This window comes from Indicator indicator, chromosome Z (assembly GCF_027791375.1).
Source record: "Indicator indicator isolate 239-I01 chromosome Z, UM_Iind_1.1, whole genome shotgun sequence".
In the NCBI taxonomy this organism is placed as follows: domain Eukaryota; kingdom Metazoa; phylum Chordata; class Aves; order Piciformes; family Indicatoridae; genus Indicator; species Indicator indicator.
The window spans coordinates 50,986,649-51,130,827 of NC_072053.1; the positions used below are offsets into that span (position 1 = coordinate 50,986,649).

The 144,179-nt window shown below is 40.6% G+C and overlaps 1 protein-coding gene across 9 annotated transcripts; it reads left to right on the plus strand.

The window, feature by feature from the left end:
- Positions 1-15,327: 15,327 nt before the first annotated feature.
- Positions 15,328-115,256, plus strand: LOC128979218 (transducin-like enhancer protein 4). 9 transcript variants are annotated; one of them, XM_054397394.1, is made up of 20 exons: positions 15,328-15,372; positions 15,818-15,915; positions 17,056-17,119; positions 18,478-18,522; positions 45,765-45,827; positions 58,871-58,945; positions 71,867-72,071; positions 72,467-72,483; positions 102,675-102,794; positions 103,312-103,365; positions 103,953-104,105; positions 105,278-105,410; positions 105,663-105,856; positions 106,045-106,121; positions 109,680-109,929; positions 110,978-111,225; positions 112,198-112,345; positions 112,932-113,082; positions 113,405-113,481; positions 115,086-115,256. In XM_054397394.1, exons 1-20 carry the CDS (start codon positions 15,328-15,330, stop codon positions 115,191-115,193), a joined length of 2,325 nt encoding a protein of 774 aa, XP_054253369.1. In that variant the 3' UTR covers positions 115,194-115,256. The 9 variants fall into 9 exon arrangements, with proteins under 9 accessions (XP_054253369.1, XP_054253368.1, XP_054253372.1 ...); XM_054397393.1 differs by having other exon boundaries at positions 71,870-72,071; XM_054397397.1 differs by lacking the exon at positions 58,871-58,945.
- Positions 115,257-144,179: the final 28,923 nt, after the last annotated feature.

Sequence of the window (144,179 nt, forward strand, 5' to 3'; positions counted from 1 at the left end):
TTTCAACACAAATGATTAAAGATGTCCTTAACCACAGCTGACTGGAAATGGTCTACTTTTCACTGGCATAGGAATTAGTACCTCGAGCATCAGAATGTGAAACACTCCTGTCATGGGTTTAGCCAGTTGAATCTGTTGTGTATTCAACACTATGCTGGCATCATGCCAGCTTTAAAATGAAAGTGCTGGCTGGAGCAAAGCATTGTCGGGCTTGTGGTTTGTATTGTAACATTAGACGCTTCCTGTTTCTGGTTGCTGCTTCCAGTTTCCTGTTTTGGGTTGTTGCCCTTTATCCACTGGTCTGGCTGTGGGTTTGGAGGGGTTGTTATGTGACAACAATTGACAAAAGCTGTCATATCATCAAGTAGTAAAAAAAGAACAGTTCAATATATTTTATAAAATATTAGCAAACCTGGTGTAAACTCAGAAGTACTATACTGATTAGCTTTCTGCCACGTTATGTTGCTTTATTATTCAGCACCTCGTCAACGTATCCTCATGATATGATCAAGGAACCATACACATTCACTCAAATAAGGTATAAATAAATCTGTGCCTCTATTTTTTTGTTTGTTTGTTTTCAGTCCTTCATTTATGTCTGTTCTTTAAACAAGAAACCTTAAACATTCTCATGGCTAAGGTGTGTATGAATTAAAATTAACTACTTACGACAAAAAAGCTAAAAACTTCAGGACATTTCAGACAGGCCCATCAATGGTGGGAATCTGATTGCACTCCAGGAAGATCATAGAGTTGTCAGGGTTGGAAGGGACCTCAAGAATCATCTAGTTCTAACCCCCCTGCCATGGGTAGGGGCACCTCATACTAGATATTCTTACTTACAACTGAAACACTTAAGACTTAGCACTCTAGTGATACAGATAACTAGATGGAATGGAAGCAACTAATTCTCACCTAGTAAACTGAGCCTGCAGAGTAATTCTTGCACATATTCTTGGCTTTCTTTAGTGGTACATGTTACTTTCTAGGCTTGTGATGCTACGTGGCTGGACCATACAACAGCACAAGAAATGAACTATAATTTTTTTAAAGGACTTGATTTAATGGTGCAAATTTTCCTAGTGTCCACAAGTGCCAAAAATAGAGTTTGATGCAATATACATACAGCTATCAAACATATTGTAACATATAATTACAAAATTTGTAATTACAAATTTCATAATTTGTGCTAAGATGGAAAACTTTTAAGGGATGCTTAGTGCTGATGATATTAATTATACTCAGTTTGCACTGTAACACCACTACTTTCTGCTCTGGGAGAACGAAGGAAAAGTATCATGGAGATAACTATCTTCAATATTTTGCATGCTAAGCTTGAGAAATGACTCAGGGAAAAAAAAAAAACAAACTAAAAAACTTGTCTACTTATTTTAAAAATAATAAGGATTTGGGGCTTTTTTTTTTTTCCTCCTTTGTTTAAATGCACAGTTTAGGTTATTTTCAGATGCCCAGCGAGCTTTCTCATTCTGGCTTTGCAAGGTGGCTGTTTGTTTGCCTACAGCAGAGATGTGTTTTGGCCACAGTCAGGTTCACAACAGCCAGTATGATAAAAAAATAGTGGGAAGTGCCCAAAATGTCCAAATACTATTTCACCTGTGTGGCAGTTTAGGCTGGGTGCTTCCTGTTACTGCCACATAAGCTACACCTCCCGTGTTCTGAGTGTCCAACCCAATAAGGTGGACACAGGAAACGGCGTATTTCTACCCATAAATCCATCTGCAAAGTCATTCCTTCTCTCTTTCTTCCATCTCTGCTCCCGTGGGAAATGCTCTCTTATCGGGTAGTGGTGGGGGAGTATCTCAAGGCCTCTTAGGCCTGTCTAGGACTAATGCCAGGAGGAGAAAGGAGGCGGGAGGAGGGGGGCAGTCTCAGACCTGGCCAACCTGAGACTAGCCTAGCAGTGGGGGGGGAAGAAAGAGCCCTGGGGGTTTTGGGTAGACCTTCAGGTGGGGAGAAGGGAAGAGTTGGGATGCCTTTAGATGTTATGTAAGGGACTCTGTACGCTTTGGGATATTCTCGGTGCTATGCTTGTAACTTTGTAGTTTCACCAATGGCTTTTTCCATTTAAATTTTCCAACACTCTTCAATCCGTTTGTGTGAGTGTCATTCTTTTATCCCTCTCGGGGCAAGAGAGGATCTGTCTGGCCTCAAATCAGCACATCCTGTAATAGTTATAGCTAACTTAGAAATTTTTAAGTTGAGGTGGTTAGAGCATGTCAGTTTATACAGATCTGCCATTACAGAGTTATTGCTTTGTGCATTTGGGCCAAAACTATTAGAAGATAGAGAGTGTGCATACTGTGGCAAGAGTGACCTGAGGCACTTCCTGCTGCATAGCTGTGAAGGTGCTCAGGTAATTGCAAGTGTGGAGTTGGAGACTAACAGGGGAGCAAGATACAAGGTGTGGCTGTCTAAAATTGAGATCCACAAACATATCCTCCAGGGCACCAAATCTTTAAAGCTGAGTCTAGGATCAACATTATTTTGGCCCTAGCAGATGCTTCTTAAAAATGAAGTTGTGTGTTTCATGACAAACAAGACTTGGAACTGAGAATATAATGAAAATATCAAGTACTGCAAGACTGGTGCTAAAATTGCACCAATAGTGTCATACTGAAATCCTGCCTTCACCAAGGACCTGATTTCATGCTATATTTTTATAGGCAATATAAATCATGTAAACATTGACCATATCTACTCATTTCAACCTGTCTTGCAGAGCCCTGGAAACTTATTGGTTTTAAAATTGTGCCATGGTTTAAATACAGGTTTCTTAAGTGCTGAAGGCCAAGCATACCTACATGTTTTTAGACATTTCTGTCCAGACACTGAAACTGGCATTCTCTTTAAATTAAACGAAAAAAAAAAGACATCTCAGAATTAAAAATAAAAAAATGCAGCAATTGCACAGCAAAGACAGACAAGAGGTGGGATGTGATATATAGCTTCTAATAAGAAAAAGGAAGTTACCCCTAGGATCTTGGACATGTTCCAGTTCTAATAATTGCATTTTATCTCTCTAAATTCCCTCTATAATTTGCCTAACTCCAGTTCAGTAACATGCACTTTCTCAGGTAACTTCACTGGTGAAAAGAATTGTGGCTCTCCAAAGTCATACTTCTCTTCAGCTGAAAATAAGCTGAAATTTTAGTATTACTATGCACAGCAGTAGTAACTTTGAATGACACAGAATACATGGTATACTTTTAATAAAAGAAGATACATTATTCAGATGACCATAAAAGGAAATGTCTAACATATGCGTAAAATATGCATCACTGATGTTCAAACCCATGCGTATCTACCAAAGCAAAACCAGTACAATTTTACTCTGTCATTTTGAGTACATTTTTTATGCTGCTGAATCTTTACTGAGTGCATTATGGTCTTCTCCAGGGACCAGAAAATGTGTTTTAAAGCAAACATGAAATGCTCTGATAAATCAAAACATTCAAATGAGATTACTACTGGAAAAAAAATCTATTCTGTTTTAAATTATGTTTTATTGTTTAGGATAACAACAAAACTTTTTATCCTGAGAGACTGAAATGATTTTTTATTCATTGTTGCCTCCTGCAAATTTCTTAAAAACTAAATTGTTGTATCAAATGCAAATAGTGTATTCCCCTAAGCTAATCAGAAAGTAGTAGAAATTGCCTGCAGCACACTGGGTGGTCAATATTTTTATGTGGTAATTAAAAGAAACAGCACCTTTCCAGCACAAATATTTCTGTGTCGCAGATTTTCATTTGTCTACACGTTTACCTGTTGACTAGGAAACAAAGTAACCCATAGTGCAAACAAATCACTCATTTTTCAGATACTGACCTATGATAGTACATTTCAGACCACTGTTTGGAATGGTGCTATGTAAAACACTCAGAGGATTTTTTTTTTACCTATAACACTTCTTGCTACTTATTACCTTATATTGTTTTTTAGTTATGCACCTGGAATTTTACCGAGATTCATTTTCATGGAGATAAACTCCCAAATACCTACCTTAAAGTAAAAGCCTTAATTTTCATCTTTAAAATGCAAATTACAAGCCTGATACTGTAAGAGAATATGCACTGTTCAATAGTGCCTACTACTTGCAATTGGGTCCTTGTAATGAACTAAGACTGCTCCATAAATGGAAGATGCAGCTGTATTTCTACTTGCAATACTTAATGTACTGTACTATAAATGGTAACACTGACATTAAAAGTGGTATTGCACAGAAGCCAGATCTTCAAACATGTAAACTGCAGTAACCTTATTGCAGTTGCCTGAGGCATGGTAGTTTACAACACTGTAGATTTTTAGCCTTGTATTGAGAGAAATAAAATTGCTAAATATGAGCTGCAAGAGTATCAGCCAAGTCACAGCCGCATTTGGAAAGTTTAGATAACTAAACAGAACCTATTCAGTGTTTACTTCGTCTTAGTAGAAGTACCTATGAATATTAGAAGTACCTGTGAATACTGAGAGATTTCTTGACCCAAAGTTACTTTAATAGAAATCTAAGTCCACCGCCACAATCATGTGGACCATAAATTCTTAAATCAGGAGGTCTGCTCCCAGCAAGTTTAGAAAAGGTATCAAAACCATAAACCTAACAATCTGGTGAAAGTCTAGCAAGGCATTTAGGCATGTTCTTAATTTTAATCTAGTAACTAGCTCCACTGAATTAATAGCACAATTCATGATCTTGAAGTGAAGCAAATGCATAAAGCATTTTACTGACTCAGTTACAACTATTAGATCAGAGCTTCTTGAAGCTGCTTTTCAGCCAAATTTGCAGTTAGTATGAAACTAGAACAAGTGTTATGTCAAGGAAACCCTTGCAATTCTGTAAAAGCCAAGGGGCACACAAATCTTATGTCTCTCCAGGGGTCCATAGATTTACGTAATACTAACCTTGGAGCCTCTTCCTGAAATATAATAAATAATTCACAGATTCCACAGCACTGTACAAATACTAATTAGATCAAGTCTTATCACACCTCCTTACCAAAACTGAAAAAACATTTTTCAAAGCCAGGCTCTGAGTGGTGGAGATGGTAACACACTTATTTGCTCCTACTTTGATTTAGTGTCTGATATAGATAATGATGTATAATTTGAGATTTATCATTACCAGCCCCTGCATAACTAGTACAGTAGATCTGTGAATATTGCCCTCTAATTCAGGGTAACAATCTTCCTACGATTGTGTTCATTATTCTTTAACTGTGGGGAAAAGAAATATATCAATTCAATTGAGTGAATCTAGTATTTCTTTTTCCCTTGCTATCTCATACTAAAAAATTACAGAGCATTATTCATATTATGTTTGGTAAATGCAACAGTAAAAGTTTGGTTTAGAAAAATAGGTACAGCACATTTAAACAAAAATAGCCATGAAACAAGCTGTTTTCTGCTAGGTTTCTGTATTAAGTATTTCAAAGCTTCCTCCAGTTAAGGTTAATTTATTATTTGTATTAGTGCATATATCTTAGCAATGTAAAGAGCGTTTCCCACAGATTGGTTAATAATATGCATCACAGAAGAAGAGCCAATGGATCTGTTTGTTATAGTCTACTTAGTGAAGCTATGACTACAATACTCCAATGCTGAAGTCAGTGAAATGACACCAGAACAAACAATCCAAGGAAAATGCAGGTTGATACAGCTCAAATGATTCTTTCCAGCAACAATCTGTACACAAATACAAGATAGAAAAGAATGTAATTACATAACAAAACACACCCAGCACTAACAGAATCATTATAAACCAGGACAAGGAGACTTTGGTTTTAAGTGAACGTAATGAATTTTAAGCATCTTTCTTCAGAAGAGGCAATAAACTATTATGGAGGAGTTGGTCTCTTCTTCCAAGTAACTAGTGATAGGATGAGAGGAAATGGATTTAAAATCGTGCCAGGAGAGGTTTAGATTAGACTTTAGAAAAAAACTAAAACTAAAAACTACTGAAAGATTGGTGAAGCAATAGAAGAGACTGCCCAGGGAAGTGGTGGTGTTGACATCCCTGGAGGTGTTCAAGAAGCATGTAGATGTGGTGCTTCAGGATATTGTTTAGTGGTAGTTGGGTTACAGTTGGACTCAATGATCTTAAAGGTCTTTTCCAGCCTTAGTGGTTCTATGGTATGTTTGATATGGGTGAGTTACTTTTTTCTTCTGTGTGGCTCCAGTCTAGTAGTTTTTCTTTCAACAGGCCAAAAACATGCTAGCATGTTTTTGATTGCAGGAAGTAACTGTCTGTTGTAAGGTGTTGCTGTTCATTTGCTATCTTCAGCTTTACTCCATCAATCCTTTTCCGGATAGGGATTCTGTTGTGGCATGCACCCTTTCAATAATTCAAAGCAAAGTACTCTTGTTTTGTTTTCAGCCACCTCACATCAAGTTCAATCCAATATAATTTGCAGGTTCTTCAGAAATCTATTGATTTGATTGCCTCCCAAGTTTATTTTGCAATTATTTAGATCCCAAGGGTTATATCCCTTCTCTCTTTTATATCATTGTTCATTGAAACCAGTGCCATTAAACCTGATGGAGTCACTAGAGCTACAAGCAATTAGGTAATTGCTCCTCTCCTATGAGGACAGACTGAAAGAGTTAGGGCTGTTCAGTGTGGAGAAGAGAAGGCTCCGAGGTGACCTTCTTGTGGCCTTTCAATATGTGAAGGGGGCCTACAAGAAAGCTGGGGAGGGACTTTTTAGGATATCAGGTAGTGATAGGACTAGGGGGAATGGAATAAAGCTGGAATTGGGGAGATTCAGGCTGGAAGTGAAGAAGAAGTTCTTCACCATGAGAGTGGTGAGAGCCAGGGAGGTGGCTGGGGTCCCATCCCTGGAGGTGTTTAAGACGAGGCTGGATGAGGCTCTGACCAGCCTGATCTAGTGTGAGGTGTCCCTGGCCATGGCAGGGGGGGTTGGAAGTGGATGATCCTTGTGGTCCCTTCCAACCCTGACTGATTCTATGATTCTATGATTCTAATTATCCCCAGTCACTACTTCCTTAAGTAAACTTCACAGAGGTTTGTGATATTGCCTCATTAAAAGTATTAGTTATCAGGAAATAAACATCACTGTTTAGATAGGTTTAGGTTAAAAGACTGGCTGATACTTGGACTAAGGATCACTGCATGTATATTCCGTTACACAGATAGAAAAAGTCCTTCAAACAACAATCATTTCCTCTTTACTTTCTTAACTGTTGGACTGTGAAGGTCCACTCACCATCATCCATCTGTTTGGAAAGCAGATTGTGACCTCTACTATAAAATATAATCAGAACATGGGACAGAATATCACCACTTCCAGAATCCACTCCACGAGGCTGGCAGCAGCTCTCCATACCATGGAAGAGATTCTGGACTCCCTGATGGGCTCCTCTCCAGTACTGGAGGCAGGAAAGAAGAGTGTGTTAAGGATAAGAAAAGCAAGGCTGCAAAAGGATAATGTAATTCATGTTAGGTGAGCATGTTCAGACCCAGTTGAATACTGCTAACAGAAACATAGCCTCACAGGGTGCTTTGACATAATATGATGATTTGGCAGTATTTTTCACATCATCCCAAAATAGGCATATGATCCACAACAGTCTAGCATTGACCATTTTCTGAAGAAAGAATTGCTGACTCCATAGATGTGTACATGGCCATATAGAGGATTGCATGTTAATCTATTAAGATCGGTTTAAAAGAAGTAGAATGCATTCAGTTGTTCTCAAAATCAATTTACTTCTGAAATACACTGAAAGTTCAAATGATTTTGACTACTCTAAGACAGCAAGAAGCTCACACTGCAACTAAAAAATTTAGTAAAACACATCATCTTGACTCTTTGCATTCTGAATAATAACCAGAGAGGAATTATGCTTTCCATTCTGTAGGAAACAAAAGTGTATATAAAGAGCCATCCTGATTGTTCATCAGATAAAAACACAATGGTGACAAATTAGATTTTTCTGTTTGTAAGAATAAATATATATACAGTAACTATTTGTTAAAATCTTTGCTAACCACATTAATCTATAGTAGTTCCATAACTACTAAAAGATGTACATCTTATGATGTTTCACAATACTCAGTATCTAAACGTCCAATTTCCATTGCTTGCTGAGTGTGCAGCACAATGACAAGTCAACTTCAACATATAACTGAAAATTTGATTAAAAGATAAATGCTGTCTTTACTCTTTCAGAGCAGGAACATGGAAAATTGCAGTATATTTTGTGAAAAAGGAGAAGTTCAAATTCATGCACTCTGAAAATAAGTTAAAGACTTTTTTTTTTTTTTACGTTCTTGCCATAGACAGTGTTTTGGTGTTGCTTGGTTTGCCAAGATACAGAAACATTAAGAGGTTCAATATTAAGAATATTAAACTAAAGATATATTACACTCATTCAAAATTATTTTTCTTTTTTTTTTGGCCTCTAAACCTTTAGTATGGCTTTCTTACACTTAGTGTACCTTGAACTCAAAAAATTAAATTGTTTTATATAATTTTCTTGCATTACAAAATATAAGTCATTCAACAATGTCAATTTCCATACAGTGACAATTTTTAACGAAAATTATGTGACAAAAATCTCCTTTTAACCTTTAATATTTGCTTTTGAAAAGTGGATTTTTTTAAAAACATTGGAATGGTACTCATTGCACCTAAGAAATCTTGAGTCAAGACTTAAACAATTTGACTTACTCAATAATTAATATGTGTCGGAGGCTAAATAGTGACTTTCATTAATGACGTTGCAAAGAATGGGAAAGCACTCTTTTACCTTCAGGGGAAAAAGGCATGATAAATCTGTTCTCCTTATCTTCTTATATTGCTAGCAGACTCCTAATATTGTGGTAAGTAGTAAAACTTGGTTAGAAAAGTTGAAAGATGGGGTAAAATGGTAAGTCATATTTTTTCATGCAGTCTTCTTGTATTGGGGGTGAACAAAACAGAGACTGTGCTGTGTGAGTGAGTGACTTCCCGTTATAATTCTAGCTTTCAGCACTTACACTAGCTCATACATTCTCTTGTGAAAGCATTTGATTAATTTTTTTGGAAGCTCAGAAAGTTTTGGATCAAATACTGCAAACAGTGGACTTCAAGTTACTGAGATTATCATGGTTCTATGCATGCAGTGCACTAAAAGTCTTGTCTATTTATAACAGGGGAATAACTTGTTATCTAGATGCTACATGACTACACTTTGTTTAGGTTTGGCTTTGTCACTTCAAGTTGTATCACACTCATTCCGTGTTTACTACAAGGTAGCAGGATGATGCCACAAAATGTAGAATAAGCAGCTTTATGGCTACATCCATTTATCAAATCTTGCAGGTAGGCCTTTTAACTGTCACTTCCACTCAAAGTGAGGAGTGATTAAGTAGCCCTCACATCTCAAGCATATTAAAAAAAGGCGTAAAAACCACTTAATGATGCCATAGCACTTTGTGAGACTTCTCCAAAGGAGGGGAAGTATCTTCCCAAATAATTTATCGTGAATTCACTGTGAAAAAAAAAAAATCCTTATTAGGAATTTCTGTAGATTTTAATGAGAAAGGGAGAGTTGTTGAAGAAAAATTATTTTCAGCCGTTCTACACTGTGCAACTTTGCAAACTTGGTCCTTCCACTTTAGGTCAAATTATATATGATAGGTCCTAAAGTGTTATCCTTCCTGAAGAAATTATACTTCTGTGGACTTTAAAAGAGGTTTTCTTGCCACATATCAAGTAAGCTTTTTGTAAGTAGAACTGTGTCATTGCAAGAATTTTGCATGTAATGAATCATGATAAATAAAGAAAGTAAGATTGTGAATCCAAATCACCAATATTAATAAAGTAATGAAATAAACTGTGACTTTAGCAGTGTTAAAGATGAATGTAAACACCTCATTGAAAAATAGTTTTATGAGGGAGATACATAAAAGATTGACATATAAATCGTTGTATTATATATAGTGCCATAAATTCTCTTACTAACTACAACAGATCTCTAAGGTCACTACTGACCAATTTAGAAAGTTGTAGGTAGGGAGTGTTTTAAAAATGTACTGAGACAGGGTCACTTGACAGCACTTGCGAAACACAAGAACATAAACCGTGTGTCATGCTGTTGCATTCCTCTACCAGTAAAACCCGGCTTAACACCATAATTAAAAGTTTTAAGCAGAGAGAACTTGGTGCCAATTCAACAGAAAACCTCATTGAGTTTATCTTTCTGAGTGATAAGAACACTTGTTACACAGTGCACTTAAATATGTGTACTGATGTAAGATTTACTCTAAGGCATTTTGAAATGATGGAGTTATCATTTTAACACTTTATTTTTGTAAGTGTGTATCTGTGTGTATGAGTACATAGCTGACAAAGCATGGTGACCTAGTAACTTGTTCCCAAAATAAATCATAGTAAGTTGCAGGGCTAGGCACAACTCTCTTGGTCTTTATCTACAGTCTTCAGACAGGAAATCTATGGGGTTACCTACAAAATGGCCTCAAGATTGGACCCTGTATTAAAAGTCCTCTGACACTGATAAATCTCTGTATTAAGATTATGATTCAACTATAAAAAATTTCAGAGTGGGTTAGAAAACCTTATCTGAATTTTTTTTCCACCTATCCTGTAAAAATACATACATATACATATATATAAGCATATATTGTTCAGTTAATTTCAGACCTTAGGCTTTGAATGTAAACAAACCCAGACCAGTTCTGAATTAATAGGCCTGAGATACAATAACTCACTTTTCTTGATAACAGATGAGAAAGAATGGACGCAATGTTTTGCAACCCCTGGCTCCTCTGATTTTTTTGAAGGGTTTTTTCATACCAGTCAAAACTCAATACAGTTACTGAGTATATAAAACTGCCTAAATATTTCTTGCAGTTGATTCACTTATGAGAAATTTCTAGTATGATATGTAAAACATTAAAAGCTACCTTCTCCACTTGCTAGATAACAGTACAGGTTATATAACCTAACATATAAGATTTTCCATAACAGAAGGAAAAAACAAGGAAGTTTAAATACAAAACAGCCTATATTTAAAGATCCATCAAGGCTGTGTCAGAAGTGACAAAAGATAGGAAAACAGAACGACATTGACATTCTGATCTTAATTCACAAAATTTTAAAATGGCAAATTACAGCACACCTTCTCCTAAACTTCGGGGCTTCACGGTTCCTGCAAGAATGCTGCAAAACCACACAGTGATCAGTTATGTGAAGAGTTAAATACATACCATACATCCATCTAGCTAAAGAATAGCAAACCAAACCATCCTATTCTAGCATCAGAAAGTCACTGAAAATTAATGGGCAAGCAAGTGTGAACAGCACTGAACTTCAGTGAACATTATTGGTAAATTGCCCTCCAAAGAAAGACAAAAGACTGTTTTGATGAAAAAGCTCTATGTGTTTGCTTTCTAAGACATTGAGTATCTTTCCATTTGGAGCTCTGTACCTCATGCCAAACTCACACAAGGCAAGGAACAATGAATCCTACAGTTATTTCTAGAACTCAATTTCCTCAGGTATAGTGTTTACTTTATAACTGGCCTCATCCTTCTCCAGATTGCAGATTTCACAGTAAAATCTGCTGAGCTCACCCATCATGTTTCCAGATATGCTTGTGGCTCTGCAGAGTGAGTAGCTCTGTTCTGTTCTTGCAAAGATTTCAGGCATTTGGGTGACAGGCATTTAGGCATTTGCGCATTTGGCAGCCATACTTCTGAATGTCAAGACTTGATCCTGGCACACAGTAAATGTCCTCTCTTTCAGAGTATTTGGAAGTGCTCCACTCCTTAGTAAAGGGTGCTCATGACCAATCTTCTAAAAGCTGGAAGACAGACACATGAGAAGTAGTGTTTTTGAATTAGGCAGGTGTTTTATCTCCAAATCTTTAAACTATATTTAGCTGTCTACATCCCACTAGAACACTGATTATGAACTTAGTAAATACAAAAATTCCAGCAGAAATTAAATATGTAAGTAGGCTGAAGGTATTGCAACACCTAAAATGCAGACATTTTTGGTGGCATAAAAACAGAAGGTGAAAGAGAGGTGTTTTGGTCCATTTCCTGGTGGATCACTTGCCCTTGTAGGCAAAAAGAAAAAAAAATGCTTCAAAAGGATTCAGAATCGTTTGCCACAAGCTGCTCCAGCTGCTAGTAGTTATAGCACTGATCACAGAGGAAACAGATTTGCTAAAAACTCTACCTCAGAAAGAGGAAGAATTTCCATACTGTGTCTCCTGCAACCCTAGACAGTGGTGGAAGATGGATGCCATAATCACTTTCACCACTACCACTGCTACCCTTTCAGACTCCTGAGATCCTGAATACTGGACCTGTTCTTGGAGGTCACGTAAGCAACGCAAACCCTCAGTGACAAAAATTTGGGTGGCATGTCCAGTCAAGGTCTCAAGGTGTTCAGGAGATGCAGGCCTTAGCCAAAGATGTGTGGGGAGTAAAGAGAATTTAAGACCAAAAATCTAAGCATATATAATTTAGCTATCATCATTAGGGCACTAATTGCCAAGTGCTACTTTTGAGACTATAGATTTGGAATACAGACATCAAAAATGATGAGACTAAACTGCAGCATCTATTTTGCATGCAGGTTTAAACTGCGCCTCATCAGAAATACAAACTGCTTGAAGGCAAATCTGGGCATCACAGGCACAGAAATAAGAAACTCAGTCTGAGCCTATCCGTCATGTGCGTCACTTGCATGGCATTATCTGCAGAGGGGCTCGGCAAAAAATTGTATTGGGGTCTTTTCAGGACACAGTACCACTAGGTGCAGAATTAGGTGTTTGGTGGAGGGAAATTAGGCGTTCACAGTACAGCCTGACAGTGGCAGAAGTGAAACAGACATGAGATGTGAAGGTCTAAGAAGACATTTTCCGAAGCCTGCCCCCCAGCCTGCAGACCACGCATACTGTGGCAGCCACAGCCAAGATGCCTACGAGATACAGTTGTAGTTACCTGTCCTTTCCACAGGTGAACTCCAGGTTCGGTTATTGCACCTTCAGAAACCGGGCCCTATCCACCCTCCTCCCACCTGACACTGGCAGAAAATGCGCCGTCGAAAGTCAACGTACCTTTACAATGTATCATTTAAAGGGAGTCTTACTCTTGAAAGTAGCTAATACCCTCTCCGTAGCCTCTTCCCAAAGACTGAATCCCTCAAGTAAAGCCATCAGGAAAAAAAAGCCTTAAATCACCTCTTATTCAGCAACTGTAACACGGGACGGCTCCGCCCGCACAGACCACGCCACAAGACCCAGCGGCAGTGGGCACAGGGAAAGAATAGCGCAGGTGACTTCAAATGCCTAGAAGCCGCCGCGCCGGCACTCGCCTCAGCCTCTTCGCCTCGCCATCCCTGCCTTCCGGCTGTACGTGCAGCTGCGAAGGAAGGCCTGACACAGCGCAATCTGGGAGGATGAGGAGAGGGCAGGAGGGCGCACGCCCGCTCCGACAGCGGTTCTCGGAGATCACCATTAGGTAGACAGCCTAAGGGCACCTCCGCCGCCTGGCCCCAGCGGCCGCGCCGCTCCACCCGACGAGCCGTTACGATGGGACAGGAAAGGCGAGTTCGGGGCCGCTGCCGGAGGGGGTAGCAGCACACTGCGCCTGCCTCTTTAAGGAGTCGTTGCCCCCTAATTAGCGCGGCTCCCCGGCGGCGCAAGCGGCTGGCGGTGGCCGTGGGAGGGGCGGCAAGCGGGGGCAAGGGCCCCCCCGCACCTTCGCCCCGCGCGGTGGAAGTGGTGGGAGCAGCGGCGGCGCGGCAGCGACAGACGACACCAACCCCACGTTACTTTGATTGACGGCAGAACAAATGTTTCCTCAGTTCGAACGCCAGCTCCGCGGAACACCAGCGGTCTCGAGGCTCCACCTCGGGCGGCGGGCCAACAGCAGCGGAGAGGTAGCCGAAGCCGCCTGATTGGTTTCAAGCCCGCGTGGCGTCAGGGTCCCACGTGGGGGCCGAGCCTGGGCCCGCCTCTTACCCCCATTGCTCCCTCCCTGGTCCGTGTGCACATTTGTTACCGGCGAAATGATGGGCATTAATACAGAACGGCGATTAATGTGCGGCCGCCGCCGATTGGTAGCCGGTGACGCCCTTCATAGGCGGAGCGGCTGAGAGGGCACGCGAAGGGGGCGGGAGGGGAGGGGGCAAGGGCGGGTAGGGCGGTGCCACCGCCGCGGTGCCGCAGTGCCCGACGGGAGGAGAAGTCCTGGGTAGGGCGGCGTGTGGCCAGGGCAGCGAGAGAGGGCGCCGACAGGACTGCGGCTCCCAGGGTGCACCGCGGGCGGTGGCCTTCCGGCTGTCGTGAATATGTATCAGAATGTAAATGACGAACCGCTGCTAAATTTGGTCAAAGAAGTCAACTCGCCAGAGCGTGCTGTGGGAGCGGTGCGGTGGCACGGCAGGGCAGTGCAGGGCCGGGCCGGGCTGAGCTGATCCGATCCAAGCACATCCAAGCACAGCGCAGCGCTCTGCTAGGCGCCGCAGCTGCCGCTACTGCTGCCACTTGCTGTTTCTCAGAGTTGCGAAAGGCGAGGAGGGAAAAAAGAGAGGAAAAAGCCCTCAAACTAACAAACCAACCATAAATAAAGCGGCCCGGCCCGGACCTTCTTTTTCTTCTTTCTCGCCTTTTTTCTTCAAATTTTAATTTTTTAATAGATACAAATAACTAAGCAAACAAAACAAAACAACAACAACAACAACAACAAAACCAACAAAAAAAAAAAAACCCACAACGAAAAAACAGCGGCCGAGCAGCGCTGGTGGAGGAAGATGCGGTCCGGCCGGTAGGAGCGAGAACCAACCCGCCACACAAAAGGGCATCGCACCGTTCCTCCGCGGCAGCAGAACCGCACGAGGCTTCCCCACCGGGGAGCCCCGTACCGTTCCTCTCGGCGCTGGGAGAGCCGCTGGTAGCAGTAAAAGTTTGCAGAAGGGGAGAAAACTGCCGGCGGGGGTCTCTAGCAGAGTCCGTATCGGCGTCGGCAGAGCGGCTTTCTCCGCCCTCCTTCTCGCCCGCCGCCGCACGGGCCTCACTCTCCGCCGGAGCCTTTGGAGCGGCGGCGCTCGGGAGAGCCGGTCGGCGCCGCCCGCTGACCGCCCCCGGGGGATGTGGCAGCGGCCCCCGCGCGCCGCGGACGCCTCCGTCGCCGCCGCGCCTCGTTGCTGTCGGCGGTGCCCCGCCAGCCCCGGGGCGGCGGGGCCGGGGAGTCCCTCCCCGTTGCCGCCGCCGCGCCTGCAGCCCTGATCGCCGCCGCTTCAGCCGCCTGTGTTCCGCGAAGCGGCGTGGATGATCCGCGACCTGAGCAAGATGTACCCGCAGACCCGGCACCCGGTGAGTTGGTGGCAGCGGCCCCGCGGTCAGCGTTCTGGCACGCGCACCACGGAGTTGTAGCCATTTTCTTATTGTTGTCCGCCGCCGCCCTGGGCCAGGCTTGGCTCGGCTCCTCTGAGTTGCTCCCGCCCGGTTCGCGGCGATCCCGGCGCCTGTCCCGCGGCTACGGCCGATGCGAAGAGTCCAAGCGGGCGACGCCTCCTCTTGCAGCGGCCCCGCACCGCCGGCTGCCCCGTCCGGATAGGAGCTCGGGTCGCTTTGGGCATCGTGCCGCTGCCTCCGGGCAGACAGGGGTCTGGAGGGCGGGGGGCATGCGCGTCCACTGGGCAGGGGTCGGAGGGCTGCGGCGGGAGGCAGCGGCGGGTGGAGGGTGGTGGCTCGGTGGGGGGGAGTCGCGGGCGGGCGAGAGGGGGCGATTGAAAGACCCGCTGTTGCTTGCTTGCAGGCTCCTCACCAGCCAGCGCAGCCCTTTAAATTCACGATTTCCGAGTCCTGCGATCGGATTAAGGAGGAGTTTCAGTTTTTGCAGGCTCAGTACCACAGGTAACGCTGCCTACTCTCCCCGAGCCCCGCGCGGGCTCGCCCCCCGCTGCTTCCCACCGCTGCTGCCCGGGGCGGGTGGCGGGGCAGGGGCGCCGGGATCCTCTGGAGAAGTCCGGGAACAGGGCGGACACACCCCATCCGGGAGCTCCTCCGCTGGCCCCTTGGCATCCCGCAACCGCCCCTGGGTCTCAAGAAGCGGGGATTACATGGTCCCTGAGCCGAACGAAGCGAACGGATTTTCTCGTTGTCCCCACGCTTCGGTTTGAGGTTGGGTTGTGTGTTTGTTGTTTTTGGTGGGGTTTATTTTATTGATTTTTTTTTTTTTTTTAACTCCGGGCCGGCGGGGAGAGGGGGTGGTGATGAAAAGAAAATGTGGCTGACTGGGGTCGTCCTCTGCGTTTCTTCAAAATGCTACTCAGAACACGCATCTCGTCTTGGCTCGGCCCCCTCACGCCTTTCATTGACATGTCAAGTGCTGATAACCTGGTATTCAGGCGGTGAGCTATTTCATTATCCTTAGGTAGAAGAGCACAGTGTCCTCAAAGTGACAAGTGTCTTCTGACAGGATTGCTTAGTGGGCTTCTGAAAACACAAAAAAATCATTGGAGGTGTTAATGTTTACCACAGTATTCCTTGAATTATCTACAATATTTTCCTAGTAGTTCTGTCCTTGATAACAAAAACTAACAAAAAAAAATCCGTAAGATTTTGGCTCCTTGATGTGGTAACGCACGTTTGATTCCTCTGTGGGCTGAGCAAAGCAAGAGATGCTTCTAAAGCTCTTTTAAGTAAAAACTCAGAAACTCAAATTACATATTTTTAAGTAGCTTCTCAAGTTTAAGTGTTATAGATGTGAATGCTTGTGTGTTTATTCTACGAAGTAGTGTTTTCTTCTGTTGTTAGAGAAAAAGACTCTTGTGTGCACTATATGCCGTTTGCTTATGAGCTGAGGGTGTTGCACAGTATCTTGAAAGAGGAAAAGTACAAACCCCACCCTAAACTCCCAAGCAAGAGCTGGAATTCATGTTTCTATTTGTGTGTTGCAGAAATGCTTGAAAAGGGGAATAACCTGTTCTCAGAAGAATGTCAGTTTTGTGTTATGAAGTACCCATGCTTTTTTTCCTTTTATGTTTTGAACAGTTTAAAGCTAGAGTGTGAAAAACTGGCCAGTGAAAAGACAGAGATGCAGCGACATTATGTCATGGTAAGCAAGCTGCACGACAAATTAAAAATCTCTATTAGTTTGTATACTGGCACTGAAATATGTTTGAATTGCTGGAGGTGACAAGAAAGATTATAGTCATGCTGCTGTTGTTGAGGTTTCATCAGTTTCCATTATAAATCCTTAGTTGCAGGATTTTATAACTTGTGTGCAGCAGTTAGTTTCCACGTGAAACCTGCTTTTTAACCTTTTAAGCAATTTGAGATATTTCTTCCAAATGCTAGGAGATTACTTGTCAGCCCTCAGAAGCCTTGTACAGCTTTTGTAGTGTACTTGGGGATGATGTTTTAGCTTTTGCTGACTTTGCCCAGTCCACATCATATCTTTCTCAAATGGTTTGAGATATTTTTTTAATGTGATGGGAGTAAGGCAGAATTGTATGTGCATACATAAAACCCCAAAGGCTACTTCCTCAAACTGTTGCACCTGGGCAGCTGGTTCGTTGTTTCACTAAATTCAGAATGGCAGGGATCTGAGCTGTGAAAGAGATTTCCGCAGTGGGTGTAATCTGCCTGGTTAAATAAAGTACATAGGAAGACGTCTCTAAATGCATAATTGCATGATACTGGATCACAGGAACTCCAGAGGTGCTCTTGCCATCTCTTTTCTTGTACATCTATGAAGGATTAGCAGTTTTCCATATGTACATGACAATACTCCTGTATTCTCAAGAAGAGTGAACAACCATGAAAAATTCTTATCTAAGAGTGCAAGCAAACGTGAACGTTCTCAGCTGTCTTTTCCATGGCTGATACGCCTAAGTCTTGGAAATTATTTGATGCTATGTTCCACACTGAACTAAGCTTCCCACAATACTCCAGCACAACAGTTCATATTTAGATTGGTGTATCTGCTTTGGCCCTAAATTTCCATTTTTTTTCATTCCCTGCAATTCAGTTGCAGCTTTTTGTGGTTTTAATTTTAAATATTGAATAACCAGTCTATTAGACATTACTGATTTATATGTATATCTGGCTTCAAGCACATTGGTTGGGTTTTTTGTCATTTATGTGTGCTAGGGAATAAAATTTGCAGCAATTGCACTGTGGCTTTTTTTTTCTGCTTCTAATCTTTAACTCTGGTTGTGATTACTTTTTATGTTTTTGGGTTTTTTTGTCTTTATTTTTGTTTTATTGGTACTCTTTGTAAATTAGGTGTGAAGCAATGTAGATAAAGCAAAAGGCAGAAGCAAAGGTTGCTATGAAATGCTGTTTGGAAAGCCACGAGCTTTTCAAGGCCAAGAAATGTTTTAGATCTGTGTACAGATGATGTGTGAGTCAGTGAATTTTGGAACACTTCACAATTGCGAGATCTAATAGAGTAATTTTCTTCTTTCTTAGTATTATGAGATGTCTTACGGGCTGAATATAGAGATGCATAAACAGGTAGGTAGATAATTTGTTTTGTGTAAGAATGTTCTGTGAAATTTCTCCCATCAGTCTTAAAACAGATGTGCATTCCATTTGACTTGCTTTAATTGCATGCTTGAGTGCATTGGAAATATTTTTGTACTTAATAGGGCTGCAAAACTTACATTTGCGTAGGGTATATGGATTATACTTAAGTTACAGTTTTGCCTACCAGTTGTACATTCATCAGCTGACTTTTCACATGCAATCTCCACATGTGCAAGCGGTCCTGTACTGTACAGAGTGTATGTGAGTAGGTGTGGGTGTAGTATGCGTACCCTTCACATTTGTCTGATGTTGAACCTTTGAAGTTTATTTCTTGGGATGATATCTGCAAAACAAATGCATATTAGGTGTTGAGGGGGTGTTTGTATTTGTTTGTGGAAAAAAGACTGTTCTCTTCAGTTAACCTGGACTGATTTAAGCTGGAGCTACGAAGGCAATTGATGCACAGCCATGTTCCTGTTTCCTTCAGGTTGGTTACTTGGACTTTAGTCCAAAACCAGTGTCTTAGCATGTGAAACATGAAAGAGTAAATGAGCTTTCTGTGAGGATGCTTGGTTTTGTGCCCTGAAGTTTAGCACTTAGGCAGAGATTAGCAGATTAGTCAGATGGAGCATGGTAGTGTAAATCAGAGTTTCTTATTTGGTAATGTGTGTTTTTAACCTTCTTTGGAGGAGAATGAATTAAACAGCTGACCTCTTTTCCAGTGAGGGAGCTTTTTTTATGATGGAGTTTAATACTGACAGCTCATTTTAGCAAACGGTTGAGCAATTTGCCAGCATTGCTGGGGAGTACAAACTGCAGCAATAAAGAAATGGCTGGATGGGAGAAGAAAGACCATCTGAAAATTGGTTTGTATGCATTTCTCTTCAAAGTTAGGGATTTGAAACTTCTCTGAGTTGTGGAAATAGGATTTCTTTATCTTGTTGAGAGCAGACATACAAGTCAAATATTCTTGTAATGTTATTTATTATTTATTATACTTTTGTATTCCATTAGCATCCCAATACCACTGTACTGATTAGGTCCATTTGTGTTAGATGGCATACAAATACAAAGGCAGCAGTATTTCCTACCTCAAAGCATTTTGCCTCTGCATCTTCAAACTTATGGGACTTTGTGCATATGTATGTGTGTTTTATTCAGATGTACTTCTCACAGATACCATGAAGACTCAACAAGTGCGTTAAATAAATGAGTGAGAGGAAAAGGCTGTGATTGCAACTGATTGGGTTGTATATGTGTGGTGACACTGGACCTGATTCAGCACCTTGTGGTGCTGGTGGAAAAACGGGCTATTGACTCTCAGAAATTTTGGGTCTGTTCTCAAATGAATAACCAAATGGTTTCAGGTCCCATTTGAAAACCGACACCAAAACAAAATGGAAAAAACCCCAACAACGCATACCCCCCCTTCCCCCCCAAAAAAAAAAAAACAAAACCCCACAAAAGACACGTTAAAACCTGCCCCAAATCAGTCAAGTACTGGATGTGGAAACAATTTGCAAAGACCAGAGTCCTTACAGGCCACCTATGCAGCAAATCTTGCAGGCATTTGAAAGCAAGCATTGCAGTCAAATTTGCTTACATTTCTAGGTTTTACACCAATTTGTTCTGTGTAGACTCTGTCTGCACGGAATTCTGTGGGACAAAGTCAGCTTGCAAGATGTATAATTAAATTGTTTTAAGTTGTGAAAAAAATACACAGAGAAAGGCCTTTTAATTTCTAAATGGTTTGCTTCATAAATTATATACCTTGTGGTGATGAAGTCGTTAGTGGAAAAAATAAATAGTTTGTTACAATTTATTGTGGGGATTACAAATGACTGGGTTTTAATTAAGCACCTTTTTGACATTACTGTTCAGTGTGTTCAAATGAGTAGTTTAAGTAGCATGCTCTCATGCAAAACACAAATGTTTTGTCAGATGTTGATTCAAATTAGCTGTGGCTAAATTCACTATCATTTTAAAATCTGGTATCAGCTTCATATTTCTCTCCCCTTCTATTGCCACAGTTGTTTTTGTGGTGTTTTTGTTTGTTTGTTTTCTTTTATATTCTTGCTTCAGCAACTGCAGAGTATTTCCCATTTTGATTATTTCATGCGATGCATGCAAAGGTTTTTTTAGTCTTCCACCTTAAACTCCATTTTCTTGCTCTCCCATCTTTGATTTTCACTTGGCTGGAATTGAGTGGTTTACCCTTCTCCCTTTCCTTCCCCCTCTCCTCTCCCCCCCTCCCCCTGCCTGCTTTCTAAATTCAATCATATCAAAAATCCTGAGGGCAGTTTATCACATTATGAAATACAGACAGCCCTGCAAACCACCTACTTATTATATTTTCTTTCTTTTTTTCACTTTAGCACAGGGGCATATCTGTCTTTATTTGTTTTTCTGGGCAGACAGCCTTGGTTCCTCTCAGGTTCTTTTCCAGATGTACTCGCTGGATGCCCTTGTAATGGAAAGCAGGCAATAATGCAGTGAAGTTGCCCTTTGGCGTAATTGGGCCTAGTTCTCAAGATCAGGTTAGGCTTATTCGCTTATTAGATTTGCGTCTCAAAGGGTTCAAGAACAGGACTCCCTGGAGTCCTTGGAAGTACCCCAGTAATTGGTGGCCCTGATATTTGAAACCTTTGTGTATTTTTCTGTGAAAGCTTCTGTTCTTCTTGGCTGCTCCCAGCCACACAGTATTTATTTTTAGAGAATTTTTTCACTGGAACAGAAAATGATGGCTGTGATGGAGTCATGACTCTGTGACTTAGCAAATTGATAAAAGGATAAATGTGCAAAGAGCAGTGGTAGTGAATGTGCCTGTGTGTCTGGGGGGAGAAGACAGGGGAAGAGCATCTCTTTTCCCACCCCTTGTGTGATGCTCATCATCAGTCATCCTGTATGGATTTTGATAGAAGACTATTAAAGTGAAACCCATGGGGAATTCATCATTCTGAAAGGAAAGCTAATGTAATTAGTACCAATTAAAGTACATTTAGTAAATTGGATTTAATCTTAATTAAGCCTGCATAATGTTGCCAATTTTTAACAATTATGTTTGAGAACATAATTAATTTAAATTTTGGTAACTGAGTAAATAGCGTTAGGCTGGTAGAATTAGTGATTTTTTTTTTTTAAAGACATGTGTGCGCTATGTTGTGACGTAGTGTTATAGCCTAAAATACTAAGCTAATTTTTGACATTCTGTACTAGTACAATAGAGACTCGAGATAGACACATTCTGGGAAATGAGTTGTGGGGTTTTGTATTATGATATGAATAGATACTTCCATGGCGGTATTAATTTAACATTAATGCAAACATGAACATTTGAATGCAGTCCGAAGATGCTAATTTCTTAATAAGCTGCCTTTTAAATATGTGTTTGTAAGTGGCTCATCTCATAACTTATGAATGAATAGCTGACGTGCTGCTCTGTGATTCAAATATACTGTTGGTACTTGGTGGTGGTCATTTGGCTTAATTTCTGAAATTAGGCTGTTTTACTGTTATGGTAAACAGTTTATTCAAATTGCTGTAATCAAATATGCTTGCTGAAGGTTTTAATTCAGCATTGTAATTATCGCTTAAAATAAATGTCTTTATTTAGCTACAGACAACAGATATTTGTGAATGGGACTGATGGAAAGCATGAATAGAATACAGCATTTACTTTTTACTTTGATTATATCTTTTTGAAGGTATCTGTAAATTCTGAGTCGCTCTTTGGTTAGACCTCTGTCTTTGAAATAGTTCACATGCAAGAGCATTGGATTTCAGCATTTTTAAAGAAAATTCAGGCCTTGTAAGAAGGTGGGTATTAAAAAATAAATTAAATGACTTTTAAGATCACAGTGATAGAAAAAAAAGAGTCCAATCCATGTACATTTTATTGCAAGACTTGGGCAAAAACCATTTGAGTCCTGCTAAAATATTAATTGGCTAGAAATGAAAGGGCTCTGCTAGCTGATAGGATATCATAATCATAGCTGTAGTAGTCGATGGTAAATGATGATAAATGGCATTAGGAACCTTTTAGCAAACTGTAATAAGTATGACGAGGGAAGCGGTATGGATTTGCATTATATCTGATACCCTCTAGTACCAAGTGGATTGCCAATACTGCTTGTTTAGCATTTTCTAAGGGCAATAGGATATTGATTCCTGACTTACAAGGAACGGCTCTATTTTCACCATTGAAAAGCATTGCAGGTTGTTAAGAAGAAATTGACTTGAAGAGGCCTGACTGCTGCCCATCATGAAGCAAATAAAGTAAAACTGCCGAAGCATAGTGGAGCAGCGAGATGGGGCCCTCAGCAATTTGTTGCTATTAATTTACCGTGCTCGACAGCAAATCAATCGGCATCTACTTCATCTGCTGGAGAAAATGCTGTCCAGGGCAGATAAAAGGCCCTGCGTGGTACAGGGAATAGACTGGATTGGCCAGATGGAGGCTGTAGTTAATGTGTAAATAAGTGAAATCGAGGCCACTGTTGCCGAGAAAGCTGTTTTTAATTAGGTTGGGGCTTTAAAGTAAGATATTTAAGAAAGTAGTATGGAGAGTATGGGGAGATTTATTGCTGACTGAGTTAATATATGGGCTGTACAACAGCCCAGCCTTGAGTCTGCTTGCTTTTTAAGCCTTAATAAATTATTTTGGTAAAAGGGTAAAGATGGCAATCAATTTGTTTAATTTAGGGCAGACTTTTGAATATTTTTCATCTTCATAGCCATAAAACACATTTACAGCAGAAATATATGTCTTTTCTTTTTTGGTAATGGTTTTAGCTATGCTTGAATGTGTGTACATGCATGTATGCACAAGGTTTTTTTAACATGTTCCATAGTTAACTGCATATTATCTTCCATTTGAAGAATAGCTGGAGAGCTAGCTAAAATTACACTGGCTGAATTTATTCTCCATTATAAACGGAAGGAAAGATTTAATAGAGATACAGGCAGTGGGTAGTCAGAAGCGAACTGGAAAAACTTAAAAATGAGAGAGATTAGACGTGAAATTTTGAAGACTGCAGTGCACATAGGACTATTAAAGGGGAAGAGAAAAACAAGTGGCTTTTCCACCAAGGTTGCAAAATGTAAAAAATAGACTGTCAAATCAGTTTGACAACTAGGATTGTTTGTTCCAGTGTTGGGTTATTTAGTCTTCGAAGCCAGCAGAAAAGCTTATGGAAAGTTAGAAAATATATTGCTCTGCAGTTAAACCAGAAACCTATTATTTGATAATAACTGCTAAGTTCTGAAACAAGACCGTGTGCTTTCTTTTGCTTATGATACAGCTAATAGCCATTCTGTGGAGAGGTCCTTTTAATTACTGGGAAGTTCGTTGTTGCCACTTCCACAAATTACTGTTGAAAACAGTCTTTTACCACTGCATCTGCAGGGTAACATGCATAAGGACCGGAACTTCCGTTCACCCTGATTTCAGTGTTCATAAGTAAAGCAAAGTGTAGTTTTCTCCCACTTGTTTTAGCAATTTAGACATATGCTTAAGATACAGGAAGTAGCAAAACATGTTGAGCAAATTTTTAAATTAAGCCATAGACTCTGTAGAGGACAGTCTTTTGCCAGTATAGACAGTCCTTAAACATAAAAGCATTTTGAAAGTTGCTAATTGCTGTGATGCTGCGTCACTGGTTGTATTAATCTATAAGCCATCTTGTAATTATGAAGGGGGCCAGTGGTGACCATGTGGTTAGGGCTAACACCTTACCCTATTACAAAAAAAATGCAAGTAACTTTGGTGATTGCAGTAAAGGACACAGTTTTGATGAGAACTCCCGTCTCCTCTTAGGCAACATTAAGGGAGAGGAAAGGCAAAGGGAGCTGCCTCTCTTCCACCTGGTGCTGTGCTGGCTCTTTGGGTCAGATGGTGTGTCTGGAAATACAACTCCAGCATAAGGCTCCTATGGAATAGTCAGAACTTGCTACCGACTGTGAAGAGGAAAACTCTGTCATAGTTTTCTATTTAATAATTTTTGCATGATTTTGTATGGTGAGATTTCCCTACTTTTTGGGGTCAGAATAGAAATGCTGAGGTGGTTCAGTGCAGGAAAAAAATGTTACTTAGCAGATGGGTTTCAAAGCGAAGCACGGGAATGCTGGGACACCCTAATTTTACATGTGCATTGTGTATGCGCATTGTGGTGCAGGTTTTACCTGTACACTGATCTCATCACCAATTTTCCCAGAAGAGCTCTTTCAGTGCAGAAAATACACATTGGGAAAGTAGAATTAAGACTGCAGAGATGATTGTAAACCTGGTTTGAAAACGTTTGACTGCTTGGCTTGGCAACTAAAATAACTTTAAACATAAAGCAGGCTTTAGGCATGTGAAATGAGTGCCATTGTAAGCTCTTTCAGGCAAGGATTCTGATTTTGGGTTATGTTAGAAAAAGTGAAGTGAATGCTCACATCCACAGATCACACTCTGTACTGTGGACTTGGTGCATTAAAGCTGGGAAACAGATTTTGTGACTCTTAACACCAAGGCTGTGAAATGTTGACGATTCAGAATTGTCTATTTGGTCTTAACGTTTTTTTTTTCAGTTTGTATTTGGTGGTGTTTTTTTTTTTTTATGATGTGATGTAGTATTTGTGGGCATAATAGAGAACTGAGTTTATCACAGGTGTGGACCAGTTTGTCAACAATGTGATTGTAATTGTTACAGAAGTCTGCAGACTGAGCACATCTGTTGCCACTGACTTTCAGAAAACCTATTTAGCCACAAGGTGCAGAGGGAACTGAACAAAGATGATAATACACAGGATGTACAAACTCATATATGAGCTAACATGATGACAGCATACTCAAAGCCAAATCTATCTGTACTCAAGAAATGATATTCTGTGAAAGAAATTAAATGTTTGAATTAAAAATTATTTTTTACTTTAAAATAAAAAAGTACGAAAGTTTTAAACAAAGGGACAAAGAGGTATTCATATTTGTGTGTTTTAACAATTTATGTCTTTGTTGAAGACATAAGGTACCAGCACTTAGAGTACTTCTGTATGCTTTTTTCCTTGATACCGTGTATCTTAGTAATTGTACAAACTGTAGCTCAGTGTAGCTGGAAGCATTTTGGCATGTCAAAAGCAGGTATCTGTAACTTTAAAAAAAAATTAAAATATAACTCAAATATGTCACAAATAGTAAATGGAACTCTAAATAGTGATTTCTTGGCTGTGTGGATAGGATTTAAACATAAACAATCATCTTTCCTGGTCCAGGACAGGATGTAATGCTCTGGTATTGAACACTGCGATATTATGCCTAAGACATTTAAATGTACAAATGTCAGGTAAGTCAAAGTTATAGTCCCCACAGTAAGCTTGAATTGGTCTCTTTATGATTATGTATTTTTGTGGTATACTATATTGCCAAGTCTAGATGTTAAATCATGCCAGTCCCCAGAAAATCATGAGATTGGCTTAAAATTAATCACAAATTTAAAGATAATATTTTTTTAATTTCCCTTCTAATTCTAAGCTGTCAAGTTCTGCTTGGTTCATGCTGCTTAGTTTTTCCTCTAGTATGCTTTCGTAACAGTTTTTTTTTTTGCAGGAAAGCAGTGAAATGTGCCAACTTTCATGATAAAGTCAAGGGAGCTGGGTATGAGATACAGCTGGCAATTTTTGTCATGATTTCCTGTTCTTTGAAAATATGTGAGGTGGTACTGTTTTAAAAATAATACCAAATTTAAAATACATATGTATTCATTCTACAATTGCTTGTTATGCTTTTGTGTATGTAAGTATCATAATATGGCACAAATATTCTGGTCACAATTCCCTTTTCTGTGTTAGAAGGAGAGGGAATACAGGATATAGTTTTGAGTGGAGGTCCTCTAACTTAGGCTCTCTTTTGGTGTGCTTAATTGGTTTTTCTGCAGGACCTTATACTGCCAGAATTTTCTGACATTTACTGGATGAGTTTTAACTTCTTCAAAAGAGAAAGACCTTTCTCTGTTATGTTTGGAGTGTGGAACATTTGCAGTAAGAACATGTGCTTTTCTTCTGTATTTGCTTGGAAACCTTAGCAGAGTATCTCACAGATGAGCAGAAGTCAAAATCTATCTCTTTCGTGCTATGGAGAATCTACATAACAATAGGTCCTGTTGCTCGATTTTGTTTGGTGTGTGTCATGTGTACTGTGCGCATACTGTGTATCATCAAGAGTACTTAATTAAAAAAAATAAACAACACCACCACCCTTCTCTTGTGTTTGCTCTGTTTAAGCTTATGTGCATGGCTTTTCCTACTGTCAGTTGTTTGGAGAATTTACAAACACAAAAAATCCCCTCTGGTGCCACCTGGCATACCCCAGAGAGAAGTGATTGCCTTAGGATGGAGTAGCACTGCATAAAGGGCATGGTGAGCCTGCCTCCGAAACATCGCCCAGGTTTCATTTACAGGCATAGCCAGTGATGCAGGTTTACTATGGCAGAAGAGTGCTTTGGAAAGCAAACGGTTGCCTTTTGCCTTTTCTGGCTTTGAAACCAAATTCAACAAATGAAAACAGGGCAAGGGCAACACATGCTCTCTGCAAATAGTTAATAAAACATTGTGCTATTTGTAGGTAGTGACAGGAAATGCTGTTGAAATGTAACACGATTTTAAACTCAAGAACAACAGCAGAAAGGTCTGCTCTGGGTCTGTTGTGTCCTCAAGGCAGAGAGCTTCCTCGAAACTCATGATGGGATATTACAACAACAGGTTTAGCAAGCAGTGTGGGAAGAAGAGGAAACTTGAAGCTGTCTGAGTGGCATAGTGATTCTTAGGTCCCCCTTGCAGCAGCGGGGAGGAGGCTTATGTAATGGTGTATGTACCTCAGTGTTTGGAAAGTCTGGGTTGCAGGATGTTCTCTTTGAGAGTTGCTTAACGACTAAAGCTATCATTTGCCAGAGTAATGTGACAGCATTATTTAAAATTAATCATAATGCAAAGTAGAGTGAGTTTTTAGCTGGGATTTGAGGGAAAAGGCATTTTTGTACCTTATTTTCTTTCTCATGTCTCTTTGCTTCTTGGAAGGAGAGGTGTAACGTCATTTTCACTTATTCTGTGTTGGCTAACTGAGGACATCTAGTTTAAAATATTCAGATATCCAGTTAACTTACCTATCTCCGTAACTTTGTTTTGGTGCTCAACTAGTTGCACTTGACTCAAATTTTACCTTTTAAAAGCATGGGGAAAGCGGAGCAATCATTGAGGAAAGTTTCTGTCTTAGACAATCACTTTTCCCCATTTCTATGCTTTCACAGGAATGAGTAAGGAGTTTTCAGCCATGCCTTATAGCAGAAACACTTCCAGATTTCATTTTTAAAATAGTGTTGTTTTCCTATTAAGCTTTCCTATCAATGAGTGCAAGGGAGACAAAATAATAGTGCAGCCCAGCTAAGGCTTGGAGAAGGGAGTGTTCTTAAATCTGTCAGTGGTGTCCATGTCTTTTCAGGAAGGCCACTTCTGTGGGGTCGTGCAGGGCCAGGTTTCTGTCAATAGCCCTGGTGGTGTCTGACCAGCTCCCTGTCTGCCTTGAGAGATCCTTCTTTGGGTTTGAGGTAGAGAATCCACCTCCTAGCTACTTGACAGTCCAGTAGCCAGTGGCAGTGTGAACCTTGCATAGGTATTTAAATCTTGTAGATGAGAGCCCTGAGAATACTGAATGAATACATATTTGCTGTGAAGGGAAGAGAACTTCCTCTAACCTGTATCTGCTGTGTAATGAGGTCCAGCAGTGCCTTAACTGTTATAGGACTTCCTTTGTTCTTATGTCCTAGAGGTTACCAGGAGATTATTCTACAGATACTGTAGTTGCCCTCCTGCCTGCTGCTCTGTTAATTGCATTTGGAGATAAAAGCTGGAAATAGAGAGTGGCTGGTCTTGTGATAACATTCAAAGAAATAAAAAACAAACAGGATAAGGTCAAAGCTACCTGCAACACTTAAGCTAGATTTTTCGTTTGAGGGAAGAGGCAGGGAATGAGGAATGATTGGAATAAGCTCATTTTTTCTTCTTCATGTCTCCTATTTCCCTGCAATACCATTCACTCTGTATGTCAACCACACACTTTCACAGTGCCCCATTTGAAAGATGGTGCTATGCTGATGTGTAGGAGACAGTTAGCTACAACACCTCTGCTGTCTGTAATTTTATAAAGCATACAACTAGATACAAAGTAGGTGCCTCCTCTTAAAATATCAATCTATAGTGTTTGAATAGCACAAGATTGTTAAGACTTTGTGTATAAAATACACAAAGTTTGTGTCAATGTGTTAACAAAGGATGATTATATATTTTATTATACTCAATTTAACCAGTAGGCTTTCTGTCCTAATTGCAGAAAGCTGTTGCAGTCTGGGCACATTGTCTATTTACAATTTTTATCAGTATTTATCAGTATTCAGGTCGTATCCTGAATAACTACAACAACAAAATCCAAGCATTGATGAGTTTCTTGCTAATTTGTTACTCTAAAACTTTACTGATACAAGAGATGCCTTCTCCAAATGTCAAAAGACTTTTTATGTCAGTTATGTGTTATGTAATTGTCTTTATGTAAATATGGAGGTGTAACTTTGAAAAGTAAATTACTTATAAGCTCTTAGTTTAATTCATTCAACAGTGACATTCCTGTTTCCTTTGAATCTCTCTGCTTTTCATGTACATCTAGAAATGGCTGTTAAGGTCATCATCATCAAGCTAATAATGTATCTTTAAACAGGGACAACATGAGGAGAAAGACATTTTCTGTGACAAGACACTTAGTTCTTTTCCCCTTCACAACGTTCCTTAGTTTATCTCTACAGATTCGTGACACCTAAGTATGCATCCTGTTTCAGTTGTTCTTAGCTGAAGAAAAAGTCTTAGAATTCTGTGTCTGGTGCATCCTTCAAATTTCTGACAAATGGTTTGTTTCTGACATTTTCTCTAAATCTACACTTGACTGAGGATGACAATTGTTCTTGGGTTTGATCATGTAGATAGAGATGTAAAGAGCAACAGCACCAGGGGATTGTACAAGAGAGCCCCTGTGAGCATATGTGTGGGTGGGGGTTTTTTTCTGGGTTGTTGTTTTTTTTTTTTTCCTGAGGTTGTAGGTCTCCACTCAAAGACATGTTTTCTAACATGTATATGTGATACATTTCAGCCTTGCTATTAGGCATTTTCAAAATCTACCTCTGTAGAAGGACATAGACTTCCTTTTACAGGTATAAACCTCAAGCTTTCTTGCATATGCAACATTTTTTTTTTCAAATCTGCCTTCAGCCGTAGGGAGATGTAAGCTGTGTGAATGTACAAAATTATGATATTTTGTCCTTTGTTGCTGTTTACTTGGCTATGTTTTCTACCTGAACATCAGGTGTGTATTTCTTCTAAAGCATTGATTTTTAACAAGTCTTTTTGTGTGAGTGAGAATAATTCTGGGATAATCCTAGTTTACACATTTCCAAAGAAAAATGCCGCTGTAAGTATACACTGTGTTAAGTGTCATGAGGTTTGTTTAAGCCTGCAACAGAACCTGGAGAACCTGAAAATCTCTAGACACTGAAAATACCTCTCTGTATGAGAAGTGAAGCACAAAGTGCACGGATGAGGGTGAAAAGAAGCTGCTAGGGTTTGAGACTCGGGGATTCACACGTAAGTTGTTGGACTATGCTGTCAAGGTCTTCCTGTGAGACCTCAGACAAGCTGCTTTGACTGCTGTCTGCAGTGAGATAAGAGCCAGGCTATGGGTGGGGTGCTTTTATGCCACTGGGCTGTAGGGCCAGCTGAATGATGGCAAAGTGATGCTTGTGGTGTGTGTGGCAAGTTACATGATTTAGCTGAGAGCTGAAGAAATTCAGTACTTTTAGAGGGTAACTCATAGAGAAATGTTGTGGTTATGGGTGTATCTATGTGTGTCAGTGTGGGCTGAAGTTCCCCCTGCCCACCGACAATAACCAGGCTAGCTCAGTCTGGAAGCAAATGAAAGCTGTATTTACAAGGAGAATCTACAATCTATGATGAAATGCAATGAATATGTACAAATATACAAAATTCACAACATTTACAAATATATACAATCAACTGAAAAACACAACCAAGCTCCCTTTGCTTCCCCCCAAAGGGGACTTTTCCCAAGAGGCCTCTCTCTCTCCCAGGTGCCACCTCCCCCCAGACCCCCCTGGCAGAAAGCAGAGTTAGCTAAAGCAGAAAGTTGTTAACTTAGCTCGCCAAGGTCAGTGTGTTATCTTCGGCCACAAGAGAAGAAGAAAACAGCAACCAGACACTCCAGCAAGCTGCCCCCACTGCAGAATGCAGAGTGCAGACTTTGTTTTGGGTAATAGTTCTTAAACATTTCTATCTATCCAATGGTAGTGTTTAGAACAATCATTATTTTGCTTTCTTACACCCAATAGTGACTTATTTACACTCTTTCACTTTCTCTGCTTGAACTTTGCAAGGGAAAATTAAAAAGACGGTTTCAAACCATCACACTATGACTGCTTGAAGGCTGAGACATCGAAATTGTTGCTGCCAGGACATGCTGCCTTGGCTTGGTGGTCTCAGAAACACTTTTTGAAAGGTGGCACCTAATTTTTTTTTAAAGTTTAAGCATAGTGTGGATTTTTCTTAACCAAACCAACCAACCAGCCAAAACCCAAATCCAGAACAAATCTCTACCCTTCCCTCAAAAAAAAAAAAAAAAAAATCACCCCGAAAAACCCCAAAACAAAACCCACAAAAAAACCCTGAAGAAAACAACAGTCTTGGCTTATCTTAGTTTACCTACTTTTCTACTAGTGAGAGTGATGTTTGGGGACTTTGCTTCTCCAATGGAAAAATTGTATTTCCTTCTCAGGTTTCACATCCTATTAGACAGGATGTTCTTGTAGGATGTGGGAAGAAGTAAAGAAAGAATTGAAGTAATGTATGTAATGCTCTGATTAAACTTTTTAACCACTAAGCTATTACACATAATTCTACCTGTTCTCCACGCCCTTGTTTTATTATCTTTTTTAATTTTGATGTGCTGCTGCTATATTGTTTGTGGGAATAAATTTTGCCAGTGGTTCTCAATTCTCTGGGGGACATGGGTGGAGAAGCATTGAACTGAAGGAGTTTCAGAAGATGGATGTTTGCAGGGCTTAGTTGTGAGCTGCATGCCAAAACCCTTGGACTAGACATGCCAAAGACATTTCTTGATGTGTCTGTCCAGGATGCTTAGCAAGGTTCATAGGGACCCTCAGTGCTGGAGGTGGAGACTCCTATGCATTTCTGATGACTTTAGGCTCTGTGTCATTCCTGAGTGGAGAGACAAAGGGAGTGAAGATTATGGTTTGGGATTTTAATGCCTAAATTCTTAGGGTTCTCTAGCGTTTGTATTTGATGTGCCTTTTATTTTTAAGATGCAAAAGTACATTTATGTATCTACAGGTATAGGTAGGTGCCCCTTGTGATTAGGAATTCTTGAATATCTTGAGCATTTGACTGTTAATGACTTTTAGTCTGAATTACATGTCTAGTACATTTAGGCATCTTTAAAAATCCTGTTACATACCTTCTGGAGACTTCACCTCTGGCTTTCACTGCTTTGGTTCCATGGGAAGTGGAAGTAATACCACAGAAGAGTTTTTGTAAAGGAATATGTTAAGAAATGGAAGGTGAGATAGTACTGCAAAGTGGCTGTGTTTATCTCTAGATTGTAAGATTGTTTGGTGCCTAATGCCTTTTCCCAGGACAGCTTTGTCCTCCTCTTGCTATGCGAATTCTTCTGTCTTTTCCATCCCAGCTGCAATTAGCATGCTTCAGTGATGTACTTTCCAGCAGTAATTCAGTCAATGCTTTGATTTGTGTTAAGGAAGTTTGCCTTTGGTAATCTGTTTTAGCCTCTGTTCTCTACTGGAAAATGGAATACTCACATTTTATAACCTTAGTGGGATTTTTTGGGGAAAGCCGAAACAAACTTTCTTAATTTGTGGTAGCATGTCCCTGCCTTCTTCCTGCATGGCCAAACCATGGCAAATGTCAGAGCTGAGTCTTATTTCTGCGTGTGCAGTTGTTGCAGCACAGTAAGATCTTGACTCTCTGGTACAAGCAATTGTATATAATTGTATATGTGTATAAATAAGGGAAAATACAGAGTTGGTTCAACCTTGATTTGCCTCCTGGCTTCATGCTCAATTAGTCTGAGGTGGGATCTTGCTGTAGCTCTTAAGTTACTAGTTTCTCAGTCTCTTTTTAACCTTGTTTGCATTTTTACTTCCTCATTTAGACAAGCCCGTTTCTCAAATTCATTGCAGAGATTGGAGGAAGATAATGACAATGTGAGTTATCAAAAAATGAGGCAAACCAGCATTATTCACCAGTGAGGATCACAACTTTGGTTGAATCTTCTCACCTTAGCATATCAATGCGCAACATGTGTGAGAAGCTATCAACGTAATTTTGAGCACAAATGCAAAGTGGACTTCAGAAATTACATACTAGTCTGAGGGCTGTTTTCAACATAATAGAGGAGAAAGGTTTGATACCTGGGGCTCTCCACTGAAACACTGTGGTAGTTTTGGTCAAGTGGTGGTGTTTGGATGATTAAGTAGTTCATGTTCTCTATCTGAGTGTCACTTTGCTGCTACCTTTCATGGCTGCCCTTTCCCAGAAGAGTGCCAATTCTGGTGACATAACATCTGTGAATTTAGCAAGTCTATAATATCTCATTCTAGCTTAGTCAGTAGAGCTGGAGAAAGCCTAATTTACAGCCATATCAAATGAGACATAGATTCTGCAGTAGATATTGAGTGTAATTTTCTGTTGCTTTGGGCTGCTTTGGCAGAAAATGGCATCTGTTTTTAAAACTTTTCTCAAAGGTACAGAGTTAAAGTGTTTTTTGGTGCATGTGGATGATGTTCAAGGGTATGACAAATACTCACAGTTGTTTTAACCACCATTGAACAAACTCGCTTGTGTCCTGCTAACTGAGGAGTCAGCAACTTCTTGTGCAGTTCTGCAGCTACTTTAAGGCAACTTCAGTTTTGATTTGATGAGCAGAAGTTATATTGGGGGGCATAAAGTCATTGTATCCCTTGTTTATGACTGTTTAATATTAAACTTTTTCTCTGTTCTCTTTCCTTTGCTTTTGCCTGTACAACATGGTGTCTTACAGTAGTGAAAACAAATTAACTTAATAAAAAAATCAGTCATATTGAAATGCCTTTCCTTTATATCAAAGATTAGTATTTTCCAACTTAGTCTTTTATCTTCACTGAAGCTCATACAACAGAAAAACATTATCACATATATTTCCTTTACAGGTCCTCCCAGCTTTTTGTGTTATCTTATGTGAAAAACAGGCAGTGATTATATACAAAGAGGTTTGCAAACAGCCAGTGATTTTAAGGTTTCTGTTCATGTATTCTGGCAAATTTATAATGAAAACAGAATAGCACAAGTCTTTAATTTTCTTGGGAAGCTCCTGTTAGGAAAATGAATTATTGTAATAGTTGTGCAAAACAGATTCTCATGAACTAAACCAGCTACAGCCTTTTTTATATCTCAATGGCTAAAAATGTTAGGATTTGAATATTTTTTTGTAGAAATGCTTGCCTGAAACCTTTTGATTAAAAGGATGGAAAGATTGCAGACCTAGCAAATTAAATAAGAAATTAAGAAGCCCAGAGACTGAATTTTGGTAAACCATAGATCTACTTCATGGCAGAAAGCCAGAGATCCATTAAAAAAAAAAATCAAAGCAAACAACCCCTCCCAACAAAACTACACAAGAAACAGACATGGAAGTGTGATTTTACTGTCTATCTTGTGGTCTACTATAAGTGAAAAAAACATACATTGTTTTATGAGTCTGTTTCATTCACAGTTTTGACCACAGCATTTCAATTTCTTCCTCTGACCTCTAGTGAGCTGGTGCCTTCAATACCAATGCACAACAGTTCTTATTTATTGTTTTGAATTCACTGTGCAGTTTTCTATTGGTGATTTGGTTTACCAGAGGATCCCAGCAGGTATCTCTAAAGATTAGTCAAAATTTGTAGCTGACCCAGATCATGATGCTAACCTGAGAAGTGAAAAGTTTGGGATGTGATTGACAGCTTCACAACTTGGTTGCAGGATAGTGGAGGAAATGAAATGGAATGCCTTCCCAGTGGAGGAAATGAAATGGAGTGCCTTCCCATGCCCAGGAAGTATCATTATCTGTTACAAGATGAACAGGTTTCCAGGAGTGCTGCTGTGCAGTTTGCTTTTGACTCAGAGGAGCATTCACAGAAAGTCTGAGCATAGAGATTTTGTGTGTACCAATGCCATCTTCACTCCAAGTGAGAGAAGGTGACATTGGTAATGAAAGAGGTGATCCTGCATTTGTCTTAACCCCATGATAGATTTGGTCTGGGGTGAGATTTGTATTTAAAATGAAAAAGAAATCTGGGAGGGGGGAGCTGGTTTTTAATTAGGATATGTTCACAAAATTTGCCACATGAATACAAAAGTGATAGCAGCACAAGGGTGGAGAAAGCAGAAGTATCTGGATTAGGTGAAAGCCTCTTCTGTGCCTGTTTTTCTGCCACTTTAATGTAGCTGTGAAGCTACAGTTGAAGTCTTCTCTCTATCTCAAGAGCAGATACAGCATAACTGGTGGATTCATAATCTAGCCCAGACAGCTTTATAAGAGGGGTAATGGATGCAAAATTGTACCAGCTCTCTGAAGGAATCCTGTTTAACTGATGCCTTTTCTGATAAGAACATATTTAAGGAAAAATACATTGATATTATTATCACATGGTTAATTTGTTTACAGAGGTGATTATCTACTCCTTTCATTTGCTTACAGTTGACCTACTGTCCACATTCTGGATGTTTTTATTAAAATCTGTAGATGCAGTATTATGAAAAGTGCATTTAATGTATATTGCATCTTGAGCATTTCTCTGAATTTAATGTTGTTCATAGTAGGTCTCCTTCAGCAGAGGTAGTTATGGTCCACAACAATTGAAATTGTGAGCAATGACAATTCATATCAATATTTCCCGCTCAATAGGAGCTGAAGCTACAGACTTTTTTTTTGTTGTTGTTGTTCTTGCTTTCAGGAAAGCAGCACTGTCCTGCATCAAGGATCTCTTACCATTGAGCTAGTTGTTGCTGCAAGTATTTTACTTAAAAAAGCAAGAATACGAACTGGTATCCACTGAGTGGTGGCACATATGTGTGAAATGCTGGAACTTCCAGTCTTGCCTTATTGGATGAACTTGCATAGTTGGCCATCTTCTTGGTACTGTCCCATTTACTTGCATGGCAACCTGCTCCAGAGAAAAGGAATTGGGATACTGACTGGCTGTGTTATCATATGCTGTATGGTGTAAACCCAAAGTGATGTTTAGTGATAATTCATCCTAGCTTGCCCATCCATAGAGTGCTACAGCATGGAAGTTCATGGCTGGTGCTTCAGTAGGTATGTGTTATTGTCATCTCAAAGCATGAGGAAATAATGACTATTGAAGTTGGAACTTGCATTTAAATTCAGAGTAAAAGAAAATGTGCCCTGTTTATGCACCCTTAATATTTTATATAACTTTCACTCATTTAGTGTTAATTAAAAAGAAAAAAAATGGAGGGAAAAAGATGTCTAAAATGTAATCTGATTCTCAGGTGGTCACTTCATTCCAGAAACTAATAAATAATACCAAGGAGTATGAAACATTTATTTATCATCAGCAAGAATTCACTGGTATCATACTTATACTTGGTTTAAAAGTTGAAATAGTAACATACCTGATCTGAATTTGTGTTGTTGCAAGGATCCAGAATTGAAGCTTGCTTATAGAATTGCTGTAAAATCCACTGCACATCCTTTCATTTATTTCAAGGTGTTTTTGAAATCCTGATTTTGTATACTGTCTCAAAAGGGCAGGATTTCTTTTTTTTTATTATGTCAAATATAAAAATCTGTTACCTTAGTGTATGGAAACTGCATCTGAATATTTTCATTGTACAACAGGAAGGTGCAGTGGAAAAGGAGGTAAATATTGTTTCCTTTCTGTAGACTACTTTTCCTTGAAATAAATACCAGAGTATTTTGCTGGATTTCTTAAGGTATTCACCATTTGGTTTGAAACTGCTGAGTGGGAACAAGAGATGGGGGATTGAAGGCAAAACATATCTAATTTTCAAACTCCGTAAGAATTCTTGTAACCATATCTAACAAATCCACTAAACAGATCAATGTGCTAATTCCTAGTATTTGTCTTTTTTTTGGAAGCAAACACAATCAAGTGTGATTATTAATGAATCAGACAAGCTATGGGCTCTACCATTCATGACCAGCAGGGCTGAGGTGGGTAAGGAAAGGAAACTAGAGGTGGAAGAGAAGAAGTAATATTGCTCCTGATGCAGAAGGATTGATTCCTGGCTTTGGGATGAACGCAGAAGAAATAAATTGACTTTAGCAGTTGTGCTGGTTTTCCTGTTTGCATAGGGGACTTCTGATTGCTGCTTTTGTAAGTTTATTTGTCAGCTTTATGTAGCTCTTTAAAACCTGGAACAAGACAGTGCTTCTGGAGAGACTAAATTTACTTCTTTCTTGTTTTATTTTTTATTAGACTATTATGTGTTACTACTGTTTGCAGTGTTTTCTGCAAGGTTCAAGACTGAAAAGTACAACCTTGTATATGTAACTGGAAGCCTTGCACCATCTTCAAAGTTCTCAGCCAGGCTAGCTTATCAGCTTTTTGTTTAACGTTTGGAGCATACTGCTCCAGAGAATGCACTGTAGCCATAATACAAAGAGTGGATGTAGGATAATGGATGCCTATAGCTGCTTCTGAGTGTTCTTTATGTGTATGTGAAATGAAAGGTAAATGCTGGTGGGGGTCAGAAGTGAACACTAACAGTTCTGTAGAGGGAAAACAAAACCAGTGTTTTTTTGGTAATATTTAAAAAAAGAATCAGAGCCCCCTTTCCTAAGTACTTTATGTGTAAATTTAAAAAGTGTGTTTTCTTTCAGTATCAGTAGAAATGTTCTTTTATTTTTTTCCCCCTGAAATGCTGCCTTCTTAATATTTTTCCAGGGCAGTTAAGGATACCTCAGGTTTAATGTTAACCTGCTGAGAACAGGTTTTATATAGTTATTTTAAAGTTTTTCATGATGTATTCATGTAAATTACTGATCTGCAGTATTTCTGACTACTTCTCCTGCTACCCTTGAGAAATGGAATATTAACTCATGGTGTGCATAAATAGGGAACTTTCTGTATCCAATGAATAAAAACTACATGCTGAAACCACCACAAGTAGACAGTTGCAAGAACAGGCTCAAACCAGCTTGTGCCATAATCCAGCAAGTGCAGAAGAGCATTGGTCAGACTCTTTGGAGGGATGTGTGAGGGGAGGAATTGTGTAGTAAGAGAGACTGGTGATTATGCATGTGTTGCTGTGTTTCAGCTGTTAAGGAAAAGATTAAAATGGGAAATTCTGATCTCATCACAGCTAGGAGACAGACACAAAAGACAGCTCAGAGCTGAAGCTGCCATACTGTAATGCCACAGGTTTATAAGCTTAAAAAGAGTTGAGTTTGTTTAAACTATGAAGTCAGATTCCTTCAGCTGGTGGAGAATAGTGGAAACTTCTCATCTTTGTGTTATTGGGCCATGTAGCACAAAGAAAGCATTGCTGTGAAATGAAGAGGATTGTTAGTTATGGTTGTTTGTGAGAATCATAAAATATAGTGGACCTGATCCAGCTGGTCCCACCATGGTGAACTGAAATGGAAGATGATAGACCAGTTGTGGATAGGTGACGGTGGCTGCAACTGGACCAGAGTGGCCTCGATCTGCCAAGCCAGTGGCTATTTATTAAGAGCTTCGTACATACTTTACTTCACTTTCCCACAGCCTACCAACCCTCAAATTTTGCCTGATTGTAACAGATGTTCCTTTTTCCCCAACTGCCTTTTCCATCCGCTTCAAAGATAGAGCATTCTGTTATCTCCACCTCCCATCCTTTCTCACATGATTCTGAGGTACAACATCACTTATTACCTTCTGGGTTCCCCCATAGACGTGAAGACCAGGTAAACATTCCATTAGTTGCTCTCTTGGGTTCCCATATTTAGTGAAGGGTAGTAGATTATAGAGGACTTCAAAGCTCTGCTGATGGCCACAGCATCTCCTGTAGCAATGTCCTCTTTTTATCTGTTTGTGTCTGCTTTTTGATCAAGTGCTTCCTCCTGCCTTTGAGGGAGGAAAATTGTGGTGGGTTGGAAATTCCCCCCCAATATTAAATTGTCAGACCTGCCCAGTTGGAAGCAAATGAAGCTGTATTTACGAGCAAAACTACAGTTTACATTCTACCACTTTCTGTTCAAGATCTCTGGAAAATTTTGAAGGTACAGCCTAAAACTACCACAAGCATTGAATCCCATCCCTGCCTTTTCATGTTCTATTTGGGGCCTTTTTTCTGGGTGCTCTGCAGGTGCTTGTGGCAGGGCATGGCAGAATGCAGCTTGCTACCTGGTGGCATCTGTAAAAACTGAGGGATTGCAGGGATCTCCAGGCTGTGCCTTTCTGTTCCTCCACTTGCTGGTAGTCAATATTAAAAAAAACCTTCATATTTAACTTCATCAAGTGATGGGCTGAAGCACATTTGTATGTCACCTTACTTGACTTGCTTTTTATTGTCTTAATCATGAATGATTCAATGTGTCCTTTCTCACCCAGTGGAGCTCCACATGGTTCTTGAGTCATTAAACGAAAGCCATGACTTATCAGTTCACTTCAGCAACCCACAGATCAAGATGTACACAAGAAAATTGATTTTGAAAATTCTGCCTCTCTGATTTATTGCTAGTGTTGCTATCTGCAGTATTTTGTGCAGAATAAGCAGCTTAATTAACTTACTGAGGATATCATACTTACAGTACTTTGTGAGCTTAGTTGGGATGTTTGTATAGAAAGTTGATAGCAAAATGGAGAATATACCTGTGATTATTCAGCAGAGTCTGGTGGCCCTTCTTGTGCTCAATTCTACATGGATTTTTCAGATTAAATCTCCTAAAACTGAGCAATTGTCTTGGTGAAGAAAATGTTTTCTGTTTAGTATCTCACCAGAGAACTTTAGCCATCTCTCTCTTTGTCTACAAGACTAGACTCTTTGTGGTGCAGTTTCCAAAACGATGCCTTTAGGGCTGAATAGAATTTTTCTACTCAGGGCTTGTAGTATGTCCTCCAGTTCTGTAGAAAATCCTATAGAACTGGAGTAAGTGCTTCCAGACAACGGACTGTGATTAAACAAAACAAATTCTTCTTTATGAAAGAAGAGTTAATTTTCTGTGAAATACTTAGATTAGCTTTTTTGCTTGCTTTATTCAGGATTGTGATATGTCTTAGAGTGTAATAATGTTTTTTGTCTCACTAATTTGTGAAATGCTTGTTTAGATATTATGGGTGTGCACATGTGTTTTTGGTAAGCACTTAGTAAACTAGATTGATCTTTCTGGCAAAGGCTGCATTGTGTAGAACAAATTAAAGCTGAAATAGCAGTTGTTTCAGATTATTTTTCTGAAAGTGTAGTTGCATATATTCTTTTTTCCTACTGACTGCTGAAATAGGTTTCCTAATAGTGTTTTATTATTCTGTTTTGTTTCAACAATACATATGTAGTAGTTTGTTTCCATTCTATTGACAAACCTGCAGCCTTCAGTGGTAATTCTTTAGCATTTTTTTTTTAACAATTGTAATAACTGTGGAACTTTGTCAAGTATAGTGAAAATATTTCCCTGAAGTTAACGTACTATAAATAAAATCCTAATTTTCTTTTTTCCCCCTTCACTGGAAAAAAAGTGCAAATGACCTTTTCTAAGCAACAAATCGATTCTGAACTCTCTCTGTATTAGATTATTTCTGAATATTTTAATATCTGGAGTTTATATAACTCTTGCTCCTCTTTTAGTCCTCATCTGTGCTAAGAGTTCAAACATATGCTAAAATACTTTATCAAAGTACTTAAACACATTTTCATATTTTACTGTGTAGTTATGTCCAGTTTTAGCAGTGTGTGGCAAGGGTAAATTGAATTAAACCCCTACACTGCCATCCTTAAAGAGATTTAAGAATCTAATGGTTCATCACATACTCCTGTCTGTGTACAGCTGGTAGCTGCAGGGCCATGGTTGTACCCTAAGAACCAGCTGGATTACCTCGTGAGACCTGAGGTGTAGCCTTGCCAACAGGCTTATCTTTGAACAAAACCTGAATGGTTTTCAGGTGCTTCGGAACTTTAAAGTCAGGGGTTTAGGCATATTTAGGCAATTAAGTACCATTTAACGGTGGGCTTTGGTCAAAAATATTTTGTTGGCTGTGTTGCTCTTGTGTTCTAAATCTGCAATAATGCTGAGACTGTTAACTGATACAAGTCTTTATTCCTTTTCTTGTATTGGGTTCTGGTGCAGTGGATTTATTATTGTCTCTTTATATGCATATCAAAATGAAATTTTTTTTAAAATCAGAATTAGTAAATGTTTAATCTTCTCTTTTTAAAAATTGTTGCCAAATAAGTGGTAATGAAAAGAGCTCAAAACTGTTGGTGTGTTCTGTAGGTGTCTCCCAAAGCGTGCAAACAATATAAGCTTTCATTAGATAACTAAAAAGATGATTTCAGCCTGAGCTTTCCCTTCCTGCCTCTCTCTCATTTTTCTGGTTCCATGCTGGTGTGTGTTTATGCAAAGCCAAATGTCTTTTGTGTTTATGGAATGTAGTAATGTAAGTGTCGGTGTTTGTTAACATATTTAACAAATTATGGCAGCAAAAGCTACCCTTTTTGTATTTTGGCATGAACAATTGTCCTTTTATTGGGCCATTAATGCTATTTCAGAACATCATGCTATATCCACAGGCAGTAATTTAGCAGCTCTTTATCAGGTGGTTTCATAAAGCTTTGAATAGTGTTATAACATTCAGTAACCCTTACAACAGCATTTCAGAATCTGTGCTGGTTTAAATGGGATATCTGTGAATGTGGTTGTTCGGGGATGCATGACCCACATAACCTAAAAATTTGATTGGAAGTTACAGTGCTGGCATAGGCTGATGGATAGCAGATTAGAGCCCTGATTAACCACGTGATTCACAGACTGGGAGTATATTGTCCTAAGAAGGATTCATCAGATGCAATCAGAATTCCAAGTGGTCAAATGAAATTCAAATGCACTGTGTGGTTTTTTGCTTTTTTACCTCCTTCCTTGTACTTTTCTTCTTAGGTTGTCTTCTGTAATTTATTTATTTCATTTCCAGAGCTGAAAAATACTTCTTTGATGAATCTGTTCCTCACCCTAAAGCTGTCTGTTATTCATCAGGAAGCAGGTCGCAGTTCAGTGAGCAGAAGGAAAGATTTTAATAGAAGCTGTGCCAAGGGCTGTAATGCATCATTTTAGAGCCCTAATTACATTACAATGACAAATATCAATGGTGACAACAGCAATAACCTACATCCTTTAATAGCTATGCTGGAAAAGGAGTTTGGACACTGTGCCATCAGATTAGACTTGGTTTCAAAACACAGACCTTTAGAAGTGTGTGTGTCCACAGTATTATTGGCTGATAACTGAAGCCCAGTGGAAGAGCCTTTAAATAAATGATGCTTCTCTAAAGCCTCGTCCCATGAGACACAAGAGACAAAATTAGATGACCGTGGAAGCAGTTTTGTTTCCGAGGCAACTTCAGCTTTCCATGTGAGGAATTGGATGCCTCATTTTATGAAATCATACCTTTTTTCTTCTCCTGCCAATTAGGTTTATCATGAAAAACCCATTAGCCTGACATCTAAGAGAAGATCCTAAGTTGGTTTTTAAACTCAGGGTTTTAAAAATCTGTGTGAGCATAGAAATGTGGACTTGTGTTTTATTCCATTTCTGACTTTTTACCTTATGCAAAGAAGAATGAGTTTCCAGGCTCCCTCCAGTGACAGTATCAATGTCTCTACAGAGCCACTAACCTACATTATCAGTACCTACACCTTCAAGTTTTAGGGTGTTGTTGCAAGAAACAATCTAGCTAGCTAGCAACCAGTGTCTAACTTCTTCTATTGTATGTTTTGTGGTAAAACTCAATCTTGTTGCTCTGGTGTTACTGCTACAGTTAACTGCAGAAAACAGTTACACTGTCAGTGTAGAGGATACTTTGTATTTATTTTGTTAAATGATGTTTTTTTGGGACAGAACGTGTCATGTGTTCCTACCTTTGTGTAAGTACACAGTATTTTCCTTCATGTCTTTCTGCTGGCTGTGGTCTGTAAAGGTAGGCAGTGCCTCTGTGGTCCACTGCCACTCATTTTGGCAGTTTCCTTGCTGCCCAAGTGTTGAGAATGATAACTGTAGCTATATGCACAACCACACAACTGGGGAGGCTCATTGTTAAGGGAAGTGAAGACCACTTTAGTAAAGAAAAATTGTGTAGGTACCTTCTTTGGCATAGCAAAGGTCTCTCCTCTTTGTTGTGACTAGACCTGTGGGCACGGTGCGTAGCTGAGAAATGCTACTGGAGAATGCCTTAGCATCTCTTGAAGCTGTTAGTGAGCTAGCTCTTTTCCTTCTCTGTAGGTTGAGCTGCCTTCTGTCTTCATCAGCTCACACTCTCCTGCATATAGCATGAGAAGATTTGCTCTTCTGCACTGGACTGGGATTGATATCAAAGTGTTTATTACAGTTGTGTAACCATTTATATTCAGTCACCTGTTTTCAGTTGCTTAGAGCATTTTGGAAGATGCGTTGTAGCTTAATATCTCCCAGACTCAGAATTTGCCAGAGGTGGATTTTTGTATAAATACCGAGAAAATATGTTTCAGACACTTTTTGGCCAGAAGAGCAGTGAAAGAGAGCCATACTTCTGTTGGGGAGGTGGGAGGGAAGTGATAAAAAATAAAACATCATAGCTGAAATAACTTTAAATAGCTGAGGTTGACTACATAAATTGAGAAGAAATGCCTCAAAGCGAGCTGAATAATGTTTCTTTTGTTCACTAAGTTACATTCTAGCTGAACTATAATTTACAGATCTGATGGAGAAGTCAGTGAAATTTTGCAGTGTATGTTACTCAGGAAGGTCAGATAAGACAATTTTAAGAGTCCACTCTGGCCTTAAAATCAGTGAATCAACAAGCTTCTTAAAATTATGTGCTGAGCTCCTGTATGGCACTTAGAGCCAGTTTTATTCTGAGTTTGTGAGCAGTGCCGTGGAGGCATCCAGCTAACGTAGCTATGGTGGAAATACCATCTTCAGCTGAGCATAGCCAAGGCAGAGGTTCCCACCCTGGAACTAAGCAGGAGGTGGTTAAGTGTGTGATATGAATCTTAAAGGTGGGTATGAGTTGTTGCTTTGCAGTGAAGGAAAGCATTGCTTGTCTTTTTTTTACTAAGGCACATGTGTATTATGTGGCAGGTTAGAGGGGCTTCAGGTCATGTGAGGATGGCAGAAGAGCTTTGAAGAGCAAGACGTGTAGATTCCTCATTGGTTTTAGGACATTTTGAAGATTCCTTTAAAAAAATACAGCAGTGTGTCTGCATGCTAAAATTTCAAAATTACTAAATTAATGGTGTTCAAACCACTACAACATAGGTATTTTGTAGCTGTGCGTTATATTACGGTCCTTGATCAGATATTGTTCTCAAGCAATGCTGTTTGGGATCATTACAGGCTCTCTGGCTGAAGCTTAGATGCATGCATCTTGTTGCTCCATGTACTGCTCTCTGTAACAAGCAGTTTGGAAATCTCTTTGTGAAGTAGTACAATGAATGGTGTTTATTTAAAAGGTTATTTAGGTTTTACGTAGCATGATATCTGATATTATAGGCACATACAGACCTGTGAAATTAGCAGGTGAATTAGCTTTGTAGTGAACAGAACATATTCTCAAGTGTCCTTTAAGGTACTGATGCTGCTGACTAACGAGGAAAGGTGCAGTAGATGAAGGTAAAAAAAAAATGTTAAAATGCGTAACTTACTGAGATGATGACTTGCATAAACAGTGAAGACCAGCGAGAGGGTACTGGGACAGTATAACAGAAATTATTGTATAAATAACCTAGAGGAGTTTAGATGTATTTAAGAAACTGTATGGCAAGGAAGCATGTATTAGCTCAAGTGTGCACAAGGGGGCAGAGTTAGTTTCACATGTGCCATTGTAGTGTACCATGTCCTCTGGTTATATAGCTATGCAATGATAATATTCCTTGAACCTAGATTCATTTTATATGTGGTTCTGAGTCTTTTTACAGCTAGCTCTGATCTGTTCTGTAGATTCTTTTCTAAGTGTTTCTAGTTTAAAAGACAGGATAGCAATAAAGCCAGAAAGGTCACTGTTAAGGAAGCCTAAATTATACGAGTTCATATGTCTTCATCATACAATTAGTAACTTTGCAAAAGGAAGAGCATTCTGTCCTACATTATAATGAGGAACTGATCCTGGCTACAATTTATTACAAGAAAGTTATTATTTCTTGCAAGACAGTCCATGTGGCTTTAAATATTCTGGGTTTGGAGCTGTAATTCTTGTGTTACATTTCCCAATCTCCTCTGCCTCTTCAATACATAGAATAAGAACTGATCTCCAGTATGGGAATAAAACATTTCATGTTACTAATTTCTGATCCCAATTGCTGTGTGAAAGTAACTACATTAACCTTGTGTTTGATACCAGTGTAAATATGATAAAAGATGCAGTATCTCTTTCTAAAATATGTGGTAGAAGGATTATCAGTGAAGTTGTGTATTGGGTTGATAATACTCTTGTGATATGCAGTGTTAATATAGAATTAAATAGTTTATTTGTTCCATTCACTTACAATGGCATTGCTGTAATTTGAAATGATCCTTGTCCTTACCTCTTAGGGGAAAGTTTAATTCAATACACAGTATTTTATGTGTTTGGTTTTTTTTTACCTTCTCCTGAAGATTTTTTTTCTTCAAATGCTTTTGATTGTGTAATCAGAATTAACTTTTTTTTGGGTATCGGTTTTAAAGAGTGTTTTCTAAGGAAGCCTTTCTAGCCAGAAATTGCTAGATTTTGAGGTAGTGTTAAATTGATGTGCAGACACTTCTATAATTTGGATAATTGTCCTGGCCAGAGGATGGCCAAATGAAAAAAAAAGCCAAAAAAATGTATCTTTGTGTTCATGGGTGACAGTTGCATCTGAGAATATGTATAATTGAACTTTTTTCTTTCTGTCACTTGCAGGCAGAAATTGTCAAGAGGCTGAATGCTATATGTGCACAAGTCATTCCCTTCCTGTCCCAAGAGGTAGGTAGTTATTTTTACCAGTGCTGATCTAAACAATTTCCCCATCATATCTATTACAAAAGTGAGACTTTGTGTTGAGACTGTTTCCTTATGAATCTCTTGATGCTTGTAGATGACTTTCCACTGTGCTATTATCACTGTAACTTCATTATCTTTTCCAACTCCATTATAATATCATTTAAATATATTTATGAAATGGAACATGTTGGAATGTGCTAAGCAAAATTTTAGTCATTTAAATGTTTTACTCTCACATACAATGCATTTTTTTCACAATTACCACTTTGTCAGTTTGAAATCAGAGGACAGCTGAGCTTGCCAAAATACTAGAAAAGCATAATTTGTAATACATTCTTGGCAGCAGGCATTGAGATTCAGTAGCAAACTTACATTTCAATATACTGAGTAGTGATATTCAACACAGTAGTCTTACAAATGCAATTTTTTGGTGCCTTTTTTCTCTCTGCATCCCGGATTACTACCTTAAATCCATCAATATTTTCAGTGGTTTTGGGCAATATAGACAGAAGATTGAAACTTGGTGTTAAGATAATTTTTCCAAGAACTAATTTTCTCCAAATTAAAATTTTCCTGTATTATTTCAAGTTCACTGTAAACATTTTAAGGGGTCCTGGGATTTGGGGGAGCCTTGAAGCCACAGGCTTGTGTGAAATAAAATGAAAGTGTGGTTCATGAGAGGAGACCTCAGGCAGAGAGTGGATTCCCCTTCACATCCCGCTACAGGGAAGAGGGTGGAGACTGGAATCTGCTAGTGCATGCTGACATGCATCTATTCAACGCATGGTTTCATTTCAGTAGAACTGGTATACAAGAAATTGAAACTGGAAAGTGTGTATCTGTGCATTGCAGCTGTAAAACATTGTGCCTGAGAACATACTGCAAACCTTTCTTACACCTTTCCAACGGTTCTGTGAAATGGCATTGCTTTTTAAGAGGCCTCCTCATCCAGCTGCAAACGGGAAGCTGTGTGCTTGATAGTAGCATTCAGCTGATATGTTGCGTGTGTGCACATGTGTGCATCTGTGTGTGTTTGAAATGAGAACAGCGCTATCAAAACTAGAACCTGACTACATGACTGCTGCTTATACAGATGGATTTGTGGAAACCAAATTATGTGTAATGATCTAGTTATATTGCTGGAGGACCGGAATTCAAGTTCCGCTTGGATCTGAAGTGAGTAGCTGTTTGTAGTGGGTTGAAATTAGCCCCCAGCATAAAATTGCCAGACTAGCTCAGATGGAAGCAAATGAAACTATATTTACAAGAAAAACTACAGTCTAAAATATGAAATCAAATTACTATGTACAAAATATACAATATTTACATATAGTTACAATTTATAAACAACACAAGGACACCCCTGGATAAAACCAGGGGGTTACCAACAGCCTCCTTCTCTTACCTCCCTTCCCCTGTGCACATGGGACAAGAGAAAGCAGAGCAGAGTAGCTTGTTAGTACTTAGCCACAACAAGGGAACACAGCCAAGGTCAAAAAGCTAGCAGAAGCACCAGTTGGTATATGCTAGAGCGAATGAACCAAAAAGAGGAGGAGTTAGTTTACACAACTATTTATGTTAGATATCAGACCAATGGGATTATTTAGACCTTATCATTATTTTCCTTTTTAAATTCAATGGTAGTTTATTTACATTCTAGCACTTTTCTGTTCAAGGTCTGTGGAAAATTTTCCTAGGCACAGCCTAAAACTACCACACTGTTGATGCTCTGTTTTGACTATAGAATCTCTATACATTTATCTACAATGTTTTATTTATATAAATTTATATATATATATATATATATATATATATAAATGAGGTGTAAAACTGATTAGTACTAATGCTAAAGTGAGCACTAAAATGGAATGATGTTTAAACAAAGACAGGGGTGAGTACTTGGCAGGCAAAGCTCTGATCTTGGCAAAGACATGGGATAAGCATGGGATTATGTGGTTTTACAGTATATTTGAAGAAAGGTATGTTTGATTTACAGTGACTGATAGATTTCTGGCCTTTGATTTTGAAAAGCTTAGCCTCCACTCCCTCTGCATGCTCATGTGGAATTGAGGGAAGAAAAGAAAAAAAGGCTTTAGTTTTTTGAGATTTGGTATTTGTGGTATTACACTCAAGTAAGCATAGATTCTCTCCTGTTTCTATGCTCCCTATGCATTGGGTGCTCCTGTCCCTGGAGCTAAATTGCCATAGGGTAATTCTCCTTAAAGCTGGTATTAGTATATTTTAAGTTTCTGCCCTAAAGGGAGAGGTACTGTGAAGGCTTCACATTGTGCTTAGTTCTTTTCTTCCATTGAGGAGAATCTCCCATGTGGTGTGCAGCAGCTTCTCAACTATGAGCCAAGGGGCCTAATCCCAGTCTACAACCTACTGGCCATCAAGCTAGGAATGGAGAACAATTTAAAATTCTGAACTTAGCCATTGTACTAGCTTCTTATTAATATGTTGGTTATAAGAACTATGTAATCAGAGAACTCAGATGATCCAGATTATAAATTTAGAAAATTATGTTGCCTCATTTATGTCACAGGTACAGTACCACCCAGTGAGGCTTAAGCGCACCAGTGTTAGTGTGCTTAATGACTGCTGTTTAGTGTTGTTAGGTTCTAGATCAGAGCTTTGAGTTAAGCAGTTTTAGATGTGAAAGCAAGCTGTTGCAAGGCTTCTGTGTTAGTGAGCCTCTGGTTTTAAAGTCTGTGGCAAATAATGTTTCCTTCACCTGTTTGCACATCTCGTTTACCAAGTCTTGTAGCTCCTCCTCAGCGCATGTTGTGTGGTGTCAAAGTGCTTTGGGCTACAGTGGAGATGGAGAGATTAAAAACAATATAGAACCTTCAGTGTTTTTGCATGCAGTAACAAAGTAAATAGGGAGCACTTCCAAAAAGCTGTCATACTCATCTTCTGTGGAGACAAATGAGGGAAGGGCTACTAGACAGGGGGATTGAAAGGGAAAGCACAAAAAACCCTTTCATGTGTTTTGACTGTGTCACCGTTCATAATAGCTTTCAAATTTGGGTTCAAAAAAACTTGGTAACTGCTTGACCTCTCATTAGAAAGATTTATTTAAATTGGTTTATACTGGCATATACTGATTAGACAAAAGAGAACTGAATTTTAGTTTTTAGTATTCTGCTAGTCTTGATTTCTATCTAATTTTTGTCTTTAAAAAAATGAGTGTCTTAATGGAAATCTTTGTTTCACCATCTAGATTAATAGTTGAATCATAGTATGCTTTTGCTGTTTATGCCTTTTGCATAGTCTAATTGTGGGATGGTGGCTGAAAAATGTGATCAGATCCTTTGTATTGTGCCTGAGGGAAAAATGAACAAAATACAGTGCTTACACGCACTGATGGCAACATTATTGCCTCATAATGGCACCAGGTTAACTTGTATTATTGCTTGTTAACTTTGTAAGGAATCAATGGCTTGCAATAACTCACTGTAGAAGTAAGAAATCATGGCCAAAATTGCTAGAGATTTTGTGAAAAGGGTACAATTATAGTACATCACCCTACTGTGTACTAATGTCTGCTTTATTTCAGGGAGTAATCTGCTAAAGTACTAAGGAAATTCTCCAGGCTTCAGTGAATTTTACTGTGCTCTACATCATCTAAGCATATATATAGAAAATAAAGTCCCTAACCTGCCTAAATCAGTCAAATGATACTTGTTTTTATATTGCCTTCAGCTTAGACAAACTGTATAAAAGCAGCACCAAGAAATATGAGGTTCCCATTGTGATATGAGAGAGTGACTTTGTGGTCCAGGTATCAAATGCACCTCAGGGGCAGGGTGTGTGTTCAGCATCTGCTGCAATTTCAGGCTTCCAGTGCTGCAACAGTCATTTTCTTACCTCGCTGTGATGCGGTGAGATACAATTGTGCTCAAAGTAGTTTCTGTTGCATAAAGTGAAGGGGATTCCTTCAGGGTTGTAGGTAAATGTTTGGAAGTTGTTAGCACCCAATTAACTTAGTTTTGACCTGCTGTAGCTGGTATAGATAGTTTGATACTCATGTAAATGAATGATCTAGCCAGTAAGATGCAATCCATTTTAGGTCTAAGTTGTAGGTCATGCCTCTGCTAATTTATGCTTCTTCTCAACTGAGTTTACAAGCTGTGGTGGTGTGAGAAGTTGGGGCTGTTTCCTGTCTGGTCAAGGTAGTGTGTGTGTGTGGCTGCAACCTGTGGCTATAGTGGGACCCTGCTGGCTATCCACTGCTGAATGACCTAATCCAGTGGATAGTGGTATTTGTTCAGTATGGCTGGAGATACTCAGATATCACAATTACCTTCTTTTGAGTAAACATTGATGGTATTTATCTTGATGAGACACAAGCAGGCTGGCTGGTTTACACCTAATGATGTAGTTGGGGCAACCTGATGCTCAGCATAACCTGTAAAAACTGCTTGAGAAGCCAGAAAAATGTTCATGATATTGGCCCCATCATCTTCCATGCTGCACTTGCTGCACTGCAAGCATTAATTAGGCTGGAGGAGACTGTAATAAATTTTTTCGACTGTGCATTTTCCCTTCCAACTGCCAGTGAACTAGCTAATAATTAGTTAGAAGGATTGCCCTGTAATAGGGGATCTTCAGTTCTCAGTGCATGATAAGGTAGTTAGCTATATTTAAAAGTACAGTAAAATGCCACGCATTGGCATGCATACACACCAACAAACATACATAAAGGAAATGCTGCATTCAGTCTTTCAAACACTTCAATATTAGTTGATGGCTTTTCATTTACAGGATTGCTATGGGCTGTCATGTGCTTGCTCTTCGCTGTACATACATGCCCTTAAGGTGCTTTTAAACTTCAGTAAATTTGGATGAAGGTTGTGAGATCCATTATATAAAAGCAGAGCAGGAATCTTTACATGCAGTTCAAAAGGAAGTAGTTGTTGTTCTGAAAAGTGAGGGTTTGAAGAGATAACATTGCTCTTTTGCGTCATACACTTGCCTCAAGTTAGAGCTGAAACAGTAAGTACAAGGAAGATGTCAAATATCTGTTATATTTGTCTACCAAGGAAGGCAATCTCATTAGTAATTTATGTATATATTGCTAATATTGTTCTTACATTTTTATTAAGTGGTTATGCAGTCTTAACTAAAGTTACAGGCTTGGTTGCAGTGTGTGTGCTGTACCCCACAGTAAATGAGTATTTGCTCTCTGGTTTTCACTAGTGTTTTTGATGAAACGTCGTCTCATTATGCCCTATCTAGATTTGATTTTTCAGAATGGCACTACTTCAGTTGTTAAGTAAGACTCAGTCTGTATTCTCTCTTAACTGATAACACAACAAAATAATGGGAATTGTTCACTGAATTTTGCCTTCGATGTTTGTGGTGGTGCTTGAGACAGGCTGGAATTGGGTGTTTTTAGCATCAGCCTCTGTGCATGTGCAGAAGGCCATGGCATCCCTGAGCCTCCTACCCACTAGGTCTGATGTAGCTTCCCAGGTGGAGCTCTGGTGGGAACACCCTGCCATTGAAATGTCAGGCTGCAAGATGTGCCCCACTCTTATGCCAGCGTCAGATGGCAGCAGTGAGCACACTTGTGAGAGGTGTGCCCAGGTAGAGGAACTCCTGTTCTTAGTGAAGGAGCCTTGGGAAGAGGTAAGTAGGTTGAGGACTATCAGGAAGTGTTAGAGAGAGGTAGACTCTTGGAGTTACGCTCTGCCTTCCCTGAAACAAATCCAACAGGCAGACAGAGCTCGTGACGTGGAGAGCTTCCTGTCCTCTCTCTGCCTGACTGAATATGGCCACTTAGAGATAGGGGGAAGTTCCTAGAGAATTTCTTCTCCAGTGCAATAGGCATTGTAAGCAAGCCTCCTCAGTGACTCCCCCGCCATCCCAGGTATCCTTGCAAAATAGGTACCATGCTCTGCAAGATGAAGTTGATGATGACGAGGATAATGGTTCAGCTGGCTTGGAGGTGCTGCCAATGTTCAGTTGATCTGCAGCATGCACATAAAGCTCTTCTATAAAGAGCAAAAGACAGGTCGTTGTTATAGATGACTTGATTCTGAAGGAAACAAAAGGCCCATGTGTGGACTGAATCCATTTCTTAGGGAAGTCAGCTACTTCCCTGGGGCCCGGGTTAATGAAGTGAAGAGAAAACTTTCTTCCCTAGTACAGGCCTTAGTCCACTACTATCCACTGCTGATCTTTCAGGTGGCAATGAAGTAGTGACAGGAAGTCTAGGGACAATGAAGAGCCTTGGGATGACTGGTTAAGGGATCAGGAGTACAAGTAATGTTCTCCTCTGTCCCTCCAGTTGTGGGGAGTGATGCAAGAATAAATACAAGAAGCCAGCAGATCAATGCCTGTCTCCAAGCCTGGTGTCCTGGCAAGACTTTTACCATGGGTTGATTTACAGAACACCAGGTCTACTGGCAACAGATGGGATACACCTGTCTCAAAAGGGGAAAAGGATCCAAACACAGGAGCTAGCAGGACTCATTAAACTATATTGGAAGAGAGTAGGGCATAAAACTGGGCTTGCTAAAAATAAGCCCAAGGGCAGCACACCAATATTTCAAAGGTGGTGTGTTGGCAAGGTCTTTCAGTCTGCTGTATCAGTGGAGGTAGGGAATGGAGACCCACGAAGCAGGAAGCATTCAAGGATGTTTCCTGACGCATGTGTTAAGAATCCATTGATGGATTAGTAACCATGGGAGCACATAAGAACAGTCAGGTAGGAATTCAGACTTCTACCTGCAAAAATGTGGTGGGACCATTAGGCCAACTGTGAAGTGCATCTACACTAATGCACTCAGCATGGACAACAAATAGGAGGAGGTAGAAGCCACTGTCCATCAAGAAAACTGATGTAATGGTAATCACAAAAATGTGATTAGATGTCTCGCATGACTGGAGTGCAGCAATCCATGACTACAACTGCTTCGGAAGGCATAGGGCATGGAATGAGAGGTGGTGGCTTGGGCCTCTGTATTAAGGAGTGTTTTGATTGTCTTGAGCTTAATAGTGGTGTGTTCCTGGGTGAGAATCAGGTGGACGGCAGATACCATTGTGGGATGTTACAGACCACCCAATCAGGATGAAGAGACAGATAAAATATTCTGGGAGAAGTCTCATGAATGCTAACCCTTGCTCTTGTGAGGGACTTCAACATCCCTGGTGTCTGCTGGAAATATAACACAGCAGAGAGGGAGCAGTCCTGGTGGTTTTTGAACTGTCTGGAGGATAACTTCCTCACAGCTGGTGAGTAAGACAACTAGGCAAGGAGCACTGCTAGACCTGCTGTTTATCTGCAGAGAAGGACTTGTGGGTGAGTGATGTAACAGCTGGGGGCTGTCTTGGGCACAGAAATCACAGTAGCTGGAGAAGTAAAGAGAGGGGGGTCAGCAGAACTGCCACTTTGGACTTCCATCAGTTTTTGGCCTGTTTCAGAGACTGGTTGACAGAGGCCTTTGGAAGGCAGTTCTGAAGGGCCAATGAGTCCAAGAAGGGTGGATGCTCTTCAAGAAATAAGTCTTAATGGTGCAGGAACAGTCATCTCCATGTGCCACGAGTCAGTGCAGAAGAAGGCTGTCCTGGCTGAATTAAAAAAAAATTGGTTGCTGTTTAGGGAGAAAAAGAGAATTTATGGTCATTGAGAGAAGGGGCAGGCCACTAAGAATGATTGCAAAGTTGCTGTGAAGCTATGCAGGAAGAAAACAAGAAAGTCCAAAGCCCAGATGAAAATTAATCTGGCTACGTCTGTTAAAAAGAGCAGGAAATGTTCCTACAAATATATTAGAAGCAGCAGGAGGGAACATAGTGGTAAAGGATGAGGAAAAGGCTGAGGTACTCAATACCTTCTTTGCCTCAGTCTTTGGAAGTAAGATGAGTTGTTTGCTGGATGCCCAGCCCTCTGAGCTTGATAGACAAGGATGGGGAGTGGAATGAAATCCCCATAGTCCAAGAGGAGATGGTTAGTGACCTGCTGCACCACTTAGATGTACACAAATCTATATAGCTGGATGACATGCACCCAGGGGCACTGAGAAAACTGGACGAAGTGCTCAGTAAACCACTTTCCAACATTTACCAGCAGTTGTGGCTAACTAGGCAGGTCCTAGGTTACTGGAAGTTGCCAAATGTGGCACTCATCTACAGGAAAGGCCAGAAGGACAACCTGACAGTGTGATCTCAGTGCCATGGAGCAGGTCATCTTGAGTGCCATTATGCAGCACATGCAGGGCAACCAAGTGATCAGACCCAATCAGCATGGGTTCATGAAGGGCAGGTCCTGGTCTCCTATGACAGCAGTAGTAGGGTTAGTGGATGAGGGAAAAGCTGTGGATGCTGTCTACCTTTACTTTAGTAACACATTTGACACTATATTCCACGGTGTTGTAGAGACATGTCTGGTCATGTTTGGATGGGTAGATGCTTTACTGAGCAAAAAACTGGCTGGATGGCTGGCCCCAAAGATGGTCACTAATGGTGTTCTTCAGGGCTCAGTATAGGGGCCAGTTCTCTTTACTGCCTTTGTCAGTGATGTGCATGTGGGAATTGACTGAAGCCTCACTAAATTTGCAGATGACATTAAGCTCTAGAATGTTGTTGTGCTAGCAGGTAGGAAGGCTTTACAGAGGAATCAGAGCAGGCTTCATCAATGTTCTGAAGTCAGTTTTATGAGATTTAACAAGGCTGAGTGTGAGGTCTTGCACTTGGGTCACAACAACCCTATGCAATGCTACAGACTCGGGGAAGAGTGTATGGAAAGCTGCCCAGCATAAAAGCATGTGGGGGTGGTGGTTGGCAGTCACCTGAACATGAGTTAGCAGTGTGTCCAGTTGGCCAAAAAGGCCAACAACATCCTGGCCTGTGCCATGTGTAGTATGACAAGCAGGACCAGGGAAATTGTCTTCCTGTACTCAGAACTGTTGAGGTCACATCTGTGTTCAGTTTTGGGCCCCTCACTACAAGAAAGACATGTAGGTACTGGAGCATGTCAGAGAAGGGCAGAGAAGCTGCTGAAGGGTCTTTAGAACATATCTTAGGAGAAGTGGCTGAGGGAGCTGCTGCTGTTTTGTCTGGAGGAGTCTGAGGAGAGACCTTATCACTCTCTTATCTTAAAGGAGGTTATAGTTAGATGGATGTTGTCTTCATCCTAGTATCAAGTGATAGGATGAGAGGAAATTGTCTCGAGTTGTATCAGGGGAGATTTAGATTGGATATTAGAAGAAACTTCTTCATTGAAAAGGGTTATCAAACACTGAAATAGTGTCCCCAGGGAGGTGGTTGAGTCCACATCCCTGGAGGTGTTTAAAAGACACATAGACATGTGGTGCAAAGGAACATCGTTTAGTGCTAGACTTGGTAGAGTTAGAAAATGATTGGACTGGATGATCTTCAAGATCCTTTCCACCTGGAACAATTACATGATTATATTCTGTGAACACCTGTGCAGGAGCCCAGGCTAGGTGACAGGAGAGTTTGGTAAGACCAAGTGTTGGTGAAAAAGCCTACATCCTTCATATAGTTTCTGTTGTTGCTACCCACTGTCAGTGTGAAAGGAGGTGATTTTCCATAACAAGGCCAAGTGCAGACACACTGCTTATTACAGAAATCAAAAGCAGGTGAAAAGAAGAGAAAGAAGTTAAAAAGGAGAACCATACTGGTCTGCAAGACAGGCAAGGCAGTTACTGAGTTAATTGCTCTGACCTGTTAAATTGAATGGAAAATGTTGTTTTCCTATAATTGAAAAAAAGTGTGTCTGTCATTTGCTTGTGTGCACAGAGGAAGGCTACCATTAAATGTGTGTGAAAGCTACAACCCCATATCTATATTTGAGTTGGAAAAAGGTAACCCTTTTTTTGTTGCTTTTTTACTTGGATGTAAAATTGCTGCATCATCAGTTGGTGGATAGGCAAACGTGTACTGCTTGGTTTTAGTATAGTGCTGCTTGTTAATTTCTCACTTGCTGTGGCAGGTGTTTAAGCCCATGGTAAGCACTGGAGCCATCCACCCTTAGGTACCTGCGTGGACTGCACCAACCAGCTGTTACCCAGCTTGATAGTCCCCTGAGCTCACTGCCTCACACCTTGGTTTCAGGTTGCAGTGGGTCCAGGGAACCCGCATGGGCTCCTCTGTACATAGAGCTCTCCATCTGTTACCAGAGCCACAGCTGCAAATGTGGAGCCCCCTGCCTGCCCTGGGTTCAGAAATGGTGGGGCAGCTAGCAGGCTCTTCAGAACCTGGACATCCCTCTGCCATGCCACTGAATGACTGCTTTTATGGGTCTTGATCCACTCAAGTGTGTGTTTTGTGCCTGTGACTCGAAGTAGCCCTGGGGTCATTCAGAGGAGGGCCCCTCTGTTGTTTTGTGGGGCTGAGTGGAAGTGTGCTGCATTGCTGCAGTGAGGTGGAAGTGATGGAGAGTCTAATTACACACCATCTCTTCTGGGTCTTTTGCATACTATGCCACTGAAGATTAAATCAATGTTAAAGCAACTAGCAGTAGGAGAGTTTTTATTGTCTCTACTGTACCTAATTTAGGATCAGTGTTACAAGACCCATGGGTTTTTCATCTCTATGAAGACTTAATCCCAAACCTTTTAGAATCAATGAAAGATGCCTTTGTGGCTGCTTAGGGAATTTCTATCTTAACAGTGCTTTCCAGCAGAAATCTTAAGGTAAGATTTTGGTTCTCTACCCTTCCATCTTCTCTTCCCCTCACCTAGGAATGAAAGAATGTTTCTCTCCAATACTCCTGAGAGCCATTCTTTGTATGTTTGCTGTAAAGGAAGTTAAAAAATTCAAATGCTTGTGGAGTGGATTTACTTTCATCCAGGTTTTAGAAAAAATGGAGTAATTTCTACAATAAGTTTTATGTTTTCAGTCTGGCTTTCTGTAGGTCACTTAGAAGATTTTTCTTCAACCCGTGGAGCGGGATTTAAGTGAATGGGTGTTGGACTTGAATGCTTATATGTAAAAATCAAGAGCAAGTTCTCTTTTTTTAGTGCAGAAAGCATTGCCTAGGAAATGATAGGAGATTAAAGATGACTGTGAACTCAGTAGGTAGTGGGTTTGTTTTGTTTTGTTTTGTTTTAATGTTATATTAAAGATATTTAGACACCCCCACTTTGGAATTTTTTTTTTTTTTAGATGACTTAATCAAAAATGCTATGACCCACCATGAGAAGATGGTAGTGTCCTTTTTTTGGTGATTATTCTGTTGTGTTGCCAGTCTTTCAGCTGATGAAAGTAGTGTTCACTCTTAACTTGTGATGGCATTGGAGATGATAACACATCATCAAGAGCTCGTGGCTTGACTATTGTAATTTCCTTTTTATTGGCTATTTGGTGAAAACATCACTGCATTTTTATTTATTTTATTTATTTATTCTATTTTGTTTCTGAATGCCAGGAACACATTTGCTCATGCTTGACCTTACATTGTGTGCTTAGAAATGACAGATTTGGTTTATGTTAGCACTGTAGCTTTAGAAAACTAAACGGGACTGCTGTGATTCTGTTTGCAGTAGTATGTTATTTGCTCTCCTGGTATTTCTTTAATTTAATTCTTCTTTGCTTAAAAACAAACAAACCTTAGAACCATTTTCTTCCTTCCAGGAGAGCTTCTAAATAACCTCCTTTGTTATTTGCATTTATCCATCTTTTGTAGTTGAGGTCTAGTTACAGGTGGATTTTTAGTCTTGCTTTTCCTTACCCTGAGGGCTTTTATGGGAGAGAGTTTATCAATAAAAACACCACTTTTGTTTTTATGTTGTTCTGAGACAGCAAATCTGAGACTGCCAAGTCCCCCATGGTAATGGAACCCTTTCTTATGGCTCCTTTTTCCAGTGAGGCTTAGGCTGCTGCCTGGGAAGTCTTTCTCATGTTCTTCACCAACTCCTGTGTTGGAGGAAGTCCCCACCTTATGCCCCTAGTAAAGATGCATGTGAAGTGTTGCTGCATGATCTGTACCTTGGTTCTGCTGTGCCTGTATACACAACCAGGATGGGCAAACTTGGAGGCTTTTTGTGCAAAAGAACAAATGTTGTTTTCAATATAGATCTGATGTTTCCTCGTTACAGCTTCAACATCTCTTGAGGTAGGCAAGAGCTTAGTCCTCTCTATGTTCTATGTAAATGAAGGATGACTCACTCACAGGTCACACAATGTACTTGGAGCTCTCCCTGTCTGCCCTTTGCATCAATTTGTCACATGCAATCCCAGTCCTGTGAGGCTGCCTATGCAGATGAATTTACCAACAGTGGAGCTTTGAACAGGCATGGATCTGGTTGCAAGATGAGGACCTTATTTTATTTGTAGTTGATGTTTTCAAATAAATATCAATCAGTTTTCAGCATACAGCAATTTTTAATTGACTGCAGGAATATGATACCACTTAAACGCAGACAGTGTAACCACTGAAGCTTACAAACTATGTTGTTATTTAGCCCATGTGTTTTTGATGTACTTTTTAAAGCTAATAAAATGTACATTTTGGGGATTGAATAATTAGTTCTCTTTCACATGTTTCACAGAATTGTGAATGGCATTTTAGATGTCTTTATTGAAGTTGAGTTGCTTTGAAATGTACCTAGAAGGATAATCTTCATATCCTTTAGTGACTTGGATGCCATGCCCTTACTGAAAATACATATGTTTCTTTTTCAGTATGCTTTTAAAAGATTAAAAAAAAAAAAAAGCTTTCTGTGGTTGTAAGAAGAGTGGCTTTCATTTTAAGTTGGCATGTAAATTCAAAATCACACTGTGCTGATGATTAAAAGGAAGACAGTTTGCTGTTTAGCTGTGTTGTAAAATAGCTCTGTGGGGAGCAAAGGTGTAATTCCTGGCAAGGAATGGCATTAAATATCCTCCCTTTCCCTAGTAATGTTACAGATCAAGACAATGTGACTTTCTAACTGAACAGTTATTTCAAGCCCTGCATTTGTTTTTAAAGCAAAGAAAAAAGGAGAAAGGAACAATATGTGTTTAATCATATAGAAAACAAATAATTTTATTCTGTTTCTGATCTTCATTTATAGCACCAGCAGCAAGTGGTGCAGGCTGTGGAGCGTGCCAAGCAAGTGACCATGGCAGAACTGAACGCAATCATTGGGGTATGTGGCCTTTCTGTTTTAGCTCTAATAGTGTTTATAAATAGTTTTTCTTTTTCTTTCTCTCTTCTATGAACTCATTTCCATCAGATGGGCAAAAGTTGTGAGCAATGATGTAGTTCAGTAGCTTGACCTTCATGAAAGCTGGTCACTACCTGAAAACATTTTCTTGACTAATGGGGTAATTAGTGTCTGCTCTGTATCCATTTCCCAAAGCTGGCTCAGTATCTCTTTTCTGTTGTCCTTTTTTAAGTAATATTGCTTCCTTTGACCGCAAGCCAGTCAGCTTCTGCAGCCACGGTAACAGGTAGCTGTTGATAACACTGTTGATAACGTATGATAACCCTGTTGTTTAGGAGGGTTTCCCATCCCTGCTGTCCCCACCTTTTTCTGGATCAAGACTGCAAACATTCACCACACTTTTTACAAAAGAGCTGTTGCTTTAAAAACCAACCCAACCCAAAAAGTAACAACAAAACAAACCAAACAAAACCGTCACCAGTGTGCTTATAGGCACCCTGTCCTAGTCATGAATGCACAGGGATGTGGAGCCCTTCTTGTAAAAGCTTTGCTGCCATCAACATTAGCCTGGTGTAGCAGTTTTGTGGGATTTTATGGCTGTGGGCAGCTACAATATTTACCTTTTACAACTGGACAGGAAAGGCAATACAATGAAAGCCTTGTATGTTCACACTACATCAAATAAAGGTGAGAAGTCATAGCTTAATAGCACATTATTCACATGTATAATTATGCAGGTAGTGCAAGCAGTTAAGTTATTCTAATGAAGACACTACAACTGTACTTCCCATCTTCTGTGCCCTCCCAAATGCTATTACTTTTATGTATAGATTTTACATAAAAGTCTTTTCCTTTTTTTATTCAGTGTATCAAACACACTTTGAAATGCTAATTATTACATCTACTTTTATTAAAATTCAAATTGCTTAGTGAAGATGTAGATAAGGGTTGCAGAATAATCAATCTGAAGTGAAGATATTGCTTCAATTATGCCTTTGTCTTTTAACAAGGAAATCAGGACTCTCTGATTATTACTGACGGTAGTGTTGAGCAGCATTCTGACTGTATCTTCTTTTTAAAAGGCTGTTTCTAGTTCTATTTAGTATCCCTCTGACCACAAGAAAACACTGGTAGTCAATTAGAAGGCATAAATGGAAAAGAGTAACCTTCATTTCCTCTGAAGTGCCCATTAGAAAGAAGGGGGTGAATTGCAACAAGTCATGTAAAATCATGAATAACATTTGTTGTACGTCTTTTATGCTTCAGTGGGGAGAGTGGGAGATGAATAATTTTCCAATTAGCTTTCATTACCTAACCAAAAATATTGCCTTCTATTAACATTCTTTCCATAAATTAAATAGCTAAAGGTTTGCTTCTTTGTTAGAGTTCTTATATGTGTGATGTATATGCATACGTAGCATGTATGTATATATGCATGTTCTATTTGTGTCTGTGTACTTACACATGCATGTGTGTGAATACTTCACAAGTCTGCTTCTGTATGTTCTGGCCTTTAACTCTTGTATGTTTTAGAGAGACTGCAAAAAGCAATTTTCTTTCTAGTAAAGAATAAGTTGAGTTATATACAACATCCAATGTTGTAGATACTGGCTGTTGCATTCATTATTTAAGTTTTTCCTGCCTTTTTGACCACTAAACCACAGAGATAAGTATAAACAGACCAGACACTTGTCTGGGACCCTGGCAGTAACTTTTGTTGGTCTTAGTCCACCAGAAAGAATGTATTTTCTGTTTTGTTTTTCTAAATTTATCTCTTCAAATCCATTGATATTCTATTGTTTCAGATTTTCATATCTGAACATTGGTTTTGTGTGTTCAAGTTAGACAGCTCTTACCTCCCTCATGTGACTTAACTTTAACTTGTGTTACTGCCTTTTTTCACTCTCGTGTTCTGTGTTGGCTTGGGAAGTGTTATGTGGTCCTCTTTTCAGTTTTAGAGAAAATGGAACTATAGAAACTGAAAATTTGATGTTTGTGTGCTTTGAAGACAAGTAGTGTAATCTTTAAAACATTTGTTAAAAAAAAGGATTAACTAGGTTAGCAACTAACCAAAAAGCTGAAGTGCTAGCTGTGTGAATACCAACAATAACGCTACCTCTGCACTTAAAGCCTGAGAAATGTAGCATGGGATTAAAAAAAAGGCTAAGCATACTTTGTAAAGTGAATACTGATAAATATGAAACAAATAACATAATTAGAAATCATGTTTTCTCTGTATCTCTAACCATATTGTCTTAGGTTGTTTTGCTGTTTGGTAATTCTGATAGAATTTTCGTTATTTTAACCCTGTGATATTTTAAAAGCTTCTGAAGTTCATGGTTTTTTGCAGTTCTAAAACAATATAATTTTTAGTTACCCATTGAGCTGTGTATCAGACAAAGAAGCAGTATTTGACCTTTTGAAATAAAACTGTAGCTTAAGTTTCTCTGTGCTTTGGAAGGCCCTGTTCAGTTCACCTCACTCATGCTAAATCCGTTTAGCTTGAACAGATGAACCCTGGGTTTGAATTTAAAATGGCCTTTAGCAGAAAGGAGGTTGGCATAGGAAAAGAATTGAGTGTTCACAAATCATGTCTCTCTTTGTGTTTCACATGTATATATTTTTGTATGAATGTGTTCTGATATAATGGAGTCTGATGAAGCACCTTTTAACTTTACAGTATTATTCTGTCTTCATTGGTAAATGAACCAAATCACTGATCCGTGCAGTTTAAATGCAAAATACTGAAGTGAGCCTGAAACCCAGAGAGACTACTTGTTCTCCTGACAATAACCTAGTTATGTTTAATGGAATGAAACACAGTTATAATGACTTCTTTCACAGGTCATGTTCAGTTTAAAACTGTCGACAGGCTGAAACAAGTTAAATATAATCTATCTTCTTCTGGAGAGATGCAGGGATTAAAACTAAATTAAAACTAGGTATCATAAGTGTGCTGTGGGAGGACCATAAATCAGTAGGCATCCAGACTCTGCATCTGGTTTTTGCTGTGGACAGTATGGTACTGTATTCTTGCTTGGAGCAATTAGTAGTAGAAACCAGAGCTCCTTTCCAGGTTGAGTGTATTGGGACGAGCAGTGTGGTGTATCTAGTTAATCTTGTAATGTGTCATAGCTTCTCTGTTTTTTAATTAAAATCTGCAAGATCTCACTATTGCAACAACACACAAATTGTAGCCTTAAACCAGTAATATGACCTAATTAGGAATGATGCTTTTATCTTAGATGATTTATTGATTTATTTATTTTTTAAAACCTATTATACTATATATCATCAGAACATGTTGTATGAATGTGTTTGCATTTTAATAAGGAAGCCAGGTAATTAACATGTAATTTATAAGAATTTTATCAGTCTTTTTTTTCCCTTCAGTTTAAAATAGCCAGTTTTCAGCTGCAGTTGGGTCATAAGGCAGAAATGGAGGCTACTGCTTTTGTGCCTGTTTATCAGACAGAGTGATAAATGTACGAAAAACTTAAAAACAGGTATGTGATGGTGCTCAAAGAAAATGCAGTTTAGCACAAGAAATGCTGAACCTCAATTTTTAGCAGTGACATTTTAATGATAGGAAGTCTGTGAAATTATTTGCCATCAATTGTGAAGGCAATAACAAGCCTTGGTGGTTTTTCACACCCTCTGTGTTAAGTGCTTTCAGAATGACAGCGTAAACTGTGTTGGAGAACTCCAAGGAAGTAAAACTGATTAAAATGTTCATGCTTGAATAGTGCTGATGGAATAGTTCATTTGGACTTTCTCTACCTCCTGCAGCTCAAGCTGAAATATTAAAATTCAGTGGATTTAAATCTCTCTCCCTCAGCTCAGGAAAAAAACATTACATTTTAATAGGTTTTAAACTCATAATTCATTGGTTTGGAGCAGTTTTATTAAATCTATTTAAATATTACTTGAATTACTAAGGAAATTATTTAAATTATTTTTCCCTTACCATTCTATACATCCATGTGAAAGAGAAAAAAAACCACGAATTTTTAAGCATTTTGTTTTATTATGTCACTCTTACTATATTCTTTAAAAACAAGCAAATTGCAGTTACTGGAAGAAAGTACTTCTTCTGTATCATCATAAATAATCATCAAACTGTAAAGTTCCTTCTTTAATGCACTGCTTGTTAGAATTTCTGCCCTGTGCTTGAAACTGAGGTGCTTGTTTGGCCCATTTCAAAAGGTGTGTTATTTTTGGTTGCCTTCAAGGGACCATGATCCATTTTACAGATATGAAGAACAATACCTCTTTAAAAAAATAGCAGTATGCCATAGCAGACATGGAAATCTTTGAAAGTGATGTGGTACAGATAAGTGCCCACAAGTTGTAACAAAAACGCAGTAGTGCGTGCTGTTGTTGCTGTGGTGCCACGGCTCCAGAGCTCCTGCTACCAAATAACCAAGACGCCTTTTTGCATTGGTGCTTAACGTACAGAGGCATCTCCCACTCCTTGTGGAGGGTGGGTTGTTCCTGGCTCTTTTGGCAAGGGTTTTTGGTTGAACCAGTGTAGTTTAAAGGAAATGTTTTGTTTCTGCTTTCAATGCAAAGTCATTCCTGCCAAGTGCATTCAAAAACGGGAGCTTCAGAGAGGATGGGGAAGGGCAGTAGAATGATCAAGTGTGTTGTTATTTGGGGACATCAGTCATTTGTCTCCCCACCTCTTCAGTGGAGCTGGTTTAAAGCTTTATTAAGTGTTGGTTGAAGCTTACATGCTGTAAAACAAGTTGCCTACCTGCTTTATGTTGTACACAGATTGTAACAGTTTGAAAATGGAGAGCAGATTTACTTAAAGGGTATGTACTAGGTCTGAATAGGTTAAAGACACTTCGGTTTTTTTAGGGGAAGGAGGTGTTTTATAAGGATTTTTCTTCTCTTACTCTTTAATGCAACCTTCAGAGAGAGCCTTGCAGGCTTCCACATGGAGCATTATCCTGATTTAAACAAGTTGAAAATGAGGAACTGGATCTTTTTATTAATTTCTAGGAGATTTAATTAGAATGGAAATAATTCCAGGTTCCACTCTGAGGATGGATTTTAAACACTGTTGCTATACTTGGAATGGGCTGCCACCGTTTTCCTCTTTTCCTTCTATTTTCAGTAGCTGTGGTAGATACTGAATCTACTTCTATTGGTCTATCACTATATGAGCAGTCAGTAATGTTCCAGTGTGAAGTTCAGGCCCCTTACTACATCTCATTGTCAATGTGCTGATGCCAGAGGCTCTGCTCGTAATGCTTAAGTGCTTGCACATGAGATGGTATTTACAGCTCACCTACTATATCCTGTCCGATCAGGCAGGAGAGCTGACTTCTGCCTCCATGTTTCTTGAGGTTTTCCATATTTTGGCACCAAAGCTATGTGACTGCTATATTTTTTTTTTAATTTTTAACTGAAATTAACCAGTGCAGGCTTGAGGAGTCCTACAAAGAATCTTCTTATGTTCTACAGCATAAAAATAATCAATATTTTCATTATGACTTGTGTATCCGCTCACTTCACAGACAGTAGAAAGGAAAAAACTCTGCTGCCAAGGTGGCCTGTACTCCAGTGTATGGAAGCTGTTTCTTAACCAAATACAGATTTGCCATACTCCACCAGACACCAGTCCATTATGTGCTCTATATTACCTTCAGTGGTTGCCTTAACTGGTGCTTAAGGAAAGAAGAAAAAGTGGATAAAGGATCTGATTGTTTTTGAAGTATTGTGAAGGCAGGGGGTTCCCAAAAATAGCTCACTGCAGAATCGGCAGTGGAGATGCAGGCCATTCAAATATCTACCATTTACAGTTTAGCCTAAAGACAGTTATTATCGTGTCATGATTTCATAACAGAGAGTTCTGATAGCACTCCTAAAGAGGGTTGTATATTTGTCATCTAGACTTTTTTCCCAACCATACTGAGTTGCCTACAGGCAACCAGGACTCCAAACAGCTTTTCTTCAGGTATGTGAGTAGTTCTTTTGGTGTCTTCAATCTTAAACATATGCCAAAGCAAGGGCTTCAATGCGTAAATGGGATGAATGCTAAAGTACTGCATAAAGTACTACATCTCTCAAGGAAGACTGCTTGTAGAGTTAATGGCATCCACATGTTCTAATACGTAATTGTGACCTACGGGACTGACCAAAGCAGCACCAGAAATGACAGTTTTTAAAGACTCAGAATGGGTTGGAAAGAATGTGTAAATCCAAGCCACACAGGTTTTTATCCTAGGCAAAGACAATTTGATGAAATCCAACACAGTAGGTGTTTGTGTGTTGTAGGCATGATGAAGCATGGTGTTAGCATTTGCAGAGTTATGGAGCCTGTGCTTTTCAGTAGTTGGTCTCCAGAAATATGACTTCCTAAGAACTGACTTCAAAAGGTGCGTTGAAGAAGTGTGTGTATGAGATGCATAACATGCATTTCTTTTATGCTAAGACCTACCTGGCACTTTTACTGTACCTTGTGAGGAAGCTTAGAAGTGAATTATAGTTACCATATTACAAGCTCTGGTGATAGACCTGCTTACAGATTTAACAGCTCTGGTCTCTCTGTGACCAATGGCATTGCTTAACTTTTCTTTTAGCTTTTATTGTTTTAATTTATTATACATCTCAAGTGGTACTTGTTTATTTGTTTGTTTGTTTGTTTAACTTTCCAGTCATGTTTCTGTAGCCCAGTGTTTCAGAAACTTTTTCATGTGAACACCCTTTAAGAAGGATTTTTAGTACTCTTTTGGGAAAAGCATTGGCTTTACCCTCATTTTCTAGTTATAAAGAAAAGAACTAAGATGCACAAGTTCACAGCAGGGACTTGTTCTCCCTACTGTCAGTCCAGAGGAGCGAAAATCTCTTCCCAGTGTCTGTGGGTAGGAAATGACTGAAGTACTTTTGTAAATAAGTTGCTTCAACTAGTGTGCACTTAACCTCTCCAGAACTAACTTTTGCCATCTGTTCATCTGTAACAGAAGACATGCTTTTGCTGCCGTTTTTATTGTTCTCTCTTCATCGGTCTCTGTGAAAAAGGTTTTGAAGCAGAGATGTGGTACTGTTGTGTGGCACGATTCACGTCACTGGCACTCTGTATGGCAAGACCTTGAGCTTACTTGCATTTATTGTTTTCTGCCTTCCCTTGCAGGACTTGTGGATTTTCTTTTCCTTAGTTCGTAATTGATAGGGAGAAGGAAGGAGAAGAGAGCTTAAGTAGCTTATGCAATAATTTCTCCCCTTTAATAAATTATAATAGAAAATAATTCTGAAGAGCCTAATTCTTGTCTTCTCCCCCAAAGTGTGAAGTGGAGATGGAGAGAAGTCCTGCAAGTAGAAAAAGGAACTACTGAACTCAAAGATTCTGGGGGAAGGTGCACTTGGCCTTGTTCAGGGGACTAGGTTTTTCCTTCCTAAAAGTGGTGGCATTTTTTTACCACCAATCTGTTATTTGCTAGTAGTTTGTGTTACTGTTTTTTGTTATGTTTGCCCTCTCTCTATGCTGTTTTACAGATTGAAAAATAGTCCTAAGATGGGAAAGGAGAAGAAATGGTGAAACGTATCCTGAGAGATGTTCCTGTGTATAAAGATTAAGAATGGAAATGTGCTCTGCATATATTGCCTTTCAACCCACAATATGATTCAGGAGATGACTTTTTCTTCCTAGATCACTGAAAAGATCTTTGAGGCAATTTGTAGAGATATAATTCTGATAGTTTCTTTTTTATTTGTGTGGGAGTTCTAAATGCTCCCCTTCTGATTAATAACAGCTATTGACTGCAGAGTGGAAGGAAAAGAAAATCTTTTCAGTGAAACTTGTTTCCTCCTGTAGAATCAGCATCTCAAAGGTAGCAACTGCTGATTCTCAGAGAATGAGAAGCTGGGGATTTATATCAGAGGTGTGAACAGGTGAGATAGCTGAAAGTTCTTATAATTCTGAGCACACTCACAATTGTGTGCCAAATGAGTTCCTTTCTTCCTGGTCTTTAAAACGTTGACATTGATACTGTGTACTCTTGAGCTATTGTTTTTATGTTATTTCCTTTTTGCCTTAGTTACTGATTTAGCTCTAATGATTCACTCTGAGCAATTAATCACTTCATCTAACAAATTTCAAACAGACAACATAGCTATTTTTATCCAGATTTGCAGTTGTAAAAATCAGTGATAATCAAATAAGAACCTTTTGCAAAGCCTTTTTACCCATTTGATTAGATATGGCTTTGGAATTACTTTACTTTTTACTGTAAACTGCCTAAAAGAATATAAAGAAAATTGTAAAAACCAAACAGATCAGTAGTAACAAGATGTTATTTTTATCTGGCATGTTAATATGCCCTTAAAATTTTACTTCTGTTTTTACTACTGAGATAATCTAAATGATCCATCTTCCTAAACTTACTACTAAGAAGAATGCAGTTTTCCCTTTTGGCTTCTTTCTGATTATTCAGTTTACCATTGCTCTTGAATTTTTGTGTTCGATGTTTCTTAAAATCATTGCAATCTATTTTACAATTCTGTAGGGCATATATCTTGGTAATTAACTGTTGCTGCGTTTATTTTTAAACAGTTCTGGAAGATTTACAGAATAATAAAGCCTGGTGTACTGCCTTCGCAGGTTTCCACCCATTATGCACTGATGCTGAAAATGTATGCTTGACTTTACACATACTGTAGCCAACTATGTTGGGACTGTCTCAAGTTAGCCACATGCTAAGAGTTCATAAGTAATGTGACTACAAATAACAAAAATAAAGAGACGATGGAGCAGTGGGAAGTGAAAACATTACAGGAACATTAAAAAAAAGTTGTTGCTCAGTTGGAAGTTTTTAAATTGTGTCAGGTTCTGTGATCTAAATTCATAGTATAGGCAGAAACAAATGCAAACTGTCTTCAGTAGTGAAATATTTCTGTGTGGGAAGAATATCAGTCAGTTGTCTCCCTCCTCCATATGTTTGGCATTTTGATGGCTAGAGAATGCTACCTCTTCTTACCACTTTGTGTCACCTGATGCCCAGTGTTTTGAGGAATTGCCCGTGTTTATTACTTTCCATGTAATCAAGCATCTGTGTACAGGCCACCCGGGAAACTGATTCTCACCACTGACAACCATGAACAGTGGAAAAGCAAAACCAAGCAGTGAGCTTTGTGGCCATTTGAATATAGTAAAATATTTCAAAGGTCCGTAAATGGCAGTTAGAGATGAAGACGCACTGTCACTTTGTCTTAACCTTCTTGTCTGTCAGCAAACAGAACTTAATTATGCCATTATATACCTTTTTTTCTTTCTTTCTTTTTTTCTTTTGCTCTTTTATATTCTGAGACCAAAAGTGTGTGCAGTGTTTCACTTGTTTCTTTGAATTCTTGTAATTCCTGGTTTTGGACCAGTGTCTCACTTTTGCTGTACGATGTTGCTTCTGTTGAAGGAGCTCGTAGTCCTTTCCTGTACCAACCCTAGTGCATGATCCTCCCTTCCTGTTGCTGAATTTCTAGTCCCAGCTCAGTCTAACATTACATACAATATTATTGGTGTCTGTGTTGCACAGGCACGTGGGGCTCTACTAGAATGTTGAGTGTTTAGATTTATGTAATTGTATGGTTTTCATATCAAAGTGTTTTCTTTGTGCCATTACAATGTAACTAAGTTGCACGGAATTGCTATTGTGTCACTGACACTTTTGTAGCTGCGGGCACCATCTTCTTTCTAGATGTCATTTTTACATTTTCTCTTGTGAAAGAGCTTGGTCTGCTAAAGTTCTCCATCGTAGAAAGGCTGTGGGTTTGACCTTTTTTCCTGCTTTCTCCAGTTATTTTTCAGAGCTCTCTGCAGCTCAGCTTGAAGTGACAATGAGTTGTTTCAAGGAGAAGAGAGACTGGGCCCACTGTGCTGTTCTGGGTGATCTCAAGCCATTAGGCACTGAGGTGTCATTATCCATGCTACTCTTAATGCCCATATTATGTGTAGGATTCATTAATGATGTGCGGTACATCCACAGTGCACTCTGTGCTGCTGTCTTGCTGAGCTATATAGAGAGGGTCCCAAAAAAGAGCAGTGAAAAAAAAAAAGATTGCACTCTTTGGAATCCATAGAGGAAGTCCTACAATGCAGATTGGGTAGGTCAGTAAATAGATATGTATGGACTGTACAGTACTGGGCAATGAGTGTCCCATATCTGGTACACTTTGGCTGACAGTGAAACAGTTAACAAAGTGAAAGGTCAGTCTGTTCTCAAAACCTTTGCTTCAAACTACTGGTGGATTCAGGCAGGTATCTTCTGGCAGTGGTTTGTAGCATGTTCTTAAATAGGAAGAAAAATTACTGTGTTCAAAATGAGACTCCAAACTGAGACTCCAGAGCATTCCCCTCTTTCCTCCCCAGATCAGGCATCCTAGATTACAGAATCACAGACTGTATCTTGTTGGAAGAGATCTCAAAGACCATCCAGTCCAACCTTTGACCCAGCACTGAGGGATCAACACTAAGCCACGTCCCTAAGTTCCAGGTCCACACACCACTTGAACATCCCCAGGGATGGTGAATCTACCACTGCCCTGGAAAGACCATGCCAGTGTTTGATAACACTTTCAGTGAAGAAGTATTTCCTCATACCCAGTCTAAGCCTCACGTGGCACAGATTGTAACCATTTCCTCTAGTCCTCTTGCTTGTCATCAAGGAGAAGAGGCCAGCCCCCTCCTTGCTCCATCCTCCCTTCAGATAGTTGAAGAGAGTAATGAGGTCTCCCCTCAGCCTCCTCTTGTTGAGACTGAACAACATCAGCTCCCTCAGATGCTTCTCAGAGGTCACGTGCTCCAGGCCCTTGCAAGGGAGACAGCAAGGAACAATGGGTTCAAACTTGAACATAGAAGATTTCACCTCAACATGAAGAGAAACTTCTTTACAGTGAGGGTGACAGAGCACTGGAACAGGCTGCCCAGGGGCATTGTGGAGTCTCCTTCTCTGGAGGCTTTCAAAACCCACCTGGATGCGTTCATGTGCAGACTGCCTTAGATGATCCTGCTCTGGCAGGGGGGTTGGACCTGATGATCTCTTGAGGTCCCTTTCAACCTCTGATATACTGTGATACTGTGAAGGCAGCCCCACTCACACCCTAAAGCTAAACAATACTTTGTTTGCTCTTGCCTTGTTTCGTTGTAGTTTGTTGCATTGTAAGAAACAAAGCATCCTTCCATAAGAGCTTCTTCCGTAAGAAGAAACACTTGCTGGAATGACATGGATTCACAACAACGAGAAGGACTGAACCTTCCCTCTTCCACCTGGGAGAATCTTCTTTCTGGTTTTCTGTTTTTCCATGCTTCCTGTACACACCACTTTTATGAAGGGAGTTGTTTCATGGTGGTTCTTTTTTGTTCCTCTCACCTTTGTTTTCAAATCATGCCCATCCTTTCCCTGGTGTTGATCTGGGTTGGATGATGTCTATGCCACTGCCAGTCTGATTCCACTGCATGGGCTGTATCTCCAAGAGTAAGAGAAGGACCTGTACTTTCACAGAGGAGTGTCAGGGGAGGTGTGTGCGTAGTGTGCTGCACAAGTTGCCTAGCATGCTACATGTCACTTGTAGTCATTTACTTCCAGCTCACCTTTATGTAAGGGTTGATGCTAAGGCAGGGACGGAAAAATTAAGTGAACAGCATATTTTCTCTTGATTGATTAAAGAGCTCACTTGTAATATAGGAAATGAATTTAGGTTCAAATTAAAAACAAAATCAGGACTCAAATTGTCACAGCTGGGCATTTAAAGTGACACGTTTTTCCATGAAGTGAGTTTTTCATTTGTACTTTTTCCAAAGTCCTGTATACGGGGGGTGTGCAGCAATCCTGGAGGACTTGTGATTTGATTTAACCTTAATCCTGAGCAGTGACTGCTTTAAAACAAAAAGAAAATTTCAAAGCTAATCTAGTTAAGGATCTCACTTTGCATATATTTAAAGTAACTTTTTCACTTGTTTGGGGTTTTTTTCCCATGCTTTCCCATTGAGTAGCCACAAGCAATCTGCCCCACAATGGTTAGTAAAGCATAGAGCTTGATGTAGCCCTGGTTGAGGTCAAGCACTGCAATTCGAACCTCTCAAGGGCTTTTTCTATGTGTTGCCAGTGTACTGGTAAAAATGACTTTAAACTCTTGTCAGCGCGGTTACTGGTGCATGCATCACAGTCCCACTCAAATAAACCTGTCACAACACAGAGTCAGCAGCTAGAGAAGAGTACAAGGGCAGGCCTCTAGCTTTTCATTCGAGCATCACTAAACGTGCACAGAGTGCCCAATTATTTCAGCATTATTGAGCACGCCTACAGGAGGACCCAAGCCTTGCTACATTAGATTTTCTTTAGTAATTTGCTCAAGTACCACTGAGGACACTTAAAGGGCTTAAAATGGTGACTGTAACCAGTTTCCTTTTCTGGATTGTTAATTCAGATTTTCTCTTTCAAATTAACTCTCACTGCATGCTGTGCAGCAGCACTGGGAGAACTGTTTAACACTAATTTTCTCAATTTTCAGCCTGTTTTTTATTTTTTTTCTTTATATAGCTGCTTTTATAGTTACATGTTTTGATTATACATGTGGTGTATTTCTGCTGAAAAGAGTAAGATGTGATACCTTGGTCAGAGAAATCAAAATTTTCAGCAAAACTGTATAAAATTTCTTTCCATTGTTGTTGGTTGTTTCTTTGTTTGTGGGTTGGGGGTTTTTGTTATTTGTTTGTCAATTTTACCAGTTTTGTTGTGTCCAAACATATGAACGTTTTTTAAACACCAAGCTCTTTCTGAGAGTTGCTGTCTGGATCAGTGAGGTGCATTGTCTGATCTGATCAATCACATTTGGTGTACAGGATCAATTAGACAACCCCTAGCTTGCTGAACAGATTCAATATCTGTGTGTCGTTTTTCACAGCAGCAACAACTCCAGGCCCAGCATTTATCACATGGACATGGTCTTCCTGTGCCGCTCACTCCACACCCCTCTGGCTTGCAGCCTCCAGCCATCCCACCCATTGGCAGCAGTGCTGGTCTCCTGGCACTGTCCAGTGCACTGGGGGGACAGTCCCACCTCCCAATTAAAGATGAGAAGAAACACCATGATAATGATCACCAAAGAGGTATGTGCTGCCAGATGGGTATGTGGCTTCATTTTGTTTCTTTTTTCTTCTTTCCTTGTTTTAAAACACTCTTCTTTAAAAGAAAAAAAAAATCATGACAATTCCTAGCCAGCTGCTTCAATGTTTTTCACCTAGCAGTAGCTGGAAATTGTATGCAAGTGTAGAAATCCAATTTTATAAGTCTGCAATGGCTGTACAGTATTAATAATTAACTGTACAGAAAAGTTAACATCTGTGCAATTTATTATTTAACGGACATCAGAATTCTTTCTTCTGAGTATGATAAATGTGTAATTTTATATAAACTAACCAGTATTTTTCTGTCTTCCCCTACCTCCTCATCTCCTGCCACTGTCTCCTCCCCTCCTCGTGTACGGGGGCTGCTCTGCATGCAGACAGAGACTCCATTAAGGTAGGACTCCATTTCGTAGGTATAAGGGGTGACTCAAAGGAACTGCATGCTTCATTTTTCTGAAGTATGGTCTAGAATAGTGGAAAGAGTCACAAAGAGAAGCCGATTGTGGCCTTTGTGTTGATTAGCAGAGCCCTGTGTATATTGTGTGTCACACTTAGATAGTGGTTGATAGTGAGGCAGCTAGGATTGCAGGTGGTGTGCTGGCAAGTGGGTTTGGTGGAACAGCGTTGAGGCTGAGAAAAGGTTTGACTGGTGTCTCTGCCCAAGCTTATGAGGCAGAAAGAAGTAACCAGTCGTTTTAAGTAATTTGGAAGTTGTAAGCTGTAATTCTGATAGATCCTAATAATACAGCTACAGAAGGAGAGCTCTATTGCCTGCAGAAGAGAGTTTTGGTACAGCCATATGTCCTTACCAACACAGCTGGAGAAGAGTGAGCTGCTGCTCCCTGCCCTGCCCCTTCCTTTTCCAAAATTTAATTTTCAGGCTCAGAATGACTCCACAGAACACTTGTGCACCATCCTGTGCATACTAGTACTTAGGAGCTGAAGTACTACACACCTTGCAGCTTGCGTAAATTTGAGCATTCAGTGATGTATTCGACTGATTCAGCAAGCGTGGCTGGATGGTTGTCCATAACTGGATAGCCACCAGAATCCTAAAGCTTTTAACACTTCAAGTGAGGAGGTGCTTCTGGCTCTGCCCTCTCCTGGATCTGTCTGCTCACCTCACTTTCCTTGGTGGTTTGCCTACTGGCAGCAGGCCTAGTTGTTGGCAGCTCTGGGTAGTAGCTGCCTGCCCAGCTCTGGGTAGCTGGGTATAGTTACAGAGTAGAGCCTGAGTAGGTTGCACAATTTTCAGGAGCAGAGGATTTAAGCCTTTTCAGGTGAGAGTCAGGTGAAGTGAAAGATACAGTTCTCTTACAAAGGACAAAACCTATGCTTGTGCCTCATTGAACCCTCACATCCAATTTTTAAAGTTTTCAGTGGTACTTTTTAACAAAGATGTAATATATTCCTGGGGTTGGCTAAATGGCAGAAGAGGTGTTCATAGGATGTGTCTCGGATGCATCAGACAATATTACTAGGAATTTGTAAGGCATATCTTACAGGTGTGCACTGAAAGCCATCAGGAAGAGCAGGGTGCCTGGCACAGGCTTTGCCTCACCAGAGACCCATCCTGCTGAGGCTGCCGTGCAGAGGGCTATCCCTTTGCTTCTCTGGCAGCACTGGGTGAGGACATGGCCCACAGGCTTCCCCAGTGCACCATTTCTGCCACTGGCAACTGTGCACGTCCCAGATGAGTGCAGCTGAGCTGATGGTTGTCAGTTTTGCTGTTACCCATATGGCTCTGCATAACAACCAGGAGTTGACAGGAGCTGTCAGTTTTTACTGTGAGCAGTGAAGGAACTGAAGCTGTCTGTCTGCCAACAGAGGACAACAATGTATCAGATTCCAGTTCAACTTCCTTTGATGAGGTCTAGAAACTGAGATTATTGCTTTATGTGACAAGACTGGATGCAGATTAAGGGTGATTTCCCTGGAATGCCCCGTTTCCTGTGAACAGATTAGTCCATTTTCTGTATTCTCGCATACAAAGAACCAAGACAGATACCTAAATTCTCACCTAAAGAGGGAATACAAGCCTATCTAGTTTCTTTAGTGAGTTTGCATACCTGTACAGTTGGAACTACAAGCGTTTCACTCAAAAAAATGATTGAGGAGAACTGCTAGTATATGCCAATCACTGTTTTTAAACAAAATACATTAGTCATGTTTCTATAATGTGTGTGGGATGTTGTGATGTTTGTGCTGGCATAGGTGTTTCAGGGAGTGTTTATACCAAAAGGCTGATTTTGCCTGGGAGTGATTCAAAGGCACTGTTATACTGCTTTGAGAGGGAGAAGAGAGCATTGCTACTTTGTAACAGTTTTCTTTGAAACCATAAGTAGAGTTTGTCTTGCATGATGTTCAGGTTGTGAGTTGGCTTGTGTGTCAGCATTATGGGGCTTACTGCCAGCGTTGCAGGGTGAAATAGTTTGCTAATTTCCTTAAATGTTTTCAGTGATGCCCAGAGTAGCAGTTAGTCACTTGTTTGATCGATCTGTCCTCCCTTAAGTGGCTCCTGGTTAAGAGAGGTTTTTTATGATTGTCTGCTGTTTGACTCGAGATTGTTTTTGTCAGCCAGAACGTTCTAGTTGCCAGCAGCTGGAGTCTGTGTGCTTTTATGAAATAATTTATTCATGCAGGATAATGCTCCTTCACATTTAACAGGTAATGAACGTGACATAAATTTCCTTCTTGCTTTAAATTTTTCCCTTTCCTCTTCTAATGTGCAAACAGGCATCTCTGCTACTCTAAATAGTAAGTAATTTTTGGCCATCTGTCAAAAGGAAATTTCAATACAAATTTAAATTAATGGTGCCTGAAATTTTTTATAGCTCCTCTAAAAGCCTCTAATGTGCAGAAAATTTTGAGTCTGCTGGTAGTAATTAGTGTAGCATGTAATGAGGATATGGGCAATGTTATACAGCCCCAGTGTAATGTTTTGATATGGTAGCAAAATTTTGATTTATACAAGGTTGTGCCTGGTTTAATTGTGAGAAACACTTTAAAGTGTTTTCTTGCTGATACAGATTATTAAGCAGGGCAGATTTTAGAAGAGCTCATAAAGTGTAAATTTACACTTTAGTGTACAACTCAAATACTGAAGGTACTGTATCCATTTCTGCAAAGAAGGAGGTTTGCCTGAAGTGTCCTGGGGCTATTCCTAAATAATTGATAAGTATCAGCTCAGCAAGCTTTGTGGAGAAGGGTGGCTTTGGAAGCTCTTTCATATCATGTTGGATTCAGTCCTACGAATCCTTTGCAAAGTCTGAAGTGTGGGAAAACTCTAGTTGTGGTAAACTGGGTCATGAGAGCGCTCTTTGTGCAGCGGCAAGGCTGCAGTGCAGACAAAGGGAAGGGTGGCAAGCGCCAGGGCTGTGCTCTAAAGTACAGCCCTGGTTTAGGGGCTTTGAGAGAGTATAATGTGTTTAGACAGAAAGACAAACAGCTCTGCAGTTAACTGAGCAGCTTTTCACAGAGGACTTGATGTGTCTGCTTTTCAAAGCAGTAAAACTTCTCTTTTAAAAAAAACCACTAAAACAATAACAACAACAAAACCAAACAAAAACCCCACAAACAAACAAAAAAAAGGTGAAACCCCACAAATAAGCAAAAAACCCAAATGAAATCCCCAGGATTATTCTGCGGTGGATTCTTGTGTGCTAATTGCACCTCCTGCAAGAACTGTGGATGCAAAAGACATGTTCTTCCCAGGCTTAATACTGTGTCTGGGACAAATGTGGCAAAAATTTCTCTGGTCTCTAACAAATTCCCTTCTGTAAAACATACCCTTGTGAAGGCGCCAAGGAAGCATTTTGTGAGTAAAATCATCACCTGGCAGAAAATAGTCTGACTCTAGCAGTTTCTTCCTGTAGCTCTTGGTGCAGCAGCTGCAATGAAGGACCCCTCCCCTAGATGCTGTGTGGCTTGTGGGCCTACACAGAGGTAACCAGGATGTCCTTGAGTAGGTTACTCAGGAATTTGCATCTTCTGACTCACCACCTTGTTCAGGATTGAAGTTGTGTAACCTTTTTCCACATCTGTTGTCTTTCTTTTGCTTATGTTTTCTGTTGGGTGGGGGGGTTTTGTTTTGTTTTGCTTTGTTTTGTTTTTTCTGTTCTGTTTTAGTTTTCACCTGAATTGCTTGGAGCAGATACTACACCCACAGTAGGATTTGCTAATGTGGTGGAGTCTTTGTTCATTTGGATGCTGCAGGTTACTGTTTCAACAGCAACAACTGCCAATAATGAACAGCTACGGTTTTATGGCAGGAATAAAATAGTGTGTCTGAGATTCCTCCAGAGATGAAAAAGTTGTTTTAAATGAAAGGATCTGAACTAATATGTCAGATGCAGGTTAGGGGTGAATGTCTGTTCAGCAGGCTAGTGAACTAGGCAAAGTTTGTCAGGGCAGATTGAAGTGGGTTTAGCAGTAAAATTACTTTTGCCTTAAGCTGTGTGAATGTTAGTAATTACATGTGTCATATACAGGGAAATTGAACTAGTGAGATTTCCATGTACCGTTTACATTTTTGGTGATAGGTACTCCAGTGCTTCTCAGTTTAGCTTCTCAAGCTGTTAGCCGCTATTAATTGTTTAGACCTCTATTCATTTACCATGTGACTAAGAGTAATCTGCTTACTCCTGCAGCTATAATGTGATACTTTTTAAAAAAGAAAAAGCTGTATGTGTGTCATGGTTTTCTGGAAAGAACAAGATAGTTTACAATCAAAATGCCCAACATATAAGACCTTAGGATATTACCAAATGTGATTACATTGATAGAACTTGTTCTTTTGCTGAGGAACACAACGTTAACTACCATGAAGTACTACTGTGGACTTTGTCTTGTTAGTTTTTTTTTTTAATTATACTTTTTCCAGCAGTGTGTCCCACTTAAATGTCTTTGCATCCAGTATGTATTTAACAAGCTAAAAAAATCTGGTTATCTGTTGCATGCCTAAAGAAATTTGCAGAATTTATTTCTTGATTGGTTTGTTATTTTGCCACTTTAATACCAGTCAGCTGACAAGCACTTCCAGGCTGGTTAAAATCCAAATGTTACATATTCATGTCATGGATTCTGCTCCTAACTCTCTCTATTTGGAAACAAGGCATTGCATATATTTTTCCTTCTGTAGTGATGAAGTGGTGGTTTTAAGCTGAGCATATTTGAACTAAACTTTGCTCCACAAGAGTTGTATTTTCGATTTTGTGGGTGCTTGGGAGCAGTGTTATCAAAATATAATGAGCAACTTCTGTTGTCTTGTGATACAGTAATTTTTTTCAGTATTAATTGATATGTGCCTCAGGGTGTGTAAGCTGTGCTGAATGTAACAGGTGCCCTAATTCTAGAAAATGTGTTGTAATTGTTTGTTTGTGGAACAGATGAATAAATATCTGTGGGGCATAGTTGGTCCTCAGGTGGTGAACGTGAGTGGATTAATGATGTGATTGGGGGAGACATGCTTGTTTGTTGCAGTCTTGTCCAGTAACTGTCTGCTGAAGCAGAACAAATATTAATTAGCAGGGTCCTGTTTGTTGTCTCAGTATATCTTACAGAGATAATATTTTTGGCAATGCATTTTTTTTCGTAATATCCTTTTCATGGCTAGATTTGTATCATGTCATTCAAACCCTGTGGTTTTTAGCAGATTTTTAGAACAAGAAACTGAACCTCATGTTTGTATCTCCCTGGTGCTGTTTTTTTTCTTCAAACCCCCCATCCTGAGTTTTAAATTAATTTCATTCAGTGTCACATCATTTGCCTTCTTAATGAGGTCATCTGGGAATTTTGGAGTATTTGTATGAAAGTAACAGCATATACTTTAGTATAAAAGGATTAGCTGCTTCTGCTACTTGTGGTGGTTTCACCTACTTTACCAAATATCTTTTTTCCCACTTCTGTGTATTAACTGTACACTGGCCTCTTACCTTGCCACAGGTTGCTTCTCCCTTAGTAGTGTGCCCATGTTTGAACAAACTCTTGCAGTGCTTCTCAGTGACAAACTTTTACTTTGCTGCATAGTGATTTAAGGTAACTCCAGTTTTCTCCTTCTAGGTGCTTTCTACATGAGTTGTAATTTCTAACCTGAGCACTCATGTATAATTATTTCCATGACAACAGACAGTGATGTGGATAACACAGGAGTATGACTTCATGTCATAGAGTAGAAAGAGGAAGTTTGCAGGAATGAGGTGGGTGGAAAGGTCTTCTGCAGTGCAAAGGCTTTGACAATGTAATAGCTGGGGGAAAAGAAGGGAGAAAGGGAATTTGTTTATTATCTCTTTTGAAGTTCTCATTTTAAGTGTGTGGCTACTTTGGGTGCTGGCATTCATGGCTTACACCAGTTGAATGTGTCTGGAATGAAGAACATGATGCAGGTTAGATTAAACAGGTGTTAGTCAAAGTCATGAGAGAAAATAAACAATACTTAACCATGTTTTTGTGAATGTGAGACACAAACTAGATAGCTGTTATGCCTTATAGATTCTGTTGGCACTGTTACACTTTTTTTAGTTGTTAGCATTTTGGGTTTGAGTTGTCTTTAAATCCTTTAGATCCAAATAAGGAAATGAGTAGTCTGACTGCTTCCCAAGTTATTATGCAAGATTGTTGAGTGTGTTGTGAATTACAAAGTTTTAGCTGTGCTTTGAGGAAAAAAGCAATTAGGCCAGCCAGCAGGAATCAGCCATAGAGGGGAACTTGCAGGAAAGTTATTCTCTCTCCCACTTCTCTCCAGTACAGCTCTAATTGAGTCGAATAATTAATTAAATATCTAAAGCTCGATTAGCCTATTCTGCATAGCAATTTGAGAAGTTCTGTCTTTTCTTGAGTGGCATTTGGCCTTTCAAAGAACAAAAAATTGGAAATGCTAATGTTTTTCAGCCAACTAAAGGAAGAAAATAAAAATGTCTCCATAGCAACAAAGCTTCTTTCTAGATGATTTCCTAAGATATGCCTGAACCAGAAGCAGATGTCTGATTTGTGAATCTCACCTCCTTCAATGTAAACAAATAACTTCTAGGCAGGTGTTGGAAATAATATGGAAATCCTATTAAGGGGCCCTGGGTTCCTGTCACTCAGGAAGCCCCTGCCACAAAAGGGTTGGTTGTCTGAATTAAAAGAGGCAGAGTAAATTCTCATTAGGCTTTAGCTTTTCCCAGGAAATTATTGTCTCTATGTGCTCTTTCTCCCACGAGTCTGAATGCAAGCCGTTTCTGCTATTGATCCCCTCTGCCACCCTTGCTTTTTTTTCTCTCCTGCTGGATTAGCACTTGATGTTGGTGGTGGCTGCTGCTGCTTGGGGCATTGTGGCATTTGTGATTTTAACCCACATCCCTCCATCTCCAGCCCTGCCTCAATTAGTGAGAGGACAGCTGAAGGAGATGCCTAATGCCAGCGTAGAGGAAGGAAAGGAAAAGGATAGGGAGAAGGGGAGGAAGTGGGTAGCTTCTGATGGGGAAAGCAGAGCAGCTGAATCTGTCTTGTTTGTGTGAATTTATAGATGATGTTATAGCCCTTGGCACTGTGAGACTGAGTGCTGTCTGGACATGGGATTTTCTTTTTTTACAGGGATTGCTGCTTTGGAGGGGCTTGTTGGTGGTTTGCACGGCTGCATTGCTGGCATCAGATGCTGGGATTCAGAATGAGAGTGTGGTTTATCTCATAATGTTTCTATGTTTCTAGGACCTAGTTGGTATTTATTTTTTTTTAATAATTCGCTTGAAGTTACTGAGACAATGTGTGGCCTGCCTTAAGCAGTCTGTGACACTTATGATACCTTTGCACCTTCTAGTGTCACTTTTATCCCCAGACTATGCTGTGTAGAGCCCTGCACTTCCATGGCCTGGTGAACATGTTACTTGCAGATTGTGGGTGAAAACTTCAGTGCTGGATGCTCAGGAGCAAGCACTGAGGGTGCATTTCCCAGGATCTCTAGGCTGGAAGTGGAGATTGTGTGTGTGTGTGCCCCCCTCCCTGTCTTCACTTTCCTCAATGTGCTGAACATGCACAGTGATGCTCTTAATAACACGCAGAGGGTTAAATGTGGATAAACACAAAACAAGGCTTCTGAAAAGCCTGACGATTATCATGCAGCATTTCTCGGACTATAGTCCCCAAGACACACTTCATAAAGCAAATAAAGCACGCACTGGTGGTCTCCCGTTGCCCTGGCAACAGACCACAGGGCACCCTGTGTGTGAGATGCATGAACATCTGCAAATTAATCTTTTTTAGTTTGTTCTTTCCTTGGCACTGGTGGGGCTGTGCTGGCTAGCATTGATGGCGTCTAAGCTGGGCGGTCCCACAGGGATGCCCCTGGTGTGTGGAAGAGGGGCTGAACATGCCAGCAGCCCTTTCTGTGGTAGAGGGGGCCTGACAATGCTTGTGCTGGGGTGCTGCAAGCTTGCTTTTGGCTACATGGGGGAACAAGTTAAGAAAATATTCTCCAAAATATTGGGCTTGTCAATCTGCTGTGAAAAAAGTAATGTGAAGGGAAAATTAAAAGAAGTGCTGGTGTCCACACCACGGTTTAGTGGACTTCACTGCTCCTGTGGTTCTCTCTCACCAGACTGTAGTGGAAACTGAAGTTGAGGAGGAGGTGGTCTAACACAAACTGCAAAGTGGAGACAAGTAACAAAAATGAACTATATGGTAGCCAACCCAGCAGGAGGCCCAGCCACAACTGCATTTGAGGGATGCCAAACATGAGGGTCAATGGTTTCAGCAGCCTCCCCAGGCAGTTGCTGAGTGGCAGCCTGAGGATCAGCAGCATCCCAACTGTTCCTGTACAGGTGCATGTAGCAGGTTCCCCTTGGCCCCTGCAGAGTGTTCGGGTCTGCGCGCTGTGGCAGATGCTGGCTGCAAGCACAGGGCTTGCCCTGTTGCTCTCTACCAAGTCTCTAGGAAGACTGTAGGGGGAACACTGTGTATGTCATATTATCAGTGCATGCTGGATGCAATCAGTATTTCAATTAAGTATTGGAAGTGAAAGGCCGCTTTAATCTGCTAATTGCACTAAGAAGATGGCAGATTGCTCTACATTACTTCTTTCTGAGCTGCAAGCTTATCAAACAATACTGGGGTGCTTTTAAGTGAGGCATTGCAGCCAGTCAGATGGTACTTATTTGCATACAAGTATTAGCAGGCACAGCTGTACCTCTGTTTTTCTGCATCTCAAAAGGTAGCAAACGCAGCTGTGGGAGTTTCCTTAATGTGTAGTTATGAGTAAGTAGAGCAGAGGTGAGGGAGAAGGGAAAAATGTCAAAGCGGTTTGTTACTTTTTTCATTCAACAGGGTGAGTGGTCTACCATATTTTCTTCATACAGTGCGTATTCTCTGTTATATTTCATGTCACTATATTTTTTGAAAGAGAGCGTACAGTATTTTCTTATATTAATCTTGCTAAGTCAAAGTAAATAAAATAACACTGACTTTGCTGGTGGTGTCTTGCTTTGTCAGACTGGTGTACACTGCAGAGGTAACAGTGTAGGTGTGTGGAAAAAGGGAAAGGAGGGGTGACTCCTGAGAGCAGCTACTCCCAGAAGGATCGTTTGCAGGGGTGTGTTGCATGACTTTGGCACAGAATACACGTAACACAAAACTCGACAGCTACAGCAACAGAGCTAAGTCCTTCACTCATTTTATTTTAATAATAAAGTGGCCTGACTATATAGAAATCATTGCTTGCACTAAGTTGAAAAACCAGTGCTGACCTAAATAACGTGAAGCTTTGCCTTGTGATAACACCAGGCATTAGGAAATTGTTGTACTTGGCTTGCAGTAATTATAGCTGTATGTTTATGGGTTGTCTCTCCCTGATGCATTTGCTGAAACCATACCTGTCCTGTCTATTTATTTTAAAAATATCAAACTGCAATTTATTGTTGTCCTCAAAGAAATTAATATTTTGTTTTTCCTACTATGCTTTAAGAGTTTCTGCAATGACCTGCAAATACTATTTTGTAATGAGCTTTGGTGTTTTGGTTTGGTTTGTTTTTTTAGCCATTCCCTTGAAGCACAGTATCTTTCCATCTGTTGTGTCAGGATGCATAGTTGGCACTGGGGTAGCAAAGGCACCCTTCATTCTGCATGAAGGCAGACTGTCCATGTTCAGTTTGCTGCCTCTATTGAAATCACTCTGGTTCACCATTTAGATAGCTTAAAAGCTTTATATCAAACTGTAGGTATTTGAAAGCAACTAAATATTTAGGAGACCTTCTGCAGGACTCAGGAGGTGCTTCATAAAGGTTTTCTGGTAACCTTAGCCATGGTAAAGGCGGGAGGTGCCACTCTTCAACTCTTCTTCCTGTTCCAGGGGATAAGGAAAAGGACACATTTTTGTGTGGTGTTGATAGTCTTCACTGTTCTTTTTAGAGTATCTGTTTGTTTTCCAGTTAATCTGTGGAAGTTGCAGTCTTTTTGATGTCAGTTTTTTTCTGTCCTATAATACTTCTCTGGTGTGCCTTTGGTCTCCACGGACCCTAAACCATTTCTCAAATACTGCTAATGACTGTAACATGCCTTCTACTACTGATAAACAAACTTCACATTGCAAATAGGAATAACTCAAGTTGCAATAGTAAATTTAACTGAAGTTTCCCATAGAGTGGAGTAGTACCCAAATGGGTACTAACAGCTGCAGTGATCACAAAGTGACAGAGCTGCAGCTGCTTAGTAGACAAGTGTTTCGTAACTGTTTTGGGCAGAAAGAGAAAGAAAACCACATTTGATTGAAGATGACTCTTTATGTTGACAGCACACAACTCCAGACATTGTTGTAAAAAACATATGTCACAGATTCTAATTACAAAAAAAAAAAAAAAAAAAAAGTTTGGGCTTGACATGCAGACAGGATTTCTGATGCTATTTAATCTTGTCTTCAAACTGCCAGGGATTCTCTCTGGATCCTGGTTATTCACAACATCTACAGACATCTACAACTTCTACTGTAGATGTCAAAACAAAAAAATATTTCTAAGTGTGTTCTGGTTCAAGGTATGTATCTGTCTAGCCCTGCACTGCCAAGAATATGGAAACTAGTTGTAGGAAAAACATTTGTTTATATCCAGGGTTGTTCTTGCCATTCATAAGATTAAATCCAAACAAGCACCACTTGTTATCTAATCTGCTCATTTTCTTGAAGTTTACTTAAAGTTTGAAAAGAACATGTTAATGCAATGACATGGTTGTGACAAGACACAACAGAAAGGAGGAAGCAGACATCTGAAGGTGGGCTATTTCTCACACTACAGAGGCAACTGAAGTGAAGAATGTAATGCTTAGCACTTGGTTCTGTGCTGTATGACTAGTTTGCCTTACTTTTTGAAAATGTAAACGTGAACCTTTGTGAAATCTCTGGAGAATTGCACTTAAATGTTCACCTTGTGGCTGCAGAGAAAAAAAAGGTTAGGATATGTGATTAGAAGAGATCAAATGAGCATGGGGGGAGCTGAAGAGGTAACTCTTTTACAACCTGCATGAAGAAAGAGGAAGAAAAATTGTAGGCAGCAGCCTCAATTATGCTATATATAGATCAGTCAGGTAGCAGACCTATGTGTACCTACCATTTGTATGTTAAAAGCTGTTTTCTATTCAGTTACACTGGAAGCAAGGTGTAGGAAGGTGTTAATCCTCTGAACATTACGCTTTCCAAGACCATTGATTAGCATTACTGTCAGAATTTGCCTAATGTTTCCTTTTCCCCTGTTGAACATCTGGTACTTCCTGGGAACCTATTGAAGAGCCATCGTTTAGCAGTTCAGGGGGAAAGCCTTGAATAATTCACAAAGCAAATGATTAGGCAAGGACTTATCTATCTGAATTATTCTGCCTGTTTGCTGAAGCAGTTAAGCAGGAGAACAACATTTCCTTCTCCAAAGGGTTTACAGTGGTAGTATTAACCCACTTAGTTATTGGGTTTCTGCCTGTTGTTGACACTCTTGTAAGTGAAAGCAACCTGGACAGACACTGGGCTGCTGGGCTGGATAATTGTGAAGGATTCATGTTGCTGTTACCCCAGTGTTTGTAGTGGGTTGTTTGCTTTGACTTTTGTTGAACTGTTGACAAAACCATTAGATACAAATGGGAACAAATAAAGTGGTGAGAAGCCAGGAAGGCTTGGCATTAATGGTAATTTTCATTCCCACTTAAATGGGAAATATCTACACTTACCTGGATCAGAAATGGAAGGTGTGTTTGGCATTTGTGTGCTTCCCCATCCCCTCACCCCTTGTTTCCTTACTGCTAAGTAAATTGTGGTAGGCACAGGTGAATGAAAACAGAATGGACACAGTTTCACCATTTTCCAGACTCCTTGGCACCACGTTTATGAAGCTCTTTCTGATTGCGGATATTTTGCAGAGCAAATCCAGCTCCAGGCAAGAAAGGATTAAGTCTATAAAGGGAAGGAAAGAAAAAGGAAAGGAAGGAAAGAATTCAGAAGGAAGGAACATGGAAGGAGGGACTGAATTCAGAAGGATAAAAGAAAGAGAAACAGAGACAAAAAGGAGGGTGCGGTAGAAGGGATAGAGTTGAGAAGACAGAGGATTAAGTAGAACAGTATACACTAAGTAGTATAGCCAGCAAAATTGAAGTCATTTACTGGAACGCTTTTAATTTGGTTTAAATAAAGTACTCTTTTGTATATTCAGATGGGGAGTAGCTCAGCTGTTGTGAAGCCAGAAAATTAATGGTATTTTTAGTGAAATAGCAAAAACATATCAACAATGTAGCTGTGGATGATAATGTTGGCATTTTATTTATGAGAAATCATCAATGCAGGTTACTGAACAACATAGTGTGACTAGAATGATTGAGCACAGAGGGAGAAGTGGCTGTCCTTCTGTAAGATTATTTCATTTTGCATTTAGTCTTTCAGGAAGAGAAGGAGCAGAAAGAAAGCATTTAAATAAAGCTTTAATAAAAAGCATTTGAAAATACATGTCTAAGATTCTTATCCTTTGGTTAGTCTCCCAGAGACTAACCCTTTTACCTCTGACTCACGGTTTAGTCACTGCTTCTTCTTAGACATTTTTCCTTCCTTTTCAAGTCTGTCTTGAGGGATGGCATAGAAGAGAGGCAGAAGACTAGAGTCATGTTGGGATATCTCTGCAGTTTTGGCCCTGGAAGAACTGCAGGTTTGTTCTAGCCATCTGTGGCTCTGGAATTTTGTGACTGAGTGTTGTTTGCTTAGACCCTTAATGCATTTAATGTATTCCAAAATACAGTCATGTAGTATATCAGGAAGGTCTTACCACTTGACAGGAGAGATGCTTCATATTTGTTATTCCAACTATAGTGTTCTTGTAGCAATCAGTCTCAGAATGGTCAGTGGGAAAGTGGCAAATAGAGTTCACAGGTGCAAAGCTACCACTGATGAAAAAAGACGTGGTATTGTGCTGCTCTCTATAGACACATAAAGGTATTCCTTGCCTCTACTGCAGTTTGTGTGCCTGTTGGTACCTGAAGTACTCACTGGGTTTGAGAGCACCAAAGATGTCATATGGATGTATTGTTTGTCACCTGCTTTCATGCAGCTTCAAGTTGTCCCAAAACCAACTACCATATTAGCAAAGTATTGTGGTGTTTATGGACCCGCTTTGAGCAATCATCCATATTTTCCTTAGCCCCATTGTTACAACTGTTACATTGTTCCTGGTCCTTCACAATCAGAAAAGAAGGGAAGAACAATAAGAGATGAGGAGGAAATTGCCTTTTACTGCTGCCATTACTATGATTTCATTGCTGTGAAACATGCAGTGGGTTACTTGTGCCAAACCACAGCCCTAAGGATATCAGTAAGAAACATTTTGGCCAGATGTTAAATACTATTGGATCGGGGCCTGAATTTGTTACTATCCTAGGAATAGTAAAAGAAAGTGGAGAAATAGCAAGCTATTTTCAGCAAACTTGTTGTGGGAGTGGTGTTACTATAAATACCCAGTTCTGGATCCCTCAGTTCAAGGACAGGGAGCTGCTTGAAAGAGTCCAGCGCAGAGCCACAAAAAATGATGAAGGCAGTGGAACATCTTGCTTACAAGGAGAGCTGAGTCTTTAGCTTGGAGAAAAGGAGACAGGGAGCGTGACCTCGTACATGTTTATAAATACGTAAAGGGTGAGTGCCGAGAGGATGGAGCCAGGCTCTTCTTGGTGATGCTCAATGACAGGACAAGGGGCAATGGGTGGAAGCTGAGGCATAGGAAGTTCCATGGAAACATGAGGAAAATTTTATTCACTGTGCAGGTGATGGAACGCTGGAACAGGCTGCCCAGGGGAGTTGTGGAGTCTCTCTCTCTGGAGATATTCAAGACCCATCTGGATACATTCCTGGGTGATTTGGTAGAGGTGATCCTGCTCTGGCAAGGAGAATTGGACTGGATGATCTTTCAAGGTCCCTTCATTCTGTGATTCTATGATACCATCTTGCACATGATGAATCCCCCAATTTATTTTGTGTTTCTCTTTGGGGAATACTCTGAACAATTTTACGGGGAGCTAAAGAAATTCTTTTTGCAAATTCCAACCCTGCAGTTAAAATAAGAAATCTTTGAAAAGCAGGGACTTAAAACCCAGTCAGGACAATGTCTGTACATCATTTGGCAAATCCACTTTTGGATCATCTAACTTATGTGAGAATTCAGAAAAAAATGACTTGTGAATGTTCCATGGTATTGCCTGGACTCTTTTTGACCAAGCTTGGGCAGTTTTCTGATTCATGTGAAATGTGTTTTCCCCTGTTCTCCGTCACACAGATTTAACTCTTTAGGCTAATTTGCTTTGCATGCGGATTTGTAAGAAGGGCCCCAAGATGTGTTTTGCCATCAGAAGGCAGAGTTTCAGGAAGCCAAGACCTGGAAATAGGAAAGTACTTCTGGAAAGAATTTGCATTGAACAACACTTTTGAGTTATTATAGGAGCAAGAAGGAGAGAGATGAGTGGTGTACTAATAGCCTGAGATAGGCTTGAACTCATCCAAATTGTAAAGTGATTATGCTCCATAGTGCAACATTTTTTCCCAGAGTCTGAGAGCCAGAGAGTGAGAAAATGAAGTGTTAAACTGGCCAAGTAAGAGTGGAGACAGGAAAGAGCGTTCAATAATGTAGCACAGGAAAGTGTAAGATAATGAGACCAAAGTAGAAGTACGACAGAGATGTGATGCCTTAAATTGGTGGTGCATGAGCTTCAGCACAGAAGGTCTTTACTGGCAACTTGCCATGAACCAGTGGGCTGCATCTATATTGCATATAATTTACATTGGCTTTTAATCAGATAAACATACTGTGTGTTTGTTTTTCTTATTTATGCTGTGTTGTAAATGAAAACACTCCACAGCACAAAGCAAAATAGACTGTGTACTTGGTGGGTTATAGTAAAAGGAGTGACAATGAGAAGACTGGCTCTGCATTTTTGAAATCAAGGAATTTTATCTGACATCTGACCATCTTTTAGATGTATTCCAAAATACAAATTTGAGTTTGTTAGACAGCTGGAAGTTTGACTTTGTTCACCTTTCTTATACATAAAGTAAATTTGAGAAAAAACATTTCAAAAGCAAGGTTGCAGTAGCACATTTCCTGGTTAATTTTTGTTACTAATGAGTAATTAACAAGGGAAAAAAAAAAGCAACAAAGAAGCACCAGCAGTGTTTTCTTCCTGAAATTGTCTTCGGGGTATTAAGTTACATCTCAGATGTCATGGCTTTAGGTTCTCGTGAGTTTAGCTAATGACAGCTTTAATATGATTTTTGCATTTAGTGAAGGATACATTTGGTATGAGATAAATCCCCTTGGGTTCTGGCCAGTCCTCAGAGATTAGAGAGGCTAGGGGCAGCTGGATTTATCTGTTAATAGATATGCCAGTTATTGGTGTGGCTATAGGCCTGACACCAGATGCAGGAACAGCCTGCCTGCTCCTGCCACATTCAAAAGAAGCCATTGGATGCACAAACAGTATGATTTATTTTCATCAAACATACACAGATTCTTTAAGAATACACTAGAGTAAGCTGCAGAAAAGCTATATAGCTCTAAAATACGATGTTAATTACAAACATAAAATCTACCAAGGAATAATTAGGGCATATCCAGTATTGTGCCTCTCACCCAAAAGGTGTCCCTTCAGGGGGAGCAGAGCAAATCTGTTGGTCTGCACCTGCTGTTTGGCCTCAAAATTCTTGTCCTTACTGTAGATATGAAACCAGGGCAATATTTTATACCTTGTATCTACTATTGTGTAGAACATGAAGGGTGGAACTGTGGTCACAACCTTGTTCTGTTATCAATTGCACAAGCACTTAAGCATTTTTTACAAGGTGATCAGTGGAAAAATAAGCCCCCAGACCCACTCAGTGACATGGCAGCACAGACTACTGGATCTCCAGGCAGCCCCTGCACCTGCCTCAGTCACTATGTGTTTATTTTATAAATAATTTGTGTGTGTGTGTGTGTGTGCACTTTTTCACTGTTTAGTGCTTCCAACAATGAGGCAGAAGTGCTTCCTCTTTTACATTTTCTATGTGTTGCAGATTTAGGCAGTCTAAGAATGGGCTAAAATTATTTCTAGACATACTTCTTTCTGGAGTTTGGTCTAGGCACTCTGTTATAGTAGTTGGATTGCTTTAGTTGTCTGGCTATGGTTTTGCTGATAAAATGGAAAGTGATTCCTGTCCTTTTCTTGTTTTTCCATTCTAGTTTTGCATGTTTAATGGATCCATTCCCTCTGATATTGGAGTACCTCCAAATCTTCGATACATTAATCCTCACAACCCTGTAAGGGAAAGATGTACTCTTTAGGCTTCTGAAATTATCCTTATTTTATGGATAATGAACTGAGGCATGAAGAGCCCTAACTAACTTAACATGATCAGATGAAAGAGCAGACTTCCTGAACCTAGATTTCCCAAATTTAAAAGTAGTTTTCTATCCTTCCCAGTTTTAGTGTTTTTACTTAGGCACCAGTGTTACCTTTTCATCCTATTTCACGTGATTCTCTCTTTTAAAATCTCTTAATGGATTTGAGACCCATTCATGGCGAATGCATGTGTGCCTCTTTCTGATGGGTAGCTTGTGTGGCCTAGTTTGCCACCTTGATTCTTTTGGCCTAATTCTGGTTTCCATTGACCTTCTGATCTCTGTGTGTGGTTGGTTTTTTGGGGGTTTTTGGGGGATTTTTTTGTTTTTTTTTCAGAAGAAAAGCTTTATCCTTCTTTGGTGTCTGCTTACATTACCCTTGTGTGTGGTACGGATCCTTAAGTATCGTGCAGAGTTGTAGGTGTAGCGGAATCAGGAGGCTCACCGTATTGTTGGGAGGATCACAGCAAGTGGAGCACACATGCGATATGTACCCATCCTCCCCCTGCCTCGGTTAACCAGCCATTGTGTGGTGTATGTATGCCATGCCGCCAAGCACACCACTGAAAATCTGAGGCTAATGCTAACCCATCTTGGTAGCATACCACCCACCAGCAGTGTGACTTGGACAGCCTAGCACTGTGCCTGAATTGTTCTCTATCATGTTACCTGTGGCCCAGGGCCATATTAGCACAGCTCTGCCACTTTCTCTGTGAGTGGCCAGATTGTTCATCCATGTATCAGGGTTGTTGGCACAGTGCTGTGCTGCCAGCTAGCAAGGTGCCCAGTGTGGGCTGCTGCACAGCTGAAGGACTATTCCAGGCTTCCACAATGCTGCTGCAGAGGGAGCAGCCCCAGAGGTGGATACGGGAATGTGATTTTTGTCAGTAGTTAAAGTGCCCTGTGGGGAGAGCGTGCAGTCTGGGAAGAAGGATTTCTATCTGTGGGCTGGAGCTTTGGATACAAATGTGCCTGCTGTGAAAGAGCTTGTTACACTGTCTCACTGTAACGGCTCCATCTGGTGCTCTAGGTGTGTTTAAATGTGAAATTATGTTTACTGTCAGAACTAAAGTCTGTATACAATGAACAGTCTGTTGGTCTTACTAGTCACATCAAATGCTTGAAGCCTTTCCTTTACCTCTCACACTCTAATACAAAGGAAGAACAGTGAAATGGAGGGTGATGAACTGGGCAGATTCAGAACCTGTTGTCATCATGGTAATGAAGACCTGGTTTAAATTCCATGATTTTCTCTGTCTCAGGGCAGGATGAAGCTCATTACTGAGAGTAAGCAAGGTGGCATTGCAAGGACACTGACTCTGCTGCTGTTCAAGCAGCACAGATGTTGGTTATGAAACTGTGGTGTGACTTAAAACTCAGCCTCTCAAATTCTGACTAGAGAGTGGTTCACAGTGCCTTGTGTACTCAATGTAGTTGCCCCACTCACTCATCAGATAAAGCGTGCCCCACATTAATGACAAATTTGAAGATGGTGTATGCAGGTATTGTCAGAGTAGTCAAGTCTTGCATTTGTAAACACTTTGCTAGCTCTCTGACTTCTGCCTTGCAGTGTCATTGTCTTGGCAGCTACTAAAGAGGGGAAATATACTGACAAAATGCTATAGTCCCTCCCAGCTGAGGAACACATTTTACAAGTTATCCCACGCATCCTTCCGAGCCATTTCGTGACCTTTTCACTGCTTCAGTCTTATCCCAATCAGTGATTACCACTAAAATAACTCCCAACTGCCCTTAAAGTCATGCTGCATGGTTAAGGGTCCATTAAAATGTGGCTATTGGCTTATAACGTACTCCAAGTCTAGAAATGCTTCTCTTTGCTGTTGCACTGTCCAAGTAAATGGTGGCTAGAGGACATTTTCCATATTGAGGAGGCTTGGGGAGGCATTCCCTTAACTCTTGTGGTTTTATAGTGCTACTTTGACCTTCGTGCTCTTAATTGGCTCACAGGGAGGTTATTTACGGTCAACAAGAAAAGTACCTTGAACCTGTCTTTTTAATAAACTTGTTATTTGCCAGCTTCTCTAGAGCCATCCCAAATGGAAATAAACATCTTTCATTTTGTTTCATAAATAAATTTAAAAAATGGTTTCCTAGACAACCTTGATGAAATGTCAGCTTCTTAGATTTAAACCCACACTGTAGGTATTGTTATCTCCATCCCTACTGGGTAGTTTGTACACTGCAATAGTTTTTTTGGAAACGTGCCTGTTGTTCTTTAAAATGTACCTAATGCTGGATTAAAGAACATAAGAATTCTGCCCCTCCCCTGCCCCCTTCCCCCCTCACCCTGTCCTGTTTGCACCAGTTCAATTCTAAACCATTTAAAATAAAGAGCTTGAGGAGGTATGGTATTTAAAAAAACTTTCACATGATGCTTTTAAAACAGATCAATTTCAGCATTAAAGTATTAGGAATTCAGCCAAGGAAAATTCAACTCAGGATTGTATAGCTATAATGATAATGTATTATACCTGTCTTCCTTGAAAATGATTGTAACAGCAGAGTTGAACCCACTGAATTATATATTCAGGAGCATTTGCCAGAATGCTGTTTTAGGGGGTTACTGTAGACTTCCCTTAACAAAAGTGAAAGGAATGGTGGATTTTATTATAAAGTACTTAAATGAGGGAGAATAGTCTTCACAAGTTATCTTAAGATAACTCATTTGAATAGGTTATATGTCTATACTAGTTATCACACATAGCTACTTTGCAGAGTGTAGGGTGAGTACAAGAGAGAGACTTTTGCATTTCCTCTCACCTAGCCTGAATTAAAAATGTATTGGCTGCTTGTGGCTGACATCAAAACATTTCCAGATATCTTGAAGTTAGTGTTTGAATGTGCTTTTAATGTTTAAAAAATTGTGACCTGTCCAATATAAATAATGAAAGACCCAGAAAAGTAGAAGCCACTACTACTTCTCTCGTCAAAGCTCTAGGATACGCAGAAGTTGTAACTCATCTATGTATCTAGTAGAAAGGACTGTGTTTTATTTTTCAGTCTTCAAAGCAGATGTTTTACATATAATGTGCTACTATATACTGATGTAACCATTTTAAGGCTGACTGCAGGATCTGTATTCCCACCTCTCCTCTATCTGTTACTGTTGAAGAATGGGACTGAAGACGATTATTCTTCCAGCAAGCTGAGGTCCAGATTCAGGGTAATGCACCATAGGCATCTAAAGTTCAGCATATACATACATTTCTCTGGTTTCTTTATCTGTCTTGTGACTTTCCTGAGATCAAAGTGTGTGCCTCAAATCTGGCATCTGCTTGAGTGCTTTCCTGAATAGGAAATGGCATAATTTCCTGAACAGGGATCTTGGAAGATAAGTCAGTGAGCGCAGATGAAGTGATGCAGATATAATGGGCTTGGATGTTATTTGGGTAGAAGGGCAAACAGTAGTGCTCAAAGATTTCTTTCTGGAACATAGTTTTATAGAAAGCTGTGAGAATGTTTTGTTTCAGAATTACCATGACTTGGAATTTGCAAGTAATAGCACCTGGCAGTGTTTTATCTGCCTGTCCAGTTAGGAGACTCGTTGGATAATTAATTCTGTTTTCTCTGGGCACCTAGCAGCATCTCTGGCTTCCTAAATCATGTAGGGTACTAGAAAAGCATAAAATATATCAAGTCTTCAGAAGCCACACAAGATCTGACAGGGGAAGAAAGAAGTGAATTGCCAGTCTCTTAGTTAAGATCTGTGAAAAGCATGTGGCATGTTTCTGCTGATTGAAGCAACTGAGATGCAAAGTGAATGTTTCTGCTGAATTCAAGGGTGCTTTTTGTATCACGGTAATCTCTTTTCCCATCACTTTTCTACTGATCAAGTCAGGAACAAAAGGGATTAAAATTGCAGGGAAGGGAGGGGAAAAAGTCAGCAAGTGTGGAAAGAGATCATCAGCTCGATCCATGAAGTATTCCATTATAATTTGCTTTGCTTTCTTATCTTCTGGGTCATCTCTGCAGCAAAACAGCTATGAAATCCTTTAGAGACAAATAGGCAGAATGAAGAGAAATAGTGTTTCTCCTTAAAAGGTTCATACATGTGTATAGATTGGAAGGGAACAGAAGTGTAAAAACTTGAAACTGATCCTTTTGCCATGAATATAGCCTATGTTAGATGTAACCAAAATTAAAGATGTGGACCACTGTGGCACATTGCCTTTTTGAAAGCAGATAAATGGTGTTTTGTGGGACTGTAATCAGACATGATCTCTGTGCTTTTAAAGCATCAGAACAAAGCTAATTAGTGCTAGGTTATATCTTTCTGTTCAAAATGAAGAATTAGATAGGGAACATAATTCCTGGGAGAAATTGGTTAGGACACAAAAACTGAATCCGCTTAGCTGTCGCTGGAGAAGGCAATGATTAAAGCTTGATCATTACTACTCTGATATGGAAAATCTGGGAGGCATAGGTGTGTGTGGTTTTTCACTTCTGTTGCTGATACTGACAAGACTTCTAACAACCCCTGTGGCTTGAGCTGCTGCCAGAAAGCATTTATGTTCAGCTTGGTTCAGTGCTATAAAGTCCACTTTAATCATTGTGCAGAGTGAATGGATAGCAGCTTACTATGGTGCTCAGTCTGAAAAGAGGATTCTAAGTAAAAATTGGTTATTCTTCAGAGGAATTTCATGATTCTTGGAGATGTTTTTTAATAAAGGGTAAAGTATATTGATGTGGGCCTTCAATTGCTATCATAAAACATTCCCTCTTTAGTGTTTTCTTACTGTTCTAAAAAATAATTGAATTGCTTTGTGTGTTCTGTTTAAGTTCAGTCACTATGAAAAAGTTGGGTTAATATTTTGGAGATGTATGTTGAGAATTTTCTGCATGCATCTGTCATTGGCTTTTGAAGAATGATCACGGGATGATGCTGATTTTCCTTGCATTGTGGCGTGCTGGTGAATCAAAGCCCATAATGCAGGCTGGTGTTTATCCTACTTTCTTCCTTTCATGGTGGTAAGCCCAGAATTAAACTGCTGCATTGAATGCTCTGGCTGGTTGAGCTTTGTTCTCTTATCCTGTGACTGAGTGCTCTTTCTCCCTAGTTAATTCCCAATACTCTCTTCACTGTCTTTATTTTGCTATTACTGCTCAAACTATTTCAGATCTTTGCAGAAGAAAATAGCCTGAAAGATCAGTAATTAGAACCCCAAATAAATACCTGAGGAAAAAAGAGCTGTAGTTCCATGTTTCTTTGGCACTGGGTTCCTTGGGTTTCCAAAGATTTATCCTCAGTTCTTCTGGCCTTTGACCCCTCTGTTTCACTGTGTCTGGTTTTGGTTTAAGTAGCACTTAGGGGTTTGTATGCTGAGATGACCAACATGCAGGTTTGTCCTGAATTTTGGCATTTATTTTCTAAAGTGACAGCAGCATGGTTTTCCCTGTCTGGTAGCATGTCCAGTTTGTGCTGTTGCTATCTAGGTGTATTTATCTTTTCTGGGATTATTAGAGATGGAATTTCTTTGCAGCCTGCATGTGCCCTGTGACTCACCTACTGTACTGCATTATACCAATTGCAGTTTGTGGCTTAATTCTGTCTTGCAAATGTTTTCATTCCCTCCCAGTTATCTGCTCTGCTGTGTGCTTAAGCATGTGGTCTTTGGGGTCTGTTCAAAGAGGAAGAGAGTGAGGCATGAGGTGAATGGGGAATGGATCAGGTGAATTGCTCTGGGTTAAAGGGGAGGATGTTTGACAATGCCTGAGTTGTGTTATGACCAAATAAATTAAATATTTATGAGTTAACCAGTGTAGATGAAAGCAGACTTGAGGGTAAATGCAATCTGTGAACTGAAGTTTCTGTAAACCTATCAGAAGTGTTTAACTCATTTTCCTGCCAGTCTGTTTCTTTTCCTTTTTTTCCCCTGATGAAATCAGGTTCTTTGTTCCAACTGTCTTGCTTACCAAAGGGTGCTTATTTTTGCCACACTCTGATTTCACTACCTTCATGTGCCTGTGCTAAGATATACTTCAGCTAAAACCCATCTTTCCTTTTTGCCTCACAGCTGTGGTCCTCTACTGTTTCACTGCTTGTACTTAAGCTGCATTGCTGCTTCTCTCCATCCCGTGACCCTCACAGTGTCGGTGGTGATTAGGCCTTACATGTGTTATGTTCTTCAGCCAGTGATTACTGGAAAAGCTGTATTTTCCAGGATTTACTGCAAAAATCCATCTGTGAAATGCTAGCCAGCTGCCCTCATCATTGCTTTAAACACCTACTTCTCTTCTGATCACCATGCACCTGTACTCCAGGAGGGGCCAGAAAAACGACAGCACATACTGACAGGATTATATGTCAAAATTGCTAGGTAACTCCAACTTCTGCTGTGTGGTCTACTTACCTTTCCTGCAAATTGATAAGCGTATGTTGAAATATGTGACTGGATTTAACATGTCGAACTACAGTGGTTTGTTGTTCTTTTTACCACCCATTTCCTAATATCTAGTCTTTGATGCTTTTAATTAGCTTAGATTAAATATCTCAATGGTACTACCAGAGCAAGCTGATCACCAGCATAAACAGTCACAGGGATATTTTAAGAGAACTTGTATCTACATTTACATAATGTGCATACACATCTACACTTTTGTGTTTTGATGACCACCTGCTGAGCCTACACATTCTCTTTATTCTGGACTTCTTTACGGCTGTCCTGTTGTCCTTGCAGCAGCACTTCATGTCTAGACTTTAACATTTTTTATGACACCCTTATCAACTAAATAGCTTCATTAATTTTGCAATTAATGCAATTAATTAGTGGGTGAAATTTTTATATAAAACTTCAAAGTTTGCATTTTAATCATAGTTTGTATTAAAATAATTATCACATACCTGATGACTAAACTCCATCTTGTTAGCTCAGACAGGGCCATGTGATAATAAAACTAGCTTTGTTGTCTCTCTTTCCTAGCTAGTTAGCATTTTTCGCTACCAGTTACTGAGGCTGTATCTGAAAATGAAAGCGAGACAAAATAAAATTTGATCATGGTATGTCTGAATGGAAGTTGAGTTTGTTTGAGTAAATAGAGAAACAAATTGGAAAAAGGAGAGGTGAAAAAAATCTTCTCCATGACTAGTCAAACATGTGGGAACAATACTGGGCTACCACCCTTCCCTCTTTTGGTGAGCCATTTCAAAAGAGATGAGCTCTGCACAGGCTGCACAGCCTGACTCTGTCAGCCTCATCCCAACACATTGCATATGCCTGAAGGATAAACCTGCATACCTAGGTAAAACCAGCAAAGTGGGGATGTTGGAAAACTGAAACGAAAAGCACAAAATCCATGAGGCTGGAATGGATCCTGGGATGTAGTAATTGTGATAATTATAATGATAACAACATAAAGATGTAGTAGCAGTGTAGGTTTGGGTGACCTCAGGAGCACAACTGCAATGAAAATACTCCAGGGTGTTTATAGAGCAGCCCACAGGTTTTCACACCATTTCCCTCAGTTTACTGAAAGTAATGTATCAGTACTTACAGGGGTATGTAAATGAACTGCCTTTTTCTTTTTTTTTTTTTCTTAGATGACTTTTGCCTTGTAGCTAGAGCCATGCAGGAGATTAGCTGTGTGGGAGCACTTGGTTACATTTTTGTCACTTGGTGTGTGGTCTTAGTGGGCTGCACTAGACTGCCCCCTTCTCTTGCCCAGGGGTTTCTTATGCCCTGTCCTATGCCACTCGCTACTCACCAGAGCAGTCTTTGTCTTATCCATGACATGTCAGAAATTACAACACTCATTTCTTGATTTATTTAATACACACACATATATATGTATATATATGTATATATATGCATACTGTAACAGTGTGAGAGTTGAAACCCACACACACACTGACAATAACCAGGCTAGCTCAGTCTGGAAGCAAATGAAAGCTGTAGTTACAAGCAAATCTACAATCTGTGATGAAATGCAATGGATAGGTACAAGTATACACTATTCACAACATTTACAAATACGTACAATCAACAGAAAAGCACAACCAAGCCCCCTTTGCTTCCCCAAGGGGCCACCCCCCCAAACCAGAAGGACTCCCCCCAGATCCCCTTGGCAGAAGGCAGACAATCAAGAAGCAGAGAGGCTGTTAGACTTAGCTTGTCAAGGTCAGTGTGTTGTCTTCAGCCAGAAAAGAAGCAGCAGCCAGACAGCCCAGCAAGTAAGCTGAGAACTCAGACTCATACTGCCCCAACTCCCCAACCTTGTTTTAAGTAGTAGTTCTTAAACATTTCTATTTCTCCAATGGAAGTGTTTAGAATAATCATTATTTTCCTTTCTTACACCCAATAGTGATTTACATTCTTTCCCTTTCTCTGCTTGAACTTTGTGAAGAAAAAGTAAAAAGACAGTTTTAAAACCATCACACATACATATATATAATTTGTTTTTCCATTTCTGATCTACTCATATAGTTTTATCTTGGAGACTTCAGTGTTCCAAGCCCAAGCCTGGAGCAGTTCCAAAGTCCAGACTCTGGCACCTGTAGCTGGTATGTCCATCTGTAACATTGACACCAACAAACCAAGCAGCACTGCTGCCTGGTTGTTTCCCTGTAATGCATATATTATTAATTTTTATAGTTTTTCTATACTCTCTACAGAATTTATTAACAGCAATAATCTCATTCAGGTAATTATACCATAATTGACCTTAGCATTGAGCATCCTCGGCTTTTACTGCAGTTTGCTTAATGCTTCAAGGTGGTCAATTATCTTGTAATTCCCACTTTGTTGAGAATTATTGTTTTAATTATTACACTCCAAATATATCATTTTGGCATAGTAGTAAGGGTACACTGGGGGGTCATCATATTTTTGAATACTTTAAAGAGTTACCAGCTTTATCATGTGGGAGGGCTTTTCATCCTGTCATCTCTAGCCTTTGCTTTTAACACTGATGTAATTTAATTATCATTTAGTCTGCTTACACCAGGTCTTCATCTGCAGGAGACAGCAGCATATGTGGGAGCTGGGGCTTACAGGATTTGAGAGCAATTGGGTGGCTTTGCAATTTGAACGTACTGATTTCTTCTCTGCCATGTTATGGTGTAAGTGATCTGTGTTAATGCTAGTAACTTCGGCAGAATTTGTGGGCAAAATAGTGGTTTACTTATTTTCCTAGCAAGTTGAAGTATTAATTATCCCAAATAGACAGCAAGCATGCTGATATTTGCCATATTACTGCTGAGAATTTTATAGCTGTGTAAGAGGCTTGTGTGGCCCTCTTTGTATTAATTTAATTTCTGCTTGTATGGCACTGGTGCGCCACCAGGAGCAGTGCCCTGCCAGTGTTGGAGAGAAAACAGAGCAATGAGATGGGGTGTCTGGATGGAGGCCGGTGATAGTGGAGTTCCTTAAGGAGCTGTTCTGGGTCCAGTGCTGATTAACATCTTTGTCAGCAACATGAACAGTGGAATTGAGTGCACCCTCAGCAAGTTTGCTGACACCAAGCTGTGTGCTCTGGTTGACATGCTGGAGGGAAGGGATGCCATCCAGAAGGATCTTGACAGGCTCGAGAAGTGGCCAGCAGATAAAGAGATATGATTCTTGCCCTTTACTCTGCTCTTGTCAGACTCCATCTTAAATACTGAGTCCACTTCTGGTGTCCATGTCACAACTGTTGGAGCAAGTCCAGAGGAGGGTCACAAGGATGGTTGAAGGGCTGAAGCACCTCTGCTGTGAGGATGGGCTGAGGGAGCAAGGGTTGTGCAGCCTCGAGAAGGGAAGGCTTTGGGGGATCTTACAGCTGCCCTGTGGCACAGTACCTGAAGGGAGCCTACAGGAAAGCTGGAGAGGGACTTTTCATAAGTGTGTGTAGCAATAGGACTAGGGGAAATGGTTTAAGCTGGTGGAGAATAGGTTTAGATTGGGTCGTAGGAAGAAGCTTTTCAGTAAAAGGGTGGTAAGGTTGTCCATAGTGGTTGTGGATGTGCGTCCCTGCCCATAGCAGGGAGGTTGAAGTAAATGATCCCTCCCAACTGAGCTGTTCTGTGATAGCTTTTCATTTAGCATTGTGCTCTGCACTACTCAAAACAAAGACTGAAGCTTAGCAGGTCACGCTTTATTGCCTAGTGCAAAAGATACTGTAGTTGGAGCAGTAGAAACCAGTATGCCACTTAAGCAAATTATCTGAACAAGGCAATGTATGCTTGTATGAAGCTTTTGTATAAATGTATATGTTTGGTTGTTTTTGTTAGCATTTTGTGGTGTATTTAACATGATTTTTAAAAAAAAAAAATTCTACTGAAGCAGCATTGGGTACACTTTGCTCAAGTGGAAACTGCACAGAACCTGCTTTCACCAGAGTATTTTTATCTCTCTCTGATTTAATTATGTGAGCAAGCTCCATGTTGGTTAGTAGAAAAATGCTACTCTCTAATAGATTATTTTATGCAAGAAAACTGAGCAGTGTGAAAAGACTTTATTTCTCTATAAATTGTAAGACTTGTTAAAATGAGGAACCTGCCCTGTTAAGCTGCAGCCTGCCAAGTGATAATGCTGAATCACTTAGTTTCTTTAAGTAGCTATCCTATTCTAGCTTCTTAAAGGTAGCTGTTAGGAGTGCATTGATCTTTTAATTGAAGAACAGAGTCCTGACAGCTGAACAGTGTGCTTCAATTGAGGTTTTCTTGCCCAGTCTGCAAATATAAGGAACTTTTCAGGAGCATGTAGACTTGCACATTCAGGAGCCAAGATGCAGGTGAGTATAGGATTACATGTAGGAATCTGATGTTAGTGGAAAACATCAGGACAGTTACATCCCAGAATTTCTCACTGATTAAAGATCCTTACAAGGGTTTATAGGTTGGAAAAGCTATTGCAAATAGTAGTTGAGAACTCAGTGTGGGTGACAAATGTTGTACTTCGCACCCTGAAAAACATGACATCATGACATTACCTTTATAATTGAGTGTAAGTTTTAGATCTATCAGCACCAGTGCCTGAAATCTCATGAAGTCAGAGATCATAAACTCATAGAATCATGTATGTTGGAAAAGGCCTTTAAGATCATTGGGTCCTACTCTTTATGTAGCAGGACCATTACATGGGAAAAGAGGCTAGTAGTGTAGGGATTTTGACTGACATGCTCCATGAAAGGAAAGGAATAGGACAGTTTAAAGTGAGTATATTTCTGCTGTAGTAATTGACTCTTGAGGGAAAATAATGTTAATCCTAGACCACTGGCCAAATTACAGTTTAAAAAAGTAGATTCTGCCTGCTGTCATTAGATGAGTTATCTCTGGTTTTCTGCTAATTTCAGGTGAGATGCCACAGATCTGGTCTGTCTTTGAAGCAATAAAATCATTAAGCAGTGTGCATTGCCCCAGTGTCCAATGTAGTGCTCATCCTTTATGTGGTAGTGAAAATTAGCTACTATATCATTCTAGTAGGGAGCTTTATTACTTTATTAAGCAGTGAAACCAGAGATTAAAATGGCATCTATAGCACATCCTAAGTAGATTGTGAAAAATGAAACTGTTTCAAAGTTACAAAAATAAATATTTCTATTTATTTAATTCTTCAGACACCACTCTAATTTGTAGTTTACCGGTGATTGTTTTTCATTGTTTTAAAGTAAATTGCTTTCTGTAGGGTGAAGTTGAAAAAGAATGAATTCAATTCACATTGCAAGCTGCTGCCTTCCAAATTGTAAATGAATACAAATGTAATAGGAGCATACTATCAAAATCCTTTGAAAAGGACTATACTATATTGCTGCAGTAAGCAAATATATTTTTCAAGCCATCAGTTCACTTAATGGTGCATTTCTCCTAGGCTTTCATTTTAGGGGCTTCTGTGCCTACTGCCACTACTGTCTCTGAATGTCTTAACATGTGTTGTCTCTTCAGAGCAAGAAACAAAATGCTTAGTTTGTACCATTTACTATAATAGGTGGCTAATGATCTGCTTTGAAACAAAATTGGTGAACATATTTTAAGATGTATTAATTCAGGATGGGAAATTATTGTCTACCCACTTTATACTATCAAGGGGAGAAGGAGAGGGAGGCAGGAAGGCTGGTGAAAAGGCACAGACTTTGTTCAGCACTAGCTTTATTTTAAAATTTTCATTTCCACTCAGTACTTAGAGAGTAGTTGATAATTCCCAGTCAAAAATATTTTTGTGAATTCCCCCAGTCATTAATCCAAGCTGCTGTTTCCAAGAACTACAGATTTTAGAGAAGTGGAAGACTAGAGTGTCCCAGCAGGGAGAAATGTTCTCTCATATGAGTTGGGCAACAACCTTATCTTAACATCTGTGATTAAGTATTCTTAATCCTTACCAGAAGTTTATGGTGTAGTAAGTTAAGGAAAATATAATTGAGGCAATGCCAATGAAATAGAACTTGCACTATGTAAATGCTAATTTCATGGTTTGCATTCCTGGTAGTAGCTATAAAGTAAACCTAGGAGGGCATGCACTGAAAACCCCCAAATCAAATTGCTGTATTGTGCAGTTTTGTGAGGAACAACAGCTGTCCATAGTGCATGGAGGAAGAACCCCAAAACATGTGTTTGTGGATAAATGGGATGACCTAGAAAACCCATCAGTAAGGACTTCTTTGATTGTTCTTCCTCTCAAATCCCTATATAAGGTGGACAGAGAGATGGAAATAGTCAACAGAGATTAAACTGAGAATTGCTTTTATCTTCATTCCTGTCATGTCAAGTTCTGCAAAATATTTGAACACATCCTTACTTACCTGCATTCAGACATTAACTTCAGTGTGAGATGAAGTTTAGCACATCTTAAATGCTTTCATGAATGATATCCAAAAGCTGCTGGTGGTGCTAAAAACAGTCCCAGAGGGAAATTTAGTTTTTCTGGGTTGTTGTTGGGGTTTTTGTGTGTGTGTGTGTTTGTTTGTTTGTGGATTTTTTTGTTTGTTTTTGTTTTTGTTTTTTTGTGAACCAAGATACAGGCTCCACCAAGCTTTGGAAATATGGTAGGACTTGATAAATATTGTCTGCCTGTTTAAAGAAGTAGAGCAGAATTGTTGAATGATAGTGCATAAACTACATATTATCTTCCTCCCTTTCCTGTCTTGTACAGGTGCTCTTTAATAATCATTATTAAATGAGGTCTGCAGAAAAGCAAGAGACTGTCTGAGCCACTGTGTTGTGTGTCTACCCAGTGCAGGCACAGCCTGTGATTATGGAAAGTGCCAAAATAAATTGATTTTGGGTGGTTTAGCCTGTTCTTTTGTGCTTGGTGGTGGTTCAGAAGCTTACTTGTTTTCTTTGCTAGAAATCTTCATTCAAACATCTGCTGAAATGTGGCTTACCTTGAGACACTTTGTTCCTCTTGATTTACATAGGCAAATGCACACACATACATACCCACCCCTTTCTTCTTCAAGTATTGATTTAACCCTGTGTACTTGCAGATTAAACAAGCCAAAAGTAAGTCAATAAACGGTATTCATAAAATGATCCAAAGTAGCTCTACATTCATCCCTTTGACATTGCAGATAACAACTATGATCTGTTGTCAGTTAATCAGCTTTATCTGTCTCTTACAATGCATTATGCACTTTTAATATAAGACAATTGCTGTGTAGCTGTCCCTGATTAAAATCTATGCTACCTGTAAGAACAACTCCAAATCATATTATCAGGTTAAGTTGTATTGAGGGATAGTGACAAATGAACCACTGTTTTGAATGAGTGTGTGATGATACTTTATCTCTTTTCTGACTTCAGAGCTCTTCTGTATCTCCCTCAGCCAGTTTCAGAACAGCAGAAAAGCACAGAAATTCAACAGATTATTCTTCAGATAGTAAAAAACAGAAAACAGAAGAGAAGGAAATAGCAGCTCGATATGTGAGTAGATAGATGTAAATGGTATACTTTATGCACAAAATTGATTGTAAAATCAAGGGTTACATTTCTAACAGGTTCTTACTACCTGCCTCTAACATCTTTGCTGGGTAGAAGGTTTCTGTCTGTAGGATTTTTAACAATGTAAGTACAGAGGACCTGGAAGGAGTATGAAAAGATGACTGATCATTCATTAGGCTGGAACTTAGTGGATCTGGACTTTAGCTTGGCTCTGCTTCTCAGTGTTGTGCAGCTTTGGATGAGGATTTTCATCTTGTGTTCATGTTCACCAGTGTGACAACCAGGAAGGATGCTATACCTGTGGCAACGTGTTAAGCAGAAGCCCTATAAGTGACCTAAATATTACAATTGTATAACTACATAAAACTTGGTTAAAGTAAATGATGTGTTGCTTAGTTGTAAGCATCCTTGGATTTCACTGGCTTATGTTTTCTTAGAGCTTAAAGAGATGTTGAGATCTGAAATGAATGTTTTAACACATTGTGGTTTGTCATTGCAGGACAGTGATGGTGAAAAGAGTGATGACAACTTGGTAGTAGATGTTTCCAATGAGGTATACACAATGGTGTTTTTTTCCTGTTACAGTGGGGTGGTGGAGGGTATCTCTTCAGTGGTTTCTGTGCATGTTTGGTATATGAATAAAGAAGCTTGAAATGCCAGGAGGAATACCGTGAGGTTGTCTTTCATTAGAGTGAAAATTAGATAGGTTACACTTATTTCTATGAAGAATGTTTTAGTTCCTTGTATGAACCAAAAGTCCGCTTGAGATATTTGAAGCCAGCACAGCAGTAGGTTGCATCTTGTATTGGTACCTGTGTTTTCTTTTGTGCTGGCCATGACTTCATTTGTGAACGCTATCAAGTCTGTCAAGTACCTCAAACCTTTTCAGTCTGTCACCTGAAAAATGAAATTTACTTGCTCATTTCAATATCTACAGACTAACATTTTCTCAGGCTTTCTTAAAAAAAATATATTTCATTATCCATCTTAATTTTACATTTTTTTCATCTAAATCAATTAAGAACTGAAAGAATATGTCACTTTTTATGAAAGATTTTCATTCCAAAGTGAGAATTGCTCAATATAAGCATTAGTGGCTAGTATGAAGTTTTTAAATTAACCTGTGTTGCTGATATTTAGGATCCTTCCTCTCCCCGAGGGAGTCCAGCACACTCTCCACGGGAGAATGGCTTGGACAAGACGCGACTGCTGAAGAAAGATGCGCCGATTAGTCCAGCTTCTATTGCATCCTCCAGCAGTACTCCTTCCTCCAAATCCAAAGAACTTAGCCTTGTAAGTGCTTCAAACTGCTCCTGACCCATGCACGTAGGCTGAATCACATGCTTATTGTACTTCTGAGTGGGCACAATCTGGATTTCCATAGCTATCAGTAAAGCACTTATGAAGCATCCATTTAAGATGCAATTTATCTCTTCAAGGGTATTTAATTAAATAATGAGAAAGTCCACAGGGTTTTTTGGGACAGGAAGAGTTTATTTTCACTGGTGATATGCATATGTGTTATGCTTCTCTGTCATATGGAAAACTGTCATTGTGAGAATAAGTAATACACAGGGGTTTCTTGGGCTGTTTTCTTGTGCTGTTGTTTATATAAAGTTCAGTTCCGTGCTTGGATGTGATTTGGTTGTTAGCTTTGTTTGAATTACTGGACCATATAAAAAAACCATAATTTTCATTTTCTATCTAAAGTAATCTGTCATTTACAAGAGCCTTCCTTGACTTGAATCACAAATAATGCAGAAAAAAGAGCTGCATGCAAATCATGGGTGCTCTTTTTTCCCCCCTTTTTCTGACCACAGTTAATCACATTCCTAACCTACACAGTGACTTCCCTCTCAGTTCTTCACAGGTCCGAGTATGCGAGTAATAAAATTAATAAAAAGAAGGCTTAAAGTGAATGTAGTGCTCAGGAAAGGTAGTGGAATGATGGGTTCAGACCCAGGACTTAGTGGTTTGTCTGATGGACAAGCTTGTCACAAGAGGAATACTGCACAGTTCCTGACTTCATACGCATCACTATTTCTGTCCTCTGTTTCCAGCACAATGTTCAGGCATGAGTTGTTGGTCAGTTACAGATTTTTTTTGTTCTTCTTCTGGTTCACCTGGCAGTGGCTTCTCACAGAAATTCATAATCATAATGGGAGCAGGTACACCATAAGTAGAATGAGACATCAATGGTTTTCAGTTATTTACCTCATTCTGAATCATACAGATACCCCTGATAAGGAAAATAGTGAAAAGGTGAAAATAATTCAGAAAGCCATTCTGTCTTTTTCACTATCTCTCAGCTTCTCTTCATTGCCAGTAACTACTGAAATCCAAACCCTAAAGCTAAATATCACTAGACATACACACTCTAATTGTCATCAGTTCTCTTTCTAGCCACTAGCTAAAAAACTAAGATGACTAACAAGCTGTCTTCTTTTTACCCTTTTGGTGATTAGAATGAGAAATCTACCACTCCTGTGTCTAAATCAAATACCCCAACTCCACGGACTGATGCCCCAACTCCAGGCAGCAACTCCACTCCCGGACTGAGGCCAGTGCCTGGCAAACCACCAGGTGTGGACCCACTAGGTTAGTGTCTTTATATTTCAGTGTTGCAGAATGGTGGCCATTTTTCCCCAGCCAGGTCCCCTTTAAATCTACAGTGATGAGGCAGTATATCGCAGCTGCCTAAACTGGATGTTAAACTGGTTCTTTAGCACCTCAATACATTTTATGTGTATATATCTATATCTATATCTATCTATAAAACTAAACTCATATTTCATCTAAATCGATCTTGGCTGGCTGTGTGACTTCTCTCTTTTTTTCTCTGCTCAATAGCTTCAGGTTTAAGGACACCTATGGCAGTACCATGTCCTTATCCTACTCCATTTGGGATTGTGCCACATGCTGGTATGAATGGGGAGCTGACCAGCCCTGGAGCTGCCTATGCTGGTCTACACAATATTTCTCCTCAAATGAGTGCAGCAGCTGCAGCAGCAGCAGCAGCAGCAGCTTATGGGAGATCTCCAGTGGTAAGTGCTCGCTGCTAGTGCATTCAGTGTTGAGTGCAGCTTATCCTAATGTGTAAGACCTGCAGGGTTAAATCTAGTTCAGTCTCTTCGTAATTTTGGGAGTATGCTATGGAGAACATGAATTAAATAGTCTTTTACCTAACTCCCTATTTCATGCACGTTTTTGTTTTGTTTGTGGAAAACTACAGGTTGGTTTTGATCCACATCATCACATGCGAGTCCCAGGAATCCCTCCCAATCTCACAGGCATCCCAGGAGGAAAACCGTGAGTATCAAACATTCGACTTCCAAAGTCAATCATCTCTCTAAGCTGCATTCCCTTGACGATTCAAATTCCCTTTAGCTACTGAAAAATACTATGTGAATAGAAGTAAATATAGCTATTTGGCAAGGGCAGAAGAAACACTGTTTAATCTTAAAATTGCAATTGTAAATTTGTTTTGAAGACTAAGAGCAGCCAAAAAGTACTGGATGACTTAGAGTAAAGGAGACAGAAATGCATGGACAAAGGAGCTGAATGCCAAGGTGTTACATGCTGAGTCTGACTGCTTGGTATTATATGGAAATGCAAATTGAAACAGAATCATGGCTTTCCCTCTCTTATTGTATTCCGCTTCTTGGTTTAAAAAAAAAAAAAATATTTCTTTGCTCACAAAAGCCTTACTATTACTTAGAAACTTATCAATTGCTGTAAACCGCAATATGCAGAGGAAGGAACACTGAAATGGTTTGTTTGATTGAAAATATTGGAAAGAATTATTGTATCATAATGTTCAAATTCATCCTTGATAGAATGGACCATAGAAGGTGACTTGCTCTACCAGGCTTCACTGAGCCTCAGAAGAAGAATTACAAGGATGTGAAGAACTGTCTGTTCACATTTCTCTGAGTTAGAGAGGAGAGAAAAATAAAACAGTGATGCAAAAAACCATATTGATCCATTTTTTTAAGTAAGGCTTCTCCAGTTCCATTTCTTGTGTGACACTTGTGGAAAATAGTAGAGTTTGAAGGGCAGGGGATATTTCCTCCTCTCATTCCTCTTCTCTCATGTATGAATGTACTTATGCAGGAATGGTTGTGGGGTAGTCACACACTTGCATGCAAGGAATTGTATATACTTACATGCTGGTGAGTGTGTGGACATGCAGAATTAATAATATATCATGAAAAGCCATCAGTCCTGTAACTTCCATTATACATGTGTGTTGTGTCACATGATTCAGAAACCATGCCCAGCTGTATCAGAAATCACACACTATATTTACCACCTCAAGCTGACTTTCTGGTAGTTGTGCCACTCTCTTGGGTGGCTGCACAAAACAAGTATGGAAACTGATGCTCAGCAGCTTCCAGACCAACTATAAAAATTCTGTGGGGCACAGATCTTCATCCTACACACATACTGGGGACTTAGGTGTTTTGACATAATGTTCAGGTGTTCTCTCTCTTCAAGTTCATCCTTGGTGGAGTTGGTCACTTGAAAGGTAGTGAGTTCTACCAGGTTTTTCTTGCTGTGCTCTGAGACATTGCAATACCGTGGGTGCAGAGACATCCCTTCTCACTTCCTGCTCATGTTAGACATGTGAGGAATAGAATGTGAGTCAGACTCAAGTGAAATCAGTTCAGTTCTGGTCCCTCTCCAGGGTTTTTAGATGTTGTTGACATATTGATGACTGTTTTAAACATTTAAACATAACTGTGATTTGTCTGCTCTAGGGCCTGAAGCCTTTGAAATTTATACTTATTTTAGCATAATTGTGTTGATTTTTCTTCATCTTAAGTGCAGTACTTTTCACAGGTGTCATTCAGGATTGTTTCTTTCTCATTTACTCTTCCTTTTCCCTTACAGCAAAAGTTGTGTAGAATCTCCACACTGTTGAGTGTCTGTTGAAATAAAGTGGGCAGCATGTGGCTTATCAGGGAACTGGCCTCTAATAATTCTCTATTCACTTTGGAGATGTATCAAATACCGACTGTACAATATATAAATAGAAAAGGTAGCTAATGCAAAATGAAGATGAAAGTGCTACTAGGCATATGCAGTAACAGATATTTGTAAGATATATATGCAGTGTTAGTTCTCAGTGTGAAGTAAACAAACAACCCTCAGCCACCACAAAACTAAACCAAGCAACATAGCAACGGTTTAATCACATGTGCTGTTACAGAGTAATGAGTAGAGTGAGAATAACATAGCCATGGATCACTCCATTTCTAAGCTTTATTTTTAGAATTGTTAAATATAGTCCCTCCCTTCATAAGCTTGCTAAAAAACACTTAGATAGTCAAAGTATTGGACACTCAGTGCTAAACATGGCTCTGTAGAGAGTGACTGCATATAGAAATCAAAAAAGATGATAATGAAGTTCCACTTGTTTTGCTAAACATTTCAGGTGACAGTCAGCTGTTTTTATCAGTATCTTACTGCAGCAAACAGGAGTTAGAGTGATATGAGGAAGATATGTCAGATTTCTGTGGTGATAATCAGACCCAAATTCTACTCATCTAGGCAGTTTGTTGCTTCTGACAACCACAGAAATCTGTCCTGTACTTCCTGAGTGTCTTTAATGCCAGAAAATGGAGAACGGTGATACGATCTGTCACTCAGATCTGCCAGAACAAAATACAGTTCACAGAATGAGAAGCGTGTGTGAAGCCTTGGGAACAGGGCAGAAAGGTGAAAATGCAGTTGCATATTGTCCCACTGAAAATTATTATTCTGATGTTACTGCACTATGAATCTTAAATAACAAATTCAGTAGCTGAATTCAGAAGACTGCCTTCTTTGGTGACTTTGAAGCAACAATTAAGGAAGTGATCTTCCTAAGTATTCTCATAAAATGTGTTTTTGTAAGCTTTTGTCATACCAAAATTGTGACAATAGATTTTTCATCTGTATAATGATGATTTTTTTAGGTCTAAGAGAATTAAAGTCTTCCTTTAAACATACCTTGATATGTGTAGGTGAACCCTCTTACATAAAAGTTTGTGCTGTTGTAATACATGTGATGTGTCAAGTAGCATCTGAGAACAAGACAATTTCACAACCTAAGTGTTCTCCCTGGAAAATATTTTGAGATGAAACTGTTAATAGGTTATTCACAAGTGGCATAGCTGACAATCACACAGCATGTTCTTTCTCAGTAAGAGTCCTGATTCTGGCAAGAGAAATTGGAATTTGTAGTTGTTATATCAGACCCACTTAAAAAAAATGAAAAAAAAAAAAAAGGGCAAATGCAGAAGAAGGCAACAAAATTCCAGTGTATTTTTGCTGGTGTGTCATGTTGCATGTCAGCAGCCAGGCCTCAAGGACTTAACTCTTTGGTAGTGGAGGTTTCACTGTACACTTGTGTACAGTACTGGGCAGTTTTGCTTGAGGGATAGGGGCCCACAGTATATTCAGCAGTCCAGCTGAATTTTGCATGTTAGAATTAGTAAGGAAGCAACCAAACATGTGCTCTGGCACTCAACTACCTGCTGCACTCTGTTTCAGCCAGTAAACTATTTTTGTCTTCAGGGGACCCTGGCCAGACCTTCCTTATTCTGCATGTGTTGGTCTCCCCATGCCCCAAACTTAAGAGCAGTGTTATGTGTCCTCACTCATGCCAGAAATCATCGTGTGAATTGTAAAAGCTCATTTGACTTTGCTTTGAGGGCCATGCTATAGATAAATCATTTCTTCTTCACATGACTAAAAAGATTGTGAAAGGAACTGAGGGCACATTCTTAAGTGCCTGAAGTGGAAACAAACCTTTAATTCTGTTTTCTTAAGCTTGAAGAAAAACTTCTTAAATCACCCTCTGTCTGTTTTTTCTTCCCTCAGAGCATACTCATTTCATGTAAGTGCAGATGGTCAGATGCAGCCGGTTCCTTTCCCTCCTGATGCCCTCATCGGTCCAGGAATCCCTCGCCATGCCCGTCAGATCAACACTCTGAATCATGGGGAAGTTGTATGTGCAGTTACCATCAGCAACCCCACAAGACACGTGTACACGGGTGGGAAGGGGTGTGTCAAAGTCTGGGATATCAGCCACCCTGGCAACAAGAGCCCTGTCTCTCAGCTGGACTGCCTGGTAGGTGAACAGTTGCATATGACAGCGGAAGAAGATTGCAGGTTCTGTTAACATTGAAGTGATGCCGTTAAGTGCAAACCCCGGTATTGGTATCAAAGCTTGATGTTTCATTTGTAACTTTATTGTTTCTTTTAGAACTGAGTTTGAAGGATTTGCCTTGTTGCACTTGCATTTTTTTTTTCACTGAATGAATCAAAGTGTCTTTCATGTCCTGAAATTGTATTGATAGGGGGAAAGATCAAAGAAAGCACAGCAAATATTGTTTATAAACTTTGACATTCGTTGGCTTGGTATCCTATCATGCTGAAAATTGCTGTCTTGCAGCTGTGTTTTCCAAGAATATTTGAAGATTGTGTCACATATTTTGTGTCTGTATGCATGTTTGAATGCATTGTGCTGTCTTAATGTGACAATTAGAAGTATCCCTGTGTGCTATTCACAAATTATTTGAATATGCTAATACAAAAAGAAAATCATTGTTAGCAGGTTTTCTTGTGTCATTTACCAGTTCTTGGTAGATGTTGCTTTTTGTTACAGAGACTGTAAAGTTAGAACTATGCAGCACATGTAGAGAGGTAATGAATTGCTACACAAGTTGCTACAAAATTGAGGAAAATTGACCAAATATTTTCCTCTGACATCTCCTAGATGCTGGCAGCAAGTCTCACTAGAACAAAGGTTGGGGGAGTGTGCAGGGAATTTGGTACTCCCCCATGCTGAGAGGTTAATGTGCTGAAACACAGTATGAAAACGTAACTTTCTACACAAGCTGTTGAGTACAGCTATCTGGAAGTGTTCTGGGCTAGGTTCAGGTCTTTGCATTTTGGTGCTAATTAAGATTAAATATCTCTCACTACTGAATTTTGTAGATCAATTTAAGTACTTCCCTAATGTCATGTAATTTTCTGGCATTAATACACTTTATCATTGTCATAAATGGCTCATTAAAACCGGGAGGGAATACAATACTTTTATGGATTTCTGCTCTCATGTTGATGCTGTTTTCCTTTCCTCATGAGTAATTTCTTGATGGCTTCTGTCTCCACAGAACAGAGATAACTACATCCGTTCCTGCAGATTGCTCCCTGATGGTCGCACCCTGATTGTTGGTGGTGAAGCCAGTACGTTATCTATCTGGGACTTGGCAGCTCCAACTCCTCGCATCAAAGCAGAGCTGACATCTTCTGCTCCAGCTTGCTATGCCCTAGCTATCAGCCCTGATTCCAAGGTTTGCTTCTCTTGCTGTAGCGATGGAAACATTGCAGTGTGGGATCTGCATAACCAGACTTTAGTAAGGTAGGTCAGCAGAACTGGATCATCAGGCTGTGAAGCATTAATTAGACATAGCTTTACATGTTCTTTCACATGCGCATACTATTTCCTCCATGGTGTCTGCATAGCTGCTTCCAGTATTTCATGGCTCTGGTAATACCTTGAGCAAAGTCTGTGTAATTGTTTTTTGGGTTTAAAAGTTTCATAATTCCAGGCCTGTTGAGCAGTCCTTAATCATAATTTCCTATGATTAGTTGATGTTGACACTGCTCTATGTTCTTTAAACACGTCATTTTCTTTGTTTCCATGCAATACACTCTGCTCATATTCAATCTCTTTATTCAGTGCTCCAGCAATTATGTCTTGGGTGAAGATGTATGCAAATTACTGTGTTGTGGACTTAGTTTCTTAGGAGTAGGGATTGCTGCTCAAGACTAGTGTACCGTAAGATGGGAGCCAGCCATACAGAGCTTCTCTGTGCTTTGCAGTGTGTATGATGTTATATGCAATATATCAGTATTGCATATAAAGGTAGGCTTTACTCCCTTATGTTGCCATTTAGACTGCTGTTTTTTTCCAGCTTTGTTGGTCAGCTGCAGATTCTTCTTAGACTAGGTGCATTTTGGCAACCATGCTGTATTCCTTTTTGGGAAGTTTGGGAATTTTCAGTTGAATAATGGGTATCATACAGTCAGCAGTGAAGGTCCACAGAGTATCTGATCCACCTGATCACTTCATCAATCCATCACAATACTCACGTAATTGTCCCAGAGTTTATATTAATCTTAGTTTGCAATTGGAATCTATGTTACTATACTTTGGCAGGGGGGTTGGACTGGATGATCTCTCAATGTCCCTTCCAGCCCCTGACATTCTGTGATTACTGCTGTCTTTGATGTCTGCATGTCAGGGACTGAAAGAAAGTGAATATATTTTGTGTACATGCTCAGAACCAACTCTTTCCAATGTGAGAATACTTTCCTTCAATATTTTCAGGCAATTTCAAGGCCACACAGATGGAGCAAGCTGTATTGACATTTCTAATGATGGCACCAAACTATGGACAGGAGGCTTGGACAATACAGTCAGATCCTGGGATCTCAGAGAAGGAAGACAACTACAACAGCATGACTTCACCTCACAGGTTCAATCTCAGGGCTCTGCAACATTAAGAAAAATGGTTTTATGACCCAAGCATTTTTGTGTTTTTTTTTTTTTTTTAAGGGAAAAAAAAGGCAGACTCAAAGAAAACTCTAAAGATTTTTTTCTCTTAGTCTCACAATTTTTTCTTTTTTTCTTATGATGTAACAGTTAAACATCTTTCTGGATTATGACTACTTGGCAGATTAGTAGTACCTTCGATGAGAGTAGTGAAGAATCCTTTTTATAAAATATTTGCCAGATTAAATTGTTCCTGTGTGCAATCTGTTCCCATTTCTGTAAGTTCTTGTTCAAAAATATTTTATGACAATATTTTAAAATGCTGTCAGGTAAGTTAGGACATTACTTTCATAGATTGATTCAGTGTGCTTTACTGTTACAGTTGTAACTGAGCTTTGTTTACTCAAACTCATTTATCTTGATTACTATAGTAATTGGATTGTCATGTTTTTAAAACTGTAGCAGACAAAAATGTGTTTTTACATAGTGTTAACAGAGTACTAGGAGTTGGTTTTGAATATCTCAAGGTCGTTCCTTTACTGATTCAAGCATGTGCTTGCTAATTCTAGATCTTCTCACTGGGCTATTGTCCAACTGGGGAGTGGCTGGCAGTAGGAATGGAGAACAGTAATGTAGAGGTGCTGCATGTTACTAAGCCGGACAAGTATCAGCTGCATCTTCATGAGAGCTGTGTGTTGTCACTCAAATTTGCTCACTGTGGTAAGCAGATCTTTCAATGGCAGTGTTTTCCCTCATGAGAAATTTGTTCTAAGATTACTTTCAAATGAAAGTAGGAGTGTAATTAAAAATTAGACATTAAATTTAAGTATTAACATTATTTTTGTATTTCTATGACTACTTTTTTATGTGGAGTGATTATGTTGTGGTCAAACATCATAGTGCAAACAGAGGAAAATTTGACTGTTCTTTGGATATGTTTTCCATTAATGTGTGAATACATTGTTTTTATGATGAATCTCTTTATTGGGGTACATTACTTGAAAACAAAATGGAATGATAACATTTAAACAATCTGTTGCAGGCAAATGGTTTGTAAGCACTGGAAAAGATAATCTTCTTAATGCCTGGAGAACACCTTATGGAGCCAGTATATTCCAGGTAGTAATCTCTTAAAAGCTGTTTTCCACATATATTGCAGTGCAGCAGAGCTGCACATCTCAGGGTCTGTCATTAGCTTACGGAGTTTTAAAATAGAAATTCTTGGCTAGTTACTATATTCCTTTAAGACTTTTTCTGTAATTAAAAGGAGATAAGCTTTTGTCCTTTCTAACATGTGAGTACTTCAGCTCATAGAATAAACTAGCCCTTTAATCTGAAATTGGTTTTAGTACCCGTCTTTTTGACCTTCTTGTGTGTGTTGCTGTAATACAGAACTCAAATCGTGTTGTTAGATGAGCATTCATTGAATGTGTAAAATCTAGCCAATACAGAGAAATTGATATTGAACACGTGAATTTTTCTTGGATGAGATGTGTAAGTCGGTGAATTGGGCAGACAGACTCCTGAGCGGAAGAATATACCTTACAGAGGAGCCCTGTGCAATATAACTAGAAATTGTAACACTTCCATAATCTTTAATCCTGTTGTGTCCAATTATAATGACATGCCATTAAAAAAAAAAAAAAAGTGGGATTTTTGTCATGTCCTTCCTTTGCCTAAAAGTACCTCTAGGCTAGGAATGTTTTGACCTAAACAAACTAGTGTTCCAGTTTAAATGGTCAGGTCTCACCTATAATGTTACCTGACATGTTTCTGCCTTTTGGACAAGTCAATTTGCCTTAATGTGAGATAGTGGACATCTGAGAAAACTTAATAGAAGGCTATTCAGCTTTGGAACCACCTCTCACAGAAATCCCAAATCAGTCTAAGAAGAACCTGTCTCCCTTAGAAGTGATGTTAAAACCCTACTGGAGCTTTCTTAGTGAGAGGTAGAGAGAAACTCCCTGTGCGGTGCAGGAGAGGTTTCTTGGCAAAAACAGCATGACTGGGAAGTGTTTAGCTCTTGCAGTGACGATCAGAAAAGGGACATATATTATGTAATGAAAACACAATTAAAACAGCAAGTGAAAGGTGACAGTATATACACACCATCTCAGGAAAGACAGAAAAACTGGAAGAGACAGCTACTGCATCCTGGTTCATTCTGTCTCCCATTCACCTGCTGTACACTGCTGCACATCCTATTCTGCCACAGTATCTTTTCACATTTTCTTTTGTGCAAGGCTTTTTTCTGCTGCATTAGGGAAGTGGTGAGAGGAGATAAAGACTTCTATAGAGTCTGTTTGATACCTGTGGGTAGGTAGGGCTTTGTTGTGCTTCTCCATACAGATTTCTGGGTTACAACACAAAAGTGAAGGAGGAGGAAGAAAGTGATTTTCATTCATTTTGTACTAATAAATGGTCATTGCATGTAAACTGTATAGAAAGGCCTGCTTCTTTTTGTTTTAATTCATAGATTATCTCAAGGTCCATAGCATTTACTTTCCTTTCCACTGCTTGTTTTTGTTGCCATAGAACTTTAGATGGAACAACTTTGGAGAAAAAAACCCAAACAAAACACTCTTCGTGTAGTCCCTCTCCATAAACACTTCCAATTAATCCTTAAACTCTTCTAGATTGAAGGAATGGAAAGATATAATTTTCTTTTCTTTTCTTTTCTTTTATTTTATTTTCTTTTTTGTTGTTTTTTCTCTTTCTCATAGTCCAAAGAATCCTCATCTGTGCTTAGCTGTGATATCTCTGTGGATGACAAATACATTGTCACTGGCTCTGGGGACAAGAAAGCTACAGTCTATGAAGTTATTTATTAGAGACAAATCTGAATGCAGACAGAACTCCTTCTCCTAGCACTTTGTATGTTCCTTTTCTTTCTTTCTAAACTAAGAACATAAATGCTCATCACAGTTGTGAAATTTATTTTTACCCTGTTAACTTGCTATTGGTTTGTGAATGCTCATTAAAAATGTGATGCCAAATTGTCAGATATTTATTGGAAAAAGTTGGAATAAGGATACTTAACAGTGAATTTAACTCTTTAATTATGTATTATAGCTGTAATGTATTTATTTTCTTTAAAGAAGGCTTCCTAACAATGAGCTGACTAAATAAAGCTGTCTGGCCCGGCTTTAGTTTGGAAGGTACATTGTACACTTTCTGTTTTTGTAGCTGGATGAATTGGGGATCTTGGAGAAGGATGTTCAGGATATAGCTGAAAGTCACACAAAATAGACTTGTAGTTTCTATTTAAAGAATAAACTTTGTTATATTTTTTAGTCCTGTTCTTGGATGAGACCTCTTTAAGTGTTACTACAGTAAAATTATTTGATGGGAAGATACTGTATCTTAACTATTTTAGACAGTCTTGGAAACTTAGAAAATAACAAACTGTAGCCAGTAATCTACATGAATGGCAAATTCAGTTCACATCTAAAATTCACTTTAAGTAAGAATGTGCTAATTTATATATTTGCAATGTTATTATAGCATCTTGTGTACAGATTCGTTCTCAATGCTTTTCTGTTGATAAACATGAAACATTTTGGTGTCAAGCTAGGTTTTTTAATATAAACACCTCTCTTTGTTATATTGTCAAGAGTACAATAAGTTGCCTCAAAGAATTACCTTTGTTACTTCTGGAAACTTTTGCAATGTTTCCTTGAAAATGGGGATATGTGTCTTTGGGCAATTTTTCAATTACAAGAGATTATGAAAAATATTTGATACGTTCTTTGGAAACTGCACTGAAATAAGAATGGATGCCTACCAATATACAAACTAAAAAGCAATGACCTCGAGGTAGGATTTACAAGAGTTCCTCATCCCAACATAAAAAAAAAGAATGGATTCTCCTTGGGAAAAGGACTTTCTTTGTTCGCCAGCAGTTCAATCCAAGTCTTGATTGGATGTCCCTAAGATGGACACAAACTGAGCCATTGTGCCAGAGACAACATGTTATCTTTTTTTTATGTTGTTGTTGTTGCTGTTAAACTATGATCTGTGACTTTTTATTCTTTCTCTTTTTATTTTGTTTGGGGTTTTTTTGTTTTTGTTTTTGAATGCTTTAAGAAAAATCTTTAAATCTGTGGATCTGCTGATGTACAGTGCCTTTGCTGCTATGGATCAAAATCAAAAGACCCGTGTAGATAAATTTTATTGTATAAGTAGAAAACTACTTAATTTCATACTAGAAATGGACTGATGCTGCAAGTTAAAATGGACTGTTCATTGAAGTTCCAAATGTGGTAGCAAAAAATGGTGTCTTAAGTGCTTAGTGTTTGATGTCATTAACAGTTTCGTAATACTCTACATTGTAGAAAGATTTTGATACTAAACTGTGTTGTTGTACATAGTTCTAATGCATTGTATTGACCACCAGTACTTCTATAATGGTAGATTATTGTTTGTGCATTCAGACTTTAAAGCATTAAACATAAGTAACTTCTAAGGTGCATTTTTCTATTTTTTTTTTTACTCTCCTTTGTCCTTTTTGTATGTGATAATTGCAGTTATATATGGAGAATGCTATCAGGACAACAGGCATTCAGTCACGGAGCATACCACTATGGGCACTTTGTGGTTTTATCACTGAGAGACAGTATAGAGTATTGTAATGGTTTGAATCCGAACAGAACAGGTCAAACTGAACCAGCAAGTTAACCTGGCTATTTTCCCAACACAAAAGTGAGGGGAAAATAACACACAAAACCTCAAGATTGAGACAAAAAAAAAAAAAAAAAGAAGTGAGAGAATAGAGTTTACTGATCAAAAATCGGATAAACATGGTACAAAATGCATAATTACTTTAGCCTATTTGCAGAAAAAGTGTGATGCAAAACAGCAGCAAGCAGACGCAAACAAGCCAAAAGCCCAGGCCAGAAAACTACGCCCCCATCCCTCCTCGACCCACCACCATCCCAGCGGAAAATACAACACCCAAAGAACCCAGAACCCAGAGACAGCAGCTGGAACAGGAAGCCTCCCAGGTTGCAAGCTGAACTTCAAGCCCCATAATACTTTGTTGCAGTTAGCACTTTCACTTTTTGAAGCAAGCATGACTGCATCATGGTATGAATAACAGCAGCAGGTTCCATTCAGTCCATGACATTCTCCACTCCTTATTCTATACCATCTGTGTCATGCCCAGCAACAACATCAAGCAATAGACATCACATGTCAGTTACTGTCTTGTTCTCACTCAATAAGATCTCTTTGCAGTACACTGAAGACTGCTCACTGCAGATGCTCTGGAGCTCCACTCTGTTCCAGTACAGTCTGGATCAGTCCATGACCAGTCCAAATAGTAGGGCTGTGTTTCCACCCATGGGGCCGTCGAGTGGGACAGTTGAGTCCAGTGACTCCTTCCACCCCTCCAAGTGAAAGCAAACTGTGGCTTCATTCTGATCCTCAGCTTCCAGTGCATGCTGGAGTGGAGATCCCTCTGTCACACCAGAAATACAGACAGGTTTCACATCTTCAACCTCCCAAGCTGTCAGTTCTGTACAGTCCAATAAATCCAAATGTCCCTCCTCTCAATCTGGTTGGAGGGAGGACCCCTCTAATTCTCACTGGAATCACTTGTGTCTTTTAAAGATTGTTTAGGCGTGTTTTCAGAAGAGTCAGAAGTAGTATCAGCTTGTCTGCTCTTGGGTGATTTTCCACTGGAAACAGAGGCATCATTCTTTGTGGGAGAATTCCCCTGTAATTCATGTACTCATGCAGCTAGGACTGAAGTGGGTTTTCCGTTGCTCTTCCTCATGTTGTCCCCGTGGTCAAACAAGTAAAATCAACAGGGTATGCCATGGGGCATACCTCTCGGATTCTCTCCCTCGGACAGAGGAGCACCTGCTCCTCATGGCTGAAAAACGGGACTGTACAAGTGGGGAGTAGAACATGTTCTTCTTGAGTTGATGGACTTCCTGGGACAGTTTCTTCACAGCTGAACTACAGGCCTGAACAGAGAAGGAGAGATTTTTCTCCCTCACGTTACTGAGACCTTCTGTTTGCTTCATCCACTGTTTGTCCTTGGCCATCTTCTAAACGCAGAGATAAGACTACACAAGCAGCTCTGGCTCTTTCTTTTGTTCCCATGATGGTCCTTGTTTGTCATTATCTTTTGCACGCTTTCTCTCTAGGTTTATTTTTCCATATAGGGGGCAGCTCATGCTGGCACAGACTGATTTTCCTCCTGCAGCCATGTCTGCTGGCCCAGAGACCTTCTCTTGCTCCTGGGCACTCTGAACACTGATGAGAAGATTTTGATAGGCGTGTGCTAATCCCCAACACACCACAATGATTATTTCTCTCGGGAACTCCCAGGCTGAAAACAGACTTTTTCCAAACGTTTCATCAGCTTGTCAAGATTTTGCTCTTTCTCAGTGTTGAATTTCCAAACCACCAGAGGACTCCACTGCCCTAAGAATTTACTCAGACATTCCCATACATCATGCCACTCACCATTATTCAGCATTGGGCAGATATCTCAGTGATATTCTTGAGTCCTGTATTGCTCTGCAAAAACCCTGGCCTGCTGGTATGAACACAGGAGCATCAGCTGTAAAGCCATTCCCCTGAGATAAAGCTCACCACCAGAAGGAATATATATACAAAACGCCAGCACACTGGAGCCAGCTGCCATCTGAAAGCAAATACCCCAACACGGCGAACACAGCACAGGAAAAAAAATGCTATATAAAACAAGCATCAAACTTTAATTGAATCCTCTTGTTATCTGTCATTTTGTTATCTCAATCCTTTTGTCTCCTGCCAAAAATCTGAATGACTTAAAATGAAGACAGCGGCTTTTTGTGCCATGTGTTGGGCACCAAAAATACCTGTAATGGTTTGAATCAGAACAGAACGGGTCATACCGAACCAGCAGGTTAACCTGGCTATTTCCCCAACACAGAAGTGAGGGAAAAGTAACACACAAAAACTCAAGATTGAGTCAAAAAAAAAAAAAGGAAGTGAGAGAAGAATAGAGTTTACTGATCAAAAATCAGATAAACATGGTACAAAATGCATAATTACCTTTGCATATTTGCAGAAGCACGGTGCAAAGCTGCAGCAAGCCAAAAGCCCAAGCTGTAAAACTACTTCTCCATCCCTCCTTGTCCTGCCGCCATTGCAACAGAAAAGACAACACCCAAGGAACTCGGAATCCAGAAGCAGCAGCTTCCATGTTACAATCTCAACTTCAAGCCCCATAATACTTTGCTCCAGTTAGCACTTTCACTTTTTGAAGCAGGCATGACTGCATCATGGTATGAATAACAGCAGCAGGTTCAATTCAATCCATGACAAGTATAATAAAATTTCTCTAAGCTAGCAAAATCAATGAAATTACAGTTTCCCATGTCGCCTTACTGCAATGATTGTGAATGTTTGGAGGCATTGCACAACACTTTGGCTGTGTCATGTAGGAGTTTGCCTCTTCCCTTTTGTGTAGTTTCCCATGCAACACAAAGCTTTATGCTATCTCATACCTTGCAGAGAGTGAAATTTGGGATCATTCCTGCTCCCATGTCTGATGAAGTATGCAGAACTCAGCAGGACTTGAGGAGTGGTGTCCCATGGCATCACCATACTTGGGTTTCCCCATCCAGAGCTAAAAGCCTGTTTATGCCTGTGGAAAGCTTTGTCTTGAATACAATTGGGCTTATATTGTGAATTTAACCCTGCTTCCATCAAGTTGAGACATGGGCTAATGTGAACTAGGGGACATTAATTCATATGCTCTTGGGAGTGGGAGTAACAGGAAGAGCTGTGGTGTTTGTAACAGGAAAATGGAAAAAATCCAATGGGAAATTGGAATCAAATATTTCTTCTGAAAAGTGACGTTATGCATTCTGGGAATTTCCAAGCATGTAAAACTGTCTTGATGTCACATGGCTGCCAGTATGTGAACCCAGGCTGAGAATTTTTTGTTGTTGTTGTTGTTGGGTTTTTGGTTTTTTTTTTTTTTTTTTTTTTTTTTTTTAAATTCCAAAACAGGATTAGGCTGATCATTTCATTTGCCTGTATTTTGAGTGACTGGTGAGGGACTTTTTAGGGTGTCAGATAATGATAGGAATAGGGGGAATGGCAAGAAAATAGAAATGGATAGATTCAGATGGGGTGCTAGGAAGAAATTCTTCACCATGAGGGTACTGAGACACTGAAACAGGTTACCCAGGGAAGTAGTGGAGGCCTCATCCCTGAAGGTTTTTAAGGCCAGGCTGGATGTGGCTCTGAACAACCTGATCTCTAGTGTGAGGTGTCCCTGTCCACAGCAGGGGGGTTGGAACTAGATGATCCTTGAGGTCACTTCCAACCCTAACAATTCTATGACTCTATGACTGGGTAATACATGTTGATGAAGGAGAGTGCAGAAGCTAGTTTCCCTCAGAACTGTTAGTTTCCTCTTAGACTTGGTGAAGAGTTTTCCGAATGACTCTAGGAATAATGTAAATTTTCACTTGTATTGAGGTTCTATGCTGCTTAGTACAATAATGCTTCATAAAAGTGAATACGGTACAGATGTTTTCTGTTGTTACTCTTGTTTGAAGAGGTACAATTTACCTGTTATAAATATTTTATTTGAGACACAGTTTGTTTTCAAAGGCATTCAAACATTTAAAAGGCAAGGGTATAGTCCGTTTACTTACAAAAGAGAAATCACATACTAAATGTTTGCAGAGGATGTTACATTTTTTGTAGTAGCTCAAGCATGAGATTACTTAAAATTGCTAAAATAAAGCTTTACTTTAAAAAGAATAAGACATTGCATACGCCTGAATTTTTTACCAGAGTTCTGACAGCAAAGTAATATACTTTTAAAGCAGCCTGTCATACATCTGCTTATTAATGTTTGTATTGATGGCTTGTAAACAGTCTAGGAATTTAATGCTTTAATCCAGCATTACTTCAGTTAAATGTGTAATCATCCTAATTTTTTCCCCTTCAGGGTTCAGTGCAGGTAAGAGATGGTACAAAGCTACTTTCTGGTTTTCAGTTAGGCATGCATAGGGCCACATTTCTTTTTCATTCTTTAGTTTCTCTTGGTACTGTGGCCAGAATACTTCATATTCAAGGCACAACCATCATCTTTGTATCCTTTCTGATTGGCCAGTATAGATATGTTTAAGGGGAGCACTCAAAATAATATTTTCTAAAAATACACTATTTTATTTTTCCTGCTTGTTCTTAATGTAAAGTGACTTTTCTTTCCTATTTCTTTTTAAGCTATTCAGTTATGTAAAAAAGAAAAATATGCATTTTACCAACTGCAATTTTCCTGAATGACGGATTTTTAAGTCTGTACTGGAGCAGTTCAAATTCAACTTTGTGTTTGGTTTTGCTCTGGCACCTGAAACACATAGGAAATTCCTTCTTCCTGAAACGTTGATGGATATGTGAGAGAAACAGGAAGGTATGTATGTCTACACGTGTCTGGAGTGTAATCAGCAGAAACCTAGGTCAGATCCTTTACGCAAATGAGCTCATCTGTGCTGAAGTCAACAATGCTCCCATGACTTAGCTGAAAATCTAGTCACTGCTGTAGGCATAGAAGAGATAACTCATTTGGTTTGGAGTCCTTCATTTTGGTTTGGTTTTAACAGTTTAGTTCTTGGAACCTCTTCTGTTTTTCTACTAGCATGATTATTTGTGATGATTCGTACTACAATCCTGATATGAATAGCTTCTAGTCAAGGATTTATGCTCTTAAAGAATGAAAAGTGAAAAAAAAAAAAAAAAGAAAAAAGCAATTAAAATCTGCATAAGTTTTTGTATATGCAGGAGTCAGGAAACTCAAGGCAGTAGCTTTGGCTGCAAATTATTCTTGTGCACTGAATTAATGTGCATTTAATCTCATGTGAATTCAGTCGTTCCTTCTCATCCTATCACCAAGCCCTTTGTGCCAGTTTAGGGTGGGAGCCTCCTGTTACTGCCACATAAGTTACACCTCTTGGTGTCCAGTGTCCACCCAGGAGGTTGACACAGGAAACAGTGTGTTTCTACCCATAAATCCTGCACACTATAAATTCACCTGCAAAGTCATTCTCTTCCTCTTTCTTCCCTTTCTGCTCCCATGGCAGATGCTCTGTGTCAGGTAAACAGTGAGGGAGTGTTTCAGGCCTCTTTGGCCTGTCTGGGCCTAATGCCAGGAGGAGAAGCGGGGCGGGGGGGGCAGTCTCAGAGCTGGCCAGCCTGAGACTAGCCTAGCAGTGATGAGGCAGGGAGAGACAGAGGGGGAAGAAGGAGCCCTGGGGGTTTTTGGGTTGTCCCTCAGGTGGGGAGAAGGGAAGTGTTGGGAGGCCTTTGGGTGTGGTGTAAGGGACTCTAAATGCTTTGGGATATCTTTGCCACTATGCTTTGTAGTTCCTGTAAAACACTAACTGCTTTTCCATTTAAACTTTCTATCACTATCCAATCCATTTGTGTGAGTGTCATTCTTTTGCCCTTTTCAAGGCAACAGAGGATCTGTCCAGCCTTAAACCAGGACAGCTACTGAGAATTTGGAATTTTTCAGACCAAATGCAGTCTCAAGAGTCAGCCAAAGAACTTCTCTTATGTAGAGTATGTGAGAGGAGTTGCATTCAGCACTGAAAACCATTTCTGATATTAACATTTTGCAATGACCAGTAGTATTGAAGAGGGTTGGGCAGCATGGGCTTGATGTATAGCCTGCCAGTTCTGCAGTGTATTTACATGAGAATCCCCTTCCCAGGCATATCAGAAGATGAAACCGGGAGTAGTGTGCTTTAGAAGATCATTTCTGACAATTCCTTAAATAACGCACCTGCCGCATCTGCTTTGAACCAAGAGTTACTGAACATAACCCTCGAGATTTCATGTTTCTTCCAGGATTTGGAGTACAGTGTTTCCACCTCATAGCAAGAAATTTTTATGTCAAAACCAATAAATGTTCTTAATCTTACCAAATGATCATCTGTCCTGGTTACAAGGAAACCATATTATAGTGTCTTTTTTAATGTTAAAAATGGTGTAGTTTGAGATTTACAACAATGGCCATGAACCTGCCATCAAGTGCAAAGAAGCTCTTCTGGGGGGTCACTGTGATTCACATGGCTGTGTTTTATAATGCTGTTGAAGAAATGCTTTTTTTGTTTCTTTGTTTCAGGAGAAATTAACCTCTGATACTGTCTGCATAGTATACACATGCAGGGACTGTCTAGTAGTTACTTCTACATCTGTGGTTTGGGTTTATCCAGTTACCCCAGAATGCTAAAATGCAACTGAAGGGTAAAATCAGCAAGTACAAATATTTAAGGATTTTTTTAAAAAATTGTGCTGTTCTGCAGTAATTATATTGACCCAAACTGTCTTTTAATGTCATATCAAGGTAAGCATCTGTATTTTACTTTCTTTTCATATTCAAATAAAAGAAGGGGTTGAAGAATTTAAAACTAATTTTTACCTTTCAATCAAATCTGTTCTTTAAAAAATACCCCAAAACTAGTGCTTGGAGGAGTAATTGCCTTCATTTTATTGTCATTCTTGAATAATTTTATAACAACTGTGCTACATATGGCACAATCCACAGTAAGACCATAAAAGGATATAGGTAATAATGGCTGCTATTAATGGCCATATTTCAGAGAGTGCTGTTGACATTAAAAAAAAAAAAAAGTCAGTGTGACTGGGTGATCAAAGGTGTCACTTTATTTCCTGAGCAAAAGTATCTGCACCTTGAATACTGTGTTCAGTTTTGAACGCTTCTCTAGAAAAGATGGGGAGAAAGACACTGAGTTGTTATAGTGTGTTCAGAGAAGGGCAAGCAAAGCTGGCGAAGGGTCTAGAGAACCAGTCTTATGAGTGGCTGAGGAAACTGTGGTTGTTTAGTCTGGAAAAGAAGCTGAGGGGAGACCTCATTGCTCTCTACATCTACCTGAAAGGCAGTCATAGTGAGGTGGGGATCAATTTCTTCTTCCAAACAGCTAACAATAGGATGGGAAGAAATGGTCTTAGGTTGCATCAGGAAAGGTAAGGGTCGGTCTCTTCTCCCTACTGTCAGGTGATAAGATGAGAGGAAGTGACCTCAAACTATGACAGCAGAGGTTTAGATTCCGTATTAGGAAAAATTTCTTTACTGAAATAATGGTCAGGCATTGGAACAAGCTTCCCAGGGAAGTGGTGAAGTCACCATCCATGGGGATGTTAAAAAAAATTATTAAGTGGGCATAGTGTTACTGGATTGACTTGATCTTAGAGGCCTTTTCCAATCTTAAGGTTCCTGGGACAAACACACAGATTTTTGTCAGTATATTTGAATACATTTGGATGTCTAGTATGGCTTAGAGAAACCTGGAGAATCATCAAATGTCTTGAATTTTTTTTTAAGTGTAATTTAGGATGTGTTTGATGTAAGAGGTGGTGCATAGGGATGAATCAAGTCTCAAGGCCATGAGCAGGAGATGCCATATAGAACGGACTGCTGCCCTTCTTATTCCAGGCTTCTTCTCTGTGCTGCCTGGTGTGTAGTGAAATGGTTTGTGTGAGCCCTGTGTAAAGTATTTTTACATTCTTCTGCATAAAAGGCATTATTGAAAGACTAGATGTCCATAATTTAGGAAAAAAAAAAAAACAAACCAAAACCAAAAGCTGTATTGAATATGGAGACATTTTGTGTTGGGGTAAGAACAAGAAGAATCTCTAGGGAATCGAGTGTTTCAAACCCTTAACGAATGAGGTAGTAGCGCCACTGTGTTATAAACTGTCAGTCTTCTGCTGGAGTGGCAATAAATCCTAAAATACACTGTATAAATATAATAGACTTTTTTGTATTTCAACATAGCTTTAAGGTATTATGTATGAAGTTCAATTTACATTCATTTTAGAACAAACAAATATGAACCCTCTTTTGACATTAATGATACCATGGGTAGCCATCTTATAAAAATAGTGTTGTTGAAGGAATGAGGATACTTACTGGGATTTCTTCTCTCTGACACATGAACCAATATTATACTAAAACACCTGCTTACCTTATGGTATAATCACCTAAGTGTGGACAGTGATGTTAATATTTCAATGAAAATATTTTTCCCAAAGTGCCATTAATGTTGTACTCCCATTTACCTATGCAAACATCTTTGCATAATTAAAAAATTATTCCCACTTTCATTGCAAATTAGCTTATTTCATTCAGGCTTTTAAGAAGCAATCAGAATAGCTTCTCTATGTCATATCAATTTTAAGAGGGTTTTTGGGGTTGTGTATGACTCTGCTGCTATTTTCTCACTCTTACCTTCCCCACCAAAAACCTTTCTGAGCTGGTGCTCAAGATGTGCTTTTGCTTTTGGCTTGGTCTTGATCTCTAAGGTTGCTCAGTGAATGAGAATGGAAGGTGTTCACGGGATTTGGCTCATTTATACCTCTCTTTTGGTTTTATTTTTTATTTTTTTTATTCCGAGCAGTCTTAAATAACAAGATACAGTAGGAGCAGTCCTCTGTGTAGCTGACTCTTCTGTTTTACCGTGTATGACAAGTGCTCATCATCTGGAAAAGCAAAGTAGAGGGATCTGGGAGTCCTAGCTGGGCTCAGTGTGGCAGCGGAACACAGCCATGAAAAATAAGAATGTGATCTTGTGGATGTGTCAGCAAAGGTATTTACAGCAGAGATAGGGGAACTATTGCTGTCTTTGCGCAAGGCAGTGGTGAGACCTCACCTGAAGTAGTGAGTATAACCTGGCCATCCATCTTCAAAAAAGTAGGACTGATAGCAGTAAGGGCCTACTGGCCAGACTGGAAACCAAGGAGATGGAGAATGTGTCATGTAAGAAAAGCCTGCATCCTTTTTATCTACAAGGGGAAGACCAACAGCAGATACAAATGTATATTTATCGAGGTTGAAAAGGTATAACTGAAGATAATGCTAGCATAAAAAAACAGGTAATGAAAACAGTGGAATTAAAGAGGTTCAATTTATAGAAGGGAAGCCCTGGAATGAGTTTCTAATCTAGAGACAGGCAAAAATTGCTTTTAATATGGAACACAATACACTTAGGAAGAGATATGTGTGCTAGCATGGCATTAGCATCCATAGCCCATAGATCTCTTCCACTCCTTCCTCCGTGCTTACTTGCATATTTGAAGAATGTATAATTGTAACGGAATGATGGAATGTTCAGGAAAAAATACTTGGTGTGAGGGAGAGAGAGGAAGAAGGTGGGTGAAAGGAGTGGGAGAAAAGGACTGTCAAGCAGAAAACACTCAAATGTTTCTCTGCAGCTGAAAAATGCGCACATTTCCCCAAGTCTGTTTATTATGGCACTACTTATCTAAAAATACTAGTTAAAAAGAAAATGACATGTTAAGCTCTAATGCAGTGTGTTCCAGCATGTTAGACTCACCAGGTTTATACTGCACCAACCCAGATGGGTGATCTGCTTTCTTTTATAAGTCAAAAGTATTTGATTTTTTTTCAGCTTGGAGATACGGCAGATGCATCTTCTCCACATCTGTTCCTGGTCACATCCAAACACTTGGGTTTAGTGGAATATCCAAGAGTGCAGCTACGCTGTAAGCAGCAAGGGAAGAGAGTGAAGATGATTTTGGCTGCTGTGGTAGTTTTAGGCTGTACCTTTAAAATTCTTCACAGATCTTGAGCAGAAAGTAGTAAAATGTAAACAAATCACTATTGGGTGTAAAAAGGAAAATAATGATAATTCTAAACAATCCCATTGGAGAGATATCTATCATAAGATTTGGTTCCCAAAACAATTTCTTGCTCTTCTCCCTTCTTCACTCTGGGAGAGACTAACTGGCTTTACTGACCTTGGCTTCATCGCTTTTGTTTTTGCTAAGTCTAATATCCTTGCTTCTGTCTCTTGTCCCTTTTTGTACAGGAGAGTAAGGGGGAAGCAGGGAGGGAGAAGCTGTTGCAGATCTCCTAGTGCTGTTTCTTAATTGTAAATACCTGCAAATATTGTGAATATTGTATATTTTGTACATATTCATTGCATTTCATTGTAGATTGTAGTTTTGCCTGTAAATACAGCTTTCATTTGCTTCCAGCTGGTCTGGTCTGGCAAAGTTAATGTTGGGGGGAAATTTTCAACCCACCACATTACAAAATTAATCGGCGCCTATTCAACGTGGGGCTGTTGCTCTGCCTGAATTTGCTATTTGTGGTGGTAATAATAGGTCTGTTAATAGTGTGGTACTGAGAGAGACATGCAGCTGGCTGCTCTGTGTCTAAGCACAGAAGGAGATGTAAGAGATCTGGCTTGAAGGCAGGCAATTCCAGCAGTGAGGAAGTGACAGAGACAGGAGAAGTCGAAGAAACAGGCAGTAGCAGGCAGGCAGGAGTTAATGGGAGAGCTGCTTTGAATCACAGCCAGCACCACAGCACACCTGACACTGAGCCAGTGGGGTGGGTGGCTGCTAGCCCCTGCACAAGCAGCGGTGGTGCTGACCCCAGTGCTAGTGGCAGCTAGCCCTGCTCAAGCGGCAGACACGGCAGTGCCAGACACGGCAGTGCCAGTGACGGCAGACCCCATGCCAGTGACCGTAATGGTGGCAGTGATGGCTTCACAGGCAGCGGCCAATACCAAGGCAAAGAAACTTCCACCCACTGTGGCTGGAACAGAAGCTGGGCCAGTGGTGGCAGCAGAGTCCCAAAGAGTGCTCGGTGACGCTGTTTCTGTGCGAGCCCCTTCTCCTTCTGCCAGTCCTGCTGTGAGCTTACAAGCAGCACCAGCAAGTTGGTTGCTGTTCTGGGCAAGAAGGACCCTTCTGATGAGGAAGAGGAAGTCTATCTTAATGATATAGCTAGCTTAGTGAAGCCACCAATGGATGATGGAGATGCAGGATGCAATATGAGTCCTAGTAGATCAGGAACCCAGGGAGTTGCTTCTGAACTTAAGGAAATCCTAGAGGCTTTCCACAGGGGGACAGCAGGATGAGGATGATGAGGATGATGATGATAAGGATGATGATAAGGATGACATACAGTTAGCAAATGCACCTAGGCAGGAAATTAGGCATGTAAGAGGAGATTGCATTAGAGGAGATACAGAGCCAATAATGAGCTGGTTAGGAAGATACTATGACACAGGTGCTCTTGCTTTAGTAGTAAATGACAAGTCAGCGGCTCAGCTAGAAAATCCCTTGAAAGATTGCAGAATAGATAAGAATTTAGGCAATTGCCTTGGTAAAGTTTCTGTGTGGGCACACCTCCTATTGGTTGCCTTAATGACATACCCCTCTAGAGATGACCTCCCATGGAACCCTCAGAAGCGGAACATGATAGATGAGGGAATCAAGCATTTGAGAGAGTTTGCTGTGAGAGCAATAATGTATGGAAATCATGGTACACTGAATCCTGATGAAATTCCTGTGGGAACAGCTCTGGCCAAGAAGTTAATTAAATTTGCTCTTCTTAATTATGCTACCATTCTGGCAAGCAGAATTGTGGTAAGAAACTATGGTGGAGTGCCTCCTACTGTTGGCCAGTTTACTGATCAAACAAAGCAATAAGAGAATAGTCTCACGTGTTTCTTTAGTCTCAACCATTGAAACTCTGTCTGGAGAGATAAAGAATTGTATGAAAGAGCTGAAGGAGGAATTTAAAGCTTCCATATCCAAACTGGTGAAGGGGGATGATCTCAATTCCTCTTCTTCCAGATGGATACAAGTTTCAGCTGTCAGAACCAGATGTCCTCCTAGAAGGCCATTTCAAACTAGAACAAACCACGTGGGAGTATTTGAATAACTCTACATGATAAGTTTGGTGAAAACATGAATAGGTGGGATGGTCAACCTATTTCTGCTCTGTTCAGAAGATTACAGAAACTGCAGAATAGCAGAACCCAAGCTAACAATACCAGAAGGGTAGCAGTCACTTTCTCAGAAGAATTGCTCCAACAGTAATTCTAATTCTTGTGCTGGATGTTGTGCCAGCTGTACATGTGGATGTAATCTCCATAATTAGGGGTTCCCTGCCTCCCGCCATGGGGAGGAAAGGGATAATGGAGATAACAGAATCTATTGGGATGTGTGCATTCAATGGCCTGGCACTTCAAAATTTCAGAAGTACAGGGCCTTGGTTGACACAGAAGCTCAGTGCACCATAATGCCATCGAATTATCAAGGGGCAGAGCCTTTAACATTCAATGAGTCACTGGTGGATCTCAAGAGTTGTCTAAGATAGAGGTTGATATAAGTTTAATTGGGAAACAGTGGAAGAAACATACTATTGTAACAGGACCTAATCCACCTTGTATTTTGGGAATCGACTTTCTGAGAGAAGGGCATTTCAAAGAACCTAAGGGTTATAAATGGGCTTTTGGGGTAGCAACTGTAGAAAGTGATGGAGGAAAATTGAAGTTGTCTATTAGACCTGAACTTTCAGATGACTCTGCAGTTCTGAGACAACATGAGATAGAGGACATGAAGTTGATGATTGCTTCTCAAGCTGTACATCACAGACAATACAGAACCAAACGTGACTCTTTGGTGCCCATTCAAAACTTGATTCGTCAGTTGGAGAGTCAGAATGTCATCAGCAAAACTCATTCACCTCTCAACAGTCCAGTTTGGCCTGTGTGAAAGCAAAATGGAGGATGGCGTCTGACAGTTGACTTCCATGCCCTGAATGAAATAACTCCACCCATGAATGCGTCTGTACCAGACATGATGGAACTCCAGTATGAGCTGGAATCCAAGGAGGCCAAATGGCATGCTACCACAGACATTGCTAATGCTTTCTTCTCTATTCCCATAGCAGAGGAATGCAGGCCTCAGTTTGCCTTTACCTGGGGGAGCATAGAGTACACCTTTATTCGTTTGCCCCAAGGGTAGAATCACAGTTCAACTATCTGTCATGCACTGATCCATGCTACTTTGGAGAAAAGTGGAGCTCCAGAACACATTCAGTTCATCGATGACATCATTGTCTGGGGTAAAACTGCTAAAGAATTCTTCGAGAAAGGTAACAAAATATTTGACATTCTCTTGCAAGCCGGTTTTGCCGTTAAACAAGACAAGGTGAAAGGACCTACCAGAGGAATCCAGTTTCTGGGAGTGTAGTGGCAAGATGGTTGTTGTCACATTCCAATGGATGTGATAAACAGAGTCTCTACCATGGCAAATCCTATCAACAAGAAAGAAACTCTATGTTTCTTAGGTACAGTGGGATTTTGGGGACTGCACATTCCTGTATACAGATGTGAAACCCCTTTATGATGTTACTCAAAATAAAAGCAGTTTCTCTGGGGCCTTAATAACAAGCAGCCTTTGACCAGATAAAGTGAGAAGTAGTCCATGAAATGGGTTTGGGACCTGTCTGAACTGATCGTTCTGTACATGGCTGCAAGTGACAGTGGTCCAACCTGGTGCTTATGGCAGAGAGCTCCAGGTGAAACATGAGGATGTCCACTTGGTTTCTGGAGTTGTGACTACAAAGGTCCAGAGGCAAATTATACTCCAACTGAGAAAGAGATAATAGCTCCTTATGAAAGAGTAAAAGCTGCTTCTGAAGTAATTGGAACTGAGTCACAACTTCTTCTAGCTCCCAGATTACCAGTTTTGAATTGGCTGGTTCTGATAACACAGAGAGCTCGAATGGGAAATCTTGAAAGGTCTGGTCTGGTGGAAGTGATCACAAATTGGCCAGAAGGCACTGACTGTACAAAACCTCCAGAGAGGAGAGCAACTTGTGCTGAGGAGGCTCCTGCTTCCAGTGATCTTTCTGATAATGAAAAGTAATACACTTTTGTTTGCAGATGGTTCCTGTTGTCTTGTTGGAAACAAGAGGAAATGGAAGTCTGCAGTGTGGAATCCAACACTCAGAGTTGCAGAGGCAAGAGATGGAGAAGGTGAATCCAGCCACTTTGAAGAAATGAAAGCTGTCCAGCTATCTCTCAGTTCCAATTACTTTAGAAGCAGATTCTCTCTTTGTCTGGTCAAAGGCTGCTTGTTGCTTAGGACCCTCACATCTCTGATAGACCCTCATCAGGAGTCAGAGGATCCCAGTTCTACAGATCATCAGGCAGAAGGCGGAGGTCACCAGGTAGAAGGAAGTGGCCTAAGAGGAGGAGAATGGATACAGGTCCCTGTTCGAGGAGGTAGGCAAACCCGTTCCCAGCCTCTATCACCTTCCCAGCTACCCCTGCATAACAGATATGCAGCACTGGAAGTTGAGAGCCTAGATCAAGAGGTCCCTGTGTCCTGTCAGGGGAAGACAAAAGCTCAAATGGAAGGAGTGAGTTGCTGAGGGTTCATGGCTGTGGCAGCAGTCAAGTGCACATAGCAACCTCCTCCAGAAAGAAGAAGAGTTCTGGTTGTTGGAGACTCGCTTCTAGCAGAAACCGAGGGTCCAATATGCAGGGTTGACCCTCATCACAGGGAAGTCTGCAGTCTTCCTGGAGCCAGAATCAGGGATATAACTAAAGAGCTCCCCAATATGGTGAGGTCAAATGACTATTATCCACTACTGATCTTCCAGATAGGTGGGGAGGAAGCTGATACTCATAGAGTGAGGAGAGTGACAAGAGACTTAAAGGCCTTGGGACAGTTGGTGAAAAAGTTTGGGGCACAAGTCATTTTCTCTTCTGTACTTCCAGTACCAACTACGATATAGAAGAGAATAGAAGAATCCAATCTCTAAATACCTGGCTTTGAGATTGGTGCTATAGGCAGGGCTTCAGGTTCTTTGACAATGACTGATTTTATAGGACACCAGGATGGATGATTGTACATGGGAAAGACTTATCTCAAAGGGGGGAAAGGATTCTAGGGCATGAAATAGCAGGGCTCATTCATGGAGCTTTAAACTAGAATCAAAGGGGGATGGGGCTGTTACTGGATTTGCACCAGTGGGGAAGTGTTCTAGTACTAATGAAGACCAGAAGGCCTCCCACCCTGCCAGGATAGAATTGGCATCCCCAGCTCTCTCCCTGAAATCCCTGTACACGAACACACACAGCGTGGGGAACAAACAGGAGGAGTTAGAAATTCATAGAATCATAGAATCAGTCAGGGTTGGAAGGGAACACAAGGATCATCTAGTTCCAACCCCCCTGCCATGGGCAGGGACACCTCACGCTAGATCAGGCTGGCCAGAGCCTCAGCCAGCCAGCCTTAAACACTTCCAGGAACGGAGCCTCAACCACCCCCCTGGACAACCCATTCCAGGCTCTCATCACTCTCATGGTGAAGAACTTCTTCCTCACATCCAGCCTGAATCTCCCCAATTCCAGCTTTATTCCATTCCCCCTAGTTCTATCACTACCTGATAGCCTAAAAAGTCCCTCCCAAGCTTTCTTGTAGGCCCCCTTCAGATACTGGAAAGCCACAATAAGGTCACCTCGGAGCCTTCTCTTCTCCAGACTGAACAGCCCCAACTCTTTCAGTCTCTCTTCATAGAAGATGTGCTCCAGCCCTCTGATCATCCTGGTGGCCCTTCTCTGGACACATTCCAGCATGTCCATATCCCTCTTGGAATAGGGGCTCCAGAACTGGACACAGTACTCCAGGTGAAGTCTCACCAGAGCTGAGTAGAGGGGGAGAATCACCTCCCTTGACCTGCTGGCCACATTTCTCCAGATGCAGCCCAAGATCTGGTTGGCTTTCTGGGCTGCAAGTGCACATTGACAGCTCATGTTGAGCTTCTTGTCCACCAGCACCCCCAAGTCCCTCTCCTCAGGGCTGCTTTCCAGCCACTCACTGCCCAGCCTGTGTTTGTGCTTGGGATTGCCTCGACCCAGATGCAAGACCTTGCACTTGGTCTTGTTGAACCTCATGAGATTGGTTTGTGCCCACCTCTCCAGCCTGTCAAGGTCCCTCTGGATGCCATCCCTTCCCTCCAGCGTGTCTGCTGCATCACACAGCTTGGTGTCATCAGGAAACTTGCTGAGGGTGAACTCTATGCCACTGCCCATGTCACTGACAAAGATGTTGAACAAGACTGGTCCCAGGACTGATCTCTGAGGGACTCCGCTTGTCACCGGCCTCCACTGGGGCATGGAGCCATTGACAACCACTCTTTGGGTGTGGCCATCAAACCAGTTTGTTACCCATCTCGTGGTCCACCCATTAAACCCATGTGTCACCAGTTTGGAGACCAGGATGTGGTGCAGGACAGTGTTGAAGGCTTTGCTCAGGTCCAGGTAAATGACATCAGTTACTTGCCCCTCATCTATTAATGTTACCACCATGTGGTTCACGTGGTCAAGGGATTATGATCTGGTTGCAATTACAGAGATGTGGTGGGGTAGCTCCCACAACTGTTGTGTGACCATGGATAGCTGTGCCCTTTTTAGGAAAGACAGGTCAACAAAACAAGGTGATGGAGTTGCTCTCTATATTATGGAGGAGGTAGAATATATTGAGTTCAGCTCAGGGGTGGGTGAGGGACAATTTGAGAGTTTGTGGGTGTGAATTAAGGGGCAAGCCAGTATGGGTGATACTGTTGTAAGTGTTTGTTACAGATCACCTGATCAGGTTGATGAAGTTGATGAGGCCTTCCACAGGCAGCTTAGAGCAGCCTCACAATCATAGGCCCTCGTTCTCATGGGGGACTTTAAGTACCCAGATATTTGCTGGAAGGCCTACACAACCAGCTGCCCACAGTCCATGAGGTTCCTCCAGTGCATTGATGATAACTTCATGATGCAAATGGTGGATGAGCCAGCTAGGAGAAGAGTGTTACTGGACCTGATACTCACCAACAAGGAGGGTCTGGTTGAAGTGGTGAAGGTTGAGGGCAGCCTTGGTTGCAGCACCCACGAGATGGTAGAGTTCAGCATCTTATGTGGTAGGAACCAAGTACCAAGCAAGATCACAACACTAGATTTCAGCAGAGCCAACTTTGCCCTTTTTGAGCAATTGCTAGGGTAAATCTCATGGGACAGGGTACTAGAAGGCAGAGGGACCCAAGACAGTTGGTTAGTATTCAAGGACCTCTTCTTCCAAGATCAAGATCAGAGCATCCCAAAGGGTAGGAAATTGAGAAAGGGAGCTAGAAAACCGACACAGTTAAGTAGGGAGCTGTGTGTCAGTGTGAGCTGAAATTCCGCCCCCCACCCCCCTCCCCCGCTACCCCTGACAATAACCAGGCTAGCTCAGTCTGGAAGTGAATGAAAGCTGTATTTACAAGCAGAATCTACAATCTATGATGAAATGCAATGAATATGTACAAATATACAAAATTCACAACATTTACAAATATATACAATCAACAGAAAAGCACAACCAAGCTCCCTTTGCTTCCCCCCAAAGGGGACCTTTCCCAGGGGCCTCTCTCCCAGGGGCTTTCCCCCCAGGCCTCTCTGGTAGAAAGTAGAGTTAGCTAAAGCAGAAAAGTTGTTAACATAGCTCACCAAGGTCAGTGTGTTATCTTCAGCCAGAAGAGAAGAAGAAGCAGCTACCAGACAGCCCAGCAAGTTACTCTGACTGCAGACTGCAGACTCCCCACTTTGTTTTGAGTAGTAGTTCTTAAACATTTCTATCTATCCAATGGAAGTGTTTAGAACAATCATTATTTTGCTTTCTTACACCCAATAGTGACTTATTTACACTCTTTCACTTTCTCTGCTTGAACTTTACAAAGAAAAATTAAAGAGACAGTTTCAAACCATCACAAGCTGCTAAGCAAACTCAGGTGGAAGGAGAGAGTCTACAGATCATGGAAGGATTTCCTGGCCACTTGGGAGGAGTATAAAACTGTTGTTAGAGGATGTAGGGAGGCAACTAGGAAGGCTAAGGTCTCATTGGAATTCAAGCTTGCAAGGGAGGTCAGGGAAAACAGAAAGGGCTTCTTCAAGTATTTTGCAAGAAAAGCTAACACCAGAGGCAATGTAGGCCTGCTGCTGAATGAGATGGGTGCCTTGGTGATGGAGGACGCAAATAAGGTGAAGTTACTAAATGCCTTCTTTTTCTCTGTCTATTCTTCTGGAGACTCTCCTCAGAAGCCCCAAGTCCCTGAGGCCCCACAGGGGGACAGGACAAAGCAGGTATTTTCAGTGGTCAGTGAGGACTGGGTTAGGGAACAGTTAAGCAATCTGGACATCAATAAATCCATAGGTCCTGATAGAATGCACCCAAGGCTGCTGAGGGAACTGGCAGAGGTCATTGCCAGACAACTCTCCATCATCTTTGGTAGGTCATGGTGGACAGGAGACGTGCCTGGGGACTGGAGGAAGGCAAATGTCACTCCAATCTTCAAAAAGGGTAAGAGGGAGGGCCTGCTTAACTATAGACCAGTCAGCCTCACCTCCATCCCTGTAAAGGTGTTGAAGCAACTTGTCCTTGGCACTGTCCATAGGCGTATCAAGGACAAGAGGGTCATTAGGAGCTGTCAACATGGCTTTACCAAAGGGGATTCATTTTTGTTTGACCAAATTGATAGCCCAGGTGGAAAGACGATGGTAGAGTGGTGGATGTGGTCTATCTTGATTTCAGTAAGGCATTTGACACTGACTCCCACAGAATCCTTGGAGTTAAACTGAGGCACTGTAGTCTCGATGGTCAGGTAGTGAGGTGCGTTATGAACTGGTTGAAGGAAAGAGGTCCAAGAGTTGTGGTCAATGGGATAGAGTCTAGTTGGAGGTTTGTGTCTAGTGGAGTCCCTCAGGGTCAGTACTGGGACCAGCACTGTTCAATATATTCATCAATAACCTGGATGAGGGCACAGAGTGCATTGTCAGCAAGTTTGCTGATGACACAAAGCTGCATGGAGTGGCTGACTGTAACAGTGTGAGAGCTGAAATCCCCCTCCCACAGGGACAATAACCAGGCTAGCTCAGTCTGGAAGCAAGTGAAAGTATTTGCAAGCAAAACTACAATCTATGATGAAATGCAATGAATACACACTATGAATATATGCAATGAACATACACTATTCACAACATTTAGAAATATGCACAGTCAACAGAAAAACACAACCATGCCCCCTGGCTTACCCCTCCCCTCGAGGGGCTGTGCTTCTTCCCCAAGGGGACTTTCCCCAAGGGGCCTCCCCCCCCAGCCAGAAGGACACCCCCCAGACCCTCCTGGCAGAAGGCAGAGAGTCAAGAAGCAGAGAGGCTGTTAGCTTGTCAAGGTCAGTATGTTATCTTTAGCCAGAAAAGAAGAAGCAGGCAGACAGAAGCCAAGCAAGCTGAGACTGCCCAACTCCCCAACCTTGTTTTGAATAGTGGTTCTTAAACATTTCTATCTCTCCAATGGAAGTGTTTAGAATAATCATTATTTTCCTTTCTTACACCCAATTGTGATTTATTTACCATCTTTCACTTTCTCTGCTCAAACTTGGTGAAGAAAAATGAAAAAGACAGCCTTAAAACCATCACAATCCACCCCTTCTAAACAATTCCATTGGCTGCTACTACTGTCCATGTAATCTAAAACAGTATCTACAACGAGTCAATAAAGATCATAGTCCATTCCAGCTATCTCAGATGTAGGTGATTCAAAAGGGTCGAATCACAGGAAAAACAGAAAACAGTTTGTTTCCTCACAGGTGGAGTGAAGAAAGGAACAGGAATCCTCAGATGACTCAGGGCTCTCAGGGTTCTTAGGGTTCATGCACCACAGATCTCATAGATTCTCCTCTATGGCGTGATGTTGTATCTGTACAACACTCTGAATTTAGACTCTCTCAGCCAAAGTTAGATTTCTTTGTGGAATACACTGAATTTCACCATTCTCTTGTGTCACCCAATAGGTGTGACCAGGATCTTCAGCAGAAACCACCTCTAAGTCAGGTTTGGCCTCTCCTGAAGGAGAAAATACCCAAAAAGTTTTGCCTAACAGATTCCTGATAACAGGAACTCTATCACCTTCCTCCTTTTGTAACAAATCTGATTGAGCAGGTCCAGCTCAATTCACTGAACCTCTACTATTCACCAACCAGGTTGCTTGTGCTAAATGTTTCTCCCAGTTTTTCAAGGATCCACCCTCCATGGCTTTGAGAGTGGTTTTCAGCAAACCGTTGTAGCGTTCGATCTTCCCTGCAGCTGGTGCATAGTAGGGAATGTGGAATATCCACTCGAAGCCGTGCTCTTTGGCCCAGTTTTTTACAAGATTGTTCTTGAAATGAGTTCCATTGTCTGACTCAATCCTCTCTGGAGTTCTGTGATTCCACAGGATCTGTCTTTCCAGACCAAGAATGGTGTTACATACAGTTGCATGAGGAACTGGATAAGTTTCCAACCATCTAGTGCTTGCCTCTACCATAGTCAGCACATATTGCTTACCAGATCAAGAATGAGGTAGAGTGATGTAGTCAATCTGCCAGGCTTCACCATACTTGTACTTGGACCATCAGTCACCATACCATAAGGGCTTGATCCGCTTTGCCTGCTTAATAGCAGCACAAATGTCACAGTCATGGATGACTTGTGTGATAGCATCCATGGAAATGTCAATGGATCTGTCATGAGCCTGTTGGTAGTTTGCATCTCTGCCTTGATGTCCTGGTGAATCATGGGACCACCGAGCTAAGAATAGATCACTTCGGTGTTTTCAGTCAAGATCAAGACCAGAGTTTGTGTCCACTTGGGAAACTCTTGCAGCTAGATCTGCCTGATGGTTGTGTTGTTCCTCAGTAGCTTTGCTCTTAGGAATGTGAGCATCAGTGTGTCTCACTTTCACTGGGATTGTCTCAATGGGAGCATCAATGTCTTGCCACATATTTGCAGCCCAGATTGGCTTTCCTTTTGCTCTGCCAGCCATTCTTTTTCCAGCCTTTTAGACAACCCCACAAGGCAGTGGCTACCATTCCTGAGTCAGTGTAGAGATAAAGCTTTGGCCATCTCTCACATTCAGCTACGTCAAGAGCTAGCTGGATAGCTTTTACGTCAGCAAATTGACTGGATTCTCCTTCTCCATCTCTTGCCTCTGCAAATCTATGTGTTGGACTCCACACTGCAGACTTCCACCTTCGCTTGTTCCCAACAAGACGACAGGAACCGTCTGTGAACAAAGCATATTTCTTTTCATCACCAGACAGATCACTGTAAGGAGGAACCTCCTCAGCGCTAGTTACTCTTTGCTCTGGAGGTTTTGCACAGCTTGTGCCTTCTGGCCAGTTTGTGATCACCACCACCAAACCAGGCGTTTCAAGATTTCCCGTTCGAGCTCTCTGTGTTATCAGAGCCATCCACTTAGACCAGATAGCATCAGTTGCATGATGTGGTGAAGAACCTTTGCCTTTGAACATCCAATTCAGAACTGGCAATCTAGGAGCTAGAAGAAGTTGTGACTCAGTTCCAATCACTTCAGAAACAGCTTTTAGTCCTTCATAAACAGAGAAAATCTCTTTCTCTGTTGGAGTATAGCTTGCTTCTGAGTCTCTGTACCCATGACCCCAGAAACCAAAAGGACGTCCACGTGTCTCACCTGGAACTCTCTGCCATAAGCACCAGGTTGGACCGTTGTCACTTGCAACCATCTACAGAACAATCAGTTCGGACAGGTCCCAGGCTTGGAGTATTCTCACTTTATCTCGTCAAAGGCTGCTTGTTATTCAGGACCCCACTGGAAACTGTTTCTCTTTCGAGTCACATCATAGGAGAGGTTTCACAATCTGACTGTATCCAGGAATATGCAGTCTCCAAGATCCTGCTATACCTAAGAAACCTAGAGTTTCTTTCTTATTGGTGGGATTTGCTATGGTGGATACTCTATTTATCACATCCAGGGGGTGTGGGCTTCTGAATCATCCCCTATAAATTCCCTTTTTGAAACTGAACGGCCCAGTGGCAGATTACCTTTTCAAATATCGCCAATCAGGTCAAAGTGCTGAACTCTGCACAGATTTTTGGTAGCAGAGGATGGTTCCTGTGCTGAACTCTGCAAATTGGATTGGAGAAGAGCAGGGGTGGAAAAGTTAAAATGGTATCTGGGCGTTGTTGGTTTTTGGTGGCTGGGCTCAAGGCTTTGTGCTGGGGCGACCATGTGGGCGTTTTATGGGTTCCGAGGGGACACCCTGGTGCGTAGCCGTGGCGTAGAATCCCTCCTGCTGTTCCAAAGCGGCAGCGGCGATTCTATAGCTGCAGGCACTGGGGAAAAGCTTAAGAATGCGGTGCCTGTCCCTTTCCCTTTTGTTCCCCGCGGCTCCAGCGGTGAGCAGAGCGGCGCGGAGCCGAGGAAGGGGGAGGGACAGTCGGAAGCAGACCAGGGTCGGCTTGTCCCACGGCGGTGGGGGCTAGCCGCAGCGGGGCGGTGAGCGGTGGCTCCCGCAACTCAAGAAGGCGGGCGGTGGCTCCAGTTCAAAAGCTGCTTCCGAGGACCCAGGGAGCGAGTATAGCTTTGGCTGGAAAAGCCGCTCGTGTGGCCCGAGGGGTGGCGGCGGTTTTGATCTGTACCGCGGCTGCAGAGGTGACAGCAGCTCTCGCTGTTATCTCTCCCCTGATTTTCGGACGTGTTCTGAAAATGGCGCCTAGCACCTGGCTCCGCCTCTCTTCTCGGTGGGTTGCAGTGCAGCCACTCCCTCTCCGGGGGAGGGCTGTGTAGCCGGATGCCTCCATGCCTTGGCATGCGTACGCTCAGGGGGAGCGGTGTGCCTGTGTGTGGGGTGCATCCGTATTAGCCTCGGGCCGCGGCTGGAAGAGGTCAGCACTGGGCTTGGGAAAGGTCCGTGCAGCTTTGGAAAGTCTCAGCGTGCTGTTGCCTGCAAGGGGTGGAAGGAGTCGAGTTGAGGAGCCTGATTGCTCAGACTCGATTGCCCCGGGGGGTGGAAACATGCCGCTTGAGTGGATGGAGAAACATTTGATTGAGAAGTTATGAGGTGGTTTCCAGGTGGCCAGGATGCTCCATCGGATCCATGAAGAGTTCACCATGCAGAAGAATGAACTCTGCGTCGCTGGGAGGTTCCACAGGATGAGGGAGAAGAGCTGGACTGAACTGTTACCTGAGCCCGAGAGAGAGACTCTTTGGAAGGACGCCCAGATGGAGACTTGGATTTTGCCAGACATGTCATCTGAAAGTTGTTTCTGATTTGATGATATGTTTTGGGTGCAGGAATTATGGGTGTGAAATAAGGGGTGGAATGTAGCAGTTTAGGCTGGGTGCCCCCTGCCACTGCCGCATGAGATACACCTCTGGTGTCCTGGGTGCCCACCCACAGGGGTGGACACAGGAAACGACGTATTTCTACCCATAAATCCTGCACCCTATAAGGCCATCTGCAAAGTCATTCTCTTTCTCTTTCTTCCCTCTCTGCTCACCTGGGAGATGTCCTCTCTTATCGGGTAATGCCGGGGGAGTATCCTCAAGGCCTCTTAGGCCTGTCTAGGCCTAATGCCAGGAGGAGAATGGAGGGGGGGGGGGCAGTCTCAGACCTGGCCAGCCTGAGACTTGCCTAGCAGTGGGAGGGGGAAGAAAGAGCCCTGGGGGGTTTGGGTTTACCCTCAGGTGGGAAGAAGGGAAGGATTGGGAAGCTTTGGGACTTCTGTGAGGGGTTCTGTACGCTTTGGGATACCCTTTGTCACTATGCTTTGTAGCTTGTAGTTCTCTGTAGCTTCACCAATTGCTTTTCCATTTAAACTTTCCATCACTCTCCAATCCGTTTGTGTGAGTCTCATTCTTTTGTCCCTTTTGGGGCAAGAGACGATCTGTCTGGCCCCAAACCAGCACAGGTGGGCAAACTGTACACACCCTCTTGACTAGCCTCTGACACGTGCAGTTGTCTGTGTGAAACGTGAGGCATGGGGTCCAGCTTCCACCCTCCCCAGGCAGCCTCAACGGTGCCTGCCTATTGGCTCCTCGACCTCTAACCTGGACCACTGCAACAGGGAGGGAGGAGAAAGGGCATTGGCCAAACAGTTTAGGTGGTTCATTATGCCTATTCCAGGACATTCCACCCCAATGGCTTTGTGCAGTTCTGTGTCTAATGCACTGGGAATGATCATCAATTAATTGTCTTTCATATGCTCCTTGCGACTTCTCTGATCTCCCTATAGCAGATAGCAATCTACTTAAATATACAGACATTTCACAAATAATGTTACACAACCATACAACTAGTAACTATATGGCAGGGTCTTAATTAGAGCAATGTGGCTCTAAGTCCAATCAGTCTTTGTCCAGTGCTGAATGGATCTCTGACAGAAGATCATCTTTCTGGTTGTCCATCGTTGCTTAGTCTTTGGTCCCCCGATGGCTGGTCTTCCTTGTTCCTGGTGTTGGCTCCCCTGTTCCCAGTGGTGGTTGGAATCAAGTGTGATATGGGCTCCACCCTATATGGAGGCAAAACTGGCCTCGGTATGTAGCAATTGGGCAGGTTAAATCAATCATCAGGAACAAACCATCGCACAGTGATGTGATGAGTTCTTCCACTGGCAACCAGGTCTTTCCATGCATGTAACCCTTGGGATTTGGCCAATGTCATGGGCACTATGCCAGTTGATGGCGGCTTTACTATTACAGGTTGGCCCACCTGGAATTGTAGCAATGACTGTGGTGGCTTGCCCTCTGGCCCACCTTGCATGCGAATAGCACCTACCACTTTTTCAGCTGGACAGAATGCCTCGATCTTGGGGCTACCGTAATTTCCCCATTGGTTTTTAAGATATAGAGCACATGGTCTAAATGCTTGTCCCAATTTCCTTTAGAGACACTGGCATGTCTGTCCTTTCAACTATGCCATTCGCCTGGGGGTAGTATGGGGTATGGAACACTCATTTGACGCATTCACCTTGTGCCCAGTCTTGCACTACGACTGTGGTGAAGTGTGACCCATGGTCACTCTGTATGTATTCAGACATCAGAAAAATACTAAACCAATATTTTAGAACCTCAATGGTCTGGACTCCTGTGGCTATACTGGTGGCTGTGGCCACAGTTAAGCTGGATACCACTACTACTCCAACCAGTATGTACTTCTTCCCATGTGATGGTTTGAGGCGACCAATATAATCTATTTGCTAGGTACTCCATAGAGTTTTATCCTGTCTAATATGTCAGGCTGGTGCTAAGCTTGGGTGATTGGCCTTCATCCAGATCCTACACTGAAGACAGGCTGAAATGATGGTTTCACATGTCACCATGGAAACTGGCCACCCATGGGATCTGCACTCGTAGAAGAGATCGGCCTTGCCTGAGTGACCCCTTTAGATGTGAAGCCACTCAGCCAACCTCTTCCAATCTTTCCCCTTGCCACTCACCACATGGATGCGTGCCAGGTTGTCCATCTGCTGGTTCCACTTCACAGCAAGGGTGTCTTGCTTGGAGTGTCCTTTGACCCATCCGACCATGATGAGTCTCAACCGGCCTATCTCCAGTAGCCTCTGCCAGTCTGAAGCTCGCCAAACTTTGGTGCTACCTATTTCCCACTGGTTCACTTCCCATGAGCAAATCCACTCTGTGGCTCCTTTGAAGGTGGGGTAAAAGTCAGTGTAGATGGCTTTGACACCATTCTTGATGGCAGCTCTCCTACTTGTGCATTACCTTCACCCTCTTCGGTAACAGTCCTTTCGGTACCAACCTCCGTAGCGGTGGCCTTATAGTACCATTGCGATCCTACTCGACGGGAGGATGTATCCGTAAACAACGCTCCCTCAAGGTTAGAGTCTGTGGTCACTTCAGGTGCTACCTGAATTGGAGAAGGTCTGTAGGGCTGGCCTAGCAGAGCTATATCTGGATTCACGGGTTGCTGTAACTTGGACACTTTGGTTGGATCTTCTCTTAACGGCATGAGCTGTCCAATCCCTGCCAAATATGCATATCACTTCCTCACAGTGGCCTTTTGGGCTATTCCCTCAGGTGGGGGAGTTCCCTTTAGGATTGATTTGAGCAAAAGGAAAGGGCCTTGCACTACCATATCTTGTGTAGTGCAAAGCTTTTCTACCTCTTCGACAGCCCTGGTAAAGGAAAGAAGTCCCTTCTCCCATTCCAAGTATCTTTTCTTGGTGTCCTTGAGTGCTGTAGAAGAGAATAGAAGAGCTCTATTTGGACCTTTGGGTCCCTTCTGGAATATCCCACAATATGAGGTATGCTCAGAAAAGCTCCATTCAGCTCTAAGGGCATCTTGTGGGGGTAGAGGGCCTGGCTTCTGGAACGCCTGAAGCTCATCTTTCAGGATGTTTAGGCTCTCTGTATGCCTTGGGGTCCAGTCCCAGAGTTTATGCTTTTTCAGCAAGTCATATAAGGTACATGCTATTACAGAGAAGCCTGGGATATGCTTTCTCCAATAGCCCAGGGTACCAAACAGCCTCTGTAGCTCCCGTTTCTCACTGAGTATTTGGCCCTTTGCAATGGATTCTAGAATATTCTCCGGCACCGCTACCGCACCTGCTACCCATCAGGAGCCGAGAAATTTATCTTCTGTCTTGAGCCTTGACACTTAACTGGTGGAATGTATAGCCCCGTATGAGTTAACAATTCCCATATGGCTGCAGCTACTTCTTCCACTTGGTCTCTGTCACTTCTGCCCACCAAAATATCATCTACATATTGGTAGATAGCAGTACCCTTTGGGACCGTGACAGTGTCAAGCAAAGCTGCTAGTGCGTTGTGTGCAATAATACCTGAATGTTTGTACCCTTGTCATAAACGATTGAATGTGTATTGGGTACCTTGCCATGTGAAGTCGAACTGGGCCTTGTCCTCCTCTCGCAATGAGATCAGAAATATATGTCCTTCATGTCCATCGCGACCATCCAGGTGTGGGATGCAGCTTGAATGGCTGTCACCACGGAGGTTAGGCTCGGGACTGATGCAGTGAGAGGGGCTGTATTGTTATTCAATGGCCGATAGTCAACTGTGAGTCACCAGCGCCCATCAGGTTTTCGCACCAGCCAAATTGGAGAATTGTAAGGTGAATGCGTTCTGCTGATGATCTGCCTCTGTCCCAG

Bases quoted from the DNA above. Each gene is read 5' to 3' on its own strand.
- LOC128979218 (XM_054397394.1), top strand. From the start codon at position 15,328: ATGATCCGCGACCTGAGCAAGATGTACCCGCAGACCCGGCACCCG. The intron at 105,411-105,662 runs GTTAGTGTCTTT...TCTGCTCAATAG, and splicing joins ACCAGGTGTGGACCCACTAG to CTTCAGGTTTAAGGACACCT. The intron at 105,857-106,044 runs GTAAGTGCTCGC...GGAAAACTACAG, and splicing joins CTTATGGGAGATCTCCAGTG to GTTGGTTTTGATCCACATCA.